The sequence below is a fragment of the Salvia miltiorrhiza genome, chromosome 8 (assembly GCF_028751815.1).
Source record: "Salvia miltiorrhiza cultivar Shanhuang (shh) chromosome 8, IMPLAD_Smil_shh, whole genome shotgun sequence".
NCBI classification, from domain to species: domain Eukaryota; kingdom Viridiplantae; phylum Streptophyta; class Magnoliopsida; order Lamiales; family Lamiaceae; genus Salvia; species Salvia miltiorrhiza.
In genome coordinates, this window is record NC_080394.1 from 9,594,630 (window position 1) to 9,717,106 (window position 122,477).

Below are 122,477 nucleotides of genomic sequence, written 5' to 3' on the forward strand. Positions count from 1 at the left end.
AGTAAAAGGGTACAAAAAGCAAAACAGGGCATTAATTTGTGGACAGTTTTTTAAAGCCAAACAGGGCATTAAATTGTGGACGGAGGGAGTATGTACTAGAATTTCATACTTATACTTTCAATCTTTCACAGTAAAGAACTATATATCAAAGTTTGAAGTTGAGCAAACGACTACCAAGTTCGTAGTAGCTAGGCAGCTACGGGATCACCTAGGTGATGATGGTGCCACCCTGGCCATTCTGTCGCTGCTTAGCCATCACCTCTACGTTGTCGTCTTTCTTGATCATCTTTCTTTTTCAAAATCGAACTAGTCGTTTTGTAAATTTCAGTGCATAGAACATAGTTTGCTTAATCAAGATTCGGAAAAGTGCATAGAACATAGAACATAGTTTGTAAATTTCAGTGCATAGAACATAGTCTGTCTACGGAGAAGTGAAGCCGACTAGGGGCTTGAGACAAGGCGATCCTCTTTCGCCGTTCCTTTTTGTCTTGTGTGCTCAAGGGTTTTCCTCGCTTTTCAAGTTTTCTGAGCGACGACGGCTTATTACTGGTGTCCCTATCATTGCTCGACAGCTCAGTATTTCGCACCTGTTCTTCGCCGACGACAGCTTGATGTTTTTCCGTGCGGATGGTGGTGAAGCGGCAACGGTCAAGAATATTATCCTTTGCTATCAGAAGGCTTCCGGGCAGCTCATCAATTTTGACAAATCGTCAATCTCTTTTAGCCCCAATACTCAAGCCTGTGATGTGAAGATTGTCTCGGACATTTTGGAAGTGAAGTCGGGGGAAGGCATCCAGCGTTATCTCGGGCTGCCTGCGTTCTCTCTTAGAAGTAAACGGTTTCAGTTTGGCTATCTGAGAGATAGGGTTGAGAAGAAGCTGGTGAGCTGGAACCAGAGGGATTTCTCAGCGGGTGGAAAGGAGGTTCTCATTAAAGCTGTTGTTCAAGCTATCCCCACTTATGCGATGCAATGCTTTCGAATTCCGGATGGCATTTGTGATGATATTCATAGGTTGTGTGTAGGGTTTTGGTGGGGTGATAAGGAAGACAAGAAAAGAATGCATTGGAGGCGTTGGGAAAGATTGTGTTCACCGAAAGATGAAGGAGGGATGGGCTTTCGAAACCTCAAAGTTTTCAACAAGGCCCTCTTGGCGAAACAAGTTTGGAGAATGATTTCTAATCCAAACTCTCTGGTGGCGAGAGTTTTCAAAGCTCGTTACTTTCATGACCGGACTATTTTGCAAGCTTCGGTTCCCCCCCACTCCTCCTACATTTGGAGGTCAATCGCGTGGAGTCGTTCGGTGATTGATGAGGGCAGTTTTTGGAAGGTGGGGAATGGGGAGACGATCAGTGTGAATAAGGACGTTTGGGTGAGGGCTCTGAATGGAGCGAGAATAAAAGGAAAGGAGAACGAAGCTTTAGATGGTATGAAAGTTGAGGAGCTGCTTGATGAAGAAAACGAATGGAAGATTGACACTCTTGAGAAGCTCTTTCAGCCACATGAAATTGATGGAATTCTTCGGACCCCTATCAAGGAGCATGGCGTGGATGATAGATTTTGTTGGAAACACGATACCTATGGAAATTTTTCTGTTAAGACAGGTTATTTACTTGGCATGGGCTACTATAATTCTCCTCCTCAGTCCAGTGTTGATGACAAGAAGCTGTGGACTAGGCTCATTTGGAGTAACTCCTTACCTCCGAAAGTGAGGGTTTTCCTTTGGCGAGCTTTCTCCGACCTGATCCCAACGGAAGCAAACCTCCGGGCGCATCATGTGCCGACTGATGGCATCTGTTGCAACTATTTGGACAGGTGGGGAAGCACTGAGCATGTTTTGCTTTTCTGCCCGACGGTGAGGCAGATTTGGAAAGGTTCTCGTTTCTGGCCTTCCTTGAGAAAAGCTCTCGGACTTCCTCTTTTGAATATAGCAGAAGCTATTTGGGGAGAATTGGACAAGGACGATTATGTTTTATGGTGTGTGATGGTTTGGAGCACATGGACCTTTATTTGCAAGGAAAGACATGGCGATGGGAAATTCTTGGAGCAACCCACGGAAATCTCGTGCATGGCATTCTTGGAGGCTTATCAGGAGGCTCAACCCACGTTTGCCATTGATTCTTTTGTTGGTGTGATGATTGGGAAGAAGAAGTGGGAACGACCAAAACGTGGACGGCTCCGGGTTGACGTCGACACTCTTTTTGACAGCCAAACCAACGTTTTTGGTGTTGGGGTTATTATTCGAAATTCAGATGGAAGAACTTTGGTGGCTGCTTCCAAGAGACTGCGTGTGGTTTCGTCTGTGACGATGGGAGAGATCATGGCTGTGGTGCATGGAATTATTGTTTGTTTGGAGAATGATATTGCACCGTATGAGATCTTTACAGATTCTTTACTTGCTGCTAGTGCTATGGCGAAGGCTGGTGAGGAGCATAAATTTCTCCCTGATGACATTTGTGATATTATTAACGTTGCTAGGGAGAACTGTTTGATTAGTGTTAATCATGTTTATCGTGAAGCAAATAGGGCTGCACATAGTCTTGCCCAATTTGCTCGTGAGTGTCCAACGCCTGTTTGTTGGACATCGGATTTTCCTGCTTGGCTCAGGGAGTGTGTTTTGATGAATGATGAATGAAGCATTTTCCCCTTCAAAAAAAAAAAAAAAAAAGATTCGGAAATATGATCCAACGATCGTAAATTTGGAATATCACTGTCACCATACGCCGCCTTTTCTAGGCGGTTGTCGAGCTACTTGGTAGTTTCACCCCTTAGGCCATCCACTATGGCAAAATATTTTGGGGTATAGTTGTTGAATGTTGAGCTGGAATTAATGGGTAGAACCATAGTGGGGGTTTAAAAACGGGGTAGCAAAATTGTGGGAGGTAGCAAGACTGCTACCCAGGTAGCACATCATATGCGGGTCCCATAGCAGAGAGAAGACAGTAGATGCGGGCCCCATAGCAAGATTAATATAAAAAAATAAAATACATAAGTAATAGTGTTAATAGGCAAAAATGCCTTATTTATTATGTTGTATATAAAAAATGCCTACTTTATAAACTTAAGCATTTTATACCCTAATTATGTGAAGTACCTATTTTACTATTTGATGTTGATGGATTTGCTTGATTTTTTGTGAAAGTCTTATGCATTTGACCGATTTGTCAGCCATCAGTCATAAAAGTCAACGATTTGATAGCTATCAGTCAAGAATATATATGATCGGTGGGTGGCTAGATCATATGTCCGATCGGGCGGACACATGATTTCACCGGTCGGACACATAATTTTGCCGATCGGATACATGATATGGGTGGGCATAGAATGCTTATGTTTATGAAAGAGGGTATTTTTAACATATAACTTAAGGAATAAGACATTTTAAATTTTCCCTCTAAGTAATATATATATAGGGTAATGTTAAAGTGGAGAAAATATGGGATATATAGTTGATAAAGAAGATAGTTGTTGATGTGGCATACAGCTGATATCACTATGGGGTAGCACCATAATGGATTCCCGTAAATATTTTGTATTACATTCAAATCCACAAAGTTATAGAAATATATTTTTTTTATCATGTCGATGATTGTTAGATTCGATTTTAGTCGTTATATCAAAGGCAACCTATCGTTTTTTTAAAATTTGCATTTATGTTTATTATAGCGTGTAGGATTTTTGGGTCAAAGCTGCATAATAATTGGATTTACAAATTTATCCGAAAAATAGGATAATTATGAACTTTAAAAAGATAAATATTAACTTTTTTTAATTTTTGCATGTGAATATCATGAGCTCCCTTGCATGTAGTGAGACATGTGCCACCCACTATTAATTTTTGTTAATTAACCCATTACCTATTATATATAAAGTAAGACATGTTCCTTGTACACTCGATTATACCGTATATTCGAATTGTACCCGATTCGAATCTTGATTTAGTTGAACTATCCTGATTCATTTTTTCTTGAAATGATACTAACACTAACACTAACACGATCTTGGAATGACACTGATACTATTTTATTTTACAAATATTATTATTTCGAAAATAACACTAACACTATTTTATTTTACAAATGACACTATTTCAAAAGTAACACTAATACTATATTGAAATTACATTAACACTACGTGTAAAATGACACTAATACTATATCGAAATGATGCTAACACTTGACATTCAGGTATGATAGTTCAGTTGGGTCAGATCTGGGTCAGGATTCGGATTGAGTATCATCCGAATGTACCGTACACCCGGATTTACGGGAGGTTTGTATTTTCGGAGATAGAGGAAATTTCAAAATCAAATAATTAATATAAGACAGATGTATATTATATCTAAGCATTGATGACTTTCAAATGAGCCCTTAGTGCTTAATGCAGTGACAAGGATAATTATGAGTGCTTATAGGATGCTTGTAGGTAGAATTCATTTAGTGCGATTATAGATCTTATTTTAATTATCATATCTTGTAGAATCTTAATAATTGTTGAATATGTGTCTAGCAAGTTCGATCAAGTGCCTGGTTAATTTTATATTTGATTATGATCTCAGAATATATAAGTGCATCTGATATCGTAATTTTTTTTATCTTGGACAGATCTATCTATGGGCTCCAGACATTATATTAATAAAAAACTGACAGAACATATTATTACAAACGTACTGCTGTAACATCATATTTTGTATCTTCTTATCTATATGGTTTAATTAACTTAATGATTCAATTCCAGTAACGCGACAATCTATTATTGGGTACCTGATCATCTAGTACTGATTACTAGTATCTCCAAAATGTTAGATTAATTATATGGACATGCTAATGCTTCCAAAGTATATGTATATTAAGATGAGTTATTGGCTATTAAATACAAGAATTTTGGGCCCATTTTAATTTTTTCATAAATTTTAAAAATTATTAAAAAAATATATGAACTTTGACTCATTTTTTTTTTCAAGAACTTTGAGAATTGTCAAAAAATACACGAAATTTGGTTCATTTTGTTTTTTTTCCTACGAAATATAGTGTTATAAAAAATTATCCAAATATTGTGATGATTTATGTGATTGGAAAACTTTTCAATACCTAATTTCAAGTGGTGCGATATTTATTGATAATTATAAAAAAATTATATAATACAATTTCTTAAATTTCGTGTCTAAAAAAACTGCTTCATTTTTGATGGGACGGAGAGAGTAATAAAGAGGAGCCCGTGGATTTCTTAATACTAACACTGGAGCTAAAAGAAAAAATGTACCAAAAGTGTGTAAATTCGCTGCATTCAAAGCATTAACGTTGAACATTTTACATTATGGTTGGACTTTTTCCATCCTTGCGGGAAATATTTAGGTCATTTATCACCGTTCAAAGGTCATTGCTTCACAAAATACCAACTCAATTTAATTAAGAATTTATATTTCAACTGTCTACAGCTATGCATCAACTAAATCATAATTCTATTAATTATTTGCTAAACAATGCTTATTTTTATTGTTTTATGGAAGGCGACGGTTCCCATTCATTCAACCCATCTAATCTGGCGGCTCCCCGCCTTCACATATGTCGGAAATGTGAAGATATTATGTTGATGATACATGTTTTTTTAAGTCAATTCAAAATAATATATTTATGAAGTACTATGCTGATCTTCATATGAAGGCTACATAAGTAAAGACATATATATAAATTATTATAAAATAGAATATTACTAGAATGGAATACAATATTTAGATAAAAATTAGCACATGATAGTGAATAGTTGAATTGAAGACTGAAGAGTACACGTCTTTGTTTTTTTTTTTTTTTGCTCACTCTTGGATTGAAATTAAGAATCCACGTATGAAACTAAATCGGCCGTTGCACCCCCAAGAAGGGACGTACAAAAGCCAAAATAGTCCATGAAGGTGTTTGGCTAAGCTTATTTTTTAAAAAAATTAAAATTTTAAAATTTTATAAGATCTTTTAAAAGTTTATAAGATCTAATTTTTCAAGAGCTTATAAATTATCATTTCTCAAAAACTTATAAATTGTGAAAGTGTTTGAATAATTGAGCTTATAAGCCAAAGAGAAAATTGTGTGCAAGAAAAAAAATGAAGAAAAGTACATTTGAAAGGGTATATGCTGAAAATAACAAAATATAATTGCATAATATTTGAAAAATAATTATGCTAAGATTATGAAAAAAAAGAGGAACTTAATTTTTAGAAACTTATAAAGTACTAGTATTTAAACTTATTTTTATTATTTCAAAATTATTTATGAACATATTTTATCAAACACTTAAATTTATAAAGTATTTATGCATTTATAAATTCAATCAAACACACTAAGCCCACGTTTGGTTGGGTGTTTTTAGAAATTGGAAATGATTAATTAATTGAATCCATTACTTACTGTTTGGTTTGTGTAATGAATTAACCAATACCCTTATTTGAGGGTAACACAATCATCCAATTTATTATCTCTCAAAATAGAGGAGAAATAAAAGAAAGAGAATTCCTTATTAATGACTCATTTACATTGCTAAACCAAACACTCAATAAAAGTAATGGTTATTACTCCCTCCGTCCGCCAAAAGTATGGCACTTTGGCCGGGCACGGAGATTAATAAAATTGGTGATGATGTTGATGTAGTGGAGAAAGGGTCCCACCACTTTTTGAGATGTGTGGTTGAGATTGAATTTGAGGTGGGTTTTTTGTAAATAAAGAGTGTTTGTAAGGATAAAATATAAGGGTGGATGGTGGGACCATGGCTTAAAAAGGAAAGTGGAATACTTTTGGCGGACGCCAAATATAGTAATTGTGCCATACTTTTGGCGGACGGAGGGAGTATTATCATTCCAATCCTTTATTTAATTTCATTCCCTTTCCATTTGTGTACTTGAACCAAACTAAATATATAGTCTTTACCTTGATTCTCATATTTATATATCCAATCAAAAGGTTTAATTTTAAAATCCCATAACTTTTAAGGCCACCACCATCCAAACAAATGAATAGATTCTCCTATATTATAGCAGTAGTAGAAAAATTGATCTGATTTGATACATTTTGTATCTATTCTAGTTGCAATATGGAAATCCCAAACTTTCACCTGCAACTCCACGACACTATTGTGAGTTTCAATACAACATTTTCATCTTTTGTTTTATCCCCAATCCAACTAGATCATGGAGTATTATAAACAAAGTCGAATCCAGATGTATCACACAAGACTCACAAACTGTAAAATGCAATTGCTCAAATAAATTATCAATCAATTGCTTCTCTCTCTCCCTCTCTCATCACTTTATGTTATAGAAGTTGCTATCATCGATCGCCATCATAATAAAAAAATCGTGGGGAAATGGGGACTATTTCGCGGTGTGATTCAAGGAATGAATTCCAGTTGAGCTACGCAGCAGAATGCGGCGGATACAACCCTTCGCAGGCGGCGGTGCATCACAGCAGCGAAGCTCCGGTGCCGTGCGACTACTTCGACGGCGTCTTCGACTACATCAAGCAGATGCTGATGGAGGAAGACGACTTAGATCACAGACCCTGCATGTTCCATGACTGCTCCGCTCTCCAAGCCGCCGAGAAATACTTCAGCGATGCCCTCGGCGACAGAGCCTCCTCGCCGCCACCGCCGCCGCTCGATTTCGGCGGATCTGCATCCGGTAATTTTCCTCCGTGCTCCGACATCGTCAGGGATGTTTCCACGATCTCCTGCGATTTAGATTGGCTGGCAGAGAGCCGCGCCGTCGTCGTCGATTCCAATCTACCCGATCAGGATTCTAGAAACTTCCATCAAGTTCTTGGGGAAAGAAGGCGAAACTCTTCGGATGACGCCGCCGCCGCAGTGAAGAAAACTCGCGACCGCGGCGACAGCGAGGAAGAGCGGAGGAGCAAGCAATTCGCAGGGTATGCAGAGGAGTCGGTGCAACTGGACAAGTACGACAAAAGCTTGCTCTGTCCGAAGCTGAACCCCCGATTCTACGACGACTCCCCGCCTTCCCTAGATGAAGACGACGACGACGACAGCGAGGAGGAAAGCAAAAAGCAGTACAGAAAGACGAAAGAGGTGAAACGAGGCAGACCCAAAGGCAGCAAGAAAAACCGCAAAGTAAGCCAAGTTGTGGATCTCCGCACCCTCCTCACCCGCTGCGCCGAAGCCGTCTCCACCTTCAACGCCGCTGCCGCCCAAACTCTCTTGAAGCAGATCAGAAACCACTCCTCCCCCTACGGCGATCCCAACGAGCGATTAGCACACTGCTTCGCCAACGCGCTCGAAGCCCGAATGTCCGGCACCGGTTCCGCACTATACACGGCCTCCGCCGCCAGGTCCATTCCGGCGGCGCAGCTTCTCAAATCGTATCAAACCTACGTGACGGCATGCCCCTTCAAGAGAATGTCCAACATTTTCGCAAACAAATCCATAGGAAAATTATCCAGAGAAGCAACGAAGCTCCACATCATAGATTTCGGGATTCTATACGGCTTCCAATGGCCTTGCATCATCCATGGCCTCTCGCTGAAGCCGGGAGGGCCTCCGACGCTCAAGATCACAGGGATCGACTACCCTCAGCCGGGGTTCAAGCCGGCCGAGAGAGTGGAGCAGACGGGGCGGCGCCTGGTGGAGTGCTGCAAGAGATTCAACGTCCCCTTCGAGTACAAAGCCATCGCCGAGAGGTGGGATGATGTAGGGTTGGAAGATCTAGAGATAGAGAGAGACGAAATGGTGGTGGTGAACTGCTTGTACAGGCTGAGGCACACCGCGGACGAGTCGGACGGCGTGAACAGCCAGCGCGACGCGGTGCTGAAGCTGATCAAGAGAATAAACCCCCAAGTGTTGGTCCATGGAGTGGTGAACGGGAGCTACAACGCGTCCTACTTCCCGACGAGGTTCAAGGAGGCGCTGTTCCACTACTCGTCGGCGTTCGACATGATGGAGGCGACGCTGCCAAGGGAGGATGAGGACAGGCTGCTGTACGAGAGGGAGGTGTACGGGCGGGATGTGATGAACGTGATCGCGTGCGAGGGTCCACAGAGGCTGGAGAGACCCGATACTTACAAGCAGTGGCAGCTCAGGAATCAGCGGGCCGGCTTCCGCCTGCTTCCTTTGAACCGGGAAATCGTGGAGGAGGTGAGGGCCAAAGTCAGATCGGATTACCACTCTGATTTTCTGTTGGAGGAAGATGGTGGGTGGCTGCTGCAAGGCTGGAAAGGCAGAGTTATGTACGCGCTCTCTTGTTGGAAAACTTCTAACTGATTTTATCTAAACACAACTCTCCCACACACTTGCTCAGTTGGACTGCCCCTTACCTAATGCCCAAATAAATTGATGAGAAAAATTGAGCCCATTTTGGGTTTCGCAGGAACAGATCATATAAATATGAATTATTCGCACTTACTTTTTCACTCTTTCAATTGTCAACGAGCTTTTTATTCTTTTGAGCATTGAAAATTTAACGGAGATCAAATATTTTTTTTTAAGGGAAACGGTGATCAAATACTCAAAGCCTTAAAAGAAAGTTTGATAAATGCTTAAAATGTGCTTTTGATCTTAATTAATATGTTACTTGAATTCGAGTTTAACTTGTTTAAGGCTTGGGTACTACTTCAACTAAAGGCTCGATTGAAAAACATGTTCACGAACAATTGAATCCAAACATGTTCGCAAGCTCAACGATCCGAGTGCTGTCAAGCTCGAGCTCGGCCTAATGTTAAAATTATCAAGGTCGAAATCAAGTTTGAGTTCAATTACTATCAAATCAAGCTTCAAACGAGCTTTTCTTGAATCAAGTCTCGAATAAATGGGGAGTAGCTCTGTTCATTTACAGCTTTAAATATTGGTGAACTAGAAAATGATGGACTTGCCTTGGATTTCTTTATTCCTCAGCATAATATGACGGTTTCACAAAATTTTCTATATTTTCTTTTAATTAATTAGTTTTCTGATATTGAGTAATAAAGAAATTCAAAAGGTAAACCGCAATTAAATGGATGACACGTTCGAGCCGCCGTTGAAGAGCTGTGTTATCGATGGGAATGTGCTCTTACAATCACCTCTTGGCTGGTGTGATTGGAGGCCAGTGGAAGTTGAATGGGTACATCGTGATTCGCTATACACAAAAACGCCAGAAGATATGTGAATGAGCTGGAGAGAATCATGAATGTGTTTGATTACTAATTTTGTTGGTAAAATGCATGGTTGGATTCCTTAGCAGCAACGCTCACAATCAACAAGGCTGTCTCAAACAATTTCACAACCATGATGAGGCTGGGATTCTTCGACGGTAATCCCAGCAACCAACTAAGCTTGAGGCCTAATAGTGTGTGTGTGTGTGTCTAATATTAGGCTTGAGGCCTTATTAATTGAAACTATTCATTAGTTTAAAACCATCCACCTGCCCTCTTCCGATCCTTCTTCTCTACCTCACTCTTCACGCAGACAGTAGAAACATTTTTCTTGTTTGTGAAATACCGTCATTTTCATCGCAATCATTCATTCTCCTAAAAACACAGCAAATTTGTTTACTTTCCCAAATTCTTCGACAAAGCAGAAGCAACTAAAAGCACGTGAAAATGTAACCAACTCATAAAGGTACTTCTGCCTCTTTTACACATTTTCTTTCTGTCTCACTCCTTCACCAAATCAGATTATAGGAACATCTTTAGTAGGTGTTTACTTTAAAGGATAAATTTTAATAGATAAAAGTAGCAACTAACTGTGTTCTTAAGAACACAACTATGTAGTCTCAATTGTGTCGTCTTAATAATATATTTATTTAAAGAGTAAATATCGTGAAAATCCCTGAAATATACCAACTTTATTAAAAATACCCTGAAACTTTTAAAATATTCTCTAAACTCTCAAACTATCAGGTTTTATCAAATATATCCCGCATCTATTTTCCGGTCACCAAAAAAGTGATGTGACTCGCCGAATGCCACAATATAATTTATATTCTATTTTTTAAAAATGCAATGACAAAAACGTCATTCTGAAATTTAAAATTCACTCCTATCGTGTTTGAAATTCACGCTAATAACCTAGAATTAGGAATAAACACGATAGAATATGGTAAGAAACGAAGTCGTTTTTTCAATGTCATTTAAAAAAATAGAATATAAATTACATTGTGGCATCCGACGAGCCACATCACATTTCTGGTAGTCGAAAAATAGATGTGGGATATATTTGATGAAAACCTGATAGTTTGAGGATTTAGAGAACATTTCAAAAGTTTCATGATATTTTTGATAAAGTGAATATAATTCACGGATTTTCATGATATTTACCCTTATTTTAAATTTATTATTCCTTAACGTGGTCCAAAACGTAAAAAACTTATTTTTGTGTTTTTAAAATATTTCACCGTCTCACAAAAACACGAATAATTTGTCATTTGGGACGTCTCACAAAAACATAAACATTTCTATTTTTGTACACTATCCCTTTATTTTTTATCCATCATTTTTAAACTTATTCACAAAAAAATATCATGACCCTTCATTACTTTTCGTCAATTAACTCATTATTCTTATAACACTTTATAAAGTGAGATTCATTTTTCACTTACAATAACTATCAATTAACATTTCTATATAAATAGATTTATTTTACAAATCAAGATTAAAAAAATAAGTTTTTTTTGTGTGTGTGTTGTGTGTGTGTGTTTTTCCAACGGAAGGTGAAATGATATTAATATTTAAATTATAAGAATTATTTTTGCCTTATTAATTAATTACCCTTACATCAGTAATGTCAAGTGATTAACACTAGTAATGGAACTCAAAACTCCAAAGTACGTATATATATATTAATTTGACATTTGAAACTAGAAATTAGGAATTATAATTGGAATTACTATATTATTTGATGAGCGTGGAAAATTAACATAAAGAATTGAATTAATGAGCCGGCGAGGCTTTGAGGGCGGCGGGCCGGACGGGCGGGGGTGGCGCAACACACGTCATCGCAGATGCAAGGATCTAGTGTTTAATTAATGTTGCATTCATAGATCGTGGCACTCTACTTCATTGTAGAACACCACCGCATACTCACCACAAAAAATCAACACCATCGTCAATGCAACTACAAATCCTATATTCTCCACGAATCCATATTTCCTCACTTGCTTCTATTACAAATATATATATTTATATATTTAACTTTTTTATTTATTTATTTAACTTGAATATTTGATATCACCAAGGTCTTAGGCATACTGTATTTATAGGTTAATACCGACTTAACTTTTTATGCCTATAATTTATTTAATCAGTTACATGTGGATAATTAATTTACTTTGGAGAAGCGTTGGGAAATTAGTTTCTTATTAATAGGTTGGTAATAGTCTTATAGGTTTGACTAATTAAGCGTTACAAAATTATGAGTTAATATTCCTCGACTTTGAGGTGATTTTTCTTCACCTCATTATATAAAAAAATATATATATATATATATTTCATTGTGTCCAAACTTTTAGCATTTTTTATAAAATATTCTCAAAGTCTAGTTTTTATTCAAAAATCTTGAATTGTCAGCATTTTCTATAAAATGTCCGGCTATGCGAAATTCGATAATTGTAAGCCATAATTCAATTACAAAATTATTCAAATCCATAAGCCTTATATTTTTTTTTTATCAGAAAAAGCAAAATCCATAAGCCTTATAGATAGTCCAAAATTACCCAAATTGATAATCCTTATAGATCGTCCAAAATCACCCAAATTAAGCCATAAACCTTATAGGTTATACATATCAAAACGAAGCTTTCACATCATTCACAGTGTTATGTTGGGTCTTCCCTTATTTTTATGGTTCTCTTTCTAGTTGAATAAGCATTTTTTTGGGGGGTGGGGGGAGTCTGTGTGTGGATTTATCTTTTCATACAGAATTCTTGTCTAGGGAGGATGCTGTTTTAGATATTGGAAAACAGAATGGAGATTTTATCTCCAAACTCCAATCTCTGGTAAAGCTTCCTCAGATCAGATGTAGGGCCTCCTTCCTCCTTCAGCGTGAGGATTAATTTATTTTTCAGTTCTAATGGTTTATAATTACCTTTTAATGATTCACGCACTAGCAATATAGTGATTTAGTTTCTCTACAAATATTTTCATGCTTGGAAGTTTAGTAGCATATAGGAGCCACTGCATCTGCATCGCTTATAATACAATTTTGAGCTCATAAGTTGAGTAAATTTGGACTTAAGTTGTTACGCGCTTATCATTTATAATTAGATCTTGAGCTAGCTGAGTGCTACTTAGTTCATGATTTAATACTTATGATTTCAATCAAGTACCTAAAGTTTAGCCAAGATAAGAATTTGTGCAAGCTTCAAAATATATTAGTGCTTTGCCAGTCTTACAAGATGATTTATATGCTTATGTGAAATTTAGACTTTAGATCTGAGTTCTGAGCTCCTAGAGACCATATATCATTGTCGTTGTGAAACTTTTGTTAGAACCGGGTACACGATCGAGATATTACAAAATATTTATTTTGAGAAATTACGACTCAAAATAATTGAAAATATTACAAAGTAAATAATTTGAGAAATTACAACTCAAATAATTTGATACAACTGAAATACACTATATAAATAAATCTGTGAATAGGCGAAAGTACCCACTTTTATAACTTGTCTTATAAAAGTACCCACCCAAGCCAAAGTCCAAAAAGTCAAAGCCGACATGCTTGGTTTTTTGGAAAAGCAGACCTGACATGCTTCGGTTTTTGTAAAATGTCTAACTCACGTCAATTTCACAAGTTAAAAATGTGATGAAGAGACAATAATTGCCCAACTCACGTCACTTTCACATTCTAATGTATACTGTATGTTTAAAAATTTATAAAAAAAATTAGCTTACGTTTGCGTTATAAAAACATTAGTAAGAGGACTAAAAATTTCACTATTATGTGTATTATGCAACAAAAAAATATTTAGAAACCAATGAAACAATTAGCCGCCGGAAATTCATAGCCGTGAACAGTAGCCGGCGGTCCAAACTATACACGGCTACTGGTCAGCGGCTATGAACTTCCGGCGGCTAATTACTCCATTTGTTTCATAATATTTTTTTGTTGCATAATATACATAATAGTGAATTTTTGAGCCCTCTTAGTAATATTATATTATAACACGAATACCTTAATTTAGAGTTTTTATTTAAATTTTTAATTTTATTTTTTTTATATTACAAGAAGTATACATTGATGTCAAATATGAGAGATACTGAATCTGCAAAAAATTGGATTATAGTGGGGTAAAAATACTCACTTTATGCATGATTTGATTGAACACAAAATAATACAGTAAACACATAAAATAATAGGCTATTTTTGAAGAAAACACTTGAAACTCCTGAAATGTAAACACAAAAATATTTTAGCTCTAAAAAAACAATTAGCCGCCGGAAATTCATAGCCGTGAACAGTAGCCGGTGGTCCAAAATATACACGGCTACTGGTCAGCGGCTATGAACTTCCGGCGGCTAATTAATCCATTTGTTTCATAATATTTTTTTGTTGCATAATATACATAATAGTGAATTTTTGAGCCCTCTTAGTAATATTATATTATAACACGAATACCTTAATTTAGAGTTTTTATTTAAATTTTTAATTTTATTTTTTATATTACAAGAAGTATACATTGATGTCAAATATGAGAGATACTGAATCTGCAAAAAATTGGATTATAGTGGGGTAATAATACTCACTTTATGCATGATTTGATTGAACACAAAATAATACAGTAAACACATAAAATAATAGGCTATTTTTGAATAAAACACTTGAAACTCATGAAATGTAACCAAAAAAATATTTGAGCTCTAAAAAAACAATTAGCCGCCAGAAATGCAAATCCGGTCGTACTAGCCGTGTGAAATTTTTCACACACGGGTAGTGAATCCGGCTACGATTTTGTGGCGGCTAATATTTTTTTTGGGAGCAAAAAATCATTTTGAAGTAATACATATGGTTGTAAAATTTTTTACCTTGTTATGAATGTTTGAAAGTAACATATGTATCCCTTTTTGTGTATTTCTATTTATTTGTTAATGTTTTAGTCAAAAAAGTACATGTCCACATGAAATAAGAGATAAGGTGACTGCACAAATTTGGATTGTAATGAGGCTTTAATGCTCACTTTCTGCATGCATTTGATTGCACATTGAATAATAGATTGAAGTGTACTGAATGAATGAACAATACATTTCACGTGAATTTGTACAAAGGAATCTAATATTAGTCTATAATGGCTACACTTGTGAATGAGAAAACATAAATCCAAATACTCGTAGAAAGAGCATTCAGTTAAAAAATTGAGAAATTGAAACCCTCAAAGATTTGAGAAGTGGTTTGTGCGATAGTTGGTGCAATTGGTGTTCAAATTCTACTTGAAGAGGTGATTTTCTCATATATTGTTTGTGTAATTAATAGTTTGAATGTTTTATGTTATATTTATGAGAATTTTTAAAGTGTTTATGCATATTTTAATACTACATTTTATGTGTTTTTATAGATGGAATTCGTTAGATACATATATGTGAGATACAACGGACTCGTCGATGGTATACACTATGTTGGTGGGGATACAGAGGTCCTTCCCCTCGTCAACGAAACTATTGAGAGCCTGATGTGCAGCGTCAACAATATTATGAGGACGCATTCGTTGAGCTCGAGCTACCAATTGTATTATTTGGCGACCAATCTATTTGGTAGGGAGATGAAATGTGGCTTGGCCACAGACGATGACGTGGAAGCCTTGTTGGCAACTGCCGACTATCCCATGGTGTACGTTGAGCACTACAACGGTCCGATTGTAGAAGAAGCCTACATCCCTACTTTTAATTTTGCTGAACCTTCGGGACACGTAGATGAAGCACAATGCAGTCAGTATGAGACGCCGTATTATCATCATACGTCGTTTCATGGTGTCCAGAGCTCGCCTCCACGACAATATTTTAATTGGGATGGACAACCGCTAGACGAATCTGCATGGAATCAAACCGAAAGGCTTAATGAAGTATGTGGGAGATTGAACGATGTGCGGACAGATGATGAACCTGAGCACGAAGCTGAAGGCTCGGTTGCATCAGGAGACGATGATGATTCTGATGACGAAGAATTTGACCCTGCGCTCGAGGTGGGCACTGCTTCTGATGCCTCTGAGGATTTATTAGACGACGATCTAATTGATTTCACGGAGACCGAGCGAGCAGGTTGGATCCGACAACCGACAGCCGAGACCGGTGATCTAACTAATTGGTTAGTTCCCTTGATTCCAGTGGACGCCTCGGCTTCGCTGGTTGCTCGCGAGAGTGACCCTTCTAGAGTTGATGATCTGCAGAAGAATTCTTTTTACAACAGCAAAGACGACCTGATCATTGCTGTTGGTTTGTGGAACATGAAGCGAGGCACTGAGACAAAAGTTGTCCGCTCAGATCCGGGACGAGTCTATTTCTCGTGCAAGCACTCTGACAACTGCAATTTCGATCTTCGTGCGTCTGTTCACGGCCGAGGGATGTGGAGAGTGCATAAGTTGAAAGAGCATTCATGCGAAGGGGACTTGCGCACAGCTAAAAAAATCAAGGCGCACTCGAAGGTGGTGGCAGCGTTTGTGGCAAACAGAATACGCGATGATGGAGAGGTCATTAAGCCGAAATCCATCATGGCTGAGTTAGTACGCGATTTCGGCATCAAAATCAAATATGATGTCGCGCTGCGTGCAAGAAATCTCGGGATGGATATGATATACGGTCGAGTTGATGATTCGTTCCTCCTGCTCCCAAGATATCTGTATGCCCTGAAGGAAGCGAATCCTGGCACCTTATATGATTTGGACGTAGATGTAGACTGCCGGTTCAAACATTTGTTTGTTGCTCTGTGGGCTTCCATCTCACCTTTCTACTTTCACCTTCGACCAGTGATTGTGGTTGACGGCACACACCTGAAGGGCAAAAATAGTGGCATTTTGTTTGTCGCCGTGACAAAAGACGGAAACGAGGCAGTTTTTCCCTTGGCGATCGGTGTCGGTCCGATCGAGAATGATGAGTCGTGGAAGTGGTTTATGTCACATCTGAGAGGTGCTTGCGGCGAGCCCGATAACTTACTTATTGTATCTGATGCGCATGTCTCCATCGCTAATGCTGTGAAGAGCGAGTTTCCAAATGCTACTCACGGTATTTGCTACTACCACTTGTTGAACAAGATGAAGGGTTACGGGCCCGGTGTTGCTGAGCTTTTCCGCCAGGCTGCATACGCCTACGAGCAATCAGATTACACGCGTGCAATGTCAGCCATGGCTGCTCTGAAGCCAAAGGCGTACGAGAAGTTGTTGCGCGTAGGCCCGGAGAAGTGGGCACGATCACAATGTCCTGTGTCCCGTTACAGTTTCCTTACATCCAATGCCGCCGAGAGTTTTAATGCACGTTTGCTGTGGGCCAGGCGTCTTCCAATCTGCTCGATGTTGGAGGCAGTCAGATTAGTTGTCGAGCAGTGGTTCAACGACAGGCTTGCGGCCGCACAAGAGAGCGATGAAAATCTGACTCCGGAGGCAAAACAGAAGCTCAGTGCAGAACTTGTAAAAAGTCGTCGTTACACAGCCAAGAGGACCACCGAGAGAAAATACAGGGTTCGTGCTAGTGGTCGCCATTATATGGTTGACCTTCAAAAGCAGAGCTGTGAATGCAACGAATTCAACGAGGACCAGATGCCGTGTTCTCATGCGATTGCAGCCATTACGTATGTCATTTCTATTCATGACCATTATTAAATAACAAAAAGTATAATCGTTTGTTTTGCAGTGAGGCGAACGAGTCAGTGGAGGATTACGTGCACTCTTACTACTGGAACAGTTCACTAGTTGACACATACTCTGGTGACGTTAACCACTTGCCTCCCATAGAGAATTGGAATATTCCTTTCCGAATTGCATCTCAGCTTATTTTACCAAATCTCTCTCGGCGACAAGCTGGTCGTCCAAAGGAAACTCGAGTTCGATCCGCAGGTGAAAGGCCGACTCAAAACACATCAACAGCGGAGGCATCAACTAGTAGCAAGAAACGAGCACCCAAAACGTGTGGTCTATGTGGCGGGTCTGGTCACACACGTCGATCGTGCAAGGGTACGGCCACCGATGCGTAGTCGTATTTATTTTTCTGTTTTATTTAAGTTCATTTAGAGTTCCCTAGTTTATTATATTATTCTAATTATTATGATATTATTTCAATTTCATTGTTCTTTTCTTCTAAATATTAAATAATTATTATTATTACATTAGAAATAGAAATGAATTACTATATAATTTTGATAAAAATATCATAAGTTGACCGGATTGATGGATTAAATCATAACGTTGTAATTTGAAGAAATTCGATAAATTAAGTTTGAGTTAAACAATTTATAATGAACTAGGAACTAAAATGATTAAAAAGCCGCCACAAAATGTGCCTACAAAATGTGTAGCCGTGGGTAGTTACATTAGAACGGCTAATCCACACGGCTACACTTTTGTGGCGGCTAATTGTTCTATTTTGGTTTGTTTGACGTTGATAAATATATTCAATTGTAATATTTGACAAATTCAAACGATAAATCAGACTTACTTAACAATGATCACCATTTACATGTCACTACAATTATGAGTTGAAATTATGAATGAGAATTTGGGAAAACCAACAACTTGTACTAATAATTTTATAATATACCATTACAGAGTTTGAGATTATGTGATTATGCATTAAACATGTCATTTAAGTTTGAAAAACGACTTAGCCGCCACTAATTAGTTTTTAAAGATGTAGCCGTGGGTAATGAAGATTGCCACGGCTAATCCACACTGCTGCACTTTTGTGGCGGCTAATTAGTTTTTTCATCTTATCTTACAGTTTTATATGCATCACAAGTCATCATGGCATTAAATATAGATAAAATGATACTAGAATGTAATATAAAAATGTTGTTAAACAAAATAGTCATAAGGATGAAAATACACTATCAAAGTGTATTGGGGGTCGTGCAGAACTCATAGATGGCACTGCCTATCTTGTGCCTATACTCCTGAACATGGTCATTGCCCCATGACAGGCTCGGCGAGTCTGCGATCAAACGCTCTACAGCCATGCACGCGAAAACACCAGAGCTCCATCGGTCAGCCTGTGTGAACTGCTCGGCAGGATCGGCATACTCGATCTGGAGCTGACGCCATTCGAGATTCTGTCTCGGGTTCTCCACAATGCGTGTCCGCTCGAACCAAAGGGACACCTCAAGCACCCGGTAGAAAAGGAGGCCCAAAGGAGCAAGAGCGCGCAGCATGTCGTGGCGTTCCTGTGCCAGGATCCGATACAAGTTCGGATCAAAGACGCGGCATTTACCCGTGAGCATATCAATGCTACAGATAACGAAACGCTGAAGGACAAACACAGGAACAATGACCTGTACATGAAGAAATAATTGATCAACAATCATTATTCACCCAAAACAGTCAAAGTTATTTATGATGTAGGTGTAATTGTGTACCGCAATGGCATCCATCCAATCTCCCTGACTCGATGAGGTACCCCTGCCATACACTGAATACATACGGTTGGCGTGCGACTGCCACCCCATCACAATTGCCTCAGAGTTTATAAAACGCTGCTCTGAAGGAGAGCTAAACATACGGCGCGCATTCGCCATAAGCTCATTGTATTCTCTATCCAAATAAGTCTGCAAAGAAGAAAAACATTATTTCAAATAATACTTTATTATAAACGCAAAATATGTTAATGCTTACGAAGAATTCCGCATCCAATATGATATGGCTCCTGTGATCGATGTCCTGAAGCAGGTCTGTACCGCTCACCAGCCTATGCCTCAGCGTCATCATGTACGCATCTACATGCTGCACATACTTTAATGTTAATATTAAGTAAACACTGAGGGTACAACATGTAACAAGTGCATCAAAAATATTAGATACGTCGGGCTCGAGCTCTTTAGTCCTGTTCATGAGAGTCACCCAAAACTGCCTCTTGATCGGGTGCCCACTCTCTGTCACCACCAACTTCCTGTAGTTCCCACCACGGAGACGCTCCGCCATACGAGTAAATCCCTGAATATACTTGTTGTCGACGGGTTTCAGCTCGTTGCTGTGAACGTATGGGGATCTCAGCGCAGCCGAAGGCTGCCGCTCACGGTAGCTTCGGCGCAGTTGCGCATCCTCTGGTGGTGGTGGACAAACACTGAGGGGAATGGCAGGTGTTGCCCCAGAAGCAGAAGCTCCCTATATTTACATTAAAACAACACAAGTTAAACATATAAACAGTCCATAAATGACACGTAATTTCAATTAGAAGTAAAATTTAAAACAAATACTGAGCTTTTACCCCACTAAACTGCTGCCATAAACGCTCCATCTCTTCCTGAGAATATCCAGCCTCGGCCAGAATCGGCAGCGAAGAACGAGGCGGCTCGAATGGGTGTGCTGAGCTCGAGGGCTGCTCAGTGTACGAGTAGCGTGGCCCCAGATATGGGGTCAACTGTAGGCCAGCCCCAAAAGTCGTGGGCACACCAAAACCAGTATGCGGGCCCGTGGGGTTTGATAATCATCACTGCCGGAGTGACCCGCGTCCCTAGCAGGCGCCTCGTGTGCAGGGGACCTCTGCTGTGATGGCGCATCCTCCGTCTCGGGCTCCGTCTCGGGCTCGGGCTCGGGCTCTCGTCGCCTGTCCGATTGAGGTCTTGGAGCAGGCATGGGCTGACGTACATCGGTGCTATGCGAGCATCGGCAACGCATACACCCAAAGGTCTCCTCTGCCCAATTCTTCAGCCTCGTGAATAGGCTCTCCTCCACACGCCTCGCCACCCGGCCCTCACTCTCGCGCACCATCTGCTCCATGCGCTGCCACTCCTGCTCGCTCAAACCAGAAGGCCCATGAGCAGCACTGCTCTCTCCCCCGTATCTGGGCCTCCTGTGACTCTGTGACCTCCGGCCGGAAGTCACGGGGCGATCGCCGCCGCCAGTCTGATCCCGCTGGCCACTGCTCGACGAGGACGAAACCACCTGTGGTCTTTGCCGCTTTCCCCGATCTTCGCGCCTCGAACTGCGACGTCGGGGTTCCACCTGAATAGATGCCTCAGAGCGGTCCCCACCACTCACATCCGGTCGAGGATTCCTCTGGCCGAAGACGCCCGGACCTGGAAACTGGACATCTCCTTCATTCGCGACCGATAGCCACCACTGCGTCCTCGCCTCCTGCTGTTCGGGCTGCAACTCATAAAGATCGTTCTCCTACAATAAAAAATATATGTACATGATGATTAATATTCATAACATCAAATATAATTAACTAATAAACACTTAAATTATTACCGGTGACTCAAATAGGGGCTGCAAATCTTCACTGATTTTACTCAAGAAGGTCCACCTCTTGAATCTAGGTATTATCCCGGCATTATGTAGAGCGACGGCTCTGCCCAAGCCGGGAACAACCTCAAGACCCCAGATATATAGAGCCCAAGAAGGCCCATAGAAGTGGTACTTCCATTTTTTCGACATCTTCTTCATCCTGTAGTTCAAGCGACTATATGCCGCTGCACCCCAAGGAAATGTGGAGAACTCCGACAAGTCCTCCACCAAAGCCCACGTCCAGATCTCCACGGGTCGTGGCAAATCCACGCCCAAAACAAATGCGTGTAGCACCAACAGGTGGGCCACACGCAGTGCTACCGAGCCGTCGGGGTCGACAATCTCCGTCCACTGATCAAAAAAAATGTTTGCCAACTCCTGAACTGACAAGCGCTGCCCGCCACAAACTCGTGTGTAGGCTACATTGTTTCTCAAATTGTGGGAGGCTAATGGATCGAAATGATGTGGCCCAAATGGCAATCCGGTCACAAGAGCGAAAGCGGCGTGATCAAGGCAAACCTTCTTGCCGTTGATGTAGAACCACATCACATCGTCACTATCCAGCAGATGACGAGAGACAATATGGTGCAATGCCATGTTGCACCTGTTGCCCGGCTCCCAATCCAACAAATGTCCAAAGCAACCCTGCCTGAACGTATTCTCCAGTGCGTCGCCCCCAATTTCCCTCAGTCGCTCGGGTACCCGGGACAAATAACTGGTCTTGTAGTAAGAACTGATCTGCGTCCCGGGGCGATTTATTGTTTTGGGCCTCCGATAATCGATCTATTCAATACCAAAAATATATCAATTAAAAAGCCAAAATATAATTAATTAAGAAAAATAACACAAAATTTAATAATAACATAAGTAATTCAACCAAATAGAATTAAACAATTTATTAATAATTCACGAAAATAATTATGTACATGTAGAGGATCTTCTCGTTAGTTTCAATTTATGCACTACCCAATTCAATTCTTTGGTTGTGTATTTTATTTAAATTATTGAAATGATTTTAAAATTAAACTAAATCAATTTATATACAAACTAATTCACAAATAACATAACTAATTCAACCAAAATGACTACAACAAAATAACATAAGTAATTCACGAAAATAATTAATTATTTTCGTCCCAACAAAATAATTAAACATAATGACTACAACCAAAATGAATATACAACCAATAATTAATTATTTTCGTCCCAACATAAGTAAATTCCATCCCAATAATTAAACAAAATGACTACAACAAAATAACTACAACCAAAATGACTACAACAAAATAACTACCCAATTCACGAACCCAATTCACGAACACAAGTAATTCGAATTAAACAATTTCACCAAAATAATTCACGAACCCAATTCACGAATTTAAAATCAACGAAATAGGATACTTACTTGATTTGAAGAAGAAGCCATGTGTATGCCTTCGGACGTTGAAAAAATCGTGAATGCTCTCCTTCAAGTTCAAAAAAAATGATTCTCATTCAAACATGGACAAACAAGAAAACAAATAAAAAAAAAAAAATTCATTCCAATTTACCTTCGGTTTGGAATGCTCTCCTCTTTCTCAAAAATTTACCCGATGCTCTTTCTCCTCTCTCTCTCTCTTTCTCGGCTGCCTCTCTCTCTCACTCTCTCTCAAAAAATAAACTGATGCCGTGAATTCAAAATGGAATGCGGCTAGGTTAAAAGTTCTAATTCTTATACATGTAAATGGGTTTCTTGGTCAAACAAGCCTTAAATTGCCTTGTGAATTTGAGATACAGCCGTGTATATCCCCCCAATAAAGCTTCCGCGATTCTCGCCTATCTGTATAGCCGTATGCATTGTCCAATCACCCTTTAAGCTTATAATTAAAAAAAAATAGGTTTTCGTGTATAAATAGAAGAAATAGTAGTAAATTAAGGGTAAAAAATACGAATATTATATAAAATGATATGAAAAATTATTTTAAAGACATTTAATAACTTACCCGCCACTAAAGTGTAGCCGTCCGATATAGCCGTGAGTATTTTCTTTCACACGGCTACGGCAGCCGGCTACATATTTCTGGCGGGTACTTGGTGTTATGGTGTAATATGTTTCATTGATTCATAATATATGATATTTTAATTTTTTTATCCATCATTTGCTATTATTTTATGTGTTACAATATTAATTCATATTTCCAATCAAATAAACTAAATAAATTTAGACTTATTGAGTTTATTTTGTCAATCTCCTTCTCGTGAATTTACTGCAAAGAAGAAATAGACCCTATAAAGCTGCATTGTAGCCGTATGAATTGTCCAATCACCCTTTAAGCTTATAATTAAAAAAAAATTAAGTTTTCGTGTATAAATAGAAGAAATAGTAGTAAATTAAGGGTAAAAAATACTAACATTATATAAAGTGATATGAAAAAATATTTTAAAGACATTTAATAACTTACCCGCCAGTAATTAGTAGCCGTACTCTGTAGCCGTGAGTAGTTTCTTACCCACGGCTACGGCAGCCGGCTACATATTTCTGGCGGGTAATGGGTTGTAAGGTGTATTATGATTCATTGATTCATAATATATGATTTTTTAATTTTTTTATCGACTATTTGCTATTATTTTATGTGTTACAATATTAATTCATATTCAATTATATAAATTTAGACTTATTGAGTTTATTTTGTCAATTTCCTTCTCGTGAATTTACTGCAAAGAGATTGCCCCCTATAAAGCTGCATTATACCCGTGAATTGTCCAATCACCCTTTAAGTTTATAATAATAATAAAAATTAGGTCTGTTTAAAAATTTTAAATCAAGATTATTATGAAACTAGAATTTTTTTTAAAGCTAATTAAGTATTTACCCGCCTGTTAATCCTAGCCGGTCACAGTAGCCGCTAGGATCCATTTCCAGCCGGCTACGTCTAACGGCTACGATTAACAGGCGGGTAATTGTTGTATTAGCTTCAAAAAAAAACTTGTTTCATAATACGCTACATTTAATTTTTTTTCAACTTTCTTATACATGTTTAATAACATGAATACCTGTCTTTATTTTTTCGAATTTAAGGCATTTAGGGTTACAAATAATGCCATTTCCTCAGATTTAGAGTCATATTTAACTACCTCTCTTACACATTTTCTTACACAAGTGTACTTGTGTAAGAAAAGTGTAAGAACTTTTACGGAAAACGATGCAAACCTATCACCATCAATTGCAAAGTGGGTAGTTTTATAAGACATCTTATATGGGTGGGTAATTTTGTAAGATAACTAACCAAAGTGGGTACTTTAAATTCCATCCCTAAATAAATTATACGTATAAACAAAGTCGAGTCGAGATGAATCTCTTCCCGCAAGAAGATTATCGCCCCGGTAGTGCTCTTCGGTTTGGCGTATCTTCCCCAAAGGTAAAACGACTTCGTCTCGTCGGATGTAGCACCACAATCCGGCGAGCTCCGGCGAACTGAATAGGATCAAGAACTGAGCACAAGTGTTATGCAGAGAGTGTGAGTGTATATGGCAGAATGCAGAGTATATGTTGATTTTTTTTCTGCAAGCTCTCCAGAGGCCTATTTATAGGTATGTGGTAAGTATGAATTCGACACCTTGAATTCTACTCCGACGGCTGGAAGCCGTAAAGGTTGAAGATGAAGAGGTGGCCGGTGGTCGCAGTCAAAAATTGAAGCTGCCATGCAGAAGTCGAAGTTGGCGTCCTGCTACTGCTTCTTCTACTGCTGCTGTCAACTGTTGCTGTGGGCTGGGCTTGGGAATAAAAAACAATCATTGGGCCAAGAATAATTCTGTTGGGCCAAAAAATAAAAGCCCAATGGAGTTGGTCCAAAAAATAGTTTGGGCCCCAAACACCACCCCAAAGCACCAATTGCCAATTGCCAAGATCCAAGTCCTTGGCCGCGGCCCGTACCCGACCCGCCCGTCCGGCGGCGACGTCGTCGTCCGTCCGATCGATCGTCGGCGGCGGCGCGCGTGTGTGTGCGCGCGAGGCTAGTACTTAGATCAAGCCCACTAGCAAGCCCACAAGTCAATTTATCAACTCCATGTGCTTTGCTATTCTTATACATGAAAAACATCTCTATGTTTTCCAATGTGGGATAGCATTTATTTTCCCTCTTCAACATCCAAACTTTGACATACAATATCTCACTCATCGGAAATCGGTTTTGAGACTTCAAGTATATCACGTTGATCTACTCGAGATGTAGATTAACATCCAATAATTATTTTAATTAAATAATAAATATTTAATTAAATAATAATTTTCAGATATGGCATAAAACCATATTTCCAAAACCATATTTCCAACAATCCCCCACATGAGTGAGAAATCAGTATGCGAAAGTATGCAAACACTTAGCTCAGTCCTCTTAAGATACAACATTGCATTTGGAGAGGTAGCTTGTGGCTTTGAACCTGCCATAGTCAATATTATCGAGTATACCGGCGGCCTAGTGGATTGTGTTCCTTGAACTAGTCCTCATCGGTGTATACTGAGTCAACAATATTGACACAATATTGCTTCAATCCTTATTCGTTCTCACGTTTGTGTCCATTACAGGCCTTGGAACACCTCTTTGGATTCATAAGTGTTTCAATCGAAGCGGCCCCACTTCACACTTACATAGGTGACTCTTAACTCAAGTATCCTGCTATACTTGTCCTCTTCGAGGAGTTCTAGAGTCATTAAAAGTCAAAGACTTAACCTCACCACGTGCAGGTTTCCGAACACTCACTGTTCTACAAGGAATAGGCAATTCGAGTGTTCAACACACGGATTTTCATAGCTTAGTTGTCCCATTGAACCAAGTTCTTGGGATCCTCCAGTCATCATGGTTGGGTTGCCACTATGATTATCCTTAATTTGTGGACTTCAAACCCATTCCCCCTAACAGTTTATACATCTGATCTCGATGGATACTTTTTGTCAAAGGATCCGCTATGTTATCAATTGATCTTATATAATCAATTGAGATAACTCCACTAGTGATCAAATGTCTCACGGTATTATGACGTCGACGAATATGTCTCGACTTACCGTTATACAAATGGTTTTGTGCTCGTCCGATAGCAGCTTGACTATCACAATGAATTATTACGGACGACACAGGTTTCGACCAACATGGAATATCCTCGAGGAAATTTTGAAGCCACTCGGCTTCTTCACCAGCTTTATCCAAAGCTATGAATTCTGATTCCATGGTCGATCTAGCAATACATGTTTGCTTCTTGGATTTCCAAGACACAGCACCACCCCCCACAGTGAATACATAACCGCTCGTTGAAAACGAGTCTTTGGCATCAGATATCCAATTTGCATCACAGTACCCTTCAAGTACAGAGGGTTCCCTAGTATAATGAATCGCATAGTTTTGAGTATATTTCAAATATCTCAAAACCCTTTCAAGAGCTTTCCAATGTTCATTACTAGGGTTAGCTGTAAAGCTGCCCAACTTGTTGACCGAGCATGCTATATCGGGACGAGTGCAATTTGTTAGATACAACAAGCTCCCAATAATCTTCGCATATTCTATCGCGTCAACAGGTTCTCCCTTGTGTACACTCAAATGCACATTAGGTTCCCATGGTGTCTTAGCTATTGGCTTGTCAAAAGCGTTGAATTTCTTTAACACTTTCTCAACGTAGTGAGATTGTGTTATAGTAATACCATCAGGTCTTCTTAGAATTTTAATTCCAAGGATAACATCAGCTAAGCCCATATCTTTCATGCTAAAATTTTTACTTAGCATGCATTTGGTTTCTTGAATCACTCGGGAATTACTTCCCATGATGAGCATGTCATCTACATAAAGACAAACAATAACATATCCGTTATTAGAATTCTTAATGTAGACACATTTATCGCACTCATTGATTCTGAATCCATTTGACAACATTACACTGTCAAATTTTAAATGCCATTGAAGCGGTGCTTGCTTCAACCCATATAAAGACCTTTGAAGTTTGCATACTTTGTGCTATTGCCTAGGTACTACAAACCCTTCAGGTTGCTTCATATATATTTCATCTTCCAACTCGCCATACAAGAACGCAGTTTTCACATCCATTTGGTGAATCTCGAGATTGTGCAAGGCAGCAATAGCGAGAAGCATCCGAATAGATGTTAGTCTGGTCACAGGTGAATAGGTATCGAAGAAATCGTACCCTTCTTTCTGCCTGAAACCTTGAACGACAAGTCGGGCTTTGTACTTATCTATAGTACCATCAGATTTGTACTTCTTCTTTAGGATCCATTTGCATCCTAAAGCTTTACTTCCAGGTGGTAGATCTACTAACACCCAAGTATGATTCTGCATAATGGAATCAATCTCAATATCGATGGCTTCTTTCCAGAGAGCTGCATCTGAGCCAGACATAGCTTCTTTAATCGTCACCGGTTCGCCATCTAGCATCAAGACAACATAATCCGGTCCATAGACATTAGCTTTTCTAACTCGTTCCCCACGTCTCGGTTCTACATCCATAGGTTTAGACCTTGGTCTTTTCCTATTAGGTGGTACATGATTAGAACCCGTGGCATCATCTACTTGAGTAGAATTACTAGCTACTTCCATAGGTTTAGAACCTGTAGCATCACCATCAACTCCATCATTAGAGTTCGATGTACCTTTATCCTTGTTAGGATAGATATTTTCAAAGAATATAGCATTCCTTGATTCTATCGTTGTCCCAACATGTATATCAGGTATCTCCGATCTGTGCACTATAAAACGATAGGCACTGCTATTAAGTGCATGACCAATGAAGATACAATCCACCGTTTTAGGTCCTATTGTAACTTGCTTTGGTAAAGGCACTTCTACCTTGGCTAAACACCCCCACACTTTGAGGTATTTATACGAAGGTTTCCTTCCTTTCCATAGCTCATAGGGAGTTACATCTTTCCCTTTGAGTGGAATCTTGTTCAAGATATAGTTGGCCGTTAAGACAGCTTCCCCCCACATGTTCTGGGGTAATCCTGAACTAATCAACAAGGCATTCATCATCTCCTTAAGAGTTCGATTCTTGCGTTCAGCAACGCCGTTAGATTGTGGTGAATAAGGAGCCGTCGTTTGATGGATTATACCACTTTCGTTGCATAATTCAGCAAACGGAGCTACATATTCTCCACCTCTATCACTTCGAACCATCTTAATTCGACATCCAAGTTGATTCTCGGCTTCATTTTTGAAGTTTCTAAAAGCTTCAATAGCCTCATCTTTACTTTTCAATAAGTAAAGGTAACAATACTTTGTGCAATCGTCTATAAAGGTGATAAAGTACTTCTTGCCACCTCTAGTTTGCACGAACTTTAAATCACAAACATCGGTGTGAATAAGTTCCAATGGTTGAGTGCTCCTTTTTACCGATTTAAACGGTAACTTAGCCATTTTGGCTTCAACACAAACTTCACATTTTACTTGTGAGTTGTATTCATCAACTTTTAGTAAATTCATTTTTACTAATCTCTTTATAGCATTTAGATTAACATGTCCAAGTCTACAATGCCATAAATCTGAACACTCAATCAAGTAAGCAGAAGAGGTTGATGCATCTTTATTGATTTTAGCCTTGGCAGGCTTACAAGCTCTTACACCAAGTTTGAAAAGTCCTTCGGAGGCATAGCCTTTCCCTAGGAACTTTCCCCACTTGCGTATTACAACATAGTCAGATTTGAAAAACAATTCAAAATCCTTATTCGTAAGCCTAAAGCCCGAAATTAAATTCTTTCGGACAGTTGGAACGTGTAATACGTCTTTTAATGTGATCTCCACGCCCGACGTGAGTTGAAGAATCACATCTCCCATGCCAAGGACTTGGGATGTCCGTTCGCTAGCCTCTATTATCGTTTTGTTTTCCACTTCTTTGTAGTTGTGGAACAACTCACGATTTATGCATATATGGACGGTAGCGCCGGTGTCCACGAACCAAGCGTTCGGGTTGTCCACATGATTCACCTCGGAGATCATGGCAGCAAAGTCATCGTGGTTCCAATCGTCGAAGTCCTTCTCGACGTTGTTCACGTTGCCATTTGCTTTCTTCCGCTTTGGCTTGCGGCAATCCTTAGCCATGCGACCTTTTTTGTCACAATTATAACATACACCATCAAACTTTGATGGTTGACTACCGCTTTGCTTCCCTTTACCCTTATTATTAGGGTTAGGGCGACCACGTTTGTTGGAGGGACCGCCTTTCTCGGCGAGATTGGCCTTTGCCTCCATCGGAGCTTTTCCCTTTTGATCACGACTTCTCACGTGATCCTCCATTTGAAGCTTGGATAACAATATCGGCACGGACATCTCCGAGCGCTCATGCTTCAAAAGGTTTTGAAATTTCCTCCAACTAGGAGGTAATTTCTCTATGATGATTGCAACGAGCAATGCATCCGCCAAGGGCATCCCTTTGGCTTGAACCTCATGTGAAAGATTTTGGAACTCTTCCACTTGGTCCATCAATGGTCGGGAGTCAACCATTTTATATTCCAACCATTTGGCAACGACATACTTGGTAGTATTCGCCTTGTCCACTTGATACTTTAGATCAAGGGCCTTCCACAATTGTTTCGCGGTTTCATGAACCTTGAAAACACGGTAGAGCCGTTCGTCCAGAGACATGAGAACGGTGTTACGGCACAAGTAGTCGCCGCGACACCAGTTCAAATATCCGGCACGAATTTCTTGGCTTGTCTCCCCTTCCCCTTCACTCGGGATTGGAGGTTTATCCTCCATTAAGAATCCGGCAAACCCCACGGTTGTGAGGTAGAATAGCATCTTCTCTTGCCAATATTTGAAGTTCTTGCCTGAGAACGTTGATGGTTTCTCGGCAAGACCAATAGTTCTAGATGTTGACGATGAAGCCCCCGTTGATGCAAACGAGGAAAATATTGACGACGTGGTTGAACCGATGGTTGCAGAGGTGGTGGAGCCGTCCATATTGACGTCGGTGTGAGCCATTTCTCGAACGTGTATCAACGGCAGAGAAATAATCTTCTTGCGATTGTTAGAACCGGGTACACGATCGAGATATTACAAAATATTTATTTTGAGAAATTACGACTCAAAATAATTGAAAATATTACAAAGTAAATAATTTGAGAAATTACAACTCAAATAATTTGATACAACTGAAATACACTGTATAAATAAATTATACGTATAAACAAAGTCGAGTCGAGATGAATCTCTTCCCGCAAGAAGATTATCGCCCCGGTAGTGCTCTTCGATTTGGCGTATCTTCCCCAAAGGTAAAACGACTTCGTCTCGTCGGATGTAGCACCACAATCCGGCGAGCTCCGGCGAACTGAATAGGATCAAGAACTGAGCACAAGTGTTATGCAGAGAGTGTGAGTGTATATGGCAGAATGCAGAGTATATGTTGATTTTTTTTCTGCAAGCTCTCCAGAGGCCTATTTATAGGCATGTGGTAAGTATGAATTCGACACCTTGAATTCTACTCCGACGGCTGGAAGCCGTAAAGGTTGAAGATGAAGAGGTGGCCGGTGGTCGCAGTCAAAAATTGAAGCTGCCATGCAGAAGTCGAAGTTGGCGTCCTGCTACTGCTTCTTCTGCTGCTGCTGTCAACTGTTGCTGTGGGCTGGGCTTGGGAATATAAAACAATCATTGGGCCAAGAATAATTCTGTTGGGCCAAAAAATAAAAGCCCAATGGAGTTGGTCCAAAAAATAGTTTGGGCCCCAAACACCACCCCAAAGCACCAATTGCCAAGATCCAAGTCCTTGGCCGCGGCCAGTACCCGCCCGTCCGGCGGCGACGTCGTCCGTCCGTCCGTCCGATCAATCGTCGGCGGCGGCGCGCGTGTGTGTGTGCGCGAGGCTAGTACTTAGATCAAGCCCACTAGCAAGCCCACAAGTCAATTTATCAACTCCATGTGCTTTGCTATTCTTATACATGAAAAACATCTCTATGTTTTCCAATGTGGGATAGCATTTATTTTCCCTCTTCAACATCCAAACTTTGACATACAATATCTCACTCATCGGAAATCGGTTTTGAGACTTCAAGTATATCACGTTGATCTACTCGAGATGTAGATTAACATCCAATAATTATTTTAATTAAATAATAAATATTTAATTAAATAATAATTTTCAGATATGGCATAAAACCATATTTCCAAAACCATATTTCCAACAGCTTTATATATAATGTTGTACAAAATTGTTAGCTGCCCAACTCAATCATTAATTCATAAGTATTATCCCAAATTCATCCTGCGATGTTTTGCCTGAATTGAAGTTAGAAGCCACGACTCCAAGTTAGTGTTTCTTGTTTCACTTTATTTACATCTTAGTTATTATACTTTACAGGGGTATTGGCATGTAAATACTCAAACTTTTTCTATTTTCTTATTTTGCACTACAACTTTAAAGTCTACCTATAAATATTTAAATTTTGTATTCTATTTTAATTTGCATCGGACGAGTTTTTACCTCCAAATCGTTGTTGACATGGCAGTCGAATTGACATCCCAAACTGTATAATTATATGTTCTAGATTCTACACTGACAACAAACTTATCTACTTCATTATGCACTTCAAACTTCCCTCTCAATTCGTTGTCATGTCATCGATAAGAATTTGCAGGGTGCAAAATAAGAAAGAATACAAAGTTCGTGTATTTATAGGCAGATTTTAAAGTTATGATGCAAAACTAGAAAATGAAAAAAGTTAGAGTATTTACATGCCAATACCTATACTTTATAATATAGGGTTATGTGCATCTTAAACAATATTTTATTATCTTAACAAGAATAAATAAAGGAGATACCAATATGAAGTTAATCAATATGTTGGATTGCTTGTCGTCAAGGAGATTCATAGAAATCAAAATTATTTGATCTATAGGTATTCATACATTTAATGCTTTTTGTAGTTGTCATTGTCACATAGACATTACTTCGATATTATTGAATATTATTATAGGCGAAAAATTGGGAATGGCCACGATAATGATTTTAGTATAGGTGAGTCGGGAAAATGGAAAAATGGAGGTTGGGTGTGGGACCAGAAATGAAGAAGGGAATTACGGAAGAGCGAACGGGTGGCAGTTACCCAACTACTATCCTTGGTAGACACTTGTGTTCCAAATGCAGGTTGCGAAGACGGATGGATTTGGCTTGCGGCTCCGGCTGGTAGCTACACTACCAAATCAGCCTATGAAGCTCTCAAGGTGAGTAAGAATGCGGCACCCTCGACATCAACAGACATGAAGCTGTTAGCGATGGTGTGGAACAGCTGAGCGCCTCAAGTCTCAAAAGGCAATAGTGACTGCTTGGATGGCTCTGAGGAACAGGTTACCGACTTGCGACAATCTGAGGAAGAGAAGCGTATTACTCGGAGATGAAGATTCCAAGTGCAATGCATGCCAGCTTCATAATGAGACGTCAAACCACCTTTTTCTGCAATGTCCGAAGGTCGAGAAGGTGTGGAATGAACTTCAACGGTGGTTGGGGATTAGCACAGCCAGACCAAACTCGATTGGTGCGCATTTATCCATGATAGCGAGTCTCGGTACAGGTAAGAAGACTGGGAAGATGATGTAGATGCTTTGGGTGTGCTCTATTTGGACGTTGTGGAAGAGACGGAATGTTTGTAGATTCGAAGGAAAAGCTTGGGATACTAGTAGCATTGTTACGGAGATCAAGGTGCGTATGTGGTATTGGAACAAGATTTTTGAGATTGTAAATAAGGAGATGACTCTATCTTCCTGGTGTGCAGAGGATCTTATTAGCTTTGTTTTGTAAGTTTGTAATTGTTGATGGTTTCTCTGGTACCAAAATCAATGATAATCTTTTCTTGATCAAAAAAAGATTATTGAATATTATTAATGAAGTAAATGTTTTTAAATAATCTTCTTATATTTTAATTTGTTGTACATACTATTAAAATTTTGTAAACTAGTTAGGGTTATATTGTATTTAATTGATATATAATATAGTACTATGTACTTCCTCCATCCCAAAAAAATATGCCTAGCATGGGAACGATGCGGGTTTTAAGAAATCATGTAAAATGTATTGTGAGTGAAGAAAGAGTCCCATATTTTTAGGATACTAAGTGGGAGAATTATTACTATAAATGAGAAATGAATATTTTTATGGGACAAATGTAAAAGAAAAGCTAGACATATTTTTATTGGACGGAAAATAATATATATTAAAAATTAAATTAAATTTAAAACAATTTCACAAAAACATTTAGCTGCACATAAGTTATACTAAGTGAAGTTGTTACTTGAAATATCCTCATATTCTTATTCCTCCTATCCAAGATCACTCTCATCTTACCTTCTTACTCAAAAAAATAGGAGTGCAACATGTGACTCTTACTATTTTTCTTGCCTAGATAAGATTGTTCTAGATTTGCTAGTAGTGTATCTTTTCTTTCTCCAACAAAAGTTGTCTTTCACTCCTACACATATATTCACATAAGAACACATACATAGGAGACTTACAAACCTCAAATTGTGTCTATAGTTGTGGTAATATCTATACATATATATGGTCTTTATCCGATCCACTAGTTAAAAGCATGCATTTGGAATTGCTTAAAGTGGGATTCTTGTAGTATTATAGTGGCTTATCTTGAACATGAATAAATATTGATTTTCCAATAATTCATACAATTGAATTAAATCATACAAATTATTTGAAAATACATGTTGATTTTAAAAATAAATTTTAAAATTAAACTCTTGTTCAAAAGAAATAAGAATTTAATTTTCTTCAGACGCAAATTTACTTAATTGCTATACTAGGATTTTAATAAGGAAATATTCGGGATATTACACAATTGTGTAATCCTAATAACACATTTATTTAAGTTTATTAATCCTTAATTAATGTGGTCTTAAACGTGAATAAGTTATTTTTGTGCTCTTAAAATAATAAATCTTGACGTATCTCAAGGTATTTTCAATTAGGTGCTTTAGAAATTTTAACTGTGTCCTTAGGAAACTCAACTGGTGGTGCATTTCAAATTATGTTATATAAATTATTTTTTAAATTAGTTTAATTTGACTAGATTAAATTGGTGGTGCATTTCAAATCATATTAATCTCAACCACTTCTGTTAGTTATAAAAATGTTAGTAATTTTTTATTGCGATATAGAAACACCTTGTTATATCAATTTTCATTTGATGGAGTTTTATAAAAAGTCAATGTGGAATTGCAAATGTTAGAAAAATAAGAAGAAGATAATATGTAAATTTGATATAAGATGTGATGGAGGATTGTTGTGCCGCATTTGTTGTTAACCATATCTTTTGGAGTTTGCGAGATTCAAATTAATTAAGAATTATTTTTGCCTTATTAATTACCTGCATCAAATTACATCACTAATGTCAAGTGATTAACACTAATAATCGAACTCAAAACTCCAAAGTACGTGTGTGTGTGTGTGTGTGTATATCAATTTGACGTTTGAAACTAGAAATTAGGAATTATAACTGGAATTATATTATTTGATGGGTGTAGAAAATTAACATAAAGGATTGAATTAATGAGCTCGCGAGGCTTTGAGGGCGGCGGGCCGAACGGGCGGGGGTTGGCAAACCAAACAACGGGCTTGACATACGTCATCACAGATGCAAGGATCTAGTGTACAATGTTGCATACATGGATCGTAGCACTCTATTTGATTGTAGAACGCTGCCGCATATTCACCACTAAAAATCAACACTATCGTCAATGCAACTACAAATCCCATTTTCCACGATTCCATATTTCCTCACTTGCTTCTATTTCAAATATAGATATATATTTAACTTGTATATTTGATATCACCAAGATCTTAGGGATACTGTATTTATAGGTAACTGGCTTAACTTTTTATGCCTCATTTATTTAATCCGTTACATGTGGATAATTAATTTACTTTAGAGAAGAGTTAGGAAATTAATTTCTTATTAATAGGTTGGGTTTGGCAATAGTCTTATAGGTTTTGACTAATTAAGCGTTACAAAATTATGAATTAATAGTCCTCAACTTTGAGGTTATATTATTTTCTTCAACTCATTATAAAATAAAATAAAAACTAGTATTTCATTGTGTCCAAACTTTTAGGTATTTTTTATAAAATGTCCTTAAATCTTAGTTTTCATTCAAAAATCTTGAATTTTCCACATTTACTATAAAATATCCCGTTATAAAAAATCTGATAGTTTTACGTCGTAATTCAATTACAAAATTTTCTGAATTCATAAATCTTATATGTAGTCGAAAATTACCCAAATCCGTAAACCTTATAAGTCGTGCATATTCAAAAAGAAGCTTTCACATCATTTACAATGTTCAATTATCAATGTGGTGGTGTAAAATTTACAACTTGATTGCAATCAGTTTGTAATGTTTGTTGAGCCCTTGTTATTAAACATGGTTTATCATTCATCTGTCATACTACTTGAGCGCAACAGGTTGGAGCTCGGGATGTGGCCTCAAACTATGTCCAGTTACTAGAGCTGGCATAATCAGCTTCAAGTCGGCCAAACCCGACTTAATTTAGGGTTGGACTGAGCTCAATAAAATAGTGGGCCTCAAAAACCTGCTCAAATCAGAAATGAAGAAGGGAATTTCGGAAGAGCGAAGGGGTGCAGTTACCCAACTACTATCCTTGGTAGACACTTGTGTTCCAAATGCAGGTTGCGAGGACGGATGGATTTACCTTGCGGCGCCGGCTGGTACCTACACTACCAAATCAGCCTATGAAGCTCTCAAGGTGAGTAAGAATGCGGCACCCTCGACATCAATAGACATGAAGCTGTTAGCGATAGTATTGGACAGCTGAGCGTCTCAAGTCTCAAAAAGAAATAGTGACTGCTTGGAGGGCTCTGAGGAACAGGTTACCGACTTGCGACAATCTGAAGAAGAGAAGCGTATTACTCGGAGATGAAGATTCCAAGTGCAATGCATGCCAGCTTCATAATGAGACGTCAAACCACTTTTTTTTTGCAATGTCCGAAGGTCGAGAAGGTGTGGAATGAACTTCAACGGTGGTTGGGGATTAGCACAGCCAGACCAAACTCGATTGGTGCGCATTTCTCTATGATAGCGAGTCTCGGTACAGGTAAGAAGACTGGGAAGATGATGTAGATGCTTTGGGTGTGCTCTATTTGGACGTTGTGGAAGAGGCGGAATGTTTGTAGATTCGAAGGAAAAGCTTGGGATACTAGTAGCATTGTTGCGGAGATCAAGGTGCGTATGTGGTATTGGAACAAGATTTTTGAGATTGTAAACAAGGAGATGACTCTATCTTCCTGGTGTGCAGAGGATCTTATTAGCTTTGTTTTGTAAGTTTGTAATTGTTGATGGTATCTCTGGTACCAAAATCAATGATAATCTTTTCTTGATCAAAAAAAGATTATTGAATATTATTAATGAAGTAAATGTTTTTATATAATCTTCTTATATTTTAATTTGTTGTACATACTATTAAAATTTTGTAAACTAGTTAGGGTTATATTGTATTTAATTGATATATAATATAGTACTATGCTCCATCCCATAAAAATATGCCTAGCATGGGGACGATGCGGGTTTTAAGAAATCATGTAAAATGTATTGTGAGTGAAGAAAGAGTCCCATATTTTTAGGATACTAAGTGGGAGAATTATTACTATAAATGAGAAATGAATGTTTTTATGGGACAAATGTAAAAGAAAAGCTAGACATATTTTTATTGGATGGAAAATAATATATATTAAAAATTAAATTAAATTTAAAACAATTTCACAAAAACATTTAGGTGCACATAAGTTATACTAAGTGAAGTTGTTACTTGAAATATCCTCATGTTCTTATTCCTCCTATCCAAGATCACTCTCATCTTACCTTCTTACTCAAAAAACTAGGAGTGCAACATGTGACTCTTACTATTTTCTTGCCTAGATAAGATTGTTCTAGATTTGCTAGTAGTGTATCTTTTCTTTCTCCAACAAAAGTTGTCTTTCACTCCTACACATATATTCACATAAGAACACATACATAGGAGACTTACAAACCTCAAATTGTGTCTATAGTTGTGGTAATATCTATACATATATATGGTCTTTATCCACTAATTAAAAGCATGCATTTGGAATTGCTTAAAGTGGGATTCTTGTAGTATTATAGTGGCTTATCATGAACATGAATAAATATTGATTTTCACATAATTCATACAATTGAATTAAATCATACAAATTATTTGAAAATACATGTTGATTTTAAAAATAAATTTTAAAATTAAACTCTTGTTCAAAAGAAATAAGAATTTAATTTTCTTCAGACGCAAATTTATTTAATAGCTATACTAGGATTTTAATAAGGAAATATTCGGGATATTACACAATTGTGTAATCCTAATAACACATTTATTTAAGTTTATTAATCCTTAATTAATGTGGTCTTAAACGTGAATAAGTTATTTTTGTGCTCTTAAAATAATAAATCTTGACGTATCTCAAGGTATTTTCAATTGGGTGCTTTAGAAATTTTAACTGTGTCCTTAGGAAACTCAACTGGTGGTGCATTTCAAATTATGTTATATAATTATTTTTTAAATTAGTTTAATTTGACTAGATTAAATTTGTGGTGCATTTCAAATCATATTAATCTCAACCACTTCTGTTAGTTATAAAAATGTTAGTAATTTTTTATTGGGATATAGAAACACCTTGTTATATCAATTTTTATTTGATGGAGTTTTATAAAAAGTCAATGTGGAATTGCAGATGTTAGAAAAATAAGAAGAAGATAATATGTAAATTTGATATAAGATGTGATGGAGGATTGTCGTGCCGCATTTGTTGTTAACCATATCTTTTGGAGTTTGCGAGATTCAAATTAATTAAGAATTATTTTTGCCTTATTACTGCATCAAATTACATCACTAATGTCAAGTGATTAACACTAATAATCGAACTCAAAACTCCAAAGTACGTGTGTGTGTATATATATATATATATATATATATATATATATATATCAATTTGACGTTTGAAACTAGAAATTAGGAATTATAACTGGAATTATATTATTTGATGGGTGTAGAAAATTAACATAAAGGATTGAATTAATGAGCTCGCGAGGCTTTGAGGGCGGCGGGCCGAACGGGCGGGGGTTGGCAAACCAAACAACGGGCTTGACATACGTCATCACAGATGCAAGGATCTAGTGTACAATGTTGCATACATGGATCATAGCACTCTATTTGATTGTAGAACGCTGACGCATATTCACCACTAAAAATCAACACCATCGTCAATGCAACTACAAATCCCATTTTCCACGATTCCATATTTCCTCACTTGCTTCTATTACAAATATAGATATATATTTAACTTGTATATTTGATATCACCAAGATCTTAGGGATACTGTATTTATAGGTAACTGGCTTAACTTTTTATGCCTCATTTATTTAATCCGTTACATGTGGATAATTAATTTACTTTAGAGAAGAGTTAGGAAATTAGTTTCTTATTAATAGGTTGGGTTTGGCAATAGTCTTATAGGTTTTGACTAATTAAGCGTTACAAAATTATGAATTAATAGTCCTCAACTTTGAGGTTATATTATTTTCTTCAACTCATTATAAAATAAAATAAAAACTAGTATTTCATTGTGTCCAAACTTTTAGGTATTTTTTATAAAATGTCCTTAAATCATAGTTTTCATACAAAAATCTTGAATTTTCTGCATTTACTAGTATAAAATATCCCGTTATAAAAAATCTGATAGTTTTACGTCGTAATTCAATTACAAAATTTTCTGAATTCATAAGTCTTATATGTTGTCGAAAATTACCCAAATCCATAAACCTTATAAGTCGTCCATATCCAAAAAGAAGCTTTCACATCATTTACAATGTTCAATTATCAACGTGGTGGTGTAAAATTTACAACTTGATTGCAATCAGTTTGTCATGTTTGTTGAGCCCTTGTTATTAAACGTGGTTTATCATTCCTCTGTCATACTACTTGAGCACAACAGGTTGGAGCTCGGGATGTGGCCTCAAACTATGTCCAGTTACTAGAGCTGGCATAATCAGATTCAAGTCGGCCAAACACCCGACTATTTTAGGGTTTTACTGAGAGCTCAATAAAATAGTGTGCCTCAAAAACCTGCTCAAACAGCCACCAGCCTTTGGGGCTATAAAGTCCACGGTTTGAGCTTTTAGCCCGATTGATTTTTTTTTTTAATTTATAGTTATTATTACTCATATAATTATATATTGAGAAAATTAAAATAAATAGGGGATTAAAAATAAATTCATGTTTAGCCTTCACTCTTACGCTAAAAAATAAATTCACGTTTAGCCTTCACTCTTACGCTAGTTCATTAATTGAGGAATCTTAACTTTTGAATTAAATATGAAAAATATTATATCTTAGATTAAATACTTATAAGTTAATTAAATATAATCATGTTGCGTGCATTTAAATCATTTATTTTTGTGAACCTATTCCTGATATAATGAGTATTACCATCTCTTCCTAACTTTGTTATGACATTAAGTTTGCCCCTCTTTAGAGTACACTTTAATTAATGTAGTATGAAATGTGAATGACCATTTTTGCTAACTTTTTAGTTGAAGAATGGATGTTTTATTGATTTGAATACAATTTTTTCAATTTTGATTTTATTTAATCTTTATAGCAATGGATAGAATTATAATAATTGATGTCATTCTAATATTCTTTTAGATTTTTATTTCGCTTATAATTATCGCTATGAATTAATGTTATTCGATTTAATTTAATTTATTTTTTATAATTTAAAAAAAGAAAAGAAAAAAAAGATCACCAGGCAGTTTTGGCACGAATGAGGCTTGGTTAGACTTGATAAAATGAAGTCCAATCGACTTTTGGGCTGGTTTGGTCCAAACCGATAAATTCCACAGCCTAGCTACCTATAAGGCTTATAGATTTTGATAAATCTAATAATTGTGTTGAGTAAATTATATGTTTTGATTATATAATAATATTAATATCAAAACTGCATATAATGTTTCAGTGTTGTACTTCCTCCGTCTACGAAAATAAGACATTTTTTTGTCATTTCCTATCGTCCACGAAAATATGTCATAATCTATTTTTAGTAATGATTTGACTAATTTGTGGGGCCCTTTCTTCACTCGATAACTTGTGGGCCCTGGGCCATTTCTCCACTCACTAACTTAATTTACTTTTTCCATTTTTCTTAATTTGTGGGCCCATTTTTTCCATTCACTAAATAAACAACACAAGTTTTTTCATAAAACCTGTGTCGGCCTTCGTTAGATCTTATTTTCGTGGATATGGGGAGTATTAGTTATTAGCTTAACTGTTAGGAAGCTGAGTTTTTCTTTTTACAATTATTAAGTCAAGGGGGAACCTGAGACGAAGTATCAACTGAAAAGCACGAAGAAATGAAGTTGTTGATTATTAAACGTAAACTATGAAGAATGCACACTCAGCTGAAGCTAGTGTATCAATCAGCAAGAATTTTGAGCAGTTGATCACAAGACAATTGACGAATCGACGGAAGTACTCAGAAACTAAGCCACTAATTAAGTACTCAGTTGATATGTAATTTATCCGACACAAAATCTTCAGACGATCTACATATTCAGATATTGCAGATCGACAACAGGCATCTCACCTACCGTAAATGGAAAGTTTTTCAATGGCAAAACCGAGAAGTATTATTTAAACGAGCTCTCCAATGGCTCTTTCTCAAACATCCCTCTATATATACCTCGTAGAACAAACACAATCACAACTGAATCTTTGCATGATTAAATCCTACAAATTTTCTAAAGCTATTAAGCTCAAGAACACTTTTTCAGTATACTATCGAAGAAGGGAAATTTACAAAACTCGGAAGATCTCCAAAGACTACAAGGCTTGCTACTTGTCGAACACTTTAGACCATAATTAACAGCGAACTCGTCGACCTCCACGTCAGTAATGAAGAATTTTAGATAAAAGATAGGATATTTGACCACAATTAACCAACCATGGTCTCCTCCCAACACAAATGACACCACAAGGTCTTTTTGAATTTTAGATAAAAGATAGGACATTTAATACTTTTGATTGGTTGTGTATATTTAATTTAGATATTAAGATAAAATCTTAATATCTTCTATATACTTTATTAAAAAAATACTCCCTCCGTCCCGCCCAAGATGCTACATATTCCTTTTTGGGCCGTCCCAACGAAGATGCTACATTTCTATATTTGGCAAAAATAAGGAATTTTAAACACTTAATTAACACTAATTAAGTATTTCTTTATTACTTTCTCTCTCATACTTTATCACTTTATTACCTTCTCTTTCTTACTTTATCACTTTATTACTTTCTCTCTCCTACTTTATCACTTTATTATTACACACTTTAAACATTAATCTACAACTCCTTAAATCCAGTGCCGAAAAGCAAATGTAGCGTCTTGGCCGGGACGGAGGGAGTATCAAAATTCATATTTTTTTTATTATAAATAGAGACCACATTTGCTTTATTTATACACATACTAAAATTCTATATTCTTCTTTACATATTTCATCTATTTTTAATTTTAAAATCTCATCAATATTCTCCATTTTCAATGAATCACAATTTTTTTCCCCAAATTCTCAAAAATTCTCAAACTCCCAAGATTATTTTCCTAATCTTGAAAATATTGATAGAGAAAGTTCTCAAGATTATTAATTTTATTATACGTAATTTTTATGCTTAGAAAATATACTCACTTCGTCCACGAAATGAGTACCCATATTTTTTTTGGTCCGTCCATCAAATGAGTACGAATTTCCTTTTTTGGTAAGTGTACTCCATACAAAGTGTTCACAATAAAAGTGAACCTCATATTCTACTTATACACACTTAATCAATTTCTTAAAACCCGTACCAATAGGTACTCATTTTGTGGACGGAGGGAGTAATAATTGTATAAGATATTGTGGTTTGGTGGTTGGAGTATTATAAATAAATATCTTAAAATAGATGTGGTTGGCTTGAGATGGATATTGGTGATGTGGAAGAGAGAAATATAAATTAAATATCAAAGAGGTTGGGTGGTTGTTGTTAATGGTAATCTTAGCGATTATGCATTTACTCTTTGTATTCTCAAAGCCTAGTCTCGAGCAAACTGGTCTTTTCAGTACTGTTTTCATTGTAACAGTTTTCTTAACTCATTTGAAAAATACTTTTCAACACCTTCTGTAAACAATTAGGCATAGTGTTAGAAAGTAGAATGCAAGTAAGTGACGAAGCGTTAATCGTCTGAAAGCACAAGGAAAATTTAGGACACGACCGGTTAACCCGTAGATTGGTCTAAGGTTACGTGACTTGCAACCATATAAAAAAGAATCATAAGATGAACTGGAGTCTTCTGTTAAATTTGTATAATGGACGTATAAGTAGTTTACTTCAAACCACATTAAATCGTTTGCATGTTTTAGCTTTCAATACGTTAACTGCTATATCAATTATCATACAATTAGCGCACTTAAAGTGCATCGTTCTCATAAGTAAATTGAACCTGATCATTAAAAATGCATGAGTTGATAAATATTTTATTAAGGTTTTTCAAAGAAATTAAGTAACTAAAGTTACCACATTCTACACCAATTATCTGTCCAATTGATAAGCTCTCCAGTTGTCAGTAGGTGACCTAATTGATCGTTACTCTGAAACTTGTTTATCAATTTTCCGATAGAACTTTATCTGAACTAAGTCAACTCACGATGTGTGTACTGATCTTGTTTCATCTGAAAAATCAATTATTCTAGTGACCTACTTGTTATATCTTAATCATGTCAAACGAAAAGTTGTTAACTGGTGTATTCTTCCCTCCCCTATTTCTCCAGTATATACTCACTCGGATCTACACATTAGATTATAACGTAGAATTATTAGATTTTGTATAATGAGACATTTTATGAAAAATACTAAAAGTTTGGAGTTTTTGAATAGGAAATTAAAGTTGGGGACATCTTATGAAAAATGCTAAAAGTTTGGGACACAATATAATAGTTATTTATTTATTTTGATGGAGAAGTGGAAAAATATATCCTCATAAAAGCTATTAGAAAATATAATACTCGCTACGACGTGAGATTACAAAAAAAAAAAGAAAAAAAGAAGAGATAAACTATATTGAAAGTTTAAATAAAATGACGAATTAATTAGCCTAGTTGAGAAAATTCTATTTTCTCAAAGATAAATTACGCCTTGATAATGCTCACGATGTTGGCATGTCGTTCCTAAAGATAAAATGACTTTAATATATATATCATTCATTGTGGTAACATCACAAAGACTCCGACGAACTAGAATAGAGGTGAGAATTGAGCTCTTCAAACTTATGAGAGTATGTAGAAAGTATGCGAAGTTGTATTTTTGTGACTGCGGAATGCAAGTGTTCACTATTCTATAAATAGGCACACCATGAGGGGAGCTTGCTGGAATAATGGCACATCAAAATCCTTCACTCCCCACTTTAAAAAAAAAAGAAAAAAAAAAAGGAAGGACACCTCCATTGCTCATGGAATGATGGGACATCAAAATCCTTCATTCCCCACTATCAAAAAATAAATAAATAAAATAATTAATTAATTAATAATAATACCTCAATTGGTCAACGCACCATCAACGCTTATTATTATTTTGAATGTTTTAACCGTCACAAGAGACCATCACTTTAAAGGGCCACCAATTATAAAAAAATCAAAAATCAAAAATTATAATTATAATTATACTATATATATCCTTGTGCTAATGGAAAACAAAAGTTTAAAGAAAAACATGACACATATTAATCTTGGAAGCATGTTATAAAAAATTGACTCATGATCCCAATCCTCGTTAGTGGGTGGGGCATCAAAGGTAAAACACACACAAGCTTGTAGCACGATTCGATCTAAAACAAAGAAATTAACGATGTAACATTTGCATGGTTCGATCACAAAAAATCTATGTCCACAAAAGAGTAGCTGACAAGTGACAAGTCTAAGTTCTAAGATTGTTATTATCAGACTTCTTTCTTCTTTCTCTACAATGAATTCTATATTAAAAGTTGTTGATCTTAATAGTACTAATACATGAGTATATATATACACAACTCTAAGCTTTCACTCACAACAAGAAACTGAGCTTGAAGAACGCGTATAAAACTGCAGCTTAAGTCGATCTATTATAACAAACTGACCACTTTTGCACTGAAGTACCCCATACACTTCATGGATTTTGCTTAGATTTCCCCGTGCATGCAAGCACTACATTCCAACACTAATTTACTATTTCTTCCGTCCCAACGAAGTTGAATCGTATTTCTTTTCGGATCGTCCGAACAAAGTTGAGTCGTTTCCCTTTTTGGAATAAATTAAAATTAGTTTTAATTAGCTCGCTCTTTTTCATTTTACTTTTTCGCTAAACACTAATTCCTTAAATTATGTACCCAAAAGAAACGCCCTATCTTCGGTGGGACAAATGTAGTTTACATCCAAAATAATACTCCCTCCAACCTCAAAAAATTTGCTTCAATTTTTTTTTTTTGGAGTGTTCTCAAAAAGTTTGTCCAATGTATAGTACTTTTTATTTTTTGTACATGACCACACCATCAGCTTTACAATTACAACTCTTTAAACACTATTTTAGTATATGACTCTACCGTTAAATAATTTTGTACCATTTTTTATTAAAACTAATATTGTTCCTCTTGGGGCAAATTAATTTTTGAGGAATGAAGGGAGCAGTACTTTCTCTCCTATTCCTTCCGTTCAGTCATCTAGCTTCCCCCAACTCGCTATATCATGTCAACAAAATTCTCTAAACATGAAATTAATTGTCACTCTTTATGGCGATTTAGATAATACAATCTTTTAACCCCCCCTTAATGAACATTCAATTGGAATTGAGATGGGGAAACTTAGTGAAGATACATTCACTCTAACCCAGAACTTTCTATCACTACTTTACTTTTACATTAATAAAAATAAAATAATAACATGAGAAAAGTAAAGGCGGCATACGTTACCAATTAGTGTTTCGGACAAAACATTCGGGTCCCGCACGAAAATGGAGGGTCCGATTCGGTTGACCGGTCAAGGCTTCTAGAAACTTGGGCCTCAAGCTTTGCCGCCTAATTTGTATTAATAATTTACCACGATCAGTCAACCTTTCACCGGCGGCTCCCGGTTACCTACTTCATGTGTATCCAATCTCATTCATCTCATCTATCTCGCCTTTTTCCTGTTTTTATTTAATCTTTTTGATCCTCTATTGTTAATTAAATTGGAATATAATTTTTATTCTAATGTATGATTTTTTCTTTTTCTTTTTTTACAATTGTAGCAAACTTATAAGTACTATCATTGTTGTAAATATTTCTACACAAAATCTCCTGTATATTCGGGTGTACCGTACATCCGAGTTGACCGATCCTGACCTGCATATTAATCCAAATCTGCACCATGACCCAAATCGTGTAAATGACACTGCTTATAATTGACATTATTCAATTATATATATGATATTATAACATTTTAAAATGTTATAGAGTTATTTTCAATCTTATAGTATTATTTAAAATATTATAGTGTCACAATCTTATAGTGTCAATTACAGGAAGTGTCATTTATATTTTTGAATAGTATCAATTATACATAGTGTCATTTACAATATTATAATGTCATTTATACGCAGTGTCATTTGTATGACAGAATAGTGTCAATTACAGACAATGTCATTTGTATAATCGAATAATATTATTTATACCGGTTGAATCAAAATACGAATAAGGATTAGAATGCAAGTCAAGATTTGAGTACGAATCAATTCGAATGTACGATACACCTGAATATACCCAAGAACACCTCATATTTCTACCATATTATTCAATTTTTGGGAGATGACATTTCCCAATTAGCACTCAGAAAATGACAATATTGTTTCTAGCCACATTTTTCCTTTTCATTTCCTTTGTATTTCCGGAAATCAAATAAGACGATAGAATTTTCAGCAATATAATTATAAAAATTTCAAGCGTTTAAATATAAAATGGTATTGTTTTTTCAATTAAATTGACATTTGTATTTGTATATTACAATTTGAAATAGTACTGGCCTTTTGTTTGCTTGTGTTATCTTCTCAAAAAAAAAAATTTATTGAACATGTATATGTTCTATAGAATTTCTCAACCAAATACTCTCTCCGTTCCACTATAAGTGAGACCTTTTATTGTATACAAAAATTAAAAAAAGTGTATTTTGTGTGTAGGTGAAAAAATGAAAAGATATTTAAAGAATAAAACTTTTATCCAAAAAGAAAAGAGTCTCACTTATCGTGGGACACCTAAAATAGAAAGAGTTTCACTTATAGTGGGACATAGGGAGTATGTAACTGTTCACAATCAAAGTAAATCAACAAATATGATAATCTCTAACTCTAAAATGCAATTCTCTATATTTTATTTCTAACGTACTTCGTTTTGTAGTATTATTTTTCAATTCAACACGTTATACCTATTAATTAAATAATTATATATATATATATATATATATATAATTAATTTAGTAATGAAATATTATTTTCCTAATTTGGATAACTAGTTAGATTTTAAATTGAAAAAAAATAAAAAATTAATAACAGTGATCACATGACAAAGAAAAAGTCCAATGGTCAAAGTAGGGTAGCATTAAAGTGGTAATTACTTTTTGAAAGTTTTATCGCTTTTATCGGTTTCAGACTACTGTCAGTTACACTACAGCTTATGATCATGTATTCATATCCTATAATATTATTTTCGTATTTGTAGAAGCTCTTATATAGTATTTTTTTTTGTTGAAGTAGAAGGTCTTATATTTTTTTTGCGGTCAATTGGTTAGATTTCACTTTTTTTTTTGATCAGTAAAATTAAATATTTTATTGAGATTAAAAGCAAGGCACCAGGGATGCCAATTAAAACAAGAAGGAAAGATTGAAACCCTTTGAGCACCACATGGTGAAAGGTATTATCAACTCTAAAACTTTATAAACCTCATTCCAACTCCAAAGTCTACCCTTGATCTGTAAAACAAGTCTCTCAATATCCCAAATCTTTCCTTGAAAACGACTCTCGTTTCTTTTTTCCCACAAAGTCTACCCTTAGATTTCACTTGTGCTTCCTAATTGTGTTTGTATAAGAGTGTAAAAGAACGAAAATAGTCTGAGACTCTGAGACAACGCTCATTTTTTTATTATATATTTATTTCATTAATATAGTGCAAAAACTTAAAATTAAAAAAAAAACAGATTATACGGTTATTTATTAATCAAAATATATAATTCGGATTTGAACTTCTAGAATCGGAGGTAGCATGAAGGCAACATCAGTGAAGTTAAATATACATATTTTTTTTGAAAGTATCAGTGAAGTTAAATATTAATATAATGATTAGCTTTTCAAAACCCAGAGTCACACCCCAATTAAGCGAATCTTCCAAAGATGAAGAAATCAACACATTCCGGCCAGGTACATTACCTAATCTGAACCATATACATATTCATTAAATAATTCTAAAAGCATATAAAAATAATTAATTGGATCCTTATCGTATCAGCAATTAGTGACCAGAAAGTCAAAGTTGCGAGACTATATTAATTGCGCACCGGTCTACGGTTACGATGATGGGCCCCACCGCCTTCTTTTTTTGTTTAAGTTATTCATATATCCGAATCTTGCTATATGATTGATTTTTCATTTTTATTGTTTAAGAACTAATTTTGCCTATGCTTGTTGGGGGAGGTGAGATCTTCCCTAAAGTTAAAAAAGAAAAGAAAAACAGAACTAATTTTGCCTTATAATTGTTGGGGGAGGTGAGAGCTGCCTACCTATATTTAATCATTCGAGACAAGACCACAACACAAAATACAAAAAGAAAAGATAAGAATCAAAATTCTTTCAAATCGACTTGATTAATTCTTTTCATGGAGTGCAGATCAGCCTCAAGCCTAAAAGCATCCGTAATGTAATGGAGAGCTCGTTTGGGCCTTCATAGAAGTGGGTCTCATGTTAGAGTCACTCACTTTATGATGGAGGCTACATTTCAAGTTTAAAATAAACATCAAATTTTAAAATAAAATTTTCATTAAATTTACGTTTGAAGATCATAATAATAAAATATTATTACAATTTAAAAAATTACAATAAGAAAAAGAACAAGTACAAAAATTAAATTGAAAGAAGAAGAAATAAAGAAGTATAGATTGAAATATGATGTAAAAAATGAATGAATCGAGTGATATTTATAGGAAAAAATAAGATAAGAAAATAAAGAAGCAAAGAGACCGTATCAAAGCAACAACTCTTTAAAAAGAAATGAAATGGTCGAAAACAACGGTGAAAAATTAAATTTAAATTTTATTATTATTTATTATTATTTTAATATAGGCGAGTGCATAACACGCGCCATATATAACCTTCGTCATGCCTAGCTCGCTTCATCGCACCCCTTCTTGAGACGGGGGCTCAAATTGGGGCGGGGCTCGATCGTTGGAGCGCGGCTCAAGTCCATCCAATGAACCCCTTTGTTGATGCTATAATTCATTGAATAATTAATAAAGATCATGAGCTTACTTAAGACTAAACAATTTTACCTTAAATTAATACTAGTAGTATATTATAAGTACATAGTATATGTTATTTCCTTTAAAAGTATATTAGTTTAGTATAGAAGTACATACAACATAGTATTAACTAAAATTTAGGTAACAATTAATTAATTAGTATATTCATCACTAACGTATAAAGGTATAAAATTAATAATTTAATGTTTTGAAATGAACTGAAGAAAATTGTGGACAAGTCAGAAGAGCGAGCAAACATTAAATGAGCTGAAATAAATTTTGGTTGACTCTCGTATCCATTAATATTAATAATATATGAATGAAGTGAAAATATTAGTTATCCATATTTCAGTTTAGTGGGTGGCCCGCTGAGCGCGCATGTCTACTTCCTGCTACCTTCCTCCTCTACTTTCCTTGGTTTATAAAAACCCCTCCGTTCACATTTCTCTTTGAATTCAAACTCCAATTTTCTATATTTGTCGGATTGTTCGAAACCGCGTCAACATTCACTCCTTTTCTTCTTTCTGGTACTCAACAATTCAATTTTCTATTTCATTCTAATTTGTTCGATGCGGAATCCGAATTTGATTATCTTATTGAATGTTGAATTTTTTTTTATGTTCTCGCAGGTTTGTTTACCTCAATTCTAGCGAAGAAGAAACCCTAAATTTATCTGGAAATCGAGGTGTGATGAATACTTTAGTCCAAGGATATATGGCTCCGGCAAACGATTTCCAGCTGAATTGCCGGTCGAGATCAGTTTTCCCCGAAGAAAACCGTGTTTTGGGGCGTAATCAGAACCTCATAAATGGCGACGAATATCCATCTGAAGGGGAAGTTTCCGTTACATCGCAGGATGAAGGGTCGTGTTCATCGCCGGAGGGGGAGCTCTCTAAAGAAATGGATCACTCCGATGCAATTCTCAAGTTCATAGGCATCATGCTCATGGAGGAGGAGGATTTGGAAAACAAACCGTGTATGCTGCACGACTGCTTGGCTCTCCAAGCTACTGAGAAATCGCTCTACGATGTCCTCAACAACAACAATTCCGATCAAACTGACAGCTCATCAGACATCACCAGCTTCCTCGAGTCTAGTTGGAGTGACAATATGAGGGATTTCGAATCCGGCTCCGAAATTCAGTATCAGTCTACTCCGCCGCCGAGGGAGAAGAAGCACAGGTACAGGGATGACGGCGGCGATGATTACAGGAGCAATAAACAGTTGGCCAACAACGTCGTTGGAGGCGAATCGGAGCCCTTGGATATATTCGACAAGGTGCTGCTGTGTTCCAACTCAGACGCGGATTTGATGTCCGATTGCAGAAAACCGGATGAAAACGAGGCGAAGAAGAAATGGCCGCAGCGGAAAGGATCGGGCAGGGGGCGGCCGAGAGGAGGCAAGAAGCAAGGCGTGATCAAGGAAGTGGTGGATCTGCGTAGTCTGTTAATGCAATGCGCGCAGGCTGTAGCCACCTTCGACAGCAGGACCGTAAACGACCTGCTGGCTAAGATACGGCAGCATTCCTCCCCAATGGGCGACGGCACCGAGCGCCTCGCCCATTACTTCGCCAAGGCGCTCGAGGCCCGTGTGGCGGGAACTGGCTCGGCCGCCTACGCGGCCTTCTCCAACAGGATATCAGCCGCGGTGGTCCTGAGAGGTTACCAGACATACATCACGGCTTGCCCTTTCAAGAAAATGTCGAATGTTTTAGCCAACAAAACCATCAAGAAACTCGCCCATTCTGCAACAACCCTTCATATAATCGACTTCGGCATCCTGTATGGATTCCAGTGGCCCTGCCTCATCCAGGCGCTCTCCGAGAGGCCCATGGGGCCCCCCAAGCTCCGCATCACCGGGATCGACTTCCCACAGCCGGGGTTCCGCCCTGCAGAGCGGGTGGCCGACACAGGCGATCGCCTGGCCAGGTACTGCCAGAGATTCGGAGTCCCGTTCGAGTACAATGCGATAGCGCAGAAATGGGAGACCATCAAAGTGGAGGAGCTGAAGATCGACAAGGATGAGCTGGTGGTGGTGAACTCCCTGTACCGGCTGCAGAATGTGCCGGACGAGACAGTTGTGGTCAACAGCCCAAGGGATGCAGTGCTCAAGCTCATCAAGAAGATCAATCCAGACATGTTTATCCATGGAGTGGTGAACGGCACTTACAACACGCCCTTCTTCGTCACCCGCTTCAGGGAGGCGCTGTTCCAGTACTCGTCGCTCTTCGACATGTACGAGGCCACGCTGCCCCGCGAGGACCCCAACAGGCTGCTCTTCGAGGAGGAGGTGTTCGGGAAGGACGCCATCAACATCATAGCGTGCGAGGGGACGGAGCGCCTCGACCGCCCGGAGACGTACAAGCAGTGGCAGGCGAGGAATGTGAGGGCCGGCTTCAGGCAGCTCCCGCTGGATCAGCAGATCGTGAGATACGTTAAGAATAAGGTGAAGGCCGAGTATCACCAGGACTTCTCGGTTGATGAAGATGGGAAATGGATGTTACAGGGATGGAAAGGCCGAGTTCTTCACGCCTTCTCTTGCTGGAAACCTGCTCACAACTGATTCTTTTCTCACTTTTAAGAGGATCCTTTTCTTATCTTTTTTCCGGAACATTTTGTACCAAATACATATTTATGCGTTCAATATTTCATTGACTCTCTTCTTCATCAGCGATTTTGTTTACAATATACAGTATCTTCGTGAATATTGTTTCCATAAAATTGTCATATAAAAAATTGATAAAGATAAATAAACCATAGCATCTGTTTATGAAAATTAAGAGGAAAAAAAAAAAACATTACAGCAATGCTACTTGCACAGATCTTATCTGAACTGTAGGACAAAACTTTCGATACAACCAACAATGCGATACAATAGAGTCGGCAGCGGAAGGCAACTTATGCCAAAAAATTACTCTAGAACATATCATCACTGATCTCTCACAACACTTACCTCTTCTTGCTTTGATACTTGGGAGGCCGAAGAACATTCCAATCCAGCTTTTCACGCTTATTTTTCTTCTGAGAGCTGCGGCTTCGAGCTGGGTTTGAATCTTGGTTATCTTGATCGCTCTTCCTCGACTTACTTGGAGTCTCTGCTTCTGTGCCAGAGTCGTGTTGCTTCCTCTTATGATTGCCGTTGGAATCATTGCTTGAAGAATCTAATCCCAAGTCGTCTGACCTACATTGAGGGGACCCATTTTCTCTGCAACAAGGAACATTAATAGAATGTTACCGCAACATAAATCAATAGTCATAGCTTCACTGTCGCCCATCCCTTGCAATCACTTAAACTTGACCATCAATAGAATGAACGAACATTAAATTATTGGTTAAGATTAAGAGAAGGCACAAATATGGTTTTGGTAAACTCTGGTAATTAACGTTAATGATTTACAAGACCCTGTTGTAAATAGTTTATATTTTAATTTATTCACATCATGAGTTGGGAAAAGGCTACATCAACACAAAACATGATTTCGATTTTTTTATTTTTTTTACCAAGAATATGGCCATACACCATTTCTAAACCAAACTCTATAGTACGGATTATCATAAAAGAACATGTTAAGCCGGTAGGGGAATCTCAAGGGTAGAAAGGCACTGACCTGAAGGATTCATTTTGCCTACCAGAACTTGTAGCAGCTGATTCAGTTTCACTAGGGCTGGATGCTTCTTCATTGAGTTTCTACGGAAACAAAGCCCTTGATGTAAGATTTGAAGAAGTAAAGAAAAACCAAACAAGGAGAGCAGTTGACAACTCACATCAATAGATGGATTAAAACTTAAAAATGACATGCGACCTCTTGTTGCCCCTGGATGCGGATCACCTTCAACTATAACAATGCTGGAATGGAATAAAATATAGATAAAGAATCTCCATTACATTGAAAGAAATCCATCATAATGTTCATATATTGTTTCTTTTTCGTTACACATCTAAGATTGATGTATGTACATTACAGCAGAGTTTCAGACATAATGACATAGGAAGCAACCTGAACATTCTACTACATCAAAATGGTCAACTATTCAAGTTACCATTGGTCTTATGATTGATGAATTCAAGTGTTTCAAATCCGTAATAACAAATCAACGAATGTTGTTACTTGTTTGGATAAGTTCATTCTACAATGAATTTTAAACCTCGGCATCATTCTGCATTGTTTCCAGAGTGTTTTTGACAGATTTAAATTCCAGATATGGAATAAATCAAAATTTATTGGTTTTATGAATCTTTCCAACCAAAAACAATCTGGCGACATACTTTGAACATTGTCAGACATGTGAAAAGATTTATGATATAGCAATTGAGATTCTTAGACCAAATATGCCTTAATAGTCAAGCTATAACCCAAAGTAAACACCCCTTAAGAGGTTAGCTTCATTATTTCCCATTCATCTACATTCACTTAATGCATATGCCAAAAGTATAATATACTACAAGTCCAACGATACGTGTAATTAGCATTCCCCAAATAATTTCTTATAAATGTATTTGCACAATGTAAAGAAAATAATCATTGAATGCATGAAGCATCTAATCCATAATTCCATATACCCCAGTCCCCAGGTTCCTACTAAAACAGAGTTATATCAAGTTCAAGTAGCAACAATATCAAACAATGCAGAGTTAATACTCAAGCTGATCTTTTTGCAATCAGTTTTCTGTGAGTTACATACTCAATATTGGCTCATAACTAAAGAGAGCAAACAGACAGCAAAGCAGGTTAAGTAAAGAAGCATCACATAAACAATTGACGACAAAACATTCAAAGTTTTCCACTCCTTCCAGAAAAAGATAGGAATAAACTTACTGTTCCAGAAAACTATTTACTAAAATTGATACTAACGTCCCCTTCTTTTTTTCCTTTTATCAATGCAAAACTAGCAATTAATATTCTCATCAAAAACAATTTCTACAAGCAAAGTGCAATAAGAAAACATACATTTACTTGTAAAAAAATAATGAAAACGATTAATTTAAAGAAAATAGATAACAAAGATACCATCTTTTAGTAGCGCTGCAGGCAGGGAAATCTGATGCAGGCACGACCTCTTCTTCTTTCTTGGTTTTCTCCTCTTTCTGAGAAGCCCTTTGCATGAACTGAACAGATCAACAGTTACAAGAAAACGTTAACAACAGTACGTTCACAAAAATATCATGATTTCGAAGAATTGAAAAGATGACACTTCAAAACATAATCAAGAGAAGTTAAACAGAAGCAAGATTAACTAAAACTAAACACAATCAGATTCAATGAAAAATTTAAGATTTGATATGAAAAGGCAAATAGGAACAACAAAGCAGCTGTGGTTGTACCTTTAAGTTCTTCAGAGTAGTGGATAGCTCTCGCTTCGCCATGGTAGTTTCTCCGATTAATCTCAGGAGTCAGCAGATATCAAAATTCGGTCTCCTTTCAGAGAGGCGGGTTCGATTGGCAAGGGTTTGGCATACTACAAAATCAAAGCGGAATGACCCAATTATCCCCAAAAATTTTGACAAACCCGCGGGCCGCGGCTACTGTTTTCTCTCAAACCCAATAATTAAGTCAAATATTATTTCCACAATGGAAAAAGGATTCTCTCAATAAAAATATTTAATGCTTAAAACTATTTTTTGCTACTCGTGATTTGCAATAAGATCTTTTCCCTTTTTCTCTAAAAAAAAGAAAGAAAGAAGAAAATCGAATATATAATTTATAATTATTTAAGTTTTAAGCACTACTCAAATAATGTTGAGTCGTCTTTGATCTTCAACAATAAATTTATAAAAATGGAGAAAGGTGACCTACATTAGAAATTGAAATTTAAATAATTGTCCTAAATGGAAAGAGAGATGAAAAGTTTCCATATTAGGTAAATTTTATGAATTAAAATATCATTATTGAACATGAGATCACTATTTTATAATCCCTCTCTCCCGCAAAGCTTGAACAATATTCATTTTCGAATTGTCCTCCGAAACTTGAGCACTTTCTCAGTGGCGGATTCAAGATATAATATTTGGGGGTGCGCTACATAAACGTAAACTATAGTATATTCCGTACATTGTTTAATTTAAAAATGATAGAATATTTATTTCTCCTCTAATGACACACTACTAGTACTTGGATTATCCAAATTCATAATTTTTTCTTGAAAAACATGTTGTACCTATTTTTTTAGATCTTAATTAGATGAACAAGGTACGATGAGAAAAAAAATGTTATTTTCTTTAAAAAAAATAGCTAGCTTTTCTACAAATGGGGGTACAAATGAAGAATTAAAAGCAATTTTTCAATTTATATATATAATAATATTCTTTTTATAAAAAATTTGGGGGTACAAGTGTACCCCCTTTGTTCTATACTAGATCCGCTCATGCTTTCTTTAGATGACAAAAGTTTTTCTCTTCATTCACATTTTCACGATTTCACCTATTATACTTAGCACACGAAATACTATCTCCTTAAAATTCGTATCGAAAAGAAACTGTTCAAGCTTCGCGGGACGGAGGGAGTAGTTAACAAACTAAAATCCAACACCAAAGCACATTAGTAAGATAATTTAGCTTAAGTCTCGTTAAAATTTATAAGGCAAAAATTCATTCATAAAAAATTCTTTATAGGTCAAAGACTACTTGGTCTAATACAAGATCGACTATATGTATTTTTTTTTGTCTTTCAACTGCCATTTTAGCTTTCAAAGTTGTTATTTGTGTCAGGTCTAATATGTGCTTTCAAGTCCGACGTTTGTCTTCTTGAGATATGATCCTTGTTTCTTTTCGTAGCGTGGTTCTCAACTTTGATGCACCTTAATTTCGATGTAATTTCAGGTCTGAGCTTTTGATTTAACCTATTATCATCATTCGTAAATATTTCAATTATTAATTTATACCTAAAGAGGAAATACATAAAATAATCCCAAATCTATAAAGTGAATAGTAAATTGATAATAATTCTTTTTCTGAATTTTAATTCATGTTACATTGCAGTGGATGTGGCTATTTAATTTGTGCATTGCATGCATCATCTATGTGGTTGTCGTTGGATTAGCCTGGATAAGTTTCTTAATTGTAAAGGAGCATTAAGTTTTGAAGTTTCCTTGCTAAAACCAAGTGATGTAAAGCAGCAAAGGACTTGTGTTAGTCCATTGCAAACGCTTGATTTTTAACCCATTCTCGAACCACTTCACTTCCCCAGTCTCAATAGTTTGCTCATCTACACACCTTTCAAACTCAATGTTTTATTTCTTACGCCAGACTACTGCTCAACATCCAATGCACAAAGCATTCAAATCCCACAGTTATACTGGAAAATTTATATATCAAACCTTCTATTCAAATTATTTTGGATTGCATAATAAAATCTGAATTTACTAAAGATAAAAACACTTTATAATATTACCATCACTAACTTCAGGAAGTTGTTTTTAGTTTTCACCCTAAGCAAAGAAACAACTTAGGCCAAAAAACAAAATAACCAAGTTAGTCGGGTGTTATTGGCCACAAGCTCATACAACCGCTTCAATGGCAGCCTTTCCAGAATAGGGAACATCAGCCTTGTCGACATCGCCTTCCCACAGCTCCGGCAATGCCTCCTTCATATTGTGAATGCTCTCCAATGAATAGTCCACACCCTGTGTTTTACTAGACGACCCAACCTATACATAAAAACTCGCATTACCAAAAATTTCCCCTTCAATTTAGTAACTTAATTGCTAACCTACCCAAACGGTATGCAGCCCGATGCTTTTGGCAGTCTGCAAATTGCGAATGGAGTCATCAAAGAACAGCTGCACCAAAGAACAAAATTGATATCAGAAGAAATGGTTGCAAGGGGGAAAATAGTACTAAATTAAATGTGAGCTTAATTGTTTCTTACAGTTTTATGAGGGTTAATACCGGCAATCTTGAAAGCTTGCTCAAATGCATTTTCAAACGGCTTGCAAATAATCGGAGTTTTAGGGAGCTCTGGAGCTGCACAAGAGCATCAAAAGCAGTCATATATGTGAAAGAAAATAAAGATTACATTACAAATTTACAAATGTTAGAACTCACCATCACAGCTGTTTTCAGGCTCTTCAGAGGATTTAGAAGGATTCAACGTCTCAAAACAAATTATATCTTCGAAACAATCCTCTAACCCGAGCCTGCTAAGAACCGTAGCCACATGGGCTTCATTTCCATTCGAGAATATCTGTTCCAAGACATTGTCAAAAACAAATTCCCACTTCTTGTAATAAGATGTATGTATGTAGTTAGAAACTCACAACTTTGCGAATGGGAACTGTGTGCAGAAGGTTTTTTAAAGTGTGATCGGTCTTCAACCAGTCGTAAGGTAGTCTACCATGTACGAAGCTACACGAAAGGATGACTTGTTTTAAGGCATTGTGCAATGAAAACAATAGGATAACAAGTAGAGAAACACAAATGAACAATGCTGGTTACCTATGGTAATCATCGTAGTCGAAATCATGCCCAACAGCCTGAAAAGGGACGTTGTCATCAACCCATTTCAACATGTTCTTTCGAAGCCAAACACACACACACATATATAGTAATGGCCTAAACCATACCCGAAGACCAGCCATTGTTGTACCGTACTCCTTATATAGCTCGGCACACATTTCAGGAACCTTCTCCTCCTCTACGCCGAGCTTACTGATCATATATTCTAAACCACCACAGTTAATAAAACTCAATTTACAAATCTTGAAAATGAGATAATGCATCAACTTAATAGCTAGATTTTACCTCTTATGTTCTTGGTGCATTCCGTTGATAAACCAGAACTCAGGGGATAAAGTGTATCATCCACGTCTGAAAAATCAAAGATTAAATCTTCAACATAAAATAATCCAAAAATATTTTCCAAGAACTCACCAAAGAGGAGGCAATCATATTTTGTCTCAGTAACATTCTCATAGCAATCATCCTGCTCCATTTCGATTTAAAAGCAACCTAGCAAATCAAAATGGAAATATGTATAAGAAATCAGAAAAGAACAATCCATCCTATACAACTATGTGGTAAATAGCAGGACAGGGAGAAATGTAGCAGAACAGAATTTCACAAGAGAAAAATGTGTATATATCTACGAAGAACAAGCAATGAGATTGAAAATATGATCAATCTAAAAAAATGTTACAAACAAAACACACAGAATTGGGAAATGAATCCGCAAATCGATTGGCTCATACATTTGAAAAGAATGTTCTTAACTAAATAGGAATCAAATAAGCCAATAACATCGAATACAACAAATCCCAGAATAGCCACCGCATTTAGAAAAGCATTAATGTAATTTAATTGTAAAGACAAATTATATCGCAGTTAAATTCATGCACTTCGTGCATTATCAATCTCGCATTCAGATAAAAATAATTAATCAAAGAAACGAATAAAGTAAATAAGAAAATTACCATGTTCGAAAGTTTAAAAAACCCTTTTGAAGAAATCAAGTAAAGATTACAGAAAAGTGAGAATCAAATGAATGGCAAAAAAGAGAAAAAAAAAATGAAAAGTTTTGAGAGCTTGCAGACATACCAGATTATGGCGAGATCGAAAAATGTGGGAGGATATGAAAAAGATATTGAAAATGGGGGCAGAGGGGGCGGGGGTGGTTAAATAGAGAGCATTGACAACCGCCATTGAAAGCAGTTATAGGGTGACCTTAAAGGTGGGAAACACGAAAGCGACATGAAACTCTGTGCAACTGCAAATATCATTTTCTTTTACATCATTGGACAATTACGAAAATTCTAATTACAACAAATATTTTTTACTTTACAGGTCAAATCTTTAAATTAAATTCACAATCTTTCCACGAAAAAGAAAATTCACTATCTTTCCATTTTTGTGTTCTTTAATTTAATGGAGGGGTTGTATAGGACCACATTTTTCTCTTGATTTCGCCGAAAATTAAATACAGGCACATAATTTCTACCTAAACTAATTTATGAATTTTTAAAAATTGCTACAGCCCCTAATTTCGAATCATAGTGATAGATACAATAAATACAATCTCCTTTTGTTTGTCGATGTCTTATTTTGTGTTATTCAAGTTAACACCGTTTCTTTTTCAAAATTTGAATTAAAAAAAAAGTTGTGTTCTTTATTTCTGATTTTGATGTATACTATAAATTATGAAAATTCTAGGCAGGTATATATATATATCTTAACAATAAGCAAATGCAGTAACTAAAGGTTATGTATAATAAATGAGTTTACATGTCTAGAAGGGCGTGTGTGCAAAATTAGTTTGTCCCACGTAAAGTGTGGCTAATAAGCCCTTTGAAGACTTAATTCCAAGTTATATATTTTGAATATGTTTCTTTCCATCTACGTCACTCGTTCAGCTATTTCAACTGGTTTGTACTTCTTCGAATTCACAAAACTAATAAAATTATTCACAAAATTAAAGAAATGACTTATTCGCTTTAGTAATCAAGCCCAACCATTGAACAATAAATAAAGTGTTAATGGGCGAAAATACCCACATTCATAACTTATCAAAACTATTCACTCATATAATAAATATACTCGATCTACGACTCAAAAGTAAAGTGATGTTGGTTTTTTTGGCAAAGTTCTTACACAAAAGTAAAGTGATGTAAGAAAAATGTATGATTGTTAGTTGAAAATTGTATAAAATATGAGAAAGATGCATTTATTGCTAACTCAGGTCATTTTGTAACCCTAATATACTGTAAGTTTGAAAATTTGAAAAAATTAGGGCACGTTTGTGTTATAAAAATATTAATACGAAGACGAAAAAAATACAAACTTATACTCCCTCCGTCCGCTAAAAGTGGACCACTTTGGCAGGGCACAGGATTTAATAAAATTGGTGATAATTTTGATGTAGTAGAGAAATGGTCCCACCACTTTATGAGATGTGTGGTTGAGATTGAATTTGTGGTGGTTTTTTTTGTAAATAAAGAGTGTTTGTAAAGATAAAAGATTAAAGTGGATGGTTGGACCATTTCTATAAAAGGAAAGTGGTATACTCTTTGCGGACGCCCGATATAGTAAAAGTGGTCCACTTTTGACGGGCGAAGGGAGTATATATTATGAAATAATTTTTTTAAAAAACTAATTGCTTAACTAGTAGTCGATAACCCTTAGCCGCCGTCACTAACCACTGGAAAATTATCCACGCGGCTAGTGATATATCTAGACGTAGATTATTTTTCTAGATGTAAATATATCACTAGCTGTTGATAACCTTTAGACGCCGTCACTAGCCGCCGGGAAATTATCCACGCGGCTAGTTACGCCATTAGCTTTGAATTTTTTTATTTATTTCATAATATACATAAGTTTGTATTTTTTACGTCTTCGTATTAATGTTTTTATAATACAAACGTGTCCTAATTTTTTTAAATTTTCTAACCTACAGTATATTAGGGTTACAAAGTGACGTGAGTTAGCAATAAATGCATATTTCTCATATTTTGTACATTTTCAATTAACAATCTTACACTTTTCTTACACAATTGTACTTGTGTAAGAAAGTGTAAGAACTTTTACAACAAACAATACAAACCTATCAACATCACTTTAATTTTAGATAGATTGAATATACTATTTATTATAAGGGTGTGTAGTTTTGATAGATAGATTATAAATGTGGATAGTTTAAATTTCAACCCATAAATAAATACATAACAAGTCAATATTGATGTTTTCACACTAAAAAGTGAAAAAACGAAAAAAGAAAAAAGTTAAAACATCCGGTTTTGAAGTATATAAAAGTATAAAACTGCTTCAAACAAGTTTAGGAAAATGGATTCTTCGAAACCAAAAAAAAAGGAAGAAAAAAAACAGAGAAGCTATTCTCTCTTTTGAATACAGTACATATAAAAAGCAACACCTTATTTGAAGATGTCATATCGGGATATGCACGGGATCGAGTTCTAGTTTAAAACCAAGAAAAGGAGTAGATGTGTTTTTGCTGTTGATAGTGCTTTCACATCAAAACACGCGTTAAATACAGCTGAGGTTTCTGACAATATAAATCAATATATATATTTTGTTTCTGACCATCTATTAGAAAAATGTGGTACAGGAAGCATAAAATTATAAGTAGCAAAATATGTGTGAAGGAAGATGTTTCATCGATTTTTTGTACTTTAATTCCTTTATATATATGCAATAAATCAATAAAAATATTTAACAAAATATTACTATAAATATAGAAAGTGAAGACCAATTTAAAATAAAGAATTATAAAAATAAGAACATTTTATTTTAATTTCAGATAAGATCAAAGATGATTATAGTAATAAGAACATGTTTCTACTTTCTATATAGATTAACAAAAATAATTAGATATGACTATTGAAGAATAGCGTCGGCCATCCTACTTTTGAACCGACCTCCTTCCCCCCGCTCTTTAGGAATTTTCACATGCTCCTAATGCAATTATTTATTTGACCAATATTGGAGGTTCTACCTTTACTTGCACTATCCACACGTGTTCGTCGACGATTTTATGCTGCTTGTCGGTAAAACCGAGCTGCTTCGTTTGTCACAACCTTTAATTCAATTTGGGTTAAAGAAAGTGTGATTTTGCGTGGATCAAAAAATAATCATGCGCCACATCACATAAACCTTGAAAACATAATGTATCAAACCATGTATGTCTTATAGTAACATTTTTTTGTTTTTATAAAATAACAATTTATTTACTTTACTTTACTTTACTTGAAATAACCCTTATGGTAACAATTTCAGTAGCGTGTCATTTGATGTCGGTTATTGCATCAGAAAGTTATAGATTGATGTTCTTGATCAGAAAATTGAAGATACCGTAAGAATTATTTAGTAAGGTTTTGTGTATTGTATTTGTAATGCAAACCGTTTCATCGATAAGGCAAACATTAGATACTATGTGAAAAATGAGCTGAACCGACAGAGGAGCCTCATAATGCGCACAACATACACGAAATGGATAACTTGTTTTAATATAGTGGTGATTTACTCATGTTAGATAGTGTGTGTGTGGCCCAATTTCGATTGGGCCTGGCTTGGATTCTAGGACATGCCCATTCCAGATTCATAGCAAAATTGTGTATTCTCACTATTTCATCAATTAAAAATCTATTACTCAACTCTGGACTTCACTGTTCGTAGACAGGAATTCGCACCGCTTGGTATCCTTTTGGGAATCCCACCACTCCCCCCCACCCAATGTAAAAAAAAGGGTTAATTACATATAATATCACGAACTTTGCCTGAAATTCATTTTCCCCACGATCTTTGAAAATTTCATTTTTTATCAAATATTTTAACATTTGTTCAATTTCCCCATGATTTTTTTTTCCGATGATCGAAAAAATGACATAGCAATGACGTGGATTTAATTTTACACGTAACACTGACGTGGAATGTATATGAATTTTAAATTACACATTTAATATTAAATCATAATAAAAAGCCCTAATTTCTTTTAATTTCTCATTTTTATCGGGCAAAAGTAAATCAAAGATTGCTTTTGGCGCTAGAAAAAAACGATTGCTTTCCATTCCACAATCTCTGTTGAAGGGTTCCTCTCCAAACCAGTGTGGAAGTTTTCGTGTCGAGGTTTTTCAAACCAATGGCGTCGATTGCTTCGTGTTTCCACTCTTCCAAACCAGTGCGCCGATTGTTGGCGCTGGTACCTCGTCCATTGGTGGCGCTGATTGCTGAAACGAGGGTTTTAATGTTTAAAATGAAATGCATCATTTAATTTATCGGAATGGCGTGTACCGGCGAGCCACATCCGCGCCACGTCGATTCCGATTTGAGAGTAAAAAAAATTTGTGGGGAAATTGAACAAATGTCAAAGTATTTGATAAAATATGGAATTTTTAAAGATCATGGAGAAAATGGATTTCGGGCAAAGTTCGTGATATTATATGTAATTAACCCCAAAAAAAAATCTATTACTCAAAACTAGTTTTCAGATTCTCCGCTCACAGAAGAATGTCCGAAAATTGGGTAGGTTATACTTTCAGAGGTGTTTATTTTGGAGGATTATTTTTTATAGATAAAAATAATAAGATTAATCCCTTATTTATTCATGAATTGAAAATTTTGAAATATCACCAAGCACTTGATTATTTCTATCATTTAAGCTAATATTTGTTTGATTCATATCCCATGAAAAAGATGAGATCGGATAAATTCTATTTTTGAATTTAAAAATAAAAAGAATGAAAATGAGATAAATAAGGGTACATCTGACAAGAAAACTTAAAACGTTAATTAAATTGTTAAAAAATGAAAATTGCCAACGACATATATGAAAAAATGGGAGGGAGAGTATATTTCAAGCTTCTATCACTGAGACTCTAGAATTTTTTTCACTTATAATCTACTCATGGTTGAAGATATGTTAAGATTATGGATAGATGTGTTTGTGTTTATCTTCAAGGAGTTGTTACATTTCACGCAAGGAAAGCTTGTCAAGTATTTTGCAAGATAGCCCTTTATGAAGGAGAAGTGAATAACATTTTTGAAGATCTCTTTTGCATATTTTTTAATCCTTGAGTTCTTGCTTTCATATTGTAATCTCACACATTTCATAATGTGTTTAGAAGCTTTCTTGAGATCGATAGCTTCTATTTTGTTCTTACATAATATGTTCTTTTACTTGCTAAAGGATCGGGTGGTGAATGTGCCGAGTTCACACTTAGGTTGTAAGTTGTGGACTTGCTTCCAACTGTCCACTGCGAGTAAAGTTTTGGAAAGGTATTTAGGTGTAGTAAAATGAAGTCTTATTATGTAAGTTGATATGTATTTTAACTTTAGTTAGTGAATCATTTCTCCTGAGCAAAGCCCTCAAACATATATAAGTGTATTATCATCAAAAACTGGATAACCAATTTCTGAGTACTGCTCTTTATTGCTTTAATACTTTACGTAACATTAATTGGTTTCATCAGACATGTACATACTAATATATCTATATATTGCATGTGAGATATATACTCCTGATAATAACCAATTAATAACAAAAATTTAAGATGCCAACTCTACCATCTCCTGCATATATATCCTCCTCTAGCACAGACGACTTTTGATTAGTGTCCTTCTAAAAATACATAAATTTGCGAATAAAAAATTCATTTAGTCCAGCGAGACTAATAGCAAATTAAAGTTTAATTAATAAGTATATACTTTGATGGAACAAAAATTAATACCAATAAGGTGGATAGTATAGCAAATATCATTTTACAAAACCATATATAGTATTATAAATTTCTAGTTTTCGAAATAAATCAATATTGTTCTCATATGTTTTATTGCACCAACATCTTTTACAAGTGATTATATGTATAATTAAGTATATTTATACACGTAACTTTTCTATAATAAAATAATTAATGGCAAAACAGAATACTTCTATGTATACAAATATAGTTGAAATTGCAAACTCTGATATCTAATTCAGCTAATTTTATTTCAAAACTCTTTTTGAGATTTTCTTTTTGAAATTTGTTTTATATATATAAATATAGATCTTTGATATTTTGTGGCAGCCCGGATTGGCGCTAAAATCCATAGTTTCAAATAATAATTGCTCGCATCAAATTCACAAAAGTCACTCGAGACAGCTGTATTTGCACATATATTCTTAAACAAATAACACAAAAATTCATCCCATACTGTTACCAAATTGTGCTTCAGCAGATACCAACGTGGCTGCATAACATGCACATTTTCACCTTAAATAAAATATAAAGAAATAAAAAAATATTGATTTATTACAGCAAACGAGAATCTTGGTAAACCGCAGGCACGATAGTTACTTACGGCCATATTTATCGCCACACACATTTGATCTCCTCAAATATTGTTTCTAAGGCACACAATAATAAATGGAGGCAAAGAAATGACTTTCTGATATTTTTTATCCACTCTGTTTGTGTGTGTATTCACATATTGTTAGTAAATTTTTAAATATTTTTTTGTCTTTGTCGGAATATACGGTCGACAAATACGCTGCATCTCTCCGTACAGCAATAACTCGAAATTAGATACGAGACAAAGCAACAAAAGGGTTCAATTTCTCAGAATGATTCGTTTTTTGTCTCCACATAATGCATATCATCGTCATTCTATCTTCAAATTTATCCCTCAGTTTAGAATGTTTATGACATTATTAATATATTTCTATATCAAGAAGTTAACTCCAATTTAACCCCCGCAGTTTAGGAAACCACTTGAGATCATCTGTCACACTCAATATCTCACTTTCTATCAGTATATTTTTTTAATTCTTTTATTATATTTTAGTAGGAGTATAATTTTAAGATGATTAATTAGGATTCACTAATCTAATTAGAACTCATAATTATATTTTATAATATTTATTTTTCAACTTTTTAAATAATAATTAAGTACTAAGCTTAAGGTTAATTAATCCAAAATTAAAGTATATAATTTTTATAAATTTCAATTGTTAATAGTAAAATACGGTGGGACATAATAAACTATGAGAATGATTATGGTACTGAAAAAGATAGAACTAAACTAGAAAAAAAATATTTTTCATATATACAAGTACGAATAATTACAAATCACAAAGAAAATAACAAAAACATGATGTGATCTTGATGAAGGAATACGTATGGGAGACATTTTGTCCCCACTTTTTTTTCCCGGCCCCGCTATTTAAATAGTTTCCACGATTTCTTTTTCTTTTTCGACCATTTAATTTTTATTATATTGATTAATTGATGAGAAGATAGAGTTTTTTCTCCGACGAGTGACCCGAATAGGCAATCCTCCTTTAGGCACTGGAAAAGGTCCATATTGTATTGCATCCTCCTCCCCGATCACTCTCCATCTGATCCAAATAAATCAATTAATTAGTTAGAATAATACATTGGGGTATTATTTTTTGAACTCCTGCGGCCCATGGATATAAATAGTAACTTTCTATTTCTGGAATGCAAACGAATAGGAGCATGTATTATATATATATATATATATATATATATATATATATTGAATCAAATACAAGATATGGGATGATACAATTTTAAAATAGAGGATTCAATAGATTTTTTATTGCTATAACTCAAGATCTTATAATGGTCTGGTTTGATTAAATATAACTCTAGACCTTATATTAAGAGAGTCGAATGTTTTTTTCACACTACAGTTTAACTATGAACCTAGCTAGAGAGATGGAGACAGTATAAATTGATGTCATGATCTAGTTGTATGAGTTATGAAGTGCCGAATATTTATTTCAGCTAAAAATATGTGACATTAATTCATTATCCAAAATAAAAACGAAACAAAAAAATATTCCTTATTATCCCTAGAAATTACGACCATTGGGTAGATTACTACGACAAACGCACCAAAAGATCAATCAATAAATCTGGCCTTTCTTATTAAATTTTCATTACTTTAAATTATATTTTATGTGGTAAAACAAATTGTTGGCGGTTCACTCTCATTCCCTTGTAGCCTCATAAATCTAAAATCTGCGTGGGAAAGTCATCAATGGTTCTTTCTCTCTCACACACACACACACGCACAGAGTTAACGTAACCTAAATTTTGAGTTGGATGCATGCATGCCACCTGTGCAGATAGCTATCAATGTTTGACTTGACTATTGCATCATTTTTTTCCTTTGTAAATTTATATATCCCAGGTCCCAACTCCTCTGCGGAAAAGATGAACGATATTCATTTCAAACAATGTTTAAATTTTCAAATCTAATTAATATTCTTAATTATACGGAGAATCAATATCACTCATAAATGAATAATAGTGTCACGCAAATCATCTGATGAACATCATCCGGTTAATGTTAATATAGTATTAATAACTTTTAGGACCACCTATAGGTAACAAAAATGTATGGTCCAAAACCTACACTTACTTCTATACTGATTTGATTCCTGTATCGACAGATGGGCAATGCACGTGTCTACATATACTAAATCTTTTAGTAGACTTTTCCAACCCAACCCACCTACGTATCATTGCACATCAATGTATATACCTACATTTGGACATCTCAATCCAACCTTACGGTGCATTGACTCCAATACATAGAAGAAAAAAAATTACTCAAAAAAAAAAAAACCGATCTAATTCTCGAAAAATCCAATCCAATATAAGTGAGTAGAAATTAAATGCATATGATGTAGAAATTAATAAAATGTAAAAGATTGAGTACCTATACGTTGTAATGAGGTGGTGGAGTAGGACGAGCATCTCAAGCTTAGCAAGCTCACTGCCGGGGCAAGAATGCAGTCCGTTGCCGAAGGGCATGTATGTATTTGGCCTAGGAGATACCTGCACGTGCAAGCACCAATTATATCTACATCTTTTTTTAAAGATTTATTATATCAATTCGAGTAATTTTAAAATATTGGATCCCATTCCCATGCTTCTGAATCTTTAAGGATATAGGCATATCGATAAGCGTATAATCAAATTAAGTAGCTAGCTAAGCTACAAGGGTAGCTCACGTGGGGTGATATACATGAAGATTTTAGACATCAAAATGCACAAATGGAGGAAGAATATTTAAAAGAAAGAGATAATTGAAACATTGACAACCTTATATTTTAAATACAGATTAAGAGGATAGAATGAATTGTCCCACTTCAAGGAATCTTTGCTCGTTTGAGTCGAAATAACTACAGTAGTGACCACCTCATTAATTCCTTCCTCATCAAAAACACGTTGTACTAATATATCTATAGGGATTGGATATAACAAACTCATATTAAGACATAATTATATATTAAGGATCTATTTTTGACCTTTTAAATTATGAGGATCTATACTCTTAACAGTTGGTCCTATGTTCGATTTTTTTTTCCAAGTCATCATTTTATACAACAAATTGATGATCATCATGTACATGTTGACTGCAGTTTTTAGTTTATGAATATTGTATGTAGAATTTTTACCTCAAATCTAGAAGGATCGAATTTATCTGGGTTGGGATAGAAATCAGAAGTATGATGGATGGTTCTGAAGAGAGGAAGAACTTTCCATCCTTTGGGAATGAGATAGCCTTGGAACTCCACATCTTCAACCGCCTCTCTGAATGTGAATGAAAGTATGCTAGCACTTCTAAGCGTTTCTTGTATCACCTGTATATTATATGTGTATTTAATTAGCTATATGGAACGGAATGTTCAAATAAATCTTGTCCACAAGCTATCCTCTCTCCCATTTTCGGTATCCCACTTTTAATTTTTTTTATAGTTTCAAATTATTTCTTCTTCAATTTCAAATTAATATAATTAATTTTATATTTATACTCCATTTTTGAATTAATAATTAATTACTAGGGTCAATTAATCCAAAATTATGGTATATATATTTTTAATTTCAATATATGGTGATAAATATTAATTAGAATTTATTATATAATATTATTTTTTTATTTTTATAATAAATAATTATAAAATACTAGTAAAATTAATAATTGAACGGCATAGTAGAACACTAGACCACTATAAACTGTTGGACAATCCCATTTGGTCAACTTGTTATTAATTTATGGATAGGTTAATAGTTAAAAAAACATGGAGATCTTCTTTTTTTTTTAATCTATTACTAGTATAAACGTGTATATATATTTTTACACAATTTGATATGTATATTCATTTTTGAAGAATAGTTTAAAATTTTGATATATAACTTTTTTATTAGGTATATTTATGAGACTATTTATATATATTTACTTTAATTTTTTGTGTTATGATTTGTATGTAAGTCGCACGTAGCAATATGATAGTAAAGTAAAATTGAGTGTACCCTGATAGTGAGCGGCATGTCTCGAGTGTCGTCCCACGTAAGCCCCCGCTCCTCCTCTACTTGTAGTTTGCGTCGAATCCCTTCTTGCTCCGCCTGAAGTATATATATATTCATCGCCAACTCATTAACTCACAAATTCAATATTATATACTGAAATAGACGTGACCAAAAAAAAAAATCCAAGTAAGAATGAAAACGAACTACAAATTAATGCTATATATATATATATATATATATATAAATGGTAAATTATTTTGCAATTAGTGGTAAAATGTGACATAAAAATTACCGCGACAGCTTGGAGAACATTGGGATTATCGTGCAAATACTTGAGCAGCCACGTCAGCACACTGGCTGTGGTATCATGAGCTGCAAATATGACTCCAATTATGTTATCAGCTATTTGAGAATCACTTAGTTCTTCCTCCTTCTGCTTCTGAAGTCTCAGCATATTCCCCAGCAATCCCCCTCCACAATTTTCTCTTCTCTTCTCAATTATTTTCCTCAACATCTCATCCAGCGCCTTCCGAGCCTAAAAAAATTAAACTGCGTTAATTTACGTACCAATATTTTAATATTTATATACTCGTATTTTAGATTTGGGATGTGAAGAAATTAATACGTGTACGTATTGCCTAGTAACACACCTTCATGGCTTTGTGAAACGGAGTTCCCGGAATTTCCAACGGCATCGAGTTGTACCCTTTCTCTAATTTCCCATACAAACACCTAATTCCTTCCTTTAACGGCTCCGCCTCGCTGCCCAACGCCGACATCATCGCCACCTCAAAAGCATACTGAAACAAAAACATACACACTGCCTAATTTCATTTACACACTTAATTGATTAAGTAAGTAGCTAGTCAATATATAATATATGTATGCATGCCTTTTTCATCTCTTGCAAGGTGCAGATGGGGTGGATGACGTGTTCCCAGTTGGAAAGAAGGCGGAGGGCGATGGTCTCGACGGCGGCGACGGAGCCGCGGATGGCGGTGGGAGAGAATGAGGCGACGACCATTCTCTTGAGCAGCGAGTGGTAATGGCCTTGGTGGAAGAAGAGCGCCGCCGGTCCTATCATCCTCTCTTTACTCTGTGGGTAGGTGGGCTTGAAGAGATGAGCTTTGCTCGCCAATACCATTTTGGCTGCTTCTGGGCTCGATATCATCACGCACGGACATCCCAATATGTGACTCTTGAATATATTACCATACCTAACCAACAAATAATTCAAATGATGATGATGATATATCAATGAGATTATTAGTTTTTCATGAGTTCATCAATTAATCAACCTTTTCCGGCGAATGGAGAAGAAGGCGTTGGGGTGTTGAGTGTAGAGTTTGAGGGTTTCTCCGATGTAAGGCCAGCCCATGGACCCGGGAGGCAGGCGGCGGTTGCACTGCCATCGGCGGTGCAGGAAGAGGAGGAGGAGGAGCCCCGCAAGAGCCAGGGGTGGCCATGGGAAGAAGAAGATGGAATGCTGCATGGTGCAGGTGGCGCGACCTTAGCTACACAGTCTGCACTCCTATTGCGGTGCCTGCTACCTCATTCTTTGCCCTTGTATTTATAATGCTTTTCCATTTCCTTTGTTTTGTTTTTGGGAGTGGGGGTAGGGGGCTCATGGAGATTATCTGCACTGCGTAGTCAATTCTTGGTGATTTGAAATTTGTTTGTCCAATTGCTATACACCACCTGTATTATTTGTGAAGAATAAAATATACATATATGAAGAATTGATGGGATTTTGTCAGCTCAATTATTATTTCCTTTTTTTATTACTTCCTACAAATATCTAAAAGTGGACTTCACATTTGGAGATATTGCTTAACGATGTTATTACGAAGTTGAGGTTGTCAATTGTCGAGGGGGGTGAATGTATTAATAAGAAATACACAGCAAGTGGTTTTGTAATTTGATACAATCAATTTTAAATTATTCTCTACTGTTCCAAAGAAAATTTTCAGTTGTCATTGAGTAGTTTGTAGTTTTTCAATTTGATATATGCATGTGTATTTCTCCACCGTTCAGAACTTCAGATTATTGAGAGTTCGATAGAAAATTAGTGTGAAAATATAGTTTCAATTTTTTTATTATCATTGATAATAACATTTTTTTTAACAAAAATTGATATATGTATCTCATTATTTCACTTGCCCAATACTAATTTCTTTCATTTTTTACACAAAATCTCATTATTATCATTAGTTTGTATTGATAAATTTATTCCCCGTTCTGTCCTTGAAACATCTTTCTAAGGAGAAGCAACACAGACGACTTTAATAAAAGTTAGTTGTATATTTGATCAGTGAAGAAGGGTTCCACAATTATAATTATAAGGATAATAGTTAGTAATTATTTACAAAAATAGATTAGAAAAATATTTAGGAGATGGACGAAAAAGGAAATAAAGGAAAATGTTTTAGGGACGTAGTGAGTATATAATATTTTTTTGAAACTAAGCATAATGTTAGAGTATATTAATTGCCAATTATGTAGACAAAGTTTTTTTTTTTAATCTGCGGTGCTTTCTAAGGTACGAGTATCTTCATGAGTGCCAGATGCAGTGATTGTTATACATGGCAGTTTCTTATTCATACATGGAAATAAGATCAACAAAATATGTTGTCATCCTTGCTGTAAATTGAGCTGTGAAATGAATTACCATACAGAATATGAAGATCTACTCAACAAGGGAGGTCTATCTACAAGAAAAGTTCTTGTACAAGTGAAAAATCTACTTCAATAAGGAAATTATATTTCTTGGGCTGCAAGAGAAGATCTAAGTCTTGAAGACTATATAATTAAGAGGACCCACTTTCGTTCATAAAAGTGGAGGAGTTGGTGTTGAATTGAATTAATCTCGCACAATGCAGTGTCGAGTGTATTTTGTTATTGCTATGTGTCCCCACAGATGTGCTATCACTGGTATTGTTCTTGGTACGAGTTCCAAAACGAGTTATAGTAGTGGAGTACGTGTTGTGAGGTTGACGAAACTGTCGTTTAGCTTCACGCAAATAATCTCGCACAATGTAGCGAACCCCTGCTCCAGCTCCTCCACAGTCCTATATCGCGGTCACAGCTGTGACCACGGGAAGAATGCGAAAATTAGCACTTTGTGGGCCCCATACATAATTTTTTAGCTCCAATACAATTTATACCTTCATTTTGGGGTGGAAGGGGAGGAAATTGATCATTCTCCATCATTCTTCAACACCCAACACTTTTCCAAACTTTAGCCACCATTTTTTTTCCTCAAGCCCATCTTCTTCCTCTTCCATTTTCTTTCTTCCACAAAAAAAAAAAAAACCACGACTAAAAACAGGGAGTTCTTCCATTTTATGAATCTCTATCATTTTATATTTTTATTTATGTCTTCTTATGACTTGGGATTTGTTTTGATCATGAATATACTTGGCTAAAATCCCGTATCTTAAGGGTTATATTAGATGGATATTTGTGTAAATTAAAGTTAGGTGTTGCTGTTAGAAGGAAATCAACAAATAAGCTACAAGTTCATAGTCAGAAAACTGAAGGATCAGATTATATTCGGGTGCAGCCAAAGAAATTTTTTTAACGGTCACGATCACGTAACCCATGGATCAGTCTAAACGTAACTGACTGATCAGCTGAGTTGCAGCTCTAACACGAGGAATCTGAAGTTAGTGGATCCTGTAAACCAGTAAAACTGATTGCGTACTTGCATTCTACATTTCAATTAAGTATTGTTTATTTGTTTTACTGATCTACAAACTGACCTCACACATCGCATTCAGTACAAGCATTAAAATTCTCTTCAGAATATTTCATCATACTGACTCAAGTCACTGATCATTAACTGAAATTTGATTAAGTTGAAAAGATAACTTTAACAAAATTCTAAAAGCGAGTAAACTAACCACCACATTCTGCACTCACAAGTTATGAGTTCAATTGATCAACAATAGGATTGCTAACTGAACTTTCGGTTAGAACAATTTATTTGGATATTGGTTAGCTTACTCAGTCGACTCATTATCAAATGAACATGTTCAATACACACCCATATTGAAAAACGAAGTGAAATCAAAACTGGTGTATTTTAAATTATACTAACAATTTAAAATTATATTAATCTCAACCACTTTCGTTAATTAAATGTTAATTTTTAGTTAAGATGTAATTATATTTTTTCTTATTCTCATGAATTTATTAGCATCACAATAAACATATACATACATATATTATTACGAATTATTTGTTTTTTCATGAATTTACTACTATATTTTAATATTTACTATTTCTATTACAATTAACATGTAAAAATCATTTAATAGCACCACATCATAATTAGAATTATATGTAAATGTTTATAAACCATATATAAATATTAATTGATTTATAGTTAAAAATATAAATAAAAAATAATTACAAATAAAAAAGAATAAATAAATTTTGAAATGTTGTGACACATAAAATCAATTCATTTTTCTATTATATGGAGTATAAGAACTCTTATTTAAATTGTGAAAGCGAGAATCTATTTTATTGTTGAGAGTCTGACATGTATACTTCATTCCCCTTTTACAAGTCGTGCAATCTATTTCTATTATATATATAAAAGTTAAATGGTGGTATGAATTACACCCCTAGTCACCATATGCTATGATTCCATAACTTATTCAATTAATTAGAAATTTGATGTTTTTAGAGGGGAAAAAATTAATTGTTAGTATTTTTCATTTTCTTTTCTAAATTTTACTAATAAATTTCATTTTTTTTCTTATAATAATAGTTATTCATTTTAAATATATTCAAGGTATAATTGATTTACTTTCTACTTTCTAGTTTCTAAAAAAAATAATTAAAAAAATTAATATATATATATATATATATATATATATTTAATTTCAGAAATTTTTATTCCTATTTGACCCTGTATATTTTGCCTTCAAAGCCCTTAGAAGGCATCCGCCCCGTGTCATTCTACTAGCGCGCCATATACACACCTTATGTGGTCCTTATTTAGGATCTATATACTATTATAAGGGGTTGGATCTACATGATCCACTCCCCATACACACACACACACACACACACAGGATACAGTGAGCATGAGAATAAATATGAATAAGTTTGTTGTAATGAACGAATAACCTTTTAAATTTGGGTTCGATCCTGAAAGAAGCAGAAATTTTACCATATTAACTTAATATACATTATTCATGCATTATAAGTAGCTTATTTATGGATTTATACTGATTTATTCAATATTTTCATTTCTCACAAAAAAAAAAATACTAACATATACCATACATTTTATTTTATGCTAAATTACGATGGTAAAGCTCTTTACAAATAGTGAAATCACATTATTATTTCTTTATTCTACATCTTATTCAAGAAATATTATCTCTATTTCTAAACATTTGATATAATTTTATTTCTTTATATCTGGTTAAGATTTCGTATGGTGTCATTGATTGTTTTATACTAAGACAAACAATTGATATATACATAACTGTTTATAATTTATAAATTTCATTATACATGAACAAAATATTTATTTGACTGGATTAATAATAAGTTTATTGTACAGTTAATTTCCTACTACGCGCTATATTCTATACATCGCACGGAGAGTAATAGTTAAATTGATAATGTTAAGAGTTAATGGGCTCAATTAGCCGTTCTTGTATAAGAAAAGGAAAAAATGTCCACCCAAATAAAAATATGGAAAAACTAGCATTTTTTAATGTAAATGTACAATTATACCCTTAATACTGTTACACACTTTTTCACAAAAGTGTGTAATAACATAAAGTGTGTAACTGCGAAAAGTTTGTAACAGTGTATTTTACACTGTTACACACTTTTTCACAAAAGTGTGTAATAATGTAAAAGTGTGTGGTTGCGAAAAAGTGTGTAATAGTGTAAAATACACTATTACACACTTTTTTCGTTTCTAAAAGGTGTGTAATAGTATATTTTATATTGTTACACACTAAAAGAGTATTTTAGTCAGAAATGCTATTATTTCCATATTTTTATTTGTATGGCTAGAATTTCCTCTGACTAAAAGATTTTGGCTAGACTAGGGTGCTGCCTCTAATGTTAATATGCATATGCGTATCCATGCATCACACAGTGTATTGGCTTTGAGATATATGAAAGGAATAAATTATACTATAACTTTATATTTCATTTACTTTGACATAGTAAAAAAATTGAGTAAGTGGTGTAAAATTCCGGGCTGACACATTTTCCCTTGGACAAGATATATTTTTTATACCTAAAGGATGATAGTATAATTTTAATTATACCACCTTCTAAATAATAGATAAATATATTATGACTCAAAAAAGATATAAAAATAATAGTTCTTACTTTAAATAATAAATTTATACATATTATCTTTCTATCTAGAGAGTTAAAAATAAATAAACACGTCCTAATGATATTAATTACAGGACAGCGCAGCATAGCCATAATTAATTGAACTGCTATGGCCATATAAGGCAGACTTTTTAGGCAGATTCATTTTCTTTTGGTTTTGTAAAGTCAAAAATAGACACGACTTAGGGAACAATGTCTAAACCAACACATGTCTTTAATTAATTGGAGAATTAATGGAGACTTTCATCTTCAAGTGTAACTCAGACGTAGGTCATTTTTTGGGTGTGAAGCAGTGGCAAGCCAAATGTCAAAGATATGGAATAATTTTTGAGAAAGTTTTGACTTTTTTATTCAAATTTACTTATCGTTTTACAATCACCTATTTCTCGGTTCAGATTAAGTGTTTCATTATTTTTATGTCTCACTATCAATTTTTTTAATAATATTTATATTAAAAAATAAAATTTACTAGTATAATATAATATAATAAATCATGATATTAATATATATAAAAAAATTAAAATTTTAAAATACATGCCCTATATTAATTAATTAGTAATAAAAGTGACTAAAACACAAGAAACTAAAACTGAGGACAAATGAAAAAAATATTTCAAAAAATTTGAAAGTAGCTAGTGCACAATAAATTAAAACACTAAAAATTTAGACACTGAATCTCAAGTGAGTATATTTGCTCGTGCTAAGAATCAAGAGTGATATTTGTATCATTGTATGTAATACTGCATAATAGTACTCATACTAAGACTATTAATGAAAAAGACTAGTCATGTTCTCGAAAAAAAAAAAAACTATAGACACACGCTCAACTTCTAATTAAGACGTGACAATTATCACAAGTAATACTGTACTATGTTTTAACTGTTTGGGTATGATTAATTAGGGTAATTTTATTGATCTAAGCCAATTATGTCGCTGTATGATACTAACCTCCGTACGTATTAATATGGAAAAGATGACATGACATCCTATTCTCCCTATAACTTTTGCAATGTAATTTTCAATTTCACATTATTTTTCGGCTAGCAATTAACGAGATGTCATGTCATTTTTTCGATTGCTTGAAATTGTAGTCGAAATCCTAATTGCAAAAATTGAAAAGAATATGTATTTATTTGCAACGATTTAAAAGTAGTGTTGAAATTGAAAAATGGGTCAAAGTTTGTGCCTTATTTTACAATTTACCCTATTATTAAACACTTTTACGAAAAAGTGTGTAACAATGTAAAATACACTTTTGCACACTATTTTTGCAAAAGTGTGTAACAATCATAATTTCAAAGTGGGCAGACGGCGGTGGCGCTGGAGAATCGTTACTGCGGCGACGTATGCTAGAGCATCAGTAGTCGACGGCGGTGGAGCATCGACGATGGTGCAAAGCAAGAGCAGCAGTGAAAGGGAAGGTGGAAGAGCGATTTCAAGCAACAGCGAAGGAGGCGTGTGGCAGTGGCGCGGGAATTTTTGGGGGGAAGGGACTGTGGTGACGGTGGCAGAGAAGCGGCCTGGAAGGGTGGCGAGGGAGGGGAGCAATTGCGACAGTGGCGACAGATAAGCGCGGAGGGTTAGGCGGCACCATGGATTAATTGCATCTAAAACAGGTTTAGGATTATATTGTTTTCTTTAATATTTTTTTTTTAATTATTAAGGTTAATTTGGTCTATATTACTTTTTTTTTTGGATTTTTTTTTATTTTTTTCGCTATTTAAAATAGGCTAGAGCATTATATTAACTCCTAATTATTTCCTATAATACATGTTGGGGATGGATCTAACAATCACTTGAATAGGACGTCGGGCACGTCCGGGTCGGCGGGCACTAGCAACCTGAAACCACAAATACGTTAGAGCCCTTCAAGGAGCACCGGTGGGGGTGTCTATGGAAGGGCCTCCGACGCTCAAGTCAGTCAAACAATTCGGATTAATTGATAAGAAAAACAAATATAATGCGTAAAGATGATTAAATAATAGAGTAAAGATGAGATAGTGAATCTCGACGGTCGGATTGGTCTGTCTGGTTGGTCTGTCTGACTGGTCAGAGCAAGCCCCAATCCAGAATGTGAGAGCGTGGAGGCGTAGAGATCGAGCAAGTGAAGAGAGTTGAGAGCGTGAATAGGTGGAGTAGCTGAGAGTACGAATGAGTCGATGGGTCTATTGACCTAGTTGATGTTTATTTATATTGAGGTAACCTGACGGCTAGGGTTTGGCTGACACGTTCCCTTAAGCCCTAGCTGTTCCGATATCCGTGGGATTGACGTCCATCATCTCTTCTTATCTTCCTCTCCAAGTCTTTGCCCTTTCTAGGGTTTGAGTCGATGGGCTCTGATGATTTAACGTATGGGCTGAATTAATTGAGATTAATTCAGTTATCTGATTGGGCTGAATATTGGGGCCGCGAATATATATTTAAATTTAAATGGGCTATACGAAATTTGTCCACTACAATACACACAATGAAAAAATATTCATATGAGTACTTTTGCATGCTATAAACAATGATCTTGATTGATAGATTCTCAAAAACAAAAACAAAAAAAATATATTGATTGATTAATATCAGAAGTACGTATTACTATTATTAAATCTGACCCCCAACTAACATTGTCCAAATCCTGACACTAACTATTCGAGTTGCATTCTTTAAACTTAAAGAAAGCAACTACTCGACCAATCATAGATAAGAAGAGAAGAAATATCTCCACGAGACATTTTATAATCAATTTATATGTATTACTTACATGAACATGATACATCTATTCCTATAACCGTTGTCCAAAATAAATAAAAAAAGTTACAAATTGTAACAAAAGTTGGCACGGCACTCATATGGAGTATATTTTGAAGGGCAAAAGCAAAACGTAAGAGAGCAATGCACATGGCTCCCAGCGAAGAAGCGCCGCCCACCACCGCCACAACGGCCGTACGACCACCGCACAGTTGTGCCCGACAGCATGCAACCAAAGTAGGTAAAACCCACGTTTTATTAAATAATCACACTCCTCCCTCATCATTGATAGTGAGATTAATATCTTCATGCCCAATTCCATCACGTCATTATTTTCGAGATACGCCTCCCAATGATGAGCCACCGCACGCGTCCTCCTCTCATTGGTCCACCTAGCCTATCTCTGCAACTGCACCATTGTTGCCGTTTCTCCAATTCTTCCAACCCTTCGATATCATCATACCAGTATACGATAACTTTATTTTATTTCATTTTCTTGCAGTAGTTGACAACTCCATCTTCTTGATATTTTCATCCTCAATTTTTGGCAGACACGCGTTTGCTTATGTTTAGCGAGTGACCATCGATGATGAATATGAGTTTTCATATACACTTAGGGCGTGTTTGATATTGGCTAATACACTGTATTAGCTAATTTAGTACAGATCAGTCTAGTGTTTGGTATTACTCCCTCCGTCCCGGCCAAGACGCTACATTTGTTTTTCGGCACGGGATTTAAAGAGTTGTAGATTAATGTTTTAAGTATGTAATAATAAAGTGATAAAGTAGGAGAGAGAAAGTAATAAAGTGATAAAGTAAGAAAGAGAAGGTAATAAAGTGATAAAGTAGGAGAGAGAATGTAATAAAGAAATACTTAATTAGTGTTAATTAAGTGTTTAAAATTTCTTATTTTTGCCAAATATAGAAATGTAGCATCTTCGTTGGGACGGCCCAAAAAGGAATATGTAGCATCTTGGGCGGGACGGAGGGAGTATTTAATAATAATGCGGATGACCCGGTTTAATCCCACGACCCAGTATTATTAATCCAGATTTCTTAGGATTAATAATACCACCTCCCCCTAGGATCAACTTAAACCAGCATATTCTGTATTTAGCCATGATAGCAAACACCAACTCAGTATTAATAATCTGTCATTTTCCACACTAAATATCCTGGTTACAAATTATCCTACATAATTCTTTATTGAAAACCAAACGAGCCCTTAGCTTAGGCTGGGCATTTGATTCGAGTGATAAGATATTATTAATAAAATAATTCACTTTAATTAAATATTTGATCTGCATATATGATTAAATTCATAATTGATAATTCAGCTCATATATAATCATCCAATTAAATGATTATTAAGTTTGGTGGATTATTTAATAACTCATCAAAACCTATCAATCTTATCTATATATCACATCCATTTAACCAAAATTGATTTGCTACTTCCTCATTATTAATGTTATATGTCATTATGAATGCATGCGTGTAAGGAGGAGGTGTTGATAAAGGGTTCAAATAATAATCATAATTTTTTTATAACCTTTTTTTTTTTCATATATCAATACCTCCTTGTTACGCGTATGAGTTCAAATAATAATCATAATTTTTTAGAACCCTTTTTTTAAAAAAAAAAATCATAATTATTCAGCTTTTCAGTAGTAAAAGTCTTCGGTGTATGAATTACCTAAATTTGAATCTCATAAGGATTGAAAATTTTGCTTTTTTTTAAATGCATTAATTTTAAGAGCAAATGCGTTAGTTTTGTGCAGTCGCTGCTTTGTTCAGAAGCTCTCATAAAAAAATATAATTCTCACAATAATCAACTTTTATATATATTAGTTTGGGTAACGTAATGGGGCGTTACATCAATTCCTCTTCAAGTAGTATATCATTTTTGTCTCATCCTTGAAATTATAGACGCACATGTACATCATTGAATTCAAGGTAGCTTCTTGGTTTGCACTTTGCAGTTTGTAGGTGTTTATTAAAATCTGAACGAAATACGTCGACGCGAAAAACGGCAGGACGACATAATATTCTCATTTATTAGTACAACATTTAAAGCGTATGGCATCACAATCTAGTGTTTCGATTCACCTCTAGAAAACGTCTTCAATTTCTCAAATATTTTTTCCGAGATCTTCTTGAGAAATGTGCAGAAAGATAACGACTTTGCGTGGGAAAAAATCCTCCAAAGATTGATGAATTGAATATTCAGAAGGATGTGTCTAAAATTATCCACAGCTGCTACTTATGATTAATTAATTTATGAATTTAGATACATCTTTGATCTTTTTTACTTGCCCAATATAAAATAATCAGGTGTTCACAAATTTCGAGTGAAACTAGTAATTTGCATTTTTCATCTCGTGAAAAATCATTTCATCTCAGCCTTATATTTTGAATGTGGAGAAAATTAAAGTTACTTTGAAATCAAGTGCTACCCATTTATTCAACTAAAAGAAAACAAAAGGTGATGATACCCAATATTTATTGTTTACGAATGTCAAGTTCCTGTGATCGCGCCTAACAAACGGGCTTTTCTTCCGATAAAGATGGCGAATTTCATTTGGAGGAAATAAATTAATATTGACTGAAAATTGTGTGAAATAAAAATGAATGTTTGAGGACGTGTTGAGTTGTTAACGTTACACCCTATTTCAAAGGGAATGAGATTCAGTGTACCACATTTTATGTCTCACTTTGTGTCCCACTTTCAATTTTGTTTAATTTCTTATGTATATTTTCTTCAATTTCAATTTTGTATGCTTTAGTTTAATTTTGTGATTATAAACTAGGTTTTATTCCATCAATTTAGGGTATATAATTATTTTTTATCATTTAATTTCAGTTTTATTAGCTAATAATTAATAGGTTGATAAATTCAAAGTCATGGTATATTTTTTTTATAAAAAATAATTTTTTGAAATAAAATTTCAATATAATTCATAGTATTATAATAAAAAAATTATAAGCATGGGACACAGTGACACACATAAAATTGTGGGACACTGGATCTCACCTCATTTCGGAAAGTCTGTGATACAGCAATTCATGAAGACATGAAGTTAATTACCTACGTACAGCCTCTACTTCCTAATTTATAAAAAACAAAGAGAAAAACTACACATTAATTAACATCAATATTTACGTATAGTGTTCTAAGATAGCGGCTCCGAATCTCGATTATGTGTCTTGAATATTGATTTCAAAATATTGAGGGTACGCCACGAATTTGTACTTTTATCTTCATAGATTCAATTCATGTAATGTGACTTTTATTATTAGCTTTTCATTCACCATCTACTTTTGACAAAACGAACTAATGCATATGCATTTGGTTGTATTTTTAATTCTTTATATTTTGCATATGTATCGCTATTAGGAAACGCCTCATTGCCGACAACAATTAACGACGTATCTAAATATTATCACGATCTTGCAATCTTAACGATGCATTAACGATTATATATTTTATTTTATTTTAAATATGTTTTCGTTCAATCATCCCGGAAAAAAATTATTAATTCATTATTTTATTTTATTCATTTTATTATTGAAAATATGTCGCAATAAAAGAGTAATTTTTATACTTCCTCTATCACAAATGTTAAGAAACGAGTGTGCGTGTGTTGGTCAAGCGGTAAGGGGTTAATGCTTGTAGTGGGCAAATTTCGTATAGCCCATTCGAATAAATATTCGCGGCCCAAAACGTCAAGCCCAATCCAAAACTGAATTAATTTCAATTAATTCAACTCATACTATAGGTCATTAAGGCCCATCGACCCAAACCCTAGAAGGGCAGCGACTTGGGGAGAAAGAAAGGAACGAGGTCAGGGATACGATCCCCAAAATATCGGAACGACCAGGGTTTAAAGGGACGTGCCAGCAAAACCCTAGCCGTCAGGCCATCGCGGTATAAATAATAACTTACTATGTCATTCTAGACACACAATCATTCGCACTCCAACACGTTCTCTCGCTCTTCTCTCCCTTCACGCACTATTCTGCCTCCACGCTCTCAGCCTTAGGTTTTTCGGTGATCAGATCAACCGAGACGACCCAACGACCCTCGCTCATTGCTCAATCGCCTTCAACTCCGTCGACCAGATCGACCCGATTTAATCTTTCATTTACTTTCAATTGCTTTCAATACGATTTTTATTAATATTGTTCACTGACTTGAGCGTCGGAGGCCCTTCCATCGACACCCCCACCGGTGCTCCAAGAAGAGCTCTAACGTTGTTCGTGTTTCAGGTTGCTAGTGCCCATCGTATCGGACGACCCCGACGTCCTTATCCGTAATTGTTGGATTCATCCCCAACAATGCTTAAGGCCAAAGGTCTTGGGTTCGAGTCTCCTGTGTTGTGCGGCTTTTAAATTTTTTTATTTAATACTGTTAATTTATCAAAAAAAATGTTATGAAACAAATAATTAATAATAAAATAGAAAAAATAAATTTAAAGGGTATATCTGTCAAAAAAGTAGGAGAAATAAATGAAGATATTATTTTTTAAATGCAAAAAGAGAGATAAACAATGATATTTGGTGTAAATAACGAATTATATGAAGGTGTTTGTTATTTATTCATTTTTATTTTAGGAAATAAGGCGTTTAAATAAAGAAATGTAATTTACTGAATTAAGACGGATTGAGTACATAGAATTTTTTGACACAAATTTTAATAAAAAAATTATTGAGTCTAGTGGATAAAATGTCTCATATTGAAAATATTGTTAAACAGATTATGGCTAAATAACTGTAAGTTATAGGAGTAAAATTATCCAAATTATGTACAGGGTAAGGTAGTGTTTAAAAATAAAAAAATGCATTTATTTGGAGGACATACCAAAAAAATGCATTTTTTTATTTCTGTCTATCTGCTGATGATGGTGGTGATGAGGAGTAATATGTGCAGAGTAGAGAAAGGATACAAATCAGAGGAATCATCTTCACCAGAGGAATCATACTGGTCAGAAGAATCATTCTTACCAGAGGGATTTCATCCATCAGAGACAACTCGTCCACCAGAGGAATGGCTTTTGCCAGAAAAGTCATCATCGGCAGAGAAGTCATCCACGTCAGAGAAATCCTCCACGCCAGAGAAGTCCTCCACACCAGAGAAGTCCTCCACGTCAGAGAAGTCATCCACGTCAGAGAAGTCAGTCACGCCAAAGAAGTCCTCCACGTCAGAGAAGTCAGCCACGCCAGAGAGATCACCTCCATCAGAGGGATCGCCAGAAACGCGGAAGACTTCCCGCGTAAAGATGAAATTCCGGATATACCCTTCGACCACGCCAAATACATGCGCTTACACCAATTTTACCATTTTACCCTTCCCTGTACTCTATAAATAGATCTCGCACTCGTACATTGTAATCACGCTATTATTCGCTTTTGAATACAACAGTTATATTTTGCTCTCGTGTTCAATTCTCCGATCGTTACTTTGCTCTTTCCGATCCACTCATACTAGGTATAGTTTATGCTTTTCACCTCGTAGTTTAGGTGTTGGTTTCGTGAAACACCAGGTGGTTTGATGATGCATATTTAGAGCCGGAGCTAAGGTTTTATAAATAGATGGACGAAATTATATTTTTGCATATAAAAGTGAGTCAAATACAAAATACAACATATATATATATAGGGGATATATATATATATATATAAAGAAAAATTGCATTGGCAATCGTCGAGGCATGCCTGACCTTCGCTTCGGCCCTGAAAGGCACCCTATATATGTGCTAATCTTTTATTACGCATTTAAATCTTATATTATAATAAGAGTTGGTCTCCTATGATATTGTTTGTACCATATGGACGGGTCAATCCGTCCCACTGTTGACTTGTCCTACCTTGCTCTATCTAGTTAGGCAGTTACTATATATAAATGTTATTTTTACTAACAACAAATGAGGTTGATATTAACAATAAATGAAACTTTTATTGATAATTGATATTTGTCTTAAATGCAAATGATATTTCATAAATACTAATATTTTTTATAAGAAAAAAAATGATATTTTGTAAAAAGTACATAATAGTACATTATGAGTGACACTTTTAATACATACAATGAAACTTTTAATCACAAAAGATGATACTTTGTCTTATGAGTCGGACCGGGACGGACGTAAGTTAACCCGGACCGCACATTACATCAAAGAATTTTTCCATATAAAGTATTTTTTTTTCGGAAAGTGTTGCCAATAAAATAAACTGCTGAAATGGAAAAATATAGTATAAACTGTTGAAATGGAAAAATACATCCAATCTCGAATTTGTTTAATAGAAAGAATATGTTATTACTTGGGAGGAGTTATTGTTGGGAGGCAGTTGGGAAAAATATATTGGACATGGCATTATCGGTTGGGCATATGACACAATTATAGGAGCCCAATAATTGGACTTAATTGGGATGTGTTTGTTGTAAGACAACATCATCATCATCTACACTAACAGTCATCTCATTTAGGCTAATTGGGATGTCTTAAGAGACAACATCATCTACACTAACAGCGCATTATAGGCTAAGATAAGTAGCCGTTATGTATTGATGGGATGGAAGAGAAGACTCAGATTTGCTTTATGAAGAAATTATGGAATTTTTTTCCCTTTGAACAAGATTTTGTATTATCATGTTTGTAGAAGTATTTTTTTTTTGTAGAAGAGAAGTATTTCCCTTTGAACAAGATTTCCCTTTGAATCATCTATAGATTTATAATATTAAATAAAGACTAAATGTCGAAGCAGAGATTCCTTATTCGATCTGGAAGGCAAAGACACCTCACAAAGCAATCATGACAGCGTGGAGAATGTTGAAAAATCGACTTCCGACGTGTGATAACTTGAGGAAAATGAAGATTTTGCTGAATGATGAAGAATCCAAATGCTTTGAATGCGGGCTGCAGGAAGAATCGATCAATCATCTCTTCCTCCTCTGCCCGAAGACGGATGAGGTGTGGAACGAAGTACAGAAGTGGTTGGGAGTCGCTACAGTTCGCCCAAATCATTTTGGAAAACATCTTAGTACGTTCACCTCTTTTGGAAAATAAAAGAAGATTAGAAACCTTCTATTGGCTATTTGGGTGGGGTGTAATTGGATTCTGTGGAAAAAAAGAAACGAGAGACGTTTTAGTGGTAAAGAGTGGAATAGCAAAAAATTTGTTATGGAGATCAAGATTAGGCTTTGGTCTTGGAATATGATATTTGAGATTGTTGATGATAGGATGGACTTGGAAGAGTGGTGTTCCAATGACCTGATTTGTAAACTCCTTTAAGGCTTCTACCTTGGTACTTCTGGTACCATTTTTATTTAATTCTACTTTTTCTTATAAAAAAAATATATATTAAATAAAGAAATTAAAAGGTCACGTCATAGGGGATTCGAATCTAAATTTTTTGACTTTAGACATTAACCCTTACCGCTTTACCAATACACATGCACACGGGGAGAGCTAATTCTTCATCAGGTGTGTAGACTTAAATTTATCTAGATGGTTATTAATATTGTAATTACATATATTAATGCTTATTGCTAATAAGTGAAATTTTGTTTTCTTCAAAAGGAAAAAGAATATCTTATGAGTCGAGAAAAATGTCATGCATGACTTCACTTCATCAAATTTCGTGTCGCTTGATAATTTTATTTGAAGTTTTTCATGTTCCTCACTGTGAGACAATTCAACTTTTTGTACAGGACGAGGCGCATGTTTTCATTGTTAACCTTATTCGACATTTTTAAGCACGGAAATAATAAATCAATATACTCCCTCCTATTTTATCACATTCTCTCTTCCATTTTATCACTTTATTACATTATTTCTCCTACTTTATCACATTCCATCTCCTACTTTATCACTTTAATATTTTATTACCTACACATTTAAAACACTAATATACAAGAGCAGTGCTATTTGGACAAAATTTATCTGGACAAAAATAAGATTAAATTTTTTTAAAAATCAATTTATTTATAAATTTTGATTCAAGTTTAAAAGGATTTAGTTACTTTTATTGTTTTCCATATATTCTAATTTTTTCGTAATTTTTTAATATTTTCTTTATTTTTGGTTATTTTATTTGTAGTTTGTGTACTTTAAAAATAATAATAATTAAAAAGGTTATTAAAAAATTACAAAAAATACAATATAAAGAAAACAATAAAACTAGCTAAATTCCTTCTTATTTTGAACCAAAATTTGTAAATAAATTTATTTTATAAAGTATTTCATCATATTTTGTCCGGACAAATTTTGTCCAAATAGCATTATTGAATCTACAACTCCTTAATCGTGCCAAAACCAAACGTGTCAAGATTTGTGGGACGGATGAAGTATTTAATAAAGGTCAAATTTGTAAAAGCTATATACGGTGGAAATTAATCGTTGCCCATCACTCAAAAGTAAAATAAAATCGTTGGCCATAAATTTGATTTGTATAACTTTTAGCTAAATTTTACTATTTTGAATAAAATTATCTTTAAAATAATACTCCCTCCGTCGCATGAAATTAGTCCCTTATTCTATTTTAGGATGTACCAAAAAGATAATCTACTTTTTTTTAATTAATATTATATAAAGATATTGTTTTACTAAATTGACCTTATTTAATATTTCACTTAAATGTGAAAAGGATGAGTGAAAATAATAAATAAGAGTTTAAAAATAAAAATATAAAAATTAGTATTTTTTTAAAAAAAAGATTAAATATATTTTCTTAATATACGTGAAAAATGAAAGTGGACTAAATTGTTGGGACAGAGGGGGTACTTATGTACAAACACTCTTTTGCAGTTCAAACTCTCACTCTATCTCTCTCTCTCTCTCTCCCTCCCTCTAGCACTCTCTTTTTCTCGATCTCTTCTTCTTCTGATTATCTTCATTACCTTCATCACCTGCGTCGAGCCAAATCTCCAATTCACCATCACTGTCGACATCCTCTCCTAAATTTGGTAGATTCCATCACTGCGTCATTGTCACAACCTACATACAATAAATTAAAATTTGTGCCATTATCAAATAAGTAATTATTTTAAAGACGGGGAATATTATACATGAAGCGGGTTCAACATGGACTTTGTAGTGAGTTTCTCGTGTTTTTCATATAATTAAATAAATAATTCAAAGATCATATGATAATAAACTCTAATCGATACCTTTAGCATTAGACATTTATGACTCAATATATAAGCATCACATTTTTCATGCTCTTACACTAGAGCTGCTCATCTTTAACGCAATATGAAGCATAATTTTTTATTTTTTTATATGTAAACATATGAAGCACAAGTTTTAAGTTCAAATGTTTTAATTGAGGATTTTCCTACTCCTTTGATCCAGTAGTGTCGTTTCGTTTGATGCTACGTAACTTCTAAAGGAATTTTTCCCATCTCAAAAAGAAAAGAAAAAGATGCTCATTCCCCTCTTTGTTATTCAGTATTTAGGTCAATAACTTATATGTGTGCTGAAACGATAATTATGGGCCATTATGATTATAACAATTGGGCCTGGGCAACAAACAAGACCTCTACCGCTCAGTTTATTCTTCACAACTTTCACTTTTAAGCAAAACTAATAAATGACGCACCTTTTCACGTATTTTCACTTTTAAGCAAAACTATCATATTTTAGTGATCAACTATTAATTTTCAGTACTCTTCGAATATTGCGCACAATTCACTCATAAATCAATCACAAGAACAAGTAATTTTACTGTAAATATTGAAGAATTTATTTTTACAAATAAAATAAAAATAATCCAATTTCAATGGTAAAAATAAAAAAAAAGTAAATATATATAATTTTAAACCCTAAATTATTTTTGCACTATCAATTATATCTTGAATTATCAAAATAATTTTTTAAACCTTGAACTATCAATTTTGTATCAATTATACCCTTAATCAATTCTTTACCCTTTGAATTTTCAATTAGTAAAGACATATAATGACGTTGTTTTATACTATAATGTAGGTCTAAAAAAGAATTATTCTAAATACATCATGACATTCGGCAAGTCATGTCAAATTTTCGGGGCAATGAAAATGGACGAATGTTACAATTAATACAAAATTGATAGTTCAAGGTTTAAAAAATTATTTTCAAGAATTCATTATATAATTAATAGTGTTAAAATAATTTAAGATTTAAAGTTATATTTTACAGATGAAAAAACTCCATTTTCACCAACAATTAGCTTATTCACTAGAAAAATACAAAAATCGATGTATGTGTAATGACTTTAGAGTTGACCCAAAGCAAATATGAGAGATAAAGAAATGAAGAAAACTCTGGCTACTCTTCTTTTCATATACAATTGATAAATCTATAGGCTCTAGTTGTTTAAACAGACCTTCTAAATAATACTCCCTCCGTCCCGCGAAGCGTGACCCACTTTCTTTTTCGGATTGTCCCACGAAACTTGACATGTTTCTAAAAATAGCAAAAAATTTACCATTTATTCACCTTTTCACTTTTTCACCTACCACACTTAACATACAAAATATCAATTTCTTAATTCTCGTGCCGAAAAAAAATGGATCACGCTTCATGGGACGGAGGGAGTACTTCCTTTATTCTATTACAAATGTCCTATTTTTTGATAATATATTCTCTCTTTATACTTAACTAGCATGCACTCCCGTGCGATGCACGGAATAATAAATTTATAACTTAATAAAAGAAATTACGTAAAAATACCAAAATATGGTCATTTATGATCAATTACGCGGGGATAATAAATTTATAACTTAAGAAAAAAAAATTACGTAAAAATACCAAAATATGGTCAGTTATGATAAATTACGTATAGAATTTGTAGTGGTGATACAAAAATATGCCCCCTCTGTCCCGTGTATCACATTTTTTATTTTTCTCTGTCTCATAAGAGTGTATTACTTTCATTTTTTTAACATGATCTCATTATCTCTTTTTAACTACAATCATTCATTTCCACTCCACACATTATCTACCAACCATTTCTTAAAATCCGCGTCTATTCCATATTCATATGTAATACATTCTTACGGGATATAGATAATAATTTACCACCAAAATAATATTTAATATCAATATTGTACCATGCAATTTCAAATTTGTTGCATGACTATTTTGAATTATATAAAAAATAGATAAAGATATCTTCTTCATTGCTGTTTCTTTTTTATTTAATTATGTTGCCTCTCTTTTGGTTTCTTAGTCATGAAAATTTTCAAGTGTTCTTTTTTTTTATTTTTTTTTATCAGATTTCAAAAAAAAAATAGTAAAAGCAAAATGAAATTCGAGTCGGATCTTTTATTGCCTAATTAATCATATTAACATATGTCACTAAAATTGAAATTTATTGGTATTAATTAATGGAGTTATAAGGCAAATTTTAACCTCCGTAATTGTAATTTCTTTAAAAATACGCCAAAACAAATCAATTTCTAAATTTAGTCTGCTGAAATAGAAATTTTATTAAAAAGAAAAAGAAAAAAAGAGAGACCAGATACAAAGGAAGCAAGCAAAAGCACCCGCAAGAAACCCCGGGTAACCAAAAAACAAACCAAGACTAAGAGAACATTTTAAGAGGGTCGTCAATTTCTAAATTTAGTCATTTCAACAAAAAACTCAACATATTAATATAATTTGTTTATGCTCATTTTTCTCTAAGAATGAGAAAAGAACTTGGAATTAAAAAATGCAGAATAAGAAATATATAGACTAAAAAATATACTGTGAAAGTTGGTAATTTTGAAATAAAAGTGCACTTAATTTGAAATTGCATGGTACAATATTGGTATTAAATATTATTTTGGTGGTAAATTATTATCTATGTCCCGTAAGAATGTATTACATATGAATATGGAATAGACGCGGATTTTAAGAAATGGTTGGTAGATAATGTGTGGAGTGGAAATGAATGATTGTAGTTAAAAAGAGATAATGAGATCATGTTAAAAAAAATGAAAGTAATACACTCTTATGAGACAGAGAAAAATAAAAAATGTGATACACGGGACAGAGGGGGCATATTTTTGTATCACCACTACAAATTCTATATGTAATTTATCATAACTGACCATATTTTGGTATTTTTACGTAATTTTTTTTTCTTAAGTTATAAATTTATTATCCCCGCGTAATTGATCATAAATGACCATATTTTGGTATTTTTACGTAATTTCTTTTATTAAGTTATAAATTTATTATTCCGTGCATCGCACGGGAGTGCATGCTAGTTTTGAAATAAAAGTGCACTTAATTGTTTTATGAAAAATCTTGTAATACATAAAGTTGGGGGATTCAAATATTTTTCGAAAATTGTTTAAAACCATATCTATATATGGTTGAAAACTATATTTTCTGTGAGAATATAAGAATATTGTATTGAACTTATAAAGATAAAACACTATAATTTGTATCTCTCTACAAAAAAATAAACAACACAAAAAGAAACTATAAATACCTCATGAAAATAATAACAAATAAATAAAAAGATAATCCAAATTCCTGTATTTCATAATAGTAAAATTTACAGAATTTACACAATTATGTTTCCATGATTTCACAAAATATTTTAACACAAATAATAAAAATAAAATAAATTTGAAAAAGCTAACTTCCTTTTTAATAAAAAACTTGTAGTATAAAATAAGAGAAAGGAAGAAGAAAAGAAAATAACTTTGAAACTTTTTATTTGAATAAAATTTTTATTTTAAACTAATTTTTTACATATTATATATATATCAAATTAAAGCTCTTGTAATGATCTTTAATTTGATATGTATATCGAATATATTTAATTAATCAAAATGCATAATTTTTGGAAAAAATAAAAATTCTTAAAATGAAAAGAAACCGAAAAATAATTTAAAAGAAATTGCAACAAAAAACTAAGAAAGAAGTAGAATGAGAGAAAAATACGGTCAACTCGTCATAATCCATTTTTTGATGCAACACGTTTTTTTGAAATGGATTGAATTTTTGGCGCAAAAAAATAACTTCCCAGAACTGCGTTTTCATATATATATAGATATTTAGATAATTTCTATCAATGCACTTTATCTATTTTCTTCACATTTCTTAATCTTCGTGCTAAAAAATAATGAAATATTTATAATGGAATAAAGGGAGTAATTCATTTTGAAACATCCACAAAATTTAATCTCATTTTATTTTGAAAACTTTTTATCACATAATGAACTCTTTTTTCAATGCAATATAACTAATTAATTTTTTAAGAGATATTTGCCGTAAAATACATGAACTTTCAGCAAATTCTGGTTTTTCCCATAACCTTTAAAATTTGAAAAAAAATACACCACCTTTCGATTTTTTCTGATTTTTCCCACGGGTATAAAATACCCCAAAATAAAAGTTGATTTTAGGACTTTTAACTTAGATTTTTTGATATATAAGCATGACGGATAATAAATGTGGCATAATAAAGTCGATGCATCGGCTTAGGTATCAACAAATCTAAGCCAAAAGTTCTAAAATCAACTTCTATTTGGGGTTATTTCATACTGATGGGAAAAATCAGAAAAAATCGAAAGGTTGTGTATTTTTTTTCAAATTTTAAAGGTTATGGGAAAAACCAGAATTTGCTGAAAGTTCATGTATTTTACGGCAAATATCCCATTTTTTAAAACACATAGTACTCCCTCCGTCCCGGCTTTTGGTATCCAGTTGAGAACGGCAAGGATTTTAATAAAGTGATTGATGTGTTGTGAGTGGAATAAGGGTCCCACATTTCATATGAGAGTTAAAATAATTAAAGTGGAGTAAGGGCCCCACCTACTTTTACCAAAAATAGAAATGGATACTAAAATGTGGGACGACCAAAAAAGAAAAATTGGATACTAAAAGCTGGGACGGAGGGAGTATCATTTTCAATAAGTTTGACAGGATTACGATAAGAGTTAAGAAAAGGGCAAGTGGGTGGCGGCGCGTACGGTCGAGATAGAGAGTATGTGGAAAAGCCACATCGTGTGGCTGAGATTCAAACGACACGATCTCCCGCCCAAAACGGGAAGCCAATATCCAACGGCAGTGGAGGCAGCGAGATTCGACGTGGATGAGAACGCCTCTGTTTGCAACACGTGGACATCTAGAGCCCTCCACGTGTCTCCATCCCGCACCACACACTCGTACCGCCTTCCAGAACCCACCGAAACCGAATTATATATGTATTCACCCATCTCTGATCATTCCTTCCGTCAGAAGACATCGCGTTTTGGATTAGATATGGAGATGGGAAGTAGCAGCGAAGAAGGATGCTGTACGCCGAAGCACGGCATACCGGCGAGGACTGCGCCGCCTCCGCCGCCGCGGAAGAAGCCGCACTGCGGGGGGAAGAGGAACTCGCCCAAGAACGGCTACTTTCAGCCGCCTGACCTGGAGCAGCTGTTCGTCGCGCTGCGTACGCCTGAAGCTGCTTGCGTTTGATTTACTTTAGGAGTATTAATTAGGATTACGCATGCATACTTTTTTCCATCTTTCATGGCAGATTTTTTCAGAATGCTGTGTTGTATATGTACATATGTATCCCTTAATTAGATGTAAATTATAGAATCGAATATATTACTCCATCTAATTATCTTTTCATTCTACTGTGCCCTTGTCTTGCTACACTCCTCCAATTGAAATTTGTAGCGTGAATTAAGGATAATGTTTTAAAATGCAACAACGTTAGTTTTGCTGCAATCGGAGTGGAGACGTGGCGGCGATGATCAGGACTTGCTCAATGTCTTAAGCATCTACATCTCGAGTTTTTCTAATAGGAGATCGGCTTTATTTATTTATTTATTTTAGGGCTTCTTCATATTTTATATGTTCCCGTTGCGTTGTGTTGGTGGCCCAATTAATATTAATTGGGCCAAGACCGGCTTAAGGTTTTGTTATGTGATGGCCCATTTTCTAATAATTGCTCAAATTTGATTTTCGTGTCGGTTTTTGGTGACTTGTACATCAGCCGAGCCATTGAAGAATTCGAATATACTCTTCATTGATTCCAATTCAATCCTAAACTTTCTAATATACGAATTAGTCTATTAGAGTGGATGCCTATTCCAACTGAAGACACAAATGTAGTTTTCAAAAACATATCCGATGCGGGACAATGTCCCCTCTATAAAATAAGATATTACTACTTCCCCCCTCTGTATAAGCCAATTAAAAGTACACAAGGATTAAAAAAATATTTAAAATATAAATATATAAATATTATTTTCAATATATTTATATTTACTATTTAATGATGTGTTAAAGTTGAAGTAAATTAGAGTATTATACAAAAATATATTAATAAACGAGTAGAACAATATTACTCCCTCCGCTCCGTCTCATGAAGCATGACCAAGTTTCCTTTTTAGTTTGTTTTACTAAGCTTGATCAGTTTCCTTATATAGCAAAAAAATATTTCTCCGTCCCGGCTTTTGGTATCCAGTTGAGAACGGCACGGGTTTTAATAAAGTGATTGATGTATTGTGAGTGGAATAAGGGTCCCACATTTTATAATAATTAAAGTGGAATAAGGGCCCACCTACTTTTACCAAAAATAGAAATTGATACTAAAATGTGGGACGGCCAAAAAAGGAAAGCTGGATACTAAAAGCTGGGACGGAAGGAGTAACTCTTTATTCATCATTTTACTTTTACACATAAAATATCAATTTCTTAAAGCTTGTGCTGAAAAGAACTTGGTCATGTTTCATGGGACGGAATGAGTATATTATATAAAAAATAAGCTTATATATTTGGAATATTTAAAAAAGAAAAATAAACTTATATAAATAGGATGGAGGGAGTGTGGTAGTTAGTAAAATCGGATGACTTCCTTTCTAATTTTTGTTGGAATTACAAAATTTTCATCTTTTTTTCCCTAAAAAATGTGAATAGTGGTATGAAATATTAAGGTTCACCCATAAAAAAAAAATCACTAATGATATAGGGTTTAATAGGTATTATGTGTTATAAAAAATAATGATATTTGATAGTATAGTTAATCACTAATAGTTATACTTTTAAATGTCATTAATTTTTAATGACACAACCAAACCTCTTTTGTTACTAATTGAAACTTTTTTTTGTAGTAGTTATACGAAAGAAAATTATGCGACTCTAGTTTCCAAAAGGCAAAGAAAACAGACAAAGAAAACAGACATAGAAAGTGACGGTCATGCACAAAAAACAAAGAGATAACTAAATTTGCACAAAATTTACGTCAAATGTGACAAGTAGAAATTCAAAAATGAACAAACAAAACATGGATACATACAAGTCACTGACTAAATTGTAAATAGTACACTCTCGTCAGTAATCTATACTAATATAAAAGCAGAGTTTTCTGCAGCAGCCATTTCCCGCCAATCAGCCCAGCCTTTAGCCCAATGGATTTTGCTTGATTATCGTGCACTGGATTAAGAGAGGGTCTGCATTTTGGCTCCAACATCAGCACGATTTTGAATTTGAAATTTGGAGCCCAAATTTCAGCAGCCATTTCCCGCCAATCAGCCCAATGGATTTTGCTTGATTATCGTGCACTGGATTAAGAGAGGGTCTGCATTTTGGCTCCAACATCAGCACGATTTTGAATTTGAAATTTGGAGCCCAAATTTCTTTTCAGCCAACTGTTTTCGAAATTCTATAAATACCACTTCATTATCTTCTAATTCTTCACACTTAACTTCTGGGATTTAACATTTGTAATATTTCTCATCCTTCTTTTTTCCAAAAAAATTATCTGATTTCGCACTTGCAATATTCTTTTGTCTTCTTCGAAAATTTCTATATGTTTCCTTTTGAATCATTTCTCTAATTGCTGCAGAGAGCCTTTCCATGGAAAGAGTTATTCCACTTATAAGTGGCAATGAGATGATTTATCTGATTTCGTACTTTAAAGATTCTCTTGTCTTCTTCAAAAATCTTCAAAAATTTCTATTTGTTTCATTTTTAATCATTTCTCAATATTGCTGCAGAGAGCCTTTCCATGGAAAGAGCTATTCCACTGATAAGTGGCAGTGAGAATGATGAATATTCTTTATGCTGATTTTTCAAACTTCACTGCATTTCGAAAAATTCTTTTTGTTGTCTATTTGAAAACTTTTTGTTTGATTTTCTATAATGAATATTCTGTATGCTCATTTTTCTATCTTTACTACTTTTCAAAAATTTCTTTTTCTTTGTCTACTTGAAAACTTTTTGTTTGCTTTTTCAAAAAGATGTTTGTTTGGAAATGGCTAAGCTATTCTGCAATGACAAAGTTGAATACATGATCATTTGTACAAAAATAAAGTACTTTGCGTTATTGCAGAAAGAATTTTCATAAAGTGATATGTAATCATTTTTTCCATGTTAGAATGTTTATATGCTAAGATATAATTTTTCGTATCACATTTTTAAGGAACCAAAAAAGGATCTAATATTTGTTTAATTTTTTTAAATGATTTTAGAAAAAAGTTGAAGATGGCTCCTCTGTACACCAATATTGATGCACTGGTGACAAATAAAACAACTCAAGCCATAAAAGTGCGCTGTGTGCGAGTGTACAATAGATACGTTGCTGGCTCAAAGTCCGAAATAATTCGAATTGAGTGTGTTGTGCATGATGAACAGGTTTTTGTAGTGTGTGTGTGTAATTGTATTTGGTATCAGATAATTTATTACAAAATAGTATTATATTAAAAAAAACTATGAAAGATATATGCATGTTCATTTATAAAAATATTGTTCAAACTGTTATATTTGAGTGTGTTGTGCATGATGAACAGGTTTTTGTAGTGTGTGTGTGTAATTGTATTTGGTATCAGATAATTTATTACAAAATAGTATTATATTAAAAAAAACTATGAAAGATATATGCATGTTCATTTATAAAAATATTGTCCAAACTGTTATATTTGAATGTGTTGTGCATGATGAACATGTTTTTGTAGTGTGTGTGTAATTTTGTTAATTTATTACAAAATAGTATTATATTAAAAAAAATTATGTAAGATATATGCCTGTTCATTTTTATGCAAATACCCACCTGCTTACCAATAAATACTAATATGCTTACCAATACTTCCCTGCAAATACTTCCCTTCATTTAAAAAAAAAAACTTTTTTCGTATGTCTATGAAAATACTTCCCTGCTTACCAATAAAATATGCAGTACAGTGTTGTCCTTTACCTGAATCAGTGCAAATCAGTGCATTCCTGTTGCATAACAATTCACATGTTAATATATTTGTAGGGAACACGGATACAATTGAGTGTGCCAAACAAACTAACCAAAATGTTTGGAAACAAACTTAAAGAAGGTTTGGTTTATCAAATAATGAATTTCATGGTCAAGAGAAATGGTACGAAGTGGAAGGTGACAGATCATGTGCATCGTCTTGAACTCACGCCAAAAACCATGATTTCGGAAGTATTTCCAAAGTGTTTTCCAAACTATAAGTTCTCATTCAAATCATTTGAGGATATTTCTTCAATTCAGACTACTGATTCAGTAGGAATGTTTGGTATGTGTTTTATTTTTTTGGTATTTGTGGGTTTATTGGTACTACAATGTGCAGTTTGGTAACCTTGGATTATTTTGTAGATGTTATTGGAGTGATAGCAGGGAAAGGGTTTGTGAAGAATGACTCCGAGTCAAAAATGGTTGAATTAAAGTTGGAGGATCAAAAGTATATGTTAATCTTTATTTAAGTTTTCACAGTATAATCATTATGTAGGTTTTTTGTTATTATAATATGATTTTATTTAACAGCCACAATCAAATCTACTGCACTCTATGGGAGGACTATGTTGATATGTTCCTCAATCAAGCTGATGCTGCAGACACAAGGGTTCAGATTATTATTATTCAGCTTTGTCGCCCTAACTTTTATCGTGGTATGAATTTTGTTTGATTTTTTCAGGTTGTATGTTGTGGATAATATTAATAGCTAACTTTGATTGTATGTAGGTGAGATGCGAGCATGCACATCTTACAATGCTTCTCAGATTTTTCTAAATTCTGATATTCCCGAAATAGAAGATTTTAGGAAGCAGTAAGTGTTTCATGATTGTGTAGTGTTGATATGCATTTTATAATTGTTGTTTTTCTTTAGTAATGTGTTGTTTATGTGTAGGATCATTGGGAATCAGTCATTTTCAGCCAGGCTTGAATTATCATTTGAAAAAAGTGTTGTTCAAACTGATGATTTCTTCAATGGAAACATAGTTGTTAAAACGCTCGATGATATTTTCACAGTTGAGGTAATGCATTTAATAGCTAAGAAGAGTAAATTTAGGAAAGATTATGTGTTTTAACAAAAGAACAGTTTCTTTGTTATGATTTTTGGCAGGATGGGGAGCATTGGATCTGTGCCAAAATAGACAATGTTGACTGTTATGCACAATGGTGTTATAACGCTTGCAGAAAATGCACAAGAAAAGTGGAAAAGAAAACTGGAAGATTTTATTGTGGTAACTGTGACAAATATGATGGAGTAGTTAATAAGAGGTTAAGTATATTAAATGCCATTAGTATTTAATTTATTCAATATGATTTAATAGGATGTATTGTACAAGTTTATTAAATTTTTCATATGTGATTTATATCTATTATAGGTATCAACTGATTTTGAATGTGGTTGATTGTACCAATAATGCTTCTTTATTGGTGTGGGATAAGGAGGCTGTGGCCTTGGTTGGGAAAAAAGCTGTGCAAATATCAATGAATGACAAAGAGGCAGCTGATGCCAAGATTGTTCCAAAGGAGATTGATGTAGCTTTGAATGAACGAGTTGTTATGTTTAAGATACAGATGAGATCAGAAGCATCTTTTGTGGAGGATAAGCCATACACAGTTACTAAAGTTTGCACTGACCAACTGGTCATTAATCATTTCTGGAAAGAGAACGATGTTTGTGGGCTTTCTGCGACCCTGGAGGATTTGTCTGACAAAGGTTATTTAGAGCAGTGTGAGTCTTTATCTCAAATTTCAGATATAACAATGGCTGGAGACCTTGGAAAGGTATTGTGTACTTGTGTATTTAAATTGTTGTGTTTCTTACAATTGGTTTAGTCACTGAAACCTAATTTCATTTACTTAAATAGGATTATGGAGATGGGAAAAGCACCCCCATGACTGTTTCACTTGCAGAGTCGCATGTTTTATCAAAGATTTCCCAAATTACAGATATATCAGCTGCTGAAGAGCTTGGGAAGGTATTGTATACTTGTGTATATTAATTGTTGTGTTTTTTACAATTGGTTTAGACATTGAAATGTATTTCATTTCCTTAAATAGGATTATGGAGATGGGTTGAGCACCCCCATGAATGTTTCACTTGCTGAGGTTTCAATGTCAGCTTTCGGGAAGGTATTGCATGATTTATGCATATCAGTATTTGTACTTTTTAATTAGTGTTTAGTTACTTTAAAATTATTTATTGTTTACTGAAATAGGATGGTGATGGGATGATCACCCCAAAGGGTGAAACATTAACCCAGAGTGCTGCATCATTGAAGATTATTAAGGAACCTAATTGCCATGAATTAGTGAAGAGGAAGCTGCTAACTAAGGCTGATATTTGTGGGATGTCTGCATCTGCAGAGAATTTGTTTGACAAAGGTTACTTGGAAGATTGTGAGTCCTTATCACATAACACTGATGTTTCAATGGCTACAGTTTTTGGGAAGGTATTGTATGATTTATGAATATTAATATTTGTACTTTAAATTAGTGTTTAGTTACTTTAACATTTTTTATTGTTTACTGAAATAGGATTGTGAAGATGGGATGATCACCCCAAAGAAGGTTACACAGACTGGGAGTGATGCATCATCGAAGATTATTAAGGAACCTAAGTGCCATGAATCTGTGAAGAGGAAGCTGTTGGATGATTTCACAAATGAAGAAAATGATAGGAAGAAGAAGGCGAGAGCTGTGAAAGTGAAGATTGAAAAGAATTGACGAAGCAAATCCTTTTGTTTTTTGAACTGATCTGTCTAAGGTTCTAAGTAGGAATGGTCATCTTAACTGTTATTTCTATTACAAACTCTATGTTGCAGTACTTTTGTTATGTTAGTTTTGGTTTGATTGCAAATATTGATGCTTACTTGAGTAAGCATCATATAATTTGCAGTCAATAGATTTAGATGACCTTATGTATGAATCTAGCAGTTTGTGTTGGTAGTAATTATTTTGTTTAATCTGCATGACCTTATGTATGAATTTGCCAGTTTGTGTTGGTAGTAACTATTTAATTTTATCTGGTAAATGTGATTTAGTTTTAAATGTTATTTCTATACATTTATAATCATGTTTAACCAGCATCATTAACTAAAGTACATAATTTGCTAAGAATTATAATATTGTATATATGCTATAATTATTTCAGTTTTATGTTACAGGCCTATGAACTTAACTAAATATTAACTTATACTAATTTACTTTACTGGTGTAAGTCAAAGTTAATAATTTGTACTATATCTATTTACTGTGGTTTAATAGATAGAAAGTACAATCCTATATGAGTTACATATTCAATTTACATCAAATTTCTCTTGACCATGAATCTTATTTTCCAAAGTATTAATTACAGCTTTTATATATTTGAAAGTTTGATATTTAATGCACCTATAGATTTATTTTTTAATTATGAGATTTGAAGTTTGGATTGTATTCGATTTTTTTTATTATTACAAGTTTCATATTTAATGTACATATTTTTTTAACAGAGACAATATTTTACATGCAGAGATACTATAATTAATGCAGATATTGTATTTTAAATATTTATGTTATCAAACTGATGTTATAATGTATTAACGTTGAGTTGCTGAATTGAAATTTTATTGAGAAAAAGAAAAACGAAAGTAACAAAGAAAATAATGTATTAACGTTGAGTTATTACATAAATAGATAGTAACAGGGAATTAAAAACATCTATTCAGTAATTTCTTAACTCATTTCAAGTTTTTGAAAATAAATATATCATTAAAAATATTTTCAATTCAAGTTATTAAGAAGTCTTATATCTAATATAGGATATCATATAAAAAATATGATCTTTTTTTTTCAAATACAGAAATTATAATCTTATATGAATTACCTCTTCAGTTTATATTAATTTAATGTAAACTGAATTTGTTTTTTTGAAGTGTGAATTTAATTACTATTTCTTGTGTATTTGAAGCTGATATCATATGATTTAATGCAGAAGTAGTTTTATTTTTTCGTTAAATGTCATTCAGTGTCTATGTTTAATATTTATGTTATCAAACATAAACAAATGACCGCCGGGCAGGTCTACTCCATTAAATTTGAAAAAAAAATCACATAATTGACCACCAGGCAGGGCTACTCCATTAAATTTGAAAAAATAATCACATAATTGACCACCAGGCAGGCCATCTCCGTGATCACCAGGCAGATCACACTCCATTCAAAGTCTAACATAATTTACAAGTAAGGTGATGTTACCTTATGCATAGTAGCCACAATATTTCATAAGGATTTTGTATGGTGTTTTGATCTTGGAGCCACAACATCAGTATATGACCTGTATTTTTAAGCATATAAATCAGTAAAATAGGAGATAGAGATATTTATGGGTAGATCATAAGTATATGGGCTGTACTTTCAACACAGTAAACTTTTCATAAATTTAAAGATATCTATGGTTTAAGATACTAATGAACTCAAAATTGAGAAATATGAAAGTGAGGATTCAATGAACTCAATACTAATGAAACTTTACATAAAGTTAAAATTTCTGTATTATGAAAGTGAGAATTCAATGAACTCAATATTGAAAAATATAAAAAGGAACCCAAAATTCCCAAAATGTCACATAAGATATATAAATTTAGTTTTATGAATATAATATTAAAATTTATAAAATTCTATTATGTATATATATATGTGAGTATAAGTCTGATCTGGGTTTTAAAAAGCCCGAGGCGCATGAGGCGCAAACATGCCTCGGAGCCTAGGCGCAGGGCTTTAAGCGCAGGCGCGGGCTTTTCGTAGGCGAGGCGCAGTAAAGCCTAAAAAATTCTAATATATTTACCTAAGGTAAGTGACGAACTGACTTCTAGAATTTAGATAATGGGTAATTCACTAATTTGTATATAAATTAATATTTAATAGATTAGTTCATATAGTACTAGAATATCCTAATATTTTAGAATAAATGAGCTGTATACCTCCTGCACACCACACTAATTTGCCTCACTCTTAATTAATAATATTTTATTAGAATAGTGGAATATCCTAATATTTTAGAATAAATGATATACAGCTGTATACCTCCTGCACACCACACTAATTTGCCTCACACTTAATTAATAATATTTTATTAATTAAGCCCACACTCCATGCGCCTCGCTTAGGAAAAAAGTTAGCATGTGTTGTTATTTCCTAGGAACTGTGAGGAGGTATTATCTGTACTGTCTTGACATTTGAATACTTGCAGGTTAATAACCACTGGATATTAGCTAATTAACTTTTATATAAATAAGTTTTGTAATAAAGGCTCATTTTTTCTCATCTGCAGATTCACTTACAGTGCTCATATTAGCAAATCTCAGAAGCTTATATTACTCAAGAACAGTAAAGTTGAAGTTTCTTTACTTTTAACCATTTTTGTTGTGAAAGTGATTATATTATTCTTCACCTTTTTTTTATACGAGTTTTTTTATTGAGGAATTTTTTTTATAAATTTTTACTAATTTTTTCACATATTTTACAGGTGATTCTAAATGAGAAAACTAACAAAATCGTTGAAGATTACTGGCGTCAGATCAAATGCAGAAAATTCTACTGGTATTTATTATATTTCTATCTTTGTGAATAATGTATGAAAATGAGTTCTTATCTTGATATTGGTTCTTCATTTTTGCTGTAGATCTTGAGTAGACAGTGAAGTTTTTATCTGCATAATAAACTTCAGTAGATCTTCACGTTTCTGTTTTTTGCTCTCCATTATTTTTTACATTTCTGTAAGAAAATCACATAAGTTTGAGTATTAGTAAGGAATGTCTTAGATAAAGTGAAAAATATACAACAAAGAAATTAAGTACACAGGAGGTAAGATACTTATCTTTTTTTGGCGGATTTTTGTACATGAAAATTGTGCTTAAACTGTTTGGAAGGACATTTAGTTAGTAAGTATCGAATTTCTGGTAATACAATTTATTGATGAATATATTGAGCTATAAATTACTACCTCTTTGGCCTTCTTATAAAGCCATTCCATAGGTAATTGTTCCTTCCTGTAGATCGAACTGGGGGCTCTGAAATTTTTAAATCAGCGTCTTCAAATCTGAAAAGGATTCGTGTTTTGGTGTTAGTTAATTTTGAAACTTTAGTGTAAGTCTAAAGTAAGGGTTAAGAAATCTCGGTATTTGTACCTTTTTGCTCATACTCTTCGGATCTGAAAGGATTCGGCGTTTCTGGTTCTTGGCTTCACCAATTGTGCATGTAGTGTCGGTAGGCGTGGCTGCACTTGCGAGAGACTTTCAGATGTTGTGAGTTTTAGGCTCTGTATTTGTACACACTGAATAAGCGAGATTTCTAAGTTTTCGAAGGGATTTGGATCAAAAAATTGGTAGTTGTGTAGCTGTAATTGAAGTTTGTGGATGGTATTGTGGAATAGTTTTCAGATTTGGATGTGGAGAAGGATGGGATATGCGGGGTATGGAATTAGGGTAAGAATTTAGAGAGAAGACTCTAGAATTCTAGAGTGAAGCGGCGCCTCCTAACCTTTAGAATGAAGGTGGACTTGAAACCCTAGAAATGAAGTTCTCTCTATTTATATTATTGTATCTTTATGGCATAATAAATTTAGTTGTTGTGGTAGTTGGCAGCCATATAAGATAATTATAATTTATAGTTTTTTGTGGTAATAAGAATGATAGGATATTAGATTGTAGTGGGTTCGAGAATAATAAGCCTGATGGGCTTCATATATGAAAAATCATGGCGTTAATTTATTTAATTCATGTCCAAAATTATTATTTTTAGTTTGGGTCATTTGTTTGGATTATCATCTTTTTTCTATTATATTGCTTCTATTTTTTGTTTGTTAAATAAGAAGGCCCGCATTAAGCGAGAGGCCTGCTCTTATATCATTGTTCCACTAAAAAATTTAATATCTCCTCCCCTGATATTATTTAGCTAGGTATTATTTATCTTAGTTTTATTTATCACCATTTATCTCAATTTATATATCAAACACTGTGTTCAAAATTATCATATTAATGTGAGTTGTTGATTCGTATGAAAATACGTGGATTATTGAATATTTTGCATTATTTGTTCAATTCCAATATACGTAACTATCTATTATGAACAACAACTTAATCAAAAATAGCAGAAGTATTATCATTTAAAAAATAATTAGAAACAACATAAGTATTGATACACATATATGAAACTATGTAATTTATATACAACAAAGTTAAACTGATAATTCAAATGTGACATTAAATTGAGTGTGTATATATATATATATATATATATATATATATATATATATATATATATATACACGCATATCAAACTATTATACTATAATTTTTTATACAGTATACTTATATGTATATTGTCCAATCACTATGAAAAACAAGTTTTAGTTAATTAGGGTTTATTATATTATTTTGTGTTTGTGTGTGTCTGTGAAAATGAATAACAGACTTTTTAATTTTAATAAATTTATGTCGAAAATTCTTGATATATTCAACTATTCTATATTATATTTTTATGCCAGATTTGCTAAAATATGTATACTTCAGTGTTAAATTTAAAGCGATTAACTTATAAAATTCTTATTTTGTGTTGTCATTATTTGTAGATGTTGAAAGGTCTATCTCTTCAAATGTTGTGGAGAATGTAGATAGTGTTGTTGATTTTGAAGACAATGGTTCGAAATTTATCATTATTGATAAATTTAAAAAGCAAAAGAGATCTTTTTGTGTATCTTCATCTCCAAGTGATAATTCCATTATTGATCGTCGCAAGAAGAAGAAAGTTGAAAGTCAAGGTGATTAGTTATTGTTTAGTAGTATAAATTTATAATGATGTTATCTATATATACATGTCAATTAATATTTAATTTTATAAGTGTTGTGTTGTTTACAAATGAATATATATATATATATATATATATATATATATATATATATATATATAAAGAACATATGTTTCCTATAATTTGTGAGTTTATATATATTTATCGATTAATTTTTTATATATGTTATGTTTCTATCATGTTTTATATATAGTTTACATTGTTTAGTAGTAATTCTTTAATGCCTCAAAAGTAATTTATATATATATATATATATATATATATATATATATATATATATATATATATATGTGTGTGTGTGTGTGTGTGTGTGTGTGTGTGTTAAAATTTTAATTTATATTTATATTATGTTAGTTATTTTTGTGTAATACTATTGCAAGTCTTTGAAAGGATTCCAATTTTGCTTACTGTGAACATATTAAGCAAGTGTATTATATTTTTAGGTAATTCTTTATATTAAGGAGTACAACTTATGAAATTCAAATATGTTTACAATAAGTAAGTACATAGTTTTTTTAAAATATATGAATGATAGCATACATTGTATGAATAATTTAGTGAATGCTATTTGAGTAGAAGTTTTTTTACCGATTGGGTACTTATATTTTAGTTGCTTTTTGAAAATAAGTATGATAGTGCTTTGCATTTTCTTTTAACTTATTTTTGTACTTTCGAGTTATTTATATTGACAAATATATTTTGATTTTTTTTTTTTTCAGAATATTGGGATATTGGAGATGTTGTTCATGAATGTGAACATTGTTTTGCATTTTTTTGGTATGAAGAAAGATTGGCGAAGACTGTTAATTCTACAAAACCCAAATATTCATTGTGTTGCATGCATGGAAAAATTGAACTTCCAAAAGCTATGTGTCCGCCAAAAGTATTATATGATCTTATTTTTGGAAATAATGCCAAAAGTAAGCATTATCTCCAAAATATTAGATCTTATAATAATATGTTTGGATTCACATCAATGGGTGGTAAAATTGATCACTCGATAAATCAAGGCAATACCCCTCCGATTTTTCGATTGCATGGGCAAAACTATCATCTCATTGGTAGTTTGATGCCTATGGAAGGTTGTCCTCCAAAGTTTGCGCAGTTGTATATCTATGACACAGATAATGAAGTTCACAATAGAATACTTTCAGTGAGGTAATTTATTTCATTTGTGGTTTTTTTTTTACAATATTTTATACATGTAATTACTTTATATTTATAGTATTTTAATATTGTTTCAGGGATGTTGGAAATTTTAATGAATTACATACTGAAATTGTGCGTGATTTGCAAGCAATGCTTGATGAACAAAATGTGTTGGCGAAGTCATTTAGGATGGCTAAGGATCGATTAAGGGATGCAATCCAGCCAGATGTGAAATTGAGATTGATTAGTGAAAGAGGGAAAGATGCTCGAACTTATAATTTGCCGTCTACGTCCGAAGTAGCTGCACTTATTGTTGGAGACATAGATGATTCAATGGGCAATAGAGATATTGTTATTGAGTTCAAGAGTGGAAAATTGAAACGAATTAATGAGCTTCATCCATCGTATCTTGCATTACAATATCCATTGTTGTTTCCATATGGAGAAGATGGGTATAAATGTGACATTCCATTTGCAAAGGGTGTTGAAGAAAGCAAATTTTCGCGGAAGAAAATAAGTGTGAAGGAATTTTTGGCCTATCGATTGCATGAAAGACGTGGAGAATTTTCTATATTGTTCTATTGTCGACGTTTGTTTCAGCAGTTTATTGTTGATAGTTACACTATGGTGGAAGCTGGTAGATTGAACTTTTTTCGTTATAATCAAAATAAATTGCGATGTGATATGTATAAAGGTTTAGCAGATGCTTTGATACGAGGTGAGAGGGATCCAGCTATGCAGGGAAAACGAGTGATTTTGCCGTCTTCTTTCATTGGTGGTGCACGATATATGATTCAAAATTACCAAGATGCTATGACTATTTGTAGTTGGGCTGGATATCCGGATTTGTTTATCACTTTTACTTGCAATCCAAAGTGGCCAGAGTTAGTTAGATATCTTGATGCTAAAGGTCTAAAGTCAGAGGATCGGCCCGATATAGTTTCCAGAGTTTTCAAAATAAAGTTAGACAATCTAATTCATAGTGTTCGCAATGATCGAGTATTCGGTGTGGTCCGAGCAGGTATTTATATAGATTATTTTCTTTATACATATATTTTCATGAATTCAATATATATTCTAAATTAAACTTTCTTTTCTTAGTTGTTTACACAATTGAATTCCAAAAACGAGGATTGCCACATGCGCATATTTTGCTATTTATGGCAAAAGAGGATAAACATCCTGATGCTGAAGATATAGATAAGATCATTTCAGCGGAAATTCCAGATCCAATAGATGATGCTCAATATTATGAAGCTGTTAAAGAATTCATGGTTCATGGTCCATGTGGTGCCCTCAGAATTTCATCGCCGTGTATGATGAATGGTCGTTGTACGAAGTATTTTCCAAAGAAATATGTTGATGCAACAACTGTTGATGATGACGGATATCCTGTATATAGAAGGCGGAATAATGGGCGCGTTATATTGAAGAATGGTATATCTTTGGACAATAGATATGTTGTGCCTCACAATCGTGGTTTGCTTTTGAAGTATGGTGCTCATATTAATGTAGAATGGTGTAATCAATCACGATCGATCAAGTATTTATTCAAGTATATTAATAAAGGCAATGATCGTGTTACTGCATCATTTTATAATTCAAGCGAAGAAGATGATGAAGGGAGGGGCATAGATGAGGTGAATCAGTATTATGATTGTAGATACATCTCACCATGTGAAGCTGCTTGGAGAGTATTTGGATTTGAAATCCAATACAAAAAACCTTCTGTGGAGAGATTGAGTTACCATTTACCTGGTGAGCATGCGGTTATATTTTCAGAGGCAGATCGGCTTGAAAATATTTTGAATAGGGAAACTATTCATGAAAGTATGTTCTTAGGTTGGTTTGAAGCAAACAAAATGTATGCAGAAGCTAAGGAGTTTACATATCCTGAATTTCCTACAAAATTTGTTTGGAAAATTACGGAAAATCATCGGAGATGGGAACCAAGGAAACAAGGAGTTTCTATAGGTAGATTGTATTATGTTCCACCAGGTTCGGGTGAATCATTTTACTTAAGATGTTTGTTGAATATTGTTCGAGGTGCGACTTCTTATGAGGATATTAGATGTGTAAATGGTGTACAATATTCAACATTTCGTGAGGCTTGCTATGCTTTGGGTTTGTTAGAAGATGATAAAGAATATATTGATGGGATTGTTGAAGCAAGTAATTGGGCTTCTGCTTCATCTTTGAGAAGGTTATTTGTGACGTTGCTTACTTCAAGTTCCATGAGTCGGCCTGAAAATGTGTGGAGCAGTACTTGGAATTTATTAGGCGATGATATCTTATATCAACAGAGATTGGTATTACGATATCCAGGTATGTTTTTATGATGCTTTGTTATTAGTTAAAGCACTCCTTTTGTGATAATAATGAGTAAATTTATATGAATATGTGAATGTATATACATTGAAAATATATGGTATGTTTTTATATTATATATTGAAAAATGACTTATAAAAGTGGAATAATTAAACTATTGATATATAATTTGATAGCATAAATAGAATTCCATATTTTAAAAATATTGAAACATAATTCAATCATTTAAAATTGATCTATAAGTGAACGCATTAATTAAAAATAGGGATATATATGGTGATTGTAAAAAATATATATTATAATATTTTATTATTTAGTAAGCTAAATAATATTTGTTGGTATCAAGTTTAGTATCATATGCAATTCATTTTTCATCAAGTATGTCTGCCTGTAATACTTCTATTTAAATATATGTATATATATTTGTTTGTATATATATATATATATATATATATATATATATATATATATATGGGCGCGCTCCAGTGAGATCCCCTATTTTTCGTGAAACACTGAGGATAATGAATAAGACATATAATATTAATGAACAAGACGTATATCTAACGAACAAAATGTATACACTGATGAGAAATAAAATTTAAATAATTGGTAATGAATAAGACATATATACTGATCAACAAGGCAGTATATACTGATGAACAATGCAGTATAAACTGTTGAATAACAAAATTTAAAATTTTTTGGTTCCTCTAGGATTCGAAACCTGTGAAAAAAATTCTCCCTCCAGATACAATATCAGCCATAGGATTGATAAAATAAACGCACCAGATCGTGCTCTAGATCTCATTAAAATTAGGGGGTCTCATTGGCGCGACCCCCTATATATATATATATATATATATATATATATATATATATATATATTATTGGCAAGTGTGTAAAAATGTAGCGTAATTAAAGATATTTTTTGTGCAAATGTAGTGTACCGTCTGTTTAGGATAGGTTTCAAAAGTGTACTTTGATGAAAAATATTAAAATAATATGAATTATAAGTATATCTATTAAATGTAATTCTATATTATTTTGCAACTAATTCCTTTTATTTTGGAAATATTTTTGTGTAGATTTGAAGCTTACAGATATTGAAATTCAAAATTTTACATTGGTTGAAATTGAGAAGTTATTGGGTGAGCTTGGTAAGAGTTTGCGTGATTTTGAAACAATGCCATTTCCATCTTCGGAATTCTTGGATATGAGCAATGATAGGTTGATCTATGATGAGTTAGCATATGATCGTGAACAATTGGCTAAAGATCATCTTGAATATCTTGAGAAATTTACTGATGAGCAGCATGGAGTTTACAATACAATTATGACTTCAGTGGAATCTGAGTTTGGTGGTATATTTTTTGTGTATGGGTATGGAGGAACTGGAAAAACTTTTATATGGAAGTCATTGTCTGCTGCTATTCGTTCAAAGGGGGAAATTGTTTTGAATGTTGCATCAAGTGGAATTGCTTCATTGCTATTGCCAGGTGGAAGAACAGCGCATTCACGTTTCAAGATTCCTATTAGTATTAATGAGGATTCTATGTGTAATATAAAACCAGGAAGTCCGTTGGCAGAGCTAATTTTGATGGCAAAGCTTATTATATGGGATGAAGCTCCTATGGTGCACAAGTATTGTTTTGAAGCATTAGACAGAAGTATTCGTGATATAATGCGAGTTCGTGATGAATCAAGGTTAGATGTGCCATTTGGTGGTAAAACTGTTGTACTTGGTGGTGATTTTCGGCAAATATTACCTGTTATCCCTAAAGGTAATAGGCATGATATAGTTAATGCAACGATCAATTCATCTTACCTTTGGAACAGTTGCAAAGTGTTGAGGTTGACAAAGAATATGCGTTTACGACAAGTGTCTGAGAATATGGCCACTGAATTGGAAGAATTTTCGAGTTGGATAGCTGATGTTGGAGATGGATTAATTGGGAGTTGTGGTGATGGTGTTTCTGTGATTAGATTACCTGACGATATTGTGCTTAAGAGTAATGATGATCCGTTAAGAACTATCGTATCTAGCACATATCCGTTGTTCCATAGTGATAACTCTGATTTGTCTTACTTGGATAATAGGGCAATACTTGCTCCTACTTTAGATGTAGTTCATTCCATTAATGAATACATGATTAATTTCAGGGGTGGAGATGGTAAAATGTACTTTAGCTCAAACAGTTCTTGCAGATCTGATTCAGGTAGCAGCTTGATCAACGATATTCACACTCCTGAGTTTTTGAATAGTTTGAAGTGTTCTGGTTTACCAAATCATGAATTGTTCTTGAAAGTTGGGACTCCAGTAATGTTGTTGAGAAATATTGATCATCATAATGGGTTGTGTAATGGCACTCGACTTGTGATTACAAGGTTGGGTTCTCATATGTTGGAGGGAAAATTACTAAGTGGTCACAATGTTGGCCAATTAGTTTTGATCCCTAGGCTCAATATGATACCTTCTGATATAAGATTGCCTTTCAAATTTCAAAGACGACAATTTCCATTGGTTGTTTCATATGCAATGACCATTAATAAAAGTCAAGGACAATCATTGGCACATGTGGGCTTGTATTTGAAGAAACCTGTGTTCAGCCATGGTCAACTTTATGTTGCTATCTCAAGGGTCACCAGTCGACAAGGTTTGAAAATATTGGTATGTGGTGATAGTGATGAAGAATGTAATAGTACTGATAATGTAGTTTATAAAGAAGTTTTTCGAAATTTGTAATTTATATTTGACTACTTTGTTTAATGGAAGAGACCACGACTAGATTATGTTGTTTGTTGTAGTTTTTAAGATAATTTTATCATAATTATGCACCTAAATAAAAAAGTTCAATGGTATTATATATTTTCAAATAATTTTTATTCCAACTTAAGTATAGGTTACATTAATCTGCATCTCCTTATTTCATTGTCAAATTAGTATATTTATTAGCTTCATTATCGAAAGTATAATGGGCTGTTATTAGTTACTACATCATTAAATGTACCAAAAATTCATTAATCTTATTAATTGTTAGTATATGAAATTAGTATATCCCTTTGTATTGCGCATATGGCATCTCTTTATGAGGTGCATATTTATGTATTATTACTGTAAACATAATTTAAAAATATTTAAAAACATTATGGTATTGAATGTTTTTACTTAGCCATATTGTGGAAAGTTATAGTAATGATGTTTTGTAAAAAAGTGACAAAAACCATGGAGAATAGTACGTCTAATTGCAAAATGGTAATACAAATACAAGATTAATTTATATTTTGCCATAATAAAAATAGATGATAAACACGTGTACTTGCAAATTTAATATATGTACAACATAAAGATTTGTTAATTGCAAATTAACAAATTTTTAATTACTTTATTTAGTATAATGTAGAATTATTGATGTTATAAGTCTGTGCGTGTTTTATTTTTTCTATATTTTAAATTTTGTTTTAAGAAAAAATTTATTATTTTATTTTTTTGACTTAGGGGAGTTGGAGAGGGAGAGCAATGAGATTTGAACCCGAGACCTCACAGTTCACAACCAGGAGGTCGCACCGCTTGGAGTCCCCTTGGGGACTTAAGAAAAAATGTTGTTGATCTTAAGGAAACATGTTATTTTATTCTATATTTTAATATTGAAATTGGACTTAATTTTTACTATTTTAATTCGTAAAAATTAATAATTTTAAGAAATATATGAAAATAACAAATTGTCTCTTATTTATTTTTTAAAGAGATATAGTCACTATCACTAATTTAATATTCTATGTATATCATTATATTTGTGTCGTGCTGTCGTCTTTTAATATGAATTGTATGATATGAAAGTCTTTTATTATTTTAATTCCTATTTTTTGTATTATGTAATATAAATTATTAATTTTCTTTAATTTCTTTCTATTATGTTTTGTATATATCACTTAATATATATTTTTACAATTCTATAGTACTACTACTATACTTCGCAAATACGTATGAATATTCGTACCGTGCGAAGCACGGGTATAACACTAGTAAACCTGAAAGGTGCGGCTATAGCCTATTAGGCTCTGGTTGTTTTTCTCATATTGCTCAAAATTCATTTGCTATTCTCAAATATTAATACCAAAATCGACCAGTTGTTGCACGATTCAAAAAATTGCGAACTTATCTAACAACAGAAATATGTGTTGCTGAGCGATTAGATGATTGATATTAATTGTGCAACAACTGAAAAATGTGTTGTTAGGTGATTAAATGACTAATACTAACTGAGCAACGACTCAGCTTGAGATATTTAATTATTCCTCCCTCGATCCCATTTATAATGGCATCCTTTTTCTTTTTTATTTGTTCCATTAATAAATAACAATGGCCCATTCCATAAAAGAAGCTACTCTCTCTCACAAAAAATTGTGGGTTACAATTTACACCAATATCTATCACTTTTATTATTTAATCATTATTCTTCTTAATTATCGTGTCTAAAAGTAGAGAGTTATAGTTAGTGGGACGACGGTGGTAGTACTTGACTAGTGGCAGATCCATAAATTATCGATAGGTAGATGAATTGGAGGTGGTATTTTATGATTTAAATACTTTTGGACAATTCGTGCAGTATTTTGTTTTTGCTCAAGTTGAATTTTAATGGGTTTTTAATTGGCTCATCGCTTATTATAATAAATTGATATTCATTTTTTATTAAGCCAGTGACAAGTAAATTGTACATGAATAGCCACAACCACTCGTCTTTTTAATTATTTTTCATTATTAATAACTCACTTATTTCAATTAGATGAATGACAAAAATTTGTCAATGACAAATTAATTAAAAAAGGAAAAGAGGATAAAAATAACACAAATTTAACAAATTAGTATAACAAGTCAGTGCAAAATGTTAAGCAATTAACATGGATGCTCTAAACTCATAAAATATGAACAAATTCTTTCAAAAAATTACTAATATTGAAAAGTTGGGATTGACTTTCTTACTACCTTTAATTATTAAAACAATATGTTATGTTTTATATGTTTAATCTTATTTCTTTTTAATAGGATTGGGGAAAGGGGGCTTCAAACCCCCTGTACATGATTGACAATATTCATATATTCCCTCAGCATCAATTATATAGGTTGATTGAATTTTACATAAGGATTAAGACATTATACAACTAATTTTCTAATATGTTCATATTTAATATTCTTTAACAATGTATTAATATTAAAGTTAATCAAAGAGTTAATTAGGGGTATGTTAGTAAATAAGTTAAAAGACATTACATTTTATAAAAACTACTAGCTTATATAGTTAGACATTTAAAAAGGAAACAAACCTATATAATTATACAATAGTCTAAAAATGAACTTTTTTTTGGGATGTATCTGTGGAAGCCACACCATCTTGGATGCAGACTAGATGAATTCATGTTCATGTGCAATAGGTTGCAAGTTAAAAGGAAGAGTAAATCACAATTGAAGAATCAAGTGTAACAGACTCAGACCTATGCGAGTGACGAGGAGTTGATGGAATTTTTAATTTATTGTTATTTTAATAAAAAAATAAATATTTTTAATTTAATTTAATTTTTTATCTTAAATAAAGGCGCACGCGGAATTTTTAAGTTTCTCGTTATACGAGAAGGTGGAAAAACTGAGAACTAGTTAATGGTGATTGGGCCATAAAGTAAATGGGCTCGTTAAAACAAACGGTAAGACTTTTTTCATAAAGTTTGCTATAATTTTAAGAAAGAAAATAAATTGTTTTTTTTTTTATGAAACTGGACAAGAAATTTATGTCCAAAGTAACCGCTTTTATATAATAGCACAATTTTTTTATCTCCACTTAAAGGAAGAAACTTTATTTCTCACTGGTTTTTTTTAAACCACAAATGATTATATTACAGAATCGATGAAACCGTAGTCAAGAGAAAAGTGTTGACCATGATATTTTATTTATATTTAGTACTTGTATATGCATAATCAAAAATTTAATTAAATGGGGTAAACTATAGTAGTATTATTTTGAAATGATGTTGTGATAGATTGTACCATGAGATAATAATAATGGTGCGAGTGGGAATGAGTGTAGGCCACATGGCTTGCATGTGGGCCTCCAAATGCTTATATTCTCAATTCACATGCAGCCTAGTTTTGAAATCTCCCAATTTTATTGCTAAAATTAAAATTACTCCTCTTATCTTACCATGCTAATTAGATAAAATTAACCACATACTACTTTTTTTACATCTCTTTACTAAAATAAATCCGACGCATCGTCTAGACGTTAGTTAAAGATCCAGTTATTGGGAAGTTAATATAAAGAGCTTTTAGAAATAAGTATAATCTATAGGAAGATATGAACTAAACAAAATCAAGCAGGCCATATTAACAAAGATTTGCTTATGAGTGACATGTCTCAAACCGGATCTTTATTATGTTTAAAAATAATTCAGTTTTGGGATAGTTGCTATTGTTATTCATGGATGCAATATTAGAAATATGATCAAGAAGCGTTGGTAAGATCCAGAGATTGATCTCTCAGAATTTTAATTATAAGAATGTTCCTGTAGCAATTAGGTCATATGGCGTGGAACATGCATTTTATTTATACATGAATTACATAAGTAAAAATGATGCTACAAATACAACTCAGTTGAGTAATCCAAAATAGCATAGCATATTTCGCATTATAAACGCGAGTTAAATAACAAAAAGGTCATAATCAATGTCGAGTCCCTTGAGAGCATTGATAACGCCTTACACGATCCAGCCTACTCGTGTAAGGCTGAAATCGTGTAAGGCGTTGCAGCCTAGCCTTACTCGTGTATTACACGATATATCGTGTATACACGATAGTCCCCAAATTTCGGCGCGTGTTCTACATGCGCCGGGAAAAAAAATACAAAAATTCGAAATTTGAAATTTAAAGTCAGCTTTGATCGCCTCAATTTGCGGTCCATGACCGTTTGAAATTAAATTTTTTATGTAGTTTTAAATTATGTCTTCTTTTTTTTGTTGTTGTAATTTTTAGGATTTTTATTTTAATCCAATTTTAATTATTAGTAAAATATGTTATTTAAATTTGAGCAATTAAATTAAAATGAAAAGCATAAAAATCAAAACTAAAAAAATCATGTAGGCTATCATGTAACCTCAATGCGGTCTCCTTACTCAATGTGGTCCCCCCCTCATTTTCTACAACAAAAAAATCACAAATTTTCATTCCTCATTTGGACTCCATGAGGATTAATATTATCACACCAAAGAAAGTGGGAAATTCTCTTTTATAAAAAATGTGAGGAGGAAATGGGGAATTTAAGGGAAAATTTTTATTTTATTTCTTATGTTTTTATGATAAATTTATAAATTAAAATATTTGATTCTAAGAAGAACGTAGAACATTACGTAATTGATCATATAGTCCTATTTAAACCAATAAAGTGTATGATGAGTGTATATTTTGTTAAGTGGTAATAAAAATGATTACTTATATAAAAATATTGATCGTATGCCTTAATTTAAATAAATGATCTAATATAGTCTTAGATATTGATGGCTTGATTTTGTTTTTTTTTTTTTTACAAAAAGTCCAACATTTTCTTACATAATTATACATGTATAAGAAAAAAATGTAATTATAGCAAAATTATTATACATTTGATCAGTGATTATTTTGATTTATGAGATTATCTTAATTAATTTAAATTAATATTAAGTAATGAATTTGACTTCTTACTAAAATCTGGAATTAATCCATTGCTTATGAAAAATATTTAAAATTTATTTTGTGCAATGAAATTTAATTTCCCATCCGAAGATATAAGTAGTCAATCGAAAAAGTAGTTACACGGTTAGTGATAGTAGCTGTTGAGCGTGTATAGGCACAAGAATTTACAAGATATTTTATTAATTATATTTTATTTAGTTTGAAATTATGAAATTCAAGATTAAATATAATATATTATTGATAAATATATTTTCATGTCTCAAAGATAGAGATCAATTTCTTTGGCAGCAACTCAAATATCGATATAATTAAATTGAAATCGCACCACGACATCCCTATGCCTATAATTGAGTGGGTTCAAACCCAAAGCCTGACTATTCCTACAATTATAAGTAGTGGGTCTCCATATAAGTTCTAAACACACCAAATCATAATTGAAGAGCTCAAGAATTTGGTAAGAATTCTCTACAACTAACTTCTCTTCAATATTCAAGGTGTCTCATCGAGGTTCAAAGCGTTCTTTGTGGAAACAGCTCAAAGCTCAAATCAAGTCCAATGTTCGATCTAGAAATAATGTGTAGGCCCTCTGCATCAACATTGCAAAGCTCAAAGTTTAAATCAAGAGCATCGTTTTGTTTCGAATACAAGGCAAAGGCCCTCGGCGTCAGTGTCATAAAGCTCGAAGATCAAGTCCAAGAGATTGGAGGCATATTTCTCCAACAAATCTCAATGAGTACTCAAATAACATTCAAGAATCAACTTGAAGAGAATAATTAGAGGATCAAATGGAGATAGCAAACCATATAAATATATTTGATCTACAAATATTGAAGTTGTACTCAATTTTGTATTTATTAAATTAAATATAAATTTTTATTTACAAATTTTGGCATGCCTAGTGAGACAATCTCTCCCACTCATCTATTTTCTTTACAAAACCCAATAAGTACTAAGATATCTAGTACTCTGGAGAACAAATCGCAAAGTTGACAAAGCTTATTGAAGGACTTGCCAAAAAAATTCAAGAACAAGATGTCAAAATTGCAAAGTTAGAGAAAGAGAATATCGTTGTTACAAGTGAAGGATGATCAAGAAGCCATGAAGCTGAAAGCATGCGAAAGTGGAACCTCTGCAACTAACCAACTTGAAGTTTCTTCTGATGGTTCAATACACGTCAATCAACTTAAAGGCTTCATCATGGGAACAATCAAAGATAAGTTCGAAAGGACCTCAAAATCATCATGGACATATAGCAAGTCATATACTACAAAGATTGACATCTGGAAGATGCCAATAGGCTACCAGCCTCCAAAGTTTCAACAATTTGATGGCAAAGTCAATCCAAAGCAACACGTGACTCACTTTGTGGAGACATGCAATGATGCTGGAATTTATGAAAATCGCTTGGTGAAGCAATTCGTTTGTTCATTGAAAGACAATGTATTTGATTGGAATACCGATCTTGAGCCAAAGTTGGGGGCAATTGGAAAAGTAATTCATCAATCACTTCTACAACACTAGAAGAACGGTGAGCTTGGTTGAGCTTACAAGTCAAGTCAATGGAAAGAAGAACATGTCATCGACTACATCGATCATAGGAGGAACTTCAGTTTAAATTGCAAAGATCAACTGTCAGAAACTTCACCAATTGGAATGTACATCCAAGGCATGAGTTGGAGTCTTCAGTACATCTTGAAAGGAATTCAACCAAATATTTTTGAAGAACTAGCTACCAGAGCACATGATATGGAGTTAAACATAATTGCAAATGGAGTTGAAGAATTGTCGATGCAAGAGCCTCACAACTTTGATGAAAGTTGAGAAACAAATTATAAGGGGAAAATCTTTTGAAGAATCTCCAATTGAAGAAGAAGAAGAAGAGAATGTACATCTAGTCATGAGTCCATCTTTCAAGATATGATGCAACCAATAAGATGCTAAGAGCTTAAACTATCACTAAAACTTATATACATGAGCAAAATTATCTAACTCTTTAAAAAATTATTTAAGTGAAAGACTATTTGACACGAGTATAAAATGTCTACAAATTCAAATTCAAGTGAAAAACTCATTGACACAAGTATAAAATATATGTCTACAAATCCAAATTATAGAATCTTCAACATGAGTATAAAAGGCCTACAAATTCAAGTGAAGACTCCTTAACACGAGTATAAAAGGTTTACAAGCCAAGTTCAAGAAAGATCCTTGATACGAGCATAACTATTCAAATGCAAATTCAAATTGAAGGTTCCTTGATACGAACATAAACTATCCAAATGTAAATTCAAATTGAAAATTGATCTATAAATCCAAATTAAAGAACTCTTGAATATGAGTATTAACTATTCGCAAGTGTGAAACCCAAGAACTCCATGATCTGAGTGAAATCTATGTAATAAATTCAAAAATATTGAGACTCATTTTTTTTTTTTTGATAAATTATCAATGTAAATAAAAAAATTTAAAGATCGTACGTCGGTGGACTCGAACCCAGTACCTCAGACCTTGGGCATTAACCACCTATTACTAGACATACACGCACACTATTGTCGAGACTCATTTCCACAACAAGTCGTCCATGAACAAAGTCTCGAGGAGGAATGTTTGTAGGCACAAAATTTTACAAGATAGTATTTTATTGATTTATAATTTTTTTAGCTTGAAAAATTTATGAAATCCAAGATTAAATATGATATATAATTGATAAAAATATTGCCATACCTCAAAAATAGAGATCAATTTCTTTGGCAGCAAGCCAAATATTGATATTGATATATATATATATATATATATATATATATATATATATATATATATCAATCTTCAAGAGCCAATAAAATCGTGTCACGTCATTCCTATGCCCATGATCAAGCGGGCTCATGCCGAAAGCCTGACTCTTCCCAGAACTATGAATAGGGGGTCTTCATATCAGTTATAAACACACCAAATTATAATTGAAGAGCTCAAGAATTGGAGGTAGGGATGACAATTTATCCGCGGGTGACGGATATCCGCGAAAACCCGATCTTAATAGGGTGGGTTTAGGAGGCATTTAATATACACGGATAGTTTCATGATTACACTATTTAGTTCGTGGGTATAAGTTTGGATACTTACTATCCATACCCGCGAAACCCATTTTCCCGCGAAAAATATCCGCGAAAATACCTATCAATTACCCGTAAAATATCCACAAAATATCTTTAAAATATGGGCTATAGATATACATATTAGATATGAGCCACCATATCATATCTAAAAAAATGCCCAAACACTAATTGATATTACATTTACATGAACTGTTCTAATTGATTATTTGATGAAGCATCTACGGTGGATTATTGGGAGACTAAAACTATTTTTTTTAAATCTTATTTAAGCTAATCCTTAGTAATTACAATGAACTGTTTCCTTAGTAATTAAACTGAATTGTTTCCTTATTTAAACTAATCCTTAGTAATTAAACTAAATTGTAGGATGTTGACACCGGGAAGCTAATCCTTACTTAAATAAAATTTGTTGGATTTTATATTTTAGTTGATGAATTTGGATTTAAACTTTGTCATTTGTGGATTTCAACATGGATGAAAGATGTGGATTTGAACTATGTGATTTGTGTTGATTTATTTTTTTTGTTTTAAATTTGTTATAAATTTATATTTAAATTTTATTTTGCGGATATCCGACGGATAGCGGGTGGCGGATACCCGACGGATAGCGGATTGGCGGATACCCGACAGGTAGCGGGTATCCGCGGGTGGCAGGTTTAGGTAGCATTTGATATCCATGGATAATTTCGTGGCTAAAATCCACTATCTATTTAGTTCGCGGGTATGGGTATGACCGTATGGATAGTCACTATCCGTGTCAATCGTACCCGATTGCCATCCCTAATTGGAGGAGAATTCTCTACAACGAAATTCTCTCCAATAATCAAGGTGTTCCATCGAGGTTCAAAGTGTTCTTTGTCGAAACAGCTCAAAACTCAAATCAAGTTCAACGTTCGATCCAGAAACAAAGCGTAGACCTTCAACATCCCTCTTCATCAATGTTACAAAGCTCAAAGCTAAAGCCAAGTTCGACGTTTGTTCCAAAAACAACGTGAAGGCCCTCTGCATCAACGTCATAAAGCTCAAAGATCAAGTCCGGCCAAGAAAATCGAAGGCATATTTATCCAACAAATCGAAACGACTACTCAGATATCATCCAATGATCAACTTGAAAAAAATAATCAGATAATCAAATAGAGATAGCTACTAACATAAATAAATTTTATCTACAAATATACTCAATTTTGTATTTGTTAAATCTATATATTATATAAAAAAGCAGTATAACGGCTACTTATTCCCACCAAAATTTATCTCTCGTCACTTTTCTTTTTTAGTTTTGATTCTTTCATAAAAATCGCCAACTTTGATTAATAAAAAGATATTCAACATAGATGTTAAATTAAAGATAATGAAAAGATCTTTAATTTAATATAAAAATTATAAAAAATAAATTTGAAACGAATAAGTTATTATCAATTAAAATTACAAAATTATTTTTTTCTCTCTCATTTCTCTTTTACAATTTCTTTTAATTATACGGTTCTTTCTCCTTTATTCATTTTTCATATTTTCTATTTACTTTTTATTATAACAATTTAATGCAACTAAAAAGATGAAACTTATATTTATTCATTTTAGAACTCTTTAGGTTAAGCATAATTTTTTAAGTGAATTTTATATTAATATAAATTTATACACACACACACACACACACACACTTATTTTAGCCTTCCCCTATATATATATATATATATATATATATATATATATATTAAAATAGATTTTCAAATACGATTTAGATTTATTAAATTTTTAGTATGTTTTTATATGGATTTTTATATTTATTTATATTAACATATTTGTTATTATTATTTCTTAATTGAATTTAATATTAGATTGACAGTGCTTATCTATTAAGCAAAAAAAAATTGATTAATTGGAGAATCATTATTGATTCTCTTTCAAATATAAAATAAAAGTAAATTGAAGAGTTTAATTTTATAGTAGCATGTCTATTCAAATTTACTTAAATCATATACTCCATATTTTATTTTTGAAAATGAATGACACGTCCAACCCTTTATTTTTTTTGCTAACCCATTGATAAAAAATACAGTAAAGTACACAAATAAAATTTTTGATGCATATAAAAATAATTGTTGTCATATTTATTCAAATTACATGGCATGTATGCACTTACGACTCACCGATGAAACCATTTTTCAGGTAAATTTTTTCTTATTAAAGTCGAAACTCCAACTAAAATAATGCAACATCATTATTCAATATTGTAAAATTAAACTTCTTAAATTGACCATTTTTATTATGAAAACGAATCTGTCTTTTCGAAAAATCAATTCTTCGGATGTTGTATAGGAATTTTATTTTAGAATTTGTATTTAAACAAAATGACCACATAAAATATGATTAAATATGCAGTCCAAAAATATACTACTCCCTCCGTCCCACCTTCATAGTCCCTTATTCCTTTTTTAGATGTCCCACAATATAATCCACTTTCTAAATTAAATTAGCATTAAATTTCTTTTCTTTTTTTACCAAAGTAACCTTATTTAAATATAGTCAAACATAGAATAAATAAGGGCAAAATTGAATAATTACATATATTTTGTATTTTTCAAGTACTATTTGAATTTTCCAAGCACTATTTATTGCATTTTCTTAATATGTGTGAAAAAGTGAAGTGGACTATGGAGGTGGGATGGAGGAGTATTAAACTATATGCAAACAAATAGTTTTGAACATCTTAGAATATTACTATATGATATATAATGATACTCATTATCATTTATACTTACTTTTCGATGGTGAATTTATATATTTATACACATTATCAATGAAAATCAATTAATTGGTAATCGAAAACACAAAATTGAAAATTTTAAATATTTTCGAATTCATATATTTTTTATTGAAATTATATCGTGGATAATTTCAATTTTTATTTAGATTTATATTTATATTTATTTATATTTAGATTATATATATTTAATATGCATATTTATTTATTTAAAATATCGTTCAATTTTAATACTGATCGTGCATCGCACGAGTGAGCGTGTGTTAGTTCAATATAATTTTGTGTTTACAGTGTGCAACTTGTTTTTTAATTAATTTCTATAATTTTTTTCTGAGAGACTCGACGGAAAATATATAGAATTGCAACCTTTATTTTAATTTTAGATAATGTTACTCATTGAATTATCGAATTAATATAGTAATTGAAAACAAAAAATCGAAAAATTGTTTTTATGCAATGAAATTTTATTTCCCGACCAACTACCTATTTTTATGGTCATATTATCAATTATTATAATTGAAAACTCTATAATTATCTTTTATTAAAAATATATATAAAGAGAAAGTTAAGAGCCGAGATTTAATAAAAAAAAAAGAAAAAAAGAAAAAAAAAAACATTTGAAAGAGCCATGATTTAGTAAAAGAGAGAAAAAAAAATGAGTACACTCGAGCTACCTAAGAGCACCCGCATCGCGGGTACTCGAGGAGGTCCTCGAGGAGACCATCTGCGTCGAGGAGGGCGATGCGGCGAGGAGCTCCTCGAGGACTCCTCGAGTTATCGAGTATCCTCGATAGGCCGGTGGAGATGGCGCGTGCAATGCACGCGCCCAATTTAAAAAAATATATATATATATGAAAAATTCGAAAATTCGAATTTATATATATTTTTTTGACTGCAGCGCCTCGGTCTCCGCACCTTTGACCGACCGTTTGAATTTTTTTTTTCTCCTTCTTCTCTTCTTTAAAACTACCCATCTTCTTCCTTCTTCTCCACACATATTCTCCTTCTTTCTTCTTCATTCTTCTCTTCACACCTCTTCTTCTCCTACAATTTTCTCCGTCATGGATCCACAGCACTCTTTCTATGATCCAAATTGGTGCCCTGATCTCTCCTCCGATTATCATCCCGATATGGGAGGAATCAACTTGGAGGAGAGCCCGCCCGAGGAGGAACCTGTGAGTTCTCAGCAGAGTGTCTCCCCACCAAAAAAAGGCGGCCGGAGGAAGGAAAAGGCCACCAAAATGAAGCACGACAAACCAAAAGTTTACCGTCATACTTACCTTCCACAGCATACGAATCTCATCGTCCAAATTTGGGCGGAGGAGACCAACGACTCGATCCGTGGGACGGATCAGAAGGGAGAGTCATATTGGGGCCGGATCCGCGAACGTGTGAACCCCATCCTCGGCGTCGACCTCGGCATCAAGCAACTTCAAGGCCACTGGTCCCGGGTGAGCGCGGATGTGCGTCTCTGGGA

The 122,477-nt window shown here is 33.9% G+C and overlaps 9 protein-coding genes across 11 annotated transcripts; 5 read left to right on the plus strand and 4 right to left on the minus strand.

Moving 5' to 3' along the window:
• The first annotated feature begins 6,936 nt into the window (after nucleotides 1-6,936).
• LOC131000780 (scarecrow-like protein 9) lies at nucleotides 6,937-9,402 on the plus strand. The gene has a single exon (XM_057926849.1). The coding sequence runs from the start codon at nucleotides 7,349-7,351 to the stop codon at nucleotides 9,251-9,253; it is 1,905 nt and encodes a 634-aa protein (XP_057782832.1). The 5' UTR covers nucleotides 6,937-7,348; the 3' UTR covers nucleotides 9,254-9,402.
• Nucleotides 9,403-14,688: 5,286 nt separating this feature from the next.
• Nucleotides 14,689-18,232, plus strand: LOC131000781 (uncharacterized). Its single transcript, XM_057926850.1, has 2 exons — nucleotides 14,689-17,740; nucleotides 17,803-18,232. The coding sequence occupies exons 1-2, from the start codon at nucleotides 15,519-15,521 to the stop codon at nucleotides 18,140-18,142; spliced, it is 2,562 nt and encodes an 853-aa protein (XP_057782833.1). The 5' UTR covers nucleotides 14,689-15,518; the 3' UTR covers nucleotides 18,143-18,232.
• A 762-nt stretch (nucleotides 18,233-18,994) lies between these two features.
• Nucleotides 18,995-20,078, minus strand: LOC130998038 (uncharacterized). Its single transcript, XM_057923474.1, has 4 exons — nucleotides 19,959-20,078; nucleotides 19,773-19,880; nucleotides 19,517-19,705; nucleotides 18,995-19,432 (listed from the first exon to the last, which is right to left on the minus strand). Exons 1-4 carry the CDS (start codon nucleotides 20,076-20,078, stop codon nucleotides 18,995-18,997), a joined length of 855 nt encoding a protein of 284 aa, XP_057779457.1.
• Nucleotides 20,079-49,315: 29,237 nt separating this feature from the next.
• Nucleotides 49,316-51,649, plus strand: LOC131000782 (scarecrow-like protein 33). Its single transcript, XM_057926851.1, has 2 exons — nucleotides 49,316-49,507; nucleotides 49,610-51,649. Exon 2 carries the CDS (start codon nucleotides 49,671-49,673, stop codon nucleotides 51,540-51,542), a length of 1,872 nt encoding a protein of 623 aa, XP_057782834.1. The 5' UTR covers nucleotides 49,316-49,507; nucleotides 49,610-49,670; the 3' UTR covers nucleotides 51,543-51,649.
• A 27-nt stretch (nucleotides 51,650-51,676) lies between these two features.
• Nucleotides 51,677-54,668, minus strand: LOC131000784 (uncharacterized). The gene is made up of 5 exons (XM_057926852.1): nucleotides 54,303-54,668; nucleotides 53,989-54,086; nucleotides 52,745-52,826; nucleotides 52,588-52,667; nucleotides 51,677-52,184 (listed from the first exon to the last, which is right to left on the minus strand). Exons 1-5 carry the CDS (start codon nucleotides 54,342-54,344, stop codon nucleotides 51,929-51,931), a joined length of 558 nt encoding a protein of 185 aa, XP_057782835.1. The 5' UTR covers nucleotides 54,345-54,668; the 3' UTR covers nucleotides 51,677-51,928.
• A 1,615-nt stretch (nucleotides 54,669-56,283) lies between these two features.
• On the minus strand, nucleotides 56,284-58,722 carry LOC131000785 (suppressor of disruption of TFIIS-like). 2 transcript variants are annotated; one of them, XM_057926854.1, is made up of 10 exons: nucleotides 58,509-58,722; nucleotides 57,846-57,923; nucleotides 57,717-57,782; nucleotides 57,539-57,636; nucleotides 57,411-57,448; nucleotides 57,233-57,320; nucleotides 57,021-57,159; nucleotides 56,845-56,933; nucleotides 56,690-56,755; nucleotides 56,284-56,623 (listed from the first exon to the last, which is right to left on the minus strand). In XM_057926854.1, exons 2-10 carry the CDS (start codon nucleotides 57,904-57,906, stop codon nucleotides 56,474-56,476), a joined length of 795 nt encoding a protein of 264 aa, XP_057782837.1. In that variant the 5' UTR covers nucleotides 57,907-57,923; nucleotides 58,509-58,722; the 3' UTR covers nucleotides 56,284-56,473. The 2 variants fall into 2 exon arrangements, with proteins under 2 accessions (XP_057782837.1, XP_057782836.1); XM_057926853.1 differs by having other exon boundaries at nucleotides 56,845-56,939; nucleotides 58,509-58,711.
• A 6,757-nt stretch (nucleotides 58,723-65,479) lies between these two features.
• LOC131000786 (abscisic acid 8'-hydroxylase 2) lies at nucleotides 65,480-70,419 on the minus strand. Its single transcript, XM_057926855.1, has 8 exons — nucleotides 70,045-70,419; nucleotides 69,639-69,963; nucleotides 69,397-69,546; nucleotides 69,039-69,281; nucleotides 68,750-68,842; nucleotides 67,894-68,079; nucleotides 67,152-67,270; nucleotides 65,480-65,799 (listed from the first exon to the last, which is right to left on the minus strand). The coding sequence occupies exons 1-8, from the start codon at nucleotides 70,236-70,238 to the stop codon at nucleotides 65,664-65,666; spliced, it is 1,446 nt and encodes a 481-aa protein (XP_057782838.1). The 5' UTR covers nucleotides 70,239-70,419; the 3' UTR covers nucleotides 65,480-65,663.
• A 24,357-nt stretch (nucleotides 70,420-94,776) lies between these two features.
• LOC131000787 (uncharacterized) lies at nucleotides 94,777-99,054 on the plus strand. 2 transcript variants are annotated; one of them, XM_057926856.1, is made up of 12 exons: nucleotides 94,777-95,475; nucleotides 96,098-96,368; nucleotides 96,449-96,533; nucleotides 96,617-96,741; nucleotides 96,815-96,899; nucleotides 96,981-97,107; nucleotides 97,173-97,354; nucleotides 97,462-97,867; nucleotides 97,951-98,061; nucleotides 98,144-98,215; nucleotides 98,302-98,535; nucleotides 98,621-99,054. In XM_057926856.1, exons 1-12 carry the CDS (start codon nucleotides 95,326-95,328, stop codon nucleotides 98,807-98,809), a joined length of 2,037 nt encoding a protein of 678 aa, XP_057782839.1. In that variant the 5' UTR covers nucleotides 94,777-95,325; the 3' UTR covers nucleotides 98,810-99,054. The 2 variants fall into 2 exon arrangements, with proteins under 2 accessions (XP_057782839.1, XP_057782840.1); XM_057926857.1 differs by having other exon boundaries at nucleotides 97,197-97,354.
• Nucleotides 99,055-101,601: 2,547 nt separating this feature from the next.
• Nucleotides 101,602-110,197, plus strand: LOC130998039 (uncharacterized). The gene is made up of 6 exons (XM_057923475.1): nucleotides 101,602-101,665; nucleotides 103,695-103,883; nucleotides 104,651-105,089; nucleotides 105,176-106,101; nucleotides 106,182-107,405; nucleotides 108,494-110,197. The coding sequence occupies exons 1-6, from the start codon at nucleotides 101,602-101,604 to the stop codon at nucleotides 110,149-110,151; spliced, it is 4,500 nt and encodes a 1,499-aa protein (XP_057779458.1). The 3' UTR covers nucleotides 110,152-110,197.
• The last annotated feature ends 12,280 nt before the right edge of the window (nucleotides 110,198-122,477 follow it).

What these genes read in the sequence shown, in the direction of transcription:
- LOC131000787 (XM_057926856.1), top strand. Translation starts at nt 95,326, where the DNA reads ATGGCTCCTCTGTACACCAATATTGATGCACTGGTGACAAATAAAACA. An exon ending in GTGTTGTGCATGATGAACAG is followed by an intron (nt 95,476 to 96,097) that starts GTTTTTGTAGTG and finishes ATATATTTGTAG; the next exon opens with GGAACACGGATACAATTGAG. An exon ending in TGGCTGGAGACCTTGGAAAG is followed by an intron (nt 97,868 to 97,950) that starts GTATTGTGTACT and finishes TTACTTAAATAG; the next exon opens with GATTATGGAGATGGGAAAAG.
- LOC131000782 (XM_057926851.1), top strand. Translation starts at nt 49,671, where the DNA reads ATGAATACTTTAGTCCAAGGATATATGGCTCCGGCAAACGATTTCCAG.
- LOC131000781 (XM_057926850.1), top strand. Translation starts at nt 15,519, where the DNA reads ATGGAATTCGTTAGATACATATATGTGAGATACAACGGACTCGTCGAT. An exon ending in CATGCGATTGCAGCCATTAC is followed by an intron (nt 17,741 to 17,802) that starts GTATGTCATTTC and finishes TTTGTTTTGCAG; the next exon opens with TGAGGCGAACGAGTCAGTGG.
- LOC130998038 (XM_057923474.1), bottom strand. Translation starts at nt 20,078, where the DNA reads ATGGCGGAGCGTCTCCGTGGTGGGAACTACAGGAAGTTGGTGGTGACA. An exon ending in CTAAAGAGCTCGAGCCCGAC is followed by an intron (nt 19,881 to 19,958) that starts GTATCTAATATT and finishes AAGTATGTGCAG; the next exon opens with CATGTAGATGCGTACATGAT. An exon ending in TATTGGATGCGGAATTCTTC is followed by an intron (nt 19,706 to 19,772) that starts GTAAGCATTAAC and finishes TCTTCTTTGCAG; the next exon opens with ACTTATTTGGATAGAGAATA.
- LOC131000785 (XM_057926853.1), bottom strand. Translation starts at nt 57,906, where the DNA reads ATGGAGCAGGATGATTGCTATGAGAATGTTACTGAGACAAAATATGAT. An exon ending in ATATGATTGCCTCCTCTTTG is followed by an intron (nt 57,783 to 57,845) that starts GTGAGTTCTTGG and finishes TTGATTTTTCAG; the next exon opens with ACGTGGATGATACACTTTAT. An exon ending in ATGCACCAAGAACATAAGAG is followed by an intron (nt 57,637 to 57,716) that starts GTAAAATCTAGC and finishes GTGGTGGTTTAG; the next exon opens with AATATATGATCAGTAAGCTC.
- LOC130998039 (XM_057923475.1), top strand. Translation starts at nt 101,602, where the DNA reads ATGAGAAAACTAACAAAATCGTTGAAGATTACTGGCGTCAGATCAAAT. An exon ending in AATAGAATACTTTCAGTGAG is followed by an intron (nt 105,090 to 105,175) that starts GTAATTTATTTC and finishes ATATTGTTTCAG; the next exon opens with GGATGTTGGAAATTTTAATG. An exon ending in ATTGGTATTACGATATCCAG is followed by an intron (nt 107,406 to 108,493) that starts GTATGTTTTTAT and finishes ATTTTTGTGTAG; the next exon opens with ATTTGAAGCTTACAGATATT.
- LOC131000786 (XM_057926855.1), bottom strand. Translation starts at nt 70,238, where the DNA reads ATGCAGCATTCCATCTTCTTCTTCCCATGGCCACCCCTGGCTCTTGCG. An exon ending in TTCTCCATTCGCCGGAAAAG is followed by an intron (nt 69,964 to 70,044) that starts GTTGATTAATTG and finishes TTTGTTGGTTAG; the next exon opens with GTATGGTAATATATTCAAGA. An exon ending in CCTTGCAAGAGATGAAAAAG is followed by an intron (nt 69,547 to 69,638) that starts GCATGCATACAT and finishes TTTTTGTTTCAG; the next exon opens with TATGCTTTTGAGGTGGCGAT.
- LOC131000780 (XM_057926849.1), top strand. Translation starts at nt 7,349, where the DNA reads ATGGGGACTATTTCGCGGTGTGATTCAAGGAATGAATTCCAGTTGAGC.
- LOC131000784 (XM_057926852.1), bottom strand. Translation starts at nt 54,344, where the DNA reads ATGGCGAAGCGAGAGCTATCCACTACTCTGAAGAACTTAAAG. An exon ending in CTACTCTGAAGAACTTAAAG is followed by an intron (nt 54,087 to 54,302) that starts GTACAACCACAG and finishes TGATCTGTTCAG; the next exon opens with TTCATGCAAAGGGCTTCTCA. An exon ending in GTTTTAATCCATCTATTGAT is followed by an intron (nt 52,668 to 52,744) that starts GTGAGTTGTCAA and finishes TTGTTTCCGTAG; the next exon opens with AAACTCAATGAAGAAGCATC.